This window comes from Xenopus laevis, chromosome 1S (genome assembly GCF_017654675.1).
Source record: "Xenopus laevis strain J_2021 chromosome 1S, Xenopus_laevis_v10.1, whole genome shotgun sequence".
Lineage (NCBI taxonomy): Eukaryota > Metazoa > Chordata > Amphibia > Anura > Pipidae > Xenopus > Xenopus laevis.
Genome location: NC_054372.1, coordinates 161,826,757 through 161,970,935, shown reverse-complemented (window position 1 = coordinate 161,970,935; position 144,179 = coordinate 161,826,757). Strand labels below are relative to the sequence as shown.

General features: G+C 38.1%; 1 protein-coding gene across 1 annotated transcript; it reads left to right on the top strand.

The window, feature by feature from the left end:
• Positions 1-28,170: 28,170 nt before the first annotated feature.
• Positions 28,171-103,370, top strand: man2a1.S (mannosidase, alpha, class 2A, member 1 S homeolog). The gene is made up of 22 exons (XM_041580444.1): positions 28,171-29,416; positions 47,599-47,859; positions 50,249-50,393; positions 57,051-57,222; positions 59,969-60,096; positions 61,562-61,735; positions 64,661-64,847; positions 66,635-66,812; positions 69,085-69,284; positions 72,600-72,785; positions 78,441-78,555; positions 79,345-79,412; positions 80,771-80,936; positions 82,295-82,522; positions 83,768-83,890; positions 87,241-87,355; positions 93,309-93,442; positions 95,075-95,216; positions 97,115-97,248; positions 97,564-97,758; positions 101,142-101,252; positions 101,671-103,370. Exons 1-22 carry the CDS (start codon positions 29,282-29,284, stop codon positions 101,821-101,823), a joined length of 3,450 nt encoding a protein of 1,149 aa, XP_041436378.1. The 5' UTR covers positions 28,171-29,281; the 3' UTR covers positions 101,824-103,370.
• The last annotated feature ends 40,809 nt before the right edge of the window (positions 103,371-144,179 follow it).

Here is a 144,179-nt window from a genome sequence, read left to right as displayed (position 1 = left end):
TTCCCAGACGAATATCGAGGGTTAATTAACCCTCGATATTCGACCCTTGATGAATTTGCCCCTTAAAGTCGAATATACTCAAAATTTGACTGGGGGGTTATTTGTTAAAAAAATCTAAAACTCGGACGCATTTTACAGACTCGAAAACTTGAATCGAATTCAAATCAAGTTCGATTTAACTTGATTCGAGTTTAATGTCAGGAAGGCTTCTACCATGTCCATATTGGTCCCTGGAACGTTCTCATTGACTTATACATGAACTCGTCAGGTTTTAGGTGGTGAATAGTTGAATTTGAGTTCTTAAAGGAGAACTAAACCCCCTTTCTAATAGACAGGCCTACCATCCATAGTTTGATAAATCTTTAAATCCAAATTAAAAATCAAATCGAGTTTGCATAATTCACAATTCAAATTTGAGAGTTTTGACCATAAAAAAATTAGAATTTTCAATTCGAGCCTTAATAAATCTGCCCCATTATATTAAGAAAAACAATTCTTTAACCTTAACTCAAAAAGTGCCTGGAACTTTCAACAGATAGCATGCAAAGCAAAAGTTAAACAAATGATAACGATTACAATCTGAAAATATAAAGCAATCCCATCAATGTTTCAAATATTATACCCCAAAGCTTATGTTCATTCAGCCGTGTTTTTATTGCCTACCACTATGGCATATGCATTTCTTTAATCCTTAAGGCTCTGTTGGAATAAGTGTCTGCAAATATAAATACCTGTAGCAGAGCTAGCAGAGAGCAGCTGCAGAATTATCCTGAGAGATGCAGCACTGATTATACTGTATGTTTGTGTATTTGTGATAAGCAAGCTGTCTCCTGCCACCATCTAAATCAGTGACGAATGCCAAGATAAGTATGCATTCCATAGGGCAATACAGCATAATATTATTTCCAAATATAGGCTATATCTTTAAACACTTTAGTCTATATACTGCCTGCCTTCTTCTACTTTAGGCTAATTTGTTTTCTTTCCTACCATCCAGGATATAGTCAAACGCATTACAGAGACTGAAATAAGCAAAATATTATTTCAGCATTAAGAGGCTGATTTGTCAACATTCTCATTTTAGTGGTTTGAGAGGTTTTTAAAACTACAACTAAACTCTATTGCTCTAAAATTATAAATGCCTTGTAATTTATTAGAAGATTCGAATACAAAAGATATTAATGAAAATAGCCTCCAGAGAAAATCCAAAAACCCAGAATTATTTGTGAACAAAGTTGTCTGACAATGAATGTTTTAATCTCCGAAAACCTCTAAAAACATGAACGAAAGTCTGAAATTTGCAAGAAAAGACAGCAAACTTCCACTGACTTTTACATGACATGACTTTGACAGTTTTTACTTGCCGTACTTTTTGTACTTCCACTTCCACGTGGTTCTGTTGTAAATTGCTCATGTGCCAATGTTTTTTTCAAGTAACTTGAGTGAACACTGGTAACTGCAGAAATTGGCACTGGGACTGAGAATAGGTAAACTGAGAATGTACTTGTCCTAAAATTTGTCATACTTGTCATACAGATTAAACAGAGTTGGGAAAGGAATACTTCATTCATATCAAACCACCAAGCTGTGCAATAAGTATATGCTACATTCACATGGCCCTTCATGACAAGCTCAGGATAAACTATACATTTCCTTTTAAGTTAGTTTAAAATTAATACCAACAAGAGTTACATTGTTTTGTGTTTTAAAGGTCAACCTCATGTTGCAACTTTGAAAATAAAACACTGCATATGCTTTCCCTTTGTGGATTTACTTTATGGCCTGCGCTAGCTGAGGTGACAAATCTCCCGTATGCCAGTATCAAGGAGCTGTTTTGTTACTGTACTTTCCCATTGTTCTGTTGATAGGCTGCTGGGTGTTAGTGTGGATGGGAGGCATTATATAATTCCAACTTGCAGTGCAGCATTGAAGAGAGACTTAAGTTTATCGGAGAACAAGTCACATGATTGAGGGCACCTGGGAAACTAAGAACATGTCTAGCACCATTTCAGATTTCAAAATTAAATATATAAAAAAAAATCTGTCTGCTCTTTTGAAAAATGGATTCAGTTCTGGATTCTGCTGGAGGAGTACTATTAACTGGTGCATTTTGGAAAAAAAAAACATGTTTCCAGTGACAGATTCCCTTTAAAGATGCAAAACAATAGATTTAACATATTAGCTTGTGTTTTACCAAACCATCCTACAAAATTGATTTAAACTTAGGACTTTAATTGTAAACAAATTGCTCTGACATTTGCTAATATTTTATAAATGATCTCATCGCAACTGACTGCAATTTACATTTGTTATCCAAGCTATGTTCCTTTTTTATGTAATTATTCTGCCATTAGCACCAAACAAACATAATTGCCTTATGTAACTGAAAACAGACTTCTTAGTTCATACTTTCACTCCACGTTAAATGTATTAAGCTTAATAATTATTTTAGATTATATAAATATGAAGAACAAAGCCAACTAAATCTAATTTTTGTGGCAGGGGTACTGTAGAAAATGCTAATTAATTCATTTCAATTTTGTTTATGTACAGAAACTTTAGTTTGGGTTATGTAATGCTATTTTGTTACTTTAAAGATGTTTGCCATACTGCCCTTTTTAATAATCATGTATTATTCTTGAGTGAATTTAAATCACTTGACATAAAGATTAATTGCACATGGGTTTTTCTGAACATAACCTGACCATCCAGTTGACCGTAGAGTCGGTAACGTTTGCCATACATTTGCTAAAAACACAGCCTTGGTCAAAGTCAGACAGTTATTGATCAGATTACCTTGAAAACCCAATTGGAAGGGGACCACATAAGGCAACATATGTGGTCTTTACAAACCAAGTGATTCATTGATGCAGGATTCAAACAATAGGGTCCAAACAATAGACTCTGATTTGGACCATCATGTGGAATAATAACTTGTATAGCAAGTTTAAAGGATAACTTATCTATAGCTTTCGCCCTCACTCCCAAGACAAAATCAGACTCCTTGATTGAGCCACCTCAAGTGGTACCCAAAGATAAAGAACCACAAATATGACAAAAAGTTTCCCTCCATCTTAATAGATGTATACTATTTGCTCTGTCCTTTACTTCGTTTAACTTTCCTTTAACTTTAAAGGAGAAGGAAAGGCTAAAATTAAGTAAGCTTTATCTGAAAGGTCTATATAAATAAACCAGTAAACCCTCAAAGTAATGCTGCTTTGAGTCCTCTGTCAAAAGAAACACAGCATTTCTTTCCTTTTATTGTGTACACATGGGCTTCTGTATCAGACTTTCTGTTTTCAGCATAAACCTCCAGGGCAGGGCAGGGGTTTGTTCCTCTACCCCTCAGTCCTCCCATCCCTGCTGTAATCTGAGTTTAGAGCTGTAAGTGAGCAGGGAGAGACTCAGGCAGGAAGTGATGTCACACCAAGATTATATGGCAGCTTCTATCCTAAACAAACAGAGACAGTGTCTAGAGTAGGGATGTAGCGAACTGTTCGCCGGCGAACTAGTTCGCGCGAACTTCGACTGTTCGCGTCCGCCGCAAGTTCGCGAACGTCGCGCGACGTTCGCCAATATGCGTTCGCGTCAAAATCGGTCGCCCATTCGACCATTCGATCGCTAAAATCGAACGATTTTCGTTCGATTCGAACGAAAATCGTTCGATCGAACGATTAAAATCCTTCGATCGTTCGAATCGAACGATTTTCGGATGATCGAAGTTCGCGAACAGTTCGCGAACAGTTCGCAAATTTTGCCGGTGTTCGCGAACGGCGTTCGCGAACACATCGGCGGCGGTTCGCTACATCCCTAGTCTAGAGCTGTTTACTCAGGTATGGTAAAGCATTCTGCAGAATAAATATAGCATTCTAGCTTGCACTATTGTGGCTAATCTGTTTTCAATAAACTATTTTAGGCTTTCCTTCTCCTTTAAATGCAGCAATTGTCTATCTTCTGTGCATCCCTGTAGTTGCTGTGCTCCTAAAACACACACATTGTGCCACTGTCACTACTGAATTTTGTTCAGTTTCTATGAAGCTGTCCACAAATTTTGTATTCCTTGTGTTTGATCCTTGTGTTTGACACAGTAAACACAGGGGTTTGTCCCCACTTTATAGCATAATCGTGTGCCTGCTCTTTATCACATGACCAGGGGCAGCTGGGAAATTGGCAAAATGTCTAGCCCCATGTCAGATTTCAAAATTGAATATATAAAAAATTTCAGTGCAGAATTCTGCTGGAGTAGCACTATTAACTGATGTGTTTTTAAAAAAACATGTTTTCCGATGACAGTATCCCTTTAATGTAAAATGATTGGTATAAGTAACAGTAACCATTGTTATCGCATAAATAAGGTCCATGGATTGTATGATCATATATTGCAAAATATACTGTAAGCATTATAGATAAAGAGCATTAAATTGTTTCTGCTTTGGCCAGTCCTACATTTACCTGAAAGAAACCAGAATTCATTTTACTGTGTATTTCTATAGGGACTACATTTTAACGTCAATTTTTTTTTAACAAAGGTTTAAATAGCTAAAAAGTAGTAGAACAGGCAGAAGTTGGGTAAAAAAAGCTAAAAAGCTGTCCACTGTTACTGAACTAAAAGCACAATGGAAATTGTGGCCTCCAATAAATATTATTAAATTACAAAATGAGGTGCAATTCTGGTGTCAGTAACTTTGACCTTCTGCAATATGTTTAAACTCCCTGTGTGTGTTGGATACAAGCTTACACTGTAATATCTACATGAATATGATTTGTAGTGATGGGCAAATTTGTCCCGTTTCCACAAAATTCGTGAAGTGGCAAAAAATTAGCGAAACGCCGCCAGTGAATTTTTGGCTGTGAATTTTCACGAATTTATTTGCTGGCGGCGGATCGTGGAAATTCACCGCAAATTCGTACCATCACTAATGATTTGCTATGCCTTTACATTTTTCTCAACGAAGCTGTGCTTTAACCAGAACTGCTTTAAAAGCAAAGGGAGAATATTAATAATGCAGGACAATTAAAAAGGAATGTACTTAATTTTTGTATTATCTTTAAAGTAATTATTGTTTTATTGCCCCTAGTGAGTAAAAAAAAAAATAATATAACTATAATTATTTACCTCTTATTTTGTATTATTCCTCTTTTTGTGAAACCAAATCATTAGGATTCATAAGTGTACTAGAAAATATGCAAGAAGGGTGGCTATACAGTATGCACAATCCTTATTACCCCCTTTTAGTCCCTTTAAAACGACTTAATACCGGTAAAAAATCCATTACCTGGAAACCTATTATCCAATTCTGAATTCTCCAAAGGGGTGGCCATAGACTAGCAAATAATCAAAATTTAAAAATATTCCCTTTTTTCTACAATGCTAAAACAGTAGCTGGTACTTGATCAATACTAAGATATAATTAATCCTTATTGGGAGCAAAAAAAAACAGTTTTGTGAAACGCCGCAGGCGAATTTTGGGTTTATTTACTAAAATCCAAATTTTTCTGGTTGGGGTTTTAAAAACACCAATTTGGCATGGAAAAAAAACTCTGTGGCTGCTAAAAGTCCAAATCAGAAAGTACTCCATCTTAAACCTGCTGAGGTCATGTAGAAGTCAATGGCAATCCCTTTTACAATTGGAAGATATCATGATCTGCGCTGGGTTTCATACAATATTATCCAAATAATTTGTGGTTTTCTGTGATAATTCGAACAATATGTACAATTCAAATTTTTTTACAATTTTTGTGGTTTTAGAAGTTTTTGAATCCAAGATTAAACTCTCTTTCTCAAAAACCATGAAAAGTTATTAAAAGATCTGAATACAAAAAGTTCGAACGAAAATAGCTAAAGGAAAAAATCCAAAAAACACAAATTTTTCATGAAACAACGGAAAAATTTGTTCAATAAAATTTTGATGTTCGTAAACCTCTAAAACCACTAATGAAAGGCTGATCTTTGCAAGAAAGGAAGGGAACTTCCAACAGCTTTTACTTGCCGTACTTTTGTGTTCTTGGATTTTATGGTTTTACCACTTGATGAATAACGCAAACATTGTGGATTAAGTAACTATACAAAAAAGTTGTTCTTTGAGCTAAAAACTACGATTTGGAGAAAAGAATGTTCTACAAACTTTCATACACTGGCCCCTTAAGGTATAGAGATCCAAATTACAGAAAGACAGTTCCCATACTTGTATTGTGTAAAGTAATCAGGGAATGTAGTTACATACTGTAGTTTGGCATCTCCACTGTATCTATTTTAATCTTAGAGAGTGCTCAGCAAGAACAAAGCCCTGTGCGCTGACATTCTTATATACCCCCCACTGTGTATAAATTTAGAATATCTCTTTAATAATCATAAGATATATCCATGGCTGCTATTGTAGACATTTCTACCACAGCAGCATAATATGATTTTGTTCCTAGAATGAAAAGGCCTTCACTACTGTATCTTAAATTAGATATAAAAAGGGGTTTTCTGTTATCAAATTAAACTGTTTTTTTTTTATGGAAGCTTTCACGTTATTAATATTTATAACACTTTATCAGACATATTATATTAAGGACGCTACATTTTTGTGAAGCTTAAATGAAGACTAGATATACTCACAGAAACAGCACAGCACAATTCACATCAAAGAAGTATTCTGACATAGTTCTGTGATCAGATAAAAAGCTGTTGGTTGTCCTGACCCAGAGATCTGGGCAGCAAAAAAACAGCCTTTTGAGGCATGCAATCTGTTTGAAGTAGCAACAGCCTTTAGTATGATTTTCTTAGAGTAATATGACTGGGATCCATACAAATCCTAGAAAAACAGGCAGTTTTGCTTATTTTGCACTTAGAGCGCTTGTTGCTGAGCAAAGCATATTAAAAAAAACATTCAGTGAGTTCCAGTTGTGCCTTCATGGTCCAACAACCATGGGAAAGGATAATGTAAAAATACATACATGCTTAAAGGAGAAGGAAAGTCTTCTTCCACTTGGGGGTGCCAAATGTTAGGCACCCCCAAGTGATTGTATTGACTTACCTGTAACCCCGGGCTGGTGCTCCTATCAGCAGAAGACTGCACTGGCCCGGGGTTATACCAGCGAGCATCACGGAGCGCTTCTCTTCAGGCTTCTTTTTTCTTCTCTAGGCTGCACATGCGCAGTAGAGCATACTGTAACTAAAAAGTCGGCTATTTCCTTCTACTGCGCTTGCGTCTGCCCCAGGAAATTTGAAGAAAGAAGAAGCCTAAAGAGGATCACTCCGTGGTGCTCGTTGGAAGAACCCTGGGCTGGTGCAGTTTTCTGCTGATAGGAGCACCTGCACTGGGGAGTCAGGTAAGTAAATACAATCACTTGGGGGTGATTGGTGATACATTACATTTTTGGCTAACTAACTATATTGAAAACATTTTTTAATTTTGCACATCCTATCTATTTACCCAGTTTTTATTTTTAAATTGAACAATTCCTTTAGGGTATGGTGATCCAAATCACAAAAAAATTGAGGTCCCTTATCTGGAAAACCCCAGGTCCCAAGCATTTTGGATAACAGATCCCATATCCAATAGATTCTTTAGAAAGTGATTTATTTGCATTGAGGTATAGGTATGGGATAGCCAGCCATTATTTTATATTGCTTCCAGCAGAAGTCACTGTAAGAATAAACATTTCAACGTGTATGCTAGTTTTTACATTTTTTCACTATGAAGCCTGGTGATGTGTGGAGTATTATCCTGCTGTTTTTTACACCACATAATAAAGTTCCCATACCTGTACCAATGAATAACTAAAGCCACAATCCTACAGATGCATCTTGTAATCCAATAATACCCCAACACAATTTGATTTAGCCTAATAACTACTGTTTTTTTTAATTGTGATAGATGTTCTGTGGTCTTGTCACAGTCTACAACAATCAACCGGCAAACTTGTCTTTTTAATAATCTCATTATTTTTCACATTACACCTTTGTATTTGTGTGCAGAACAGATGTGCAACAAGCCATTAATGAGTCTGTAGGGACCTATAGGATCTATTAGGCTCCTATAGAGTTAATCCCCTACCTTTGCTTAAATTCTCTTTTCCCTTGTTATTGGGCCTAGCCCTTCTAACTGGTAAAGTGTAACAACCACACCTATTGGACAAAGAGTGTAATGACACTCCCCTGCCACACTGCTATATAGTGTTGTGCAGGGAGTGTCCTCTTCCTCTTTGGCTCCTGGTGTCCGTGCTGCTAGGTGTTTCCCATTGAGCCTGGGATCACCAAGGCCCCAGTAAGCCATTTACCCAAAAGGGACCTGTACCTTTGGTGCTGAAGTCGGGAACCAGGCAATCCCGTGAATGAGGATTAGCTATCATTAGGGCAGATCTGTAATAGTCTCTCTAGGAGAGAGAGATAGCCAGATTAAGGTAGTATGAGCAGTTCTGTGCTCCAACAAGGAGAATAGCAGGGAGTAACCTCCCAAAGGCTTTTAAGGTGCCTTTAGTGTAGGGAACTCAGTGATAGGGAATTCAGTTTAGCAGAGCACTGCCTGACCCCTACTTGATCAATCCTGTTTCACTTTGCTCGCTGGTCTTTGGGAGTGAGATATTCTTCCTACTGTTTGACTTGAGGAGTGACATCTGTACATGCTGCATCATCATCAATGCTATCCTTTCTCCTCTGTGATATGCTTACTCCTACTGCAACTCCTGCGTGAGTAAACATGTGGTCAATTGCTTTGCATATCTTTTTGGCTAAATAAACCATCTCACTTGTTTTCACTATCTAAAGAACCTCCTGGCGTCCATTATTCTATTTTAACACTAATTAGCCTGTGGGTTGTAGTTTTACACCATCTTAAAGGGGAAGCTTCCATTTAGCGAAGGCTCCGCCCTGAGTGTAGTTTCACAGTGTAACCCATGCTCATTCACTAGCTGGACATCCTTAACCCCTAATTGGCGGGATAGGCCAAGAAAGCGTTACAAGTCTATTTATAAGGAGAAAGCTTGCTCTATATTTACACATTAGACATTATGTTATTTGTCACATCTGTTGTAATACATTTCATTTTGACATGGCTGAGTAAAGATGGAATAAAGGCTGAAATAAGAATTGTGGATTTATGGATTAATGGCACAGCATATTTACTTCCTACCACTCATTATGTGAGTTTAAAGCATTATAGCATCTGCATTCTATTACTAATCCCACCATGTTAAATGGGACATTACAAGATGTTGATGGTAAATCCACAAAAACAGAACTTGGGGCCCCGCCCCCAAATCCAGGCTATATTTGTGTTTTTACAATTTTTGTGAAATTGTGTTCTGTCCCTTTAAATTTTGCTGACAGGCTGCCGGACCCATTAGGCAAAGGGCAGTCCTGCACGCACTTGCTATTTTTGTGTGCGCATAGTAAGGCCGTGGGTTCGGGCTTGGTGGTTCTTCCTGTGTCCCATTATTCGCCTGCGCCACTATTGTTTCGCCAGGTGCATATTCGCTGGCGTTTTTGTATATTTGTGCACTGTGAGTTTTCGCTGGCGCCACTGGTGTCATCGCGAGATTTCGCAGGCGCCATTTTGTCCCTGCGCATACCCTTTGGCGCGCTTGGACTAGGCGGTTCCCTGACGTCACGTCACCGCCGCCATTTTGTGGAAGACTTCCTAGAGGACGGACGCATCTCTGTAAGCTCCAAACTCTTCACAGGCCTACACCCTTAGCGGCTGCTAAGGGAACTTGCCTTCCACCACAAAGCGATAGTTGCTCAAGGCATACCGCTTCTCGCTGCGGATCTCTGGAATCAAAGTCATTCATTTTATCCAGGTTCCCAGCATATCATATTTGTCCTGCGGCTGCAGGTACACGCTGTTCAGGAAAATCTCCAGCACCTCACGTGTCCCAAACAGGGATGGCGGATCAAGGCTGGGATGGATGGCCTGACCCAGAGGCCCGAGAAGGACATATCACCTTTTCATTCCGCCCAAGCGTACCAGCCCCTTCACCTAACAGGTATGTCTGGAGGGGCACTTTTGGAGAAGATTTCCTTAGCCCTGGCTGTACTATAATGGTGCCATATTGTGGGGAGTGTGGGGCAGAATGTGGCGCTGCATTTAAGAGGCTGACTCCCTCATGCAAGATGTGTGGGCGAAGCTGCTGGATGGGGCCCTTCTTGAAAATGGAGGAATCCTCCAGGCCCATTATACTGGCTCCACCTTTTCCTGCTGTATTACCTGCCTCACCATTTTCTGCTATTCTGCCTGTTTCACCATTTGCAGTGTCTGATGTCGCGGCTGCGACTTCATCCAAAGCAGAAGTTACTGCTGGCACAGCTACTATACAGCCTATGGGTGCTACAATTACTTCCATATCACCACCTTCCTCTTCTATCTCTGCCGAGCCTAAAGGGGAAGAGTTGAAGAAAGTTACAGATTCCATGGGGGGTCTGAAGGTGGAACCTTCCACCAAGAAGACTGCTACAAGTGGAAGGGTTTGCAGACGCGCCTCTTCCAAGGTTTTTGGAGAAAAACCACCTGCCACGCTGACTGGTGTTGTTACCTCCGCCTCCTGCTCCTCTGAAGGGAACAGCTTTGAGTCCTTGCATTCTTCTCCTGACCCAGATTGGGGAGAAATGGACTTTGGACCGCTGCCTTCATCTTCTGCATCCTCTAAGGAGGAATTGGTCACTTTCTTTGAAAAACCCATGCCGCCTGCAGGGAACCCTGCCAATGATACTTCCTTTTGGGTTTCTCCTGGCTGTGCTGATCCCCAAAAGCAGCGTACGGTGTCAAGAATCCAGAGGATTATCAACATTCGAGTGTTTGACCAATGGGGCTACTACATGCCTTACGCCCCTGAATTTGTCTATGATGAAGTGGAAAAACACCTCGACGAATGGGTTTATGGAGAGTTGATCAGGAGGGAGAAGATTGGATCAGGAGGACTGTTCCAGAAAAATTCTTCAAAGGGGAAGCGCGATTTTTCCTTCTTGAGCAATGTGGTCCATGAATGGTGGTATGGCCGCACTGTGTTAAAGCATTTTGTAAAAAGTTGTGGAAAATTCCAAGAAGATAAGCATTTTAGCTTAATGGAGAGAGTTTCCAATGGGGGTCGTGTGGAGAAGCCACACTCCAATTATTACTTGTCCTACAAGGATACCGTGACAAAGTCCTGCCTTGGAAGGGAGCACCACCAGCCATCCCCTAGGGGGGTGTGAAGTTTTCCTTCCTATACACATGGTTTCCTGCAAGTTGTTACAAGTCAAGGGACTCCTGCTTGAGAGCCTGATTTGTCCACTGTTCCTGTTGTAAATAATGTTAATTTACATCCAGGCTTCTATTCGTCTAGATTGATGCCCGTTTATTGGGGCCTTCTTCAAAGAAGTTTCTTCTAGATCGATGCCCAAGTTTGGGCCTTCTTCAATTTGTTTTGTTCACCATTTTTCAGTTGCTGGACTTATGGACATTGTCCAGGACCTTATATATATGTTGGGTTCATGAGAAAGGACTGCTGAGCCCCCAACAAAACTCTTCTACCTCTAACTACTCGCTGAGTAGCACCTTTATTCTTTGCCTTACTACTCCCCAAGTGGCTCTCAGTAACTTTGTACACTTGGGTAGGGGGGGGGTGTGATATGGAATAAAGCTTTTGGTTATGGTGGGGTCATGTAACTCAACTGCAATGAAAATGAGTGTGAACAGAAAATAAATCTATGCTTATTTTTCTTTTCAGCTAAGCCTGTGCCTGGACCTCCTGATACACTATGGATGGTTCACGTATCGTAAGTTATGTGCCTGAGTGTCCTTAAGGGTTCTCATGAAATGTAATAAAGTTATGCAACTGATGTTATTTGCACTGAAACTTACCCAATACAGTATTGCACTTTTGCTCTTTACTGTTCTTTTCTCCACAGTACCCATTGTTACCAGGTATTCCTCAGGAGAGGATACCAGAAGAGTGATGTTCAATGGTATTGTTGGTTTGCACTTATATATTCACTTTGTTACTATTGTGTCTATATGATTTCACCATTGTCGGGACGAAATGGATTTTTCCCCCGGGTGTATGTAGGGACCTATAGGATCTATTAGGCTCCTATAGAGTTAATCCCCTACCTTTGCTTAAATTCTCTTTTCCCTTGTTATTGGGCCTAGCCCTTCTAACTGGTAAAGTGTAACAACCACACCTATTGGACAAAGAGTGTAATGACACTCCCCTGCCACACTGCTATATAGTGTTGTGTAGGGAGTGGCCTCTTCCTCTTTGGCTCCTGGTGTCTGTGCTGCTAGGTGTTTCCCATTGAGCCTGGGATCACCAAGGCCCCAGTAAGCCATTTACCCCAAAGGGACCTGTACCTTTGGTGCTGAAATCGGGAACCAGGCAATCCCGTGAATGAGGATTAGCTATCATAAGGGCAGATCTGTAATAGTCTCTCTAGGAGAGAGAGATAGCCAGATTAAGGTAGTATGAGCAGTTCTGTGCTCCAACAAGGAGAATAGCAGGGAGTAACCTCCCAAAGGCTTTTAAGGTGCCTTTAGTGTAGGGAACTCAGTGATAGGGAATTCAGTTTAGCAGAGCACTGCCTGACCCCTACTTGATCGATCCTGTTTCACTTTGGTCGCTGGTCTTTGGGAGTGAGATATTCTTCCTACTGTTTGACTTGAGGAGTGACATCTGTACATGCTGCATCATCATCAATGCTATCCTTTCTCCTCTGTGATATGCTAACTCCTACTACAGCTCCTGCGTGAGTAAACCTGTGGTCAATTGCTTTGCATATCTTTTTGGCTAAATAAACCATCTCACTTGTTTTCACTATCTAAAGAACCTCCTGGCGTCCATTATTCTATTTTAACACTAATTAGCCTGTGGGTTGTAGTTTTACACCATCTTAAAGGGGAAGCTTCCATTTAGCGAAGGCTCCGCCCTGAGTGTAGCTTCACAGTGTAACCCATGCTCATACACTAGCTGGACATCCTTAACCCCTAATTGGCGGGATAGGCCAAGAAAGCGTTACAAGTCTATTTATAAGGAGAAAGCTTGCTCTATATTTACACATTAGACATTATGTTATTTGTCACATCTGTTGTAATACATTTCATTTTGACATGGCTGAGTAAAGATGGAATAAAGGCTGAAATAAGAATTGTGGATTTATGGATTAATGGCACAGCATATTTACTTCCTACAACTCATTATGTGAGTTTAAAGCATTATAGCATCTGCATTCTATTACTAATCCCACCATGTTAAATGGGACATTACAAGATGTTGATGGTAAATCCACAAAAACAGAACTGTGATTGACTCTTCAGATGAAAACCTTGTATTTATTGAAAAATCTAATTCAAATGAATACATGATGTATGCATGGCAAAATATTCTTCAATAACCTGATACAGACCTGAAGCTCAGCTAGAACAAGTACCATTCCAATATCAGCTATAGCTCAGTTTCTGTCTTGCCGGTGCTCATTATTATTGTAATAAATTCAGTAAAGTGTTGGTAAAGAATACCATAAGGAGCAATATTCTGCTGCAACGGTACCTTTATTCACCAAAACACGACATGTTTTGAGCTCAAAGCTCTTTTTCAAGTGTATGTACGATATTGGTGAATAAAGGCACTATTGAAGCAGAATATTGCGACCTAATGGTATTCTTTACCCACACTTTGAATTTATTGGATTTGTGCTTTGGATGAAAGCAGGGGTATAAGATACCTAAAGAACTTGGAAAAAGGTAATTATACCAGTAAACTTTGTTGTCATTATTATTGTGCAGGAATTATTATCAGTGTATGTAAAGCCAGGAAAGTGTTTTCACACTACAGCACATATATGGTATGAGAAAATAACAGAAAACAAAACTCCACCCTGTCTATAGGAAACAAAGAAGTCAAATTGGGCTATAAAGCAGGTGGAGCTTTCGTCACTATTTCTACTGTACTCACTAGATATGCGCTATAGATTACAACCACTGCTTTGGATTTGCAAAGATCTGGCCTGTGCTTAGGGAAATACAGCAAATTAAAATAAATATATTTCCTGTTATTAATATGTGTAATAGGTGGTGTCTCTTTAAATGATAAATAGGTTGGACCTTATAGTGAAAAGAAGCATTAAGAAGTTGGGGGGAGTACAAATAAAACTATTTAAAGGGGTAGCTCAGTTTTCAATTGACTTGTTTGCTATGGTCTAATTTGCCCTAGTTAATAGGTTATCATTTGAATGAGAGACTGGACTATTAATATGAGAGAGCCTAAGCAGTAAGATAAGTAATAAAAAGTATCAATACATTTTCACCTAGCAGAGCATTCTTTTTTTTTTGGGTTGCTGAGGTCAGTGACCCTCAAGAACTGAATAGCATTTTAAATTACAAGCTGGAAAGACGCAAAATTGGAAGGAAAATAATTCAAAACTATACAAAATAAGGACCCATTGAAAAGTTGTTAAAAAGGTTCCAAACAAGTTTAGTAGTATTATACCCAAAGGATTGTCCTAGGATTGTGTGTTAGCCAAATCAATCAGAATGCTCAAAGGAAGTAAGGATTGTGCAAAGGGTTGCCACCTTTTTTGGAAAAAAATACCTACCTTCCTATATATTTATCTTTTTTCCATATTAATAACATTGGGATCAACCATCATTTTTACCGGCCAGGATGGTAAAATGCCGGCCAGAGCAGGTGGCAACCCTAATTGTGCAGTTCCAATAACTTTGGTGTGCTTTTTTGTAATTCATTGGTAGGCTTAGTTTTTTCTTATTAACACATTTGCGGGGTCACATTTCTACTGGACTTAATGCTTTTGCAACTGGATTTCAGTACTGTACAGCCTTTCCTTCAATTTCTCTACCCCATCCATACATTACTCTCTGTTCTTACTCTCTGTTTTCTACCATGGACTATGTTGCGCAGCACTATAGCACCCTACTGTAGAACCCCTTCCCCTCTGGTATAGCACACTTTTCCTTTTTACTATGTGGGCCTCTGTATTCTGTCAAGCACTTCCCACACCAATATGCAATTTGTATGTTCTGGACCAGAATTCAATTAAATATAAATTCAATTATGTTGTTTGTGTTCACTGATCAAATAGCACAAAGTCACATACGTGTAGCAGTTATTGTAGGAGGGATGCCAGGACTAACCAGTAGCCTCACCCTTTTATGAGCTTGAATGGATTGCTGGACAAAAACCTAAGGCTCTAGAGACTAGTTTTGTAGCTTGCAGAACAGCTGCACCGAGAAGAGATATAGCCCAATGATATTTAGCAACCCAGTCCCAGGCACTGTAGGCTTAGGGCAGAGTGTGTATTTATAAAATTATATGTTAATAATTTTTTTGGAGTATTATAGATGAATACAAAATTGTAGTGGGCTGCCAGTGTTTTTGTAGAAGCAGCATACATACCAACACATACCAAGCATTTTGGCGTGATGAAAGGAGTTTGAAAAGGAAGTCAAGTGTCTTGCAATAAAAAGCTTTAACTGATTTGATGAAAAGAGCAATTATGTTCTATAACCAAGGAAGCAGCATGTGAAGGGCCATTGTAAATGTATTGAATAGTCTTTTTATGTTTTTCATTTGAATGGGGTTTAATATCTACCTGGCCAGGGAAATATTAATTTCCTTGCACATTAAAGGAACGGTAACACCAAAAAAAATGAGAGTGTTTTAAAGAAATGACAATATAATATAGTGTTGTCTTGCACTACTACAACCAGTGTATTTGCTTCAAAAACTGTACAATAGTTTCTATAAACAAGCTATTGTGTAGTCATGGGGGAAGCCATTCAAAGCCGAAAAGGAGAAAGGGCACAGGAAACAAACCCAATAACAAATAAGTATACAGTCTGATTCTTCAGCATTTATCTGTTATCTACTGTGTATCATGTGCTTGAATGGCTGCCCCCATGGCTACACAGCAGCTTGTCTATATAAACTATAGTAGTGTTTCTGAGGCAAACACAACAGTTTTACCAATGCAGGGCAACAATACATTATATTGTCATTCCTTTAAAACGCTTTCATTTTTTGGTGTTATTGTTCCTTTAATTAAGGGACGGTAGGGCTCATTCACCAAAGCAGAAAAAATCCATGTTTTTTATCTTTACTGCAGTATTTTGTCCTTAGATTTTCAGCGAATTAGTGATGCCTTCTAAATAAGTTGCAATGCAATACAAGCTTATTCCATCAATGCAGATTAGTGTCACCTTTGCCCCCCCCACCACCAAATTATACTTTAGTGGTCCTTTAAATGAGCATAATTATAGCCAAAGATGGTATACAGAACTGAGGCAGGATATCCAGTATGAGCTTGCTAGCTCAGACAGTATGTTAGTTTGGTGTAAAAAAAAATACTCTTTTTATATTTGCCATAATGTGTACTTTCTAGGGTCAACCTACCTTTTCGGATTTTTATAATACACAAATATGAAGGCAGAGTGCAGTGAAAATTCATATTCTCTATTTTAATTCTGCCATTTTTAGCACTGCTGTGCAGTTTAGTAGTTTGTAGAAAAAGACACATTTACCTTTATGAATCCCTTAGAATATGCACTTTGCAAAAATACACAATATAATTGATTGTTAAGGGCATTTGTGAAATACACTTTGATTATTTCTGTTGGGGTACTTTGAAAATTCAGTACTGTACTGCTGTCAGTTATTGATCTATACAGGGTAGTAATCTCAATACAAACTATTCATATCTGGTATTGTTACTCTCTGGAAAAAGGGGTTTATATTATAAAACTGCAGCTGCACTCTGTGTCTGCATCCGACAGTCGTGTCACGTTGGATCAACGCTGCGACTTCATCCGACATTTCCATCTCTTACCTTATTTCCATCACATGCGTTTTGTCACAGCGTGTCAGATTGCGCCGAAAACGTCTGTGTAGTCCTACCCTAAGGGTTGCTGTGATGCATTGGAAGATATATTTATTATTCTGACCATGATGTCAGTTATCTGACATGCAAGGGAAAGTTGTGCTCACCACTAATTTTTAAAACCATTAGGCGGGGGTGCAATGAGGCGGTGACCACCCTTCCCAGCTATAGTCAGGGGATCCCAATGGTGTCTAATAAAAGGGCAGCCAAGTTTGGGAGTTTTACTTTGAAAGCAGCTAGTAAGTTGCAGGTAAAACTTGGTCCCTTTGTAAAATGTATAATGAAGCAATAGAATTCTTAATGAATCAGATGAAAATTGAGCATAGGACTGGCCAGATATGGGATGACTTTGACGTAGTTGGCCATCTTAAATATATTGCAATATATGGACAAACAATCCCTGTTTTGTTTAAAGGGTAAGGCATTTTTCAGTAGCAGTATGCACAAAATGTCTCTGTCTTAAATATATTGATAATGGGTTGAGTGCAGAGGACTCTTGTATTTGTCTATATGGGCAGTAGATTTTCTTACAATAAGATGTTTCTGGTAACATATAAAGAAACCTAGCAGTCTCTGGGGGTATCTCGGTTTTGCCTTTCATGGTAAGAAAAAATGTATGCCAACCTGCAAATAATTTACAAATATTTAAAAAGTCGGCACTTACTGCGACTATCTGTCAATAAAACTGTATGTCATGGAGGAGAGAGATGTTAATAAGTAGCAGATTGAGGAGATCTGAGCCAGCTATAAGTGCATTTCAGGTTTGCCAGTGGAATGCTGAAATCGCAAATGTTGCTGTTTCAAGGGATCACCGGGCTCTAGATCATTTTCTATCTTTTCCATTTTCTAAGCAGGATCAAATTCAAACTTTTCAAATAATACTTCAGGTTAACTTCCAGCAGTAAAATGTCATTTATTTTAGTATGTGATGTGTGGAAAACAAAAAGGTCACTCCTTTCCTCTTCCATTTTCTTTCCTTTAATCTTGTAGAAGCCTGCCATTTTAGTCTCTTAAATGCATTTCATGTTGCCCATACAATTAAACCAGGGGATAGTTTCTGCCTCTATGAGACATTTTTACTTTCCTCTAATATTTCTGCACTTTGCTATTGTTTTTAAGGATGAAACAACTGAGAAGCATATACTTACAATATATATATATATATACAGTATATGCCTAGTTGCTAGACCTCTCCTTGTAAGGATTTTAAAGATAAAACTCATCCAGACCTTCTTGTGGTGCAAAATGTATTGGGGTCCTATCGCTTACCAAAAAAAAGAAGGATATTATACCAGAGAACACAGCAGTAAAAATATATATGGTCTTGAAACAAACATATCCTTCCTGTCTTACACTCTCATTACCTCCTGTTTTATTTCATGGCTCTGTAAGAAAACAGAAGACAACTTAGACCTTTATTGGTTTTAAAGACCCCCAATGCCTTCTAATGAGACCTTTGGTTGCCTACTGGGAATTAAATTCTATCGCAATAGGGAGCCCCCACTTATCCTCTTCATCTTTCCCTCTTGTTTCCATTCAAGACAATTTTTCAGTGGTTTTAAAGATATTTGTAAATAGCTACTATATGTTCTGTAAGGTAGAATAGGAAAAATAACGTGTGTATGTGTGTGCTTGTTTTCAGTGAAGAACATTTGCATATAAATGTTATGTTAAGAGGAGGAAGCACATGCACTAATATATATACAGTCTTTATTGTAACAGCATCTATAGGCAATACCTTAATATAAGATCAATATTAAAGATTGGGACAATCCATCTCAATTAACTGAACACTTAAATAAATCACAAACCTCTGGGGTGTTTAACCCAGGACACGTTGTCACCCTCTAAAACAGTGCTGTCCAACAGGTGGCCCCCCTTGTGTGCCCCCCACACGAAAGTCTGCCTGCTGTGACTGCTCCCCTTGTGTAAGATTTAAAAGGTATCAGTACTAAGATTAACTGGCCCCTGCATTGTTTACACCTCAAATTTAGACTGTAAAATTCTGCATTGTTACACCTGTAACACCTCTATTGTTCACACCTCTAAAGCCCTGTACTGTTCACATCTCATCATCATCTCAACCCAGACTAAAAGTGCCCACATTGTTCACCTGTGCATGTGTCAGACAAACTGCTGGAGGAGCACCAACATTGTGTCACTGTATGTATAAACTGTTAATCTTAATGTGGTCCTGATAAGATTCCCTGTCTCCTGCTCTATCCAGCCTTCCCTGTGCTCCCTGTGTGTGCCATACTCTGCTTGCCCTATGCTCTCCGTATGTGCCATACTCTGTCTGCCGTATGCTCCCTGTGTAACCCCAAACCTTGTTACACATTGTTGAGACTGATGTTAAGAAGAGTCCATTATGCAGAGGATTATCTGTGCACATCGATCTACATTGCAGGAACCAAACATGGAGAAGCTTCCATTTCCCTGTTTGCCCTGTTTAACTCAAGATACAACAAAAGTATGTTCAGCACAAGCCCTATTTATTGCATCGAATAAGCAAATGTGTGCCATACATACATCAGGTACAAATTCAGCCACATGTTGGCCTCAGCATAGGACCCTTGCAAGTAATAAAGCAAAATGTATGCAAGTATATGAATGCTTCAAAATGTCCTTTATGACAACTCATTTTTAAATACTGTACTATTGTATGCATGGCAATCAAATATCCTAACATTTTATGATTCATAGAGTCTCTAACACTTTCTATTTAAAATTCGGTCATCTTGTAAGACCTTTTATTGCAATAAATTAGAAAATCTGTATTAATACTTTGTCTCACTCTGAGATAAATCGATTACCATGGACAATTGTCAGGAAAACAAATCAGTGAGACCTGAGAGCTGTGCATGCTGCAATTAACTGAAAGCACTTCTATTAACATTGTGGCCCTGATTATTAATGCACAGAATTCTTACATGAATATTTCTTATGAACAGTAAAAAAAAGACTTTAGAGGCAATTAAGGTGATATAATGTAAATTGCTGCCGCCAGTTCAGATGTGGGTATTATATCTATTAATGCATGGAGAGAAAATAAAGCTGTATGCCTCGAGTGTTTGTAGTATGATTGAACTATATAATGGATCTGTTTGTATTTGGACATAATAAAATTAAAATCCTACTGGTTGCGACTGGTTGGATTTGTTCCCAGCAGCAACTCAGAAGGGCATTTCTTTATATTACGTTCCATTTCTTTTTTATTCATGAAAATATGTTGGTCGGGTTCTTGATATGTTGTTGTTATGTTGTTTACCACTAGTTGGCAGAGGTAGATTTGCTTCACAGTGTCCTAATTAAAGGGGTTGTTCACCTTCAAACAACAAGTTGGTTTCAGATAGATCACCAGTAATAACAACTTTTTCCAATGACTTTCTATTTTCTATGTGTGACGGTTTTTCTAATATTGAAGTGTAAAGTGTCATTTCTCTTCTTCTGAAGCAGCTCTGGGAGGGGTCGCCGATCCTGTAAACTGTTCTAAATGGATACATTTAGTTGATACATTTCTTATCCTTGTCCCTGCTGAGCAGAATCTGTTTTTCATTACAGGCACCTGTTAGAATTGATAAAATAGTTGCTAATAGTACAGAGATGCTGCTGAAAAATGTATCAACTAAATGTTGCAAAATTGTAACAGTTTAGAGTCTGCACCTGAATTACTGAGCTGCCAGACTCAAACACCAGAGACAGGGACATTCAACTTTAAACTTAGATTTTGGAAAAAACGTAAAAAATAAATAATGGAAAGTAATTGAAAAAAGTCTTTATTTCTGGGGAACAATCTAAAAACAACTGAATTGAAAAAAGTGTTTGGAAGGTGAACAACCCCTTTAACTGATCTAGAGCCTTTTTTTTTCTGCTAAATAATTTGGTCTTCTTAAAAGATTTCTGTGGATTTTTCTGTGGAGAATCTATTACCCAGCTATCAATAAATACTTCATTTGTACCATATTGTAATCCTTGCAATAATGCATACAACTATTTTTGGCAGCTATGCATCTGCTGAAAGTAGGGTGCCTCCTACCGGCCCTGCTATATTCACTCTGGTGTTAATGTGCAGAAAAATAATCCTTGATGTATGAATGGGTAGAGTTTTCTATGAAGAGGGCTCCCCCTGCCACCCACCCCAATTCCTGATAAATCTTTCCTTTTATGTTTATGTTTTTTGGAAAAAATACCGGCCTTCCTATATATTTTTTTTTTCCATATTAATAACATTGGGATCAACCATCATTTTTACCTGCCAGGCCGGTAAAATACTGGCCAGGTGGCAACCTTACCCTTACCCTCTTGTAAAATATAAGGATATTATAAGTTACCGAGGAGTTTCATGACCATATAAAAACACGAGGGGGTACTTTATTTATTAGAATACACAAATTTCAATGAGTCATGTGACTGAAATGACATCAGAACTCACCGTTTATAACTGATGACATCAGAACTCACCGTTTATAAGGATATAATTTACAAGATATGCATGGCATTTGTGTATTATAACTATATTACAAACAAATAATAAAGTAGCTTGAAGCTATTGACCAGTATAAGGATCCACCCTCTGCCTCCTTGCAAGCCAGTTCAGGTGAACAGCTAAATCACACTATGAAGTCACGGAATTATTAAAACATACTTTAATAAATATTATTTAAAACCAAATTACAAAAATATACTGGGCCATGCCCACACAGCACACCAAACCGTAAATCTACAGACCCACTGCCATTAATCAGTGTAAGCAGTGCAGGACTATTACCTTAAAAACAAATGTATTTGTTTTTAAGGCAATAGTCCTGCACTGCTTACACTGATGAATGGCAGTGGGTCTGTAGATTTACTATTTGGCATGCTGTGTGGTCATGGCCCAGTATATTTTTGTAATTTGGTTTTAAATAATATTTATTATAAGCTATGTTTTAATAATTCCGTGACTTCATAGTTTGATTTAGCTGTTCACCCGAACTGGCTTGCAAGGAGGCAGAGGGTGGATCCTTATACTGGTTGGAGCAATAGCCTCAAGCTACTCTATTATTTGTTTGCAATAACCCAGTATATATATATATATATATATATATATATATATATATATATATATATATATATATATATATATATATATATATATATATATATATATATATATATATATATATATAGGATCATTTCATAGAGGATGCATCACGTTTTCCTAGTTTGTCTGCCATGTGTACTGGGATGTTATATATATATATATATATATATATATATATATATAGAGAACAAAAAAACAGCACCAGGAGTCTCTGCACTCTTGTATTGTTACATGGTATGTATAACCGACGTTTCGGTCCCTCTTGGGACCTTTATCAAGGGAGGGACCGAAACGTCGGTTATACATACCATGTAACAATACAAGTTTTTTTTCACTGCAAAGACCCCTGGTGCTGGTTTTTTGTTCTTTTTGTATTTGCATTTTACTCCGGGCACAGGGGCAGCTACAAGGTAGCTTTAATTGAAGGGGGGAGCTGTCCTGTTCTACATGTATGTATGTATATATATATATATATATATATATATATATATATATATATATATATATATATATATATATATATATATAACATCCCAGTACACATGGCAGACAAACTAGGAAAACGTGATGCATCCTCTATGAAATGATCCAACATCCCACAATGAACTGCTGATAACATGCAAATGTTGAACCTTTGACACTAAGGGCTCTCCATTAACATTACATATTCATAGACTTTTTGCATTTCTGTTTATAGTGCTGGTCAGTCATAATAAGTATGATATAAATGTATATTAATTGTATTAAAGTTGTTAAGGGACCTAATTTGTTTAATTAAAACAACAGCTAGATTGAAATGAATTATTAGAATGTATTTTCTGGCAAAAAAAGGGAACATGCTTTGTTCTGCAGCTCTTTGGCACATCTCATTGTGCAGATACAAATTAATCATATGTGCAACTCTATCTCCGCACACAAGAGCCTCTGCCCTGAGGTGATAGGAAGCAATAAACATTACATAGTTGATGTATTATTTCTGTAGCATTTGAATACATAATTCCATTCCTTAGGCAGTTTGAGGTATGGCAGGGTTTTATGTGTATTAAATGCAACTATACACATAGGAATGCATATGGTAAAATGACTTTCATCTAAAAAAAGGATCCATTGTGCATCCATCACAGAGCAAACTAGGACGTCCTTAAAGGGGACCAGTCACCCAAAAAAATTATTCAAAATCCTTATTTATCACTTTAGTCAAGCAAAATGAACTTTAATTACACTATATAAATTATTTTAATCTTGTTTCCTTCAGTCTGGGAATTCATAATTACAGCAAGCAGGCAGGAGCCATTTTGTGGAAACTGTTATTAAGACAAGCCTTGCATCATCTCAGAATCTTGTTTGTGCACCAAAATGGGGGACCTGATGTCCATCCCCATGCACTGGCTACACAGTTAAATGGTGAAGAGAACGGGGGAATGTGTGGAGAGCAGTGAAATCTAGGAAGTGCTGAATGGAAAGTGAAAGTAATTGTCTGCCCGTCTCTATGCTTAAGGCATAAAGGAGGGGCAGACAAAATTTTGACAGCTGAGATTTTTAAATTATTTTACAACAGCTATGAATGCTTTAATAAAAAATAGAAAAATAGAGAGTCTACGGGAGATAATGGGTTTCAGGATAACGGATTCCATACCTGTATATGATATAGCACCAAAATGGTACCAAATGAATTTGGCCTATGAAGCAGGTGTCACTGCTCTGCATATTACCTGCTTAATTGCTGTGAGCAACATTTGCTAATTGGGTGACTGCTGCAGGCTATAAGAAAGTAAACAGCAAAATATATCTAGATGTGCATTGTTTTTGTACCTAGGAGCATGTTTATTAACACTGGAGAAAAATATCTCCACAGATTTCCGGAGATGTTGCCATCCAATCAGATCTTTTGTTTTCAAACTTGTTTTAATTTAATTGCTGATTGGTTGCCATGGGCAACATCACCAGAAATCTGTGAAGGTATTTATCTCCAATGTTAGTAAACATGCCTCCAAATTTGTTGCACTTTTAGTCTAGTTGTCATGAATCGGCACCCACAATCCAGAATCAATGCTAAGCTCCCCGCCTTTAACAGCCACCATTCACCTTGGGAGGAGCCTTCAGCTAATTGGATGCCTCCAGGTCTTAAAAAGAGTGGAGCTAAGCGAGGGTTCTGGACGAGCAGAGGGGCACGATCATTAAGCAAAGCCTTTTGGGCAGAAGGTCAGAGTTCAAAATATCAAAAGCATAGTCAACCAGGCTGGGTCGGTGCGGCCCGAATTCATTCGGAGTCAGACAGGCAAGGGTCAAAACCAGAAGATCAATCAGAGGAGGCACGGGTCGGAATACGGATTTCAGAATAGTCAGATTTAGTCAGGCAGGCAGGGGTTAAAACAGGAATCTGAACACAGAATAAACACACCCAGGACCTCAGGAATGGAACCAAACAACGGGCAATGATTACAATACAAAGTCCCTTTAAATACTATTTGAATTTGGCGGCCTTGCGCAATGACGTCATGACGCCAGCGTCATTGCGCATAAAACACAGAAGTGCGTGCCGCGCGCGCCATAGAGGACCACGAACCAGGAAGAAGATCAGCGTGGCAGGCGTCCCCGCCGGCCCACTAGACCACCAGGGTGAGTGTTCCTCACACTAGTGTTGCACCTCTTTATATAATTCTGTAGTAGCAGAACAAAGAGGAACAGTAATCATTGGTCAGTTAGAATATGATATGCATGATTAGTAACAGTAGTAACAGAAGTAACATCTTAAATTCTAAATTAATTTAACCTGTTTGGATAAAACCAAAATCCAAATCCAGATCCATAAGGCTTCACTACAGAGCTCAGGACCTGGGGCTTTTGGGATAATTTGGATTTCTATACCTGCTTAAAATCATTAAAATATATAATAAACCCAATGGGATTGTTTTGCCTCCAATAAGGATTAACTATATTTTAGGATATATTCTCCTCCATCATTTTTACTTTGACCCATCACACCTGAACCCCTTTCTTTTCCTGGTACCAGTTTCAACACTTCAATATCCAACATGAATCCAACCTATTGCTTTTCTGCTTGTTACAACTTTCTTGTTGTTGGCAATGTACAGTAAATATTAACAGTCATTTACTTTTTTCTAGGAATGTATTGGTACAGTCACATAGTAACTGCATCACCACATAGAGAGAATCCAAAAGGCCCTGCATTTCTGTTGTTCAATGAGGACCAGTTAATAGTTTAATAGATCAGTTTATCAAGTTATAAACATTCTGTTTTATGCAGCATTTTCCTTTCAGTTTAAATGGATGGGAAATTAGTTGAAATGGATGGGAAAATCAGAGAAAATGAAATCTGACAGTAAAGTAGCCCTTTATGTTTAAAAAATGATATAATTAGCAGCCAAAGGAAGAAAGAAGGCTGGTATTTATTTGATAGAGCAAATGTGCCCAGCAAAATAAATAAATAAACATGCAGTCAAAACACGATTAGTATAAACTAAAATGTACAAAGAATAAAGTTATAATATGACTGGTTATCAAATAACTACAAATAAATCTTCAGTTTGTTCCTTCTGTGCACGTGTATGCACATGCACTAGTAGTATGTTAATTTTAATACTCACATTTTTAGACAATGTGCACAGTCCTTCATGCCTACCTTTACAAATCAAGTGCTGCTGCACCTCATGGTACCAGGAGCTCCAGTGTTCTCTTCACACCCAGCAGCTCTCTTGCGTCTAAAGAATTGGTCACAACATCACACACCACGCACAATTGAGTTAATTTGGGTGAATTGGGGGAACATGGAGTGTACAACCAATAGTTTACACCTTATTCAGAAAAGCAGAAACAACAGGCATTCTGATATAGAGGAGTGTGTATAGATACCAAGCACCTTTTTCAGTAGTGTTTAAATGCAGACACTTATGTTCTTTTTTACTTCCATTTTTTAAATGAGCCCTAATGAATGTCTTTTAGGGGTGTCTAGATCAGGGTCCACAACCTTTTTTACCCATGAACCAAATTCAAATATAAAGAGTTGGGGAGCAACACAAGAATGAAAAAGTTCCTGTGGGTGCCAAATAACGGATGCAATTGACTATTTGGAAGGCCTGTGTGGACTTGCAGCCTTCGGTAGGCTCTGTTTGGCAGTACATCTGGTTTGAAAGCACCCAAAACCTGTCTCCAAGCCTGGAATTCAAAAATAAGTTACTGGGAGCAACATTGAAGTTGTTCATGTGCAACATCTTGCTCATGAGCCACTGGTTGTAGATAACTGGTCTAGAGAGATCTGTGATGACACATATCAAACCCCTCTGCTGCCCTTATTATTATTACAGTACAATGTATAGTGGCTCGTCCCCATTGCTGTGTGTTCACGTCAGATGGAATTCTGTATGTAACAGCTGCATATCTAGCATGCAGAGAGTCTACTCACAGAATGGGAATGCCCTTTGGCTGATTTGTAGCTACAGCACCACTGTAGAAACTGTATCTGACACTAAAGTTACCCATGCACGTATCACTAATGTCACAAAGAAATAAAGTCTAGGTAATATCCCCAGCCATACAGTATATACTAATTTACTGTTGCCAAAATCACATTCATATAAATAATTAATCAAGAAATAAATGTATGAATAAGGCACACTGAAGCCAATCATTGTTTGTTGTTAGAGACTGCTAATCAGGTGGTAATGTAAGTAAATCAACTATTGAGAAGACATATCACTTATTTAAACATGTCTCAGGAATGAGCTTTATCGCAGACAGGTGCCTGTATAACTGCAGACCCTCGTTACGTCCTTTTTCGTCTGCCACTGACTTTTCTCTCTGGCCAGTTTTTGAATCCATGGACTCTTGTCCCCATTCAGACCCATGGACTAGATAGGCACTCTAACAACTTCTGCCTGACCGGATATAGAGTGCATCTCCCAGGGGCACTGTGCCAATGAGATAATTTGAGAAACTGGAAATTCGTCTCTTCTAGTACTTGCATTAGCATCTTGGACCCCACTGGGCCCCCATCCGACACCCAAAAGGTAAGTGCAGGGTGAGGCAGTCTGTAAGTCTAATATCACATGGGTCGTTTTGACCTCTGCCATCAGGCGGAATCCTACAGTGGTCAAAGGCCGGTCACCACTTCCCACAGTAATCTATACTATAGCTTCTATAGGAAGTGCAGTGCTGGACACTCACGTAATAGTGATAGGAGGTCCATGTCTGGGAACAGGTGTGCCTGGCACTAGGTGATTATTACGGAAAGCAATGACACAGGGAAAAGGGCGCCTGGATTGCCACTGTTTCTGTTTCCAGAATGATGCCAATGGTGCACTAAACAGACTGTGTGACATTACCTTACGCCTGTCTGGTGTGTTCCCTCACGTGTATCTATATGGCTTCAGCCTTGACTCTAGTGCCACATTACCAGCTGTGCCCCTAGCAAATTTATGACCCAGGTTTCTGTGTTTTTTTTATAAGAACAAACAGGACTCAGCGCACATAAAGTGGAGACACGCTTCTTCACCCCACTGCCCGGCTGCTACGGCACCGGATGAAGCGGCAGCTCAGACATTCTGCCAGTTCTCATTGACACTGGGTTCGGATTTCACTGAGAACCTTGGTGCTGCTGTAGGCTGGAGCTGTAGCCCATAGCTGGAGGGAGATGCACTCATAAAGGTCTGGGCTCCGGGCAGCGGGGCTGTACTGCAGGGCGCTCATGTTGTTACGGTGCATGTGCACTGTGGGCTAGTTACTGGGGCAGGCAGGAGCAGTGAGTCCGGTGGGAGCAGCGTGTAGGGAAAGTCTTGATTTCTGTGGCCGCCTTCTGTGGAAGCTAATGGGGAGCCCGCCGACATTGCCTTCCACACTCTGTCAGAAAAATATGGGAGAAGAAATCGAGCGCTGCACAATGGATCGTCGTCGCCCTGTTGCCTTTTCTGTAGATGACAGGAAGCGGAGTTACTGTAAGTTATTTCTTAATAAAAGCTTCACTATTTTAAAGTTTAATTTGTCTTGGTGTTTTTATTTCGTTCTATACTAACACATTTTAAAAAAAAAATGTTGATGTTACTGGTCCTTTAAGTATATGCACCAACATTTAACATTAAGACGTCCATTCAAATTTACCGCCCTATGCAAATTGACCTGAGCGCAAGATCCCTAGCGAAGTTTTCGCTTGGCAGGAATGAACGTGAGCGCATCTTCACTATCAAATGCTCACATTGCTGAAGTAACACTAGCGAAAAAGCCGCCAGCGTTCGGCGCCAACGACGAAACTCCGCATTTTTCGCCTGGCAAGGTGTCGCGCTGGGTGCAAAGTGGACGCTGGAGAATTTTTGCAGGTTAGTAAATCTGCTTCTTGGACCGGCCAGTAAATTTTAAAAGGGACCTGAACATCGGCCATTGATCCTCAATTCAACATCTGACTGTAATGAAACACATTTAGAAAGGGGAATTTTAGTGAGGAGAGTAAATCGCTTCATTTCAAGACACAGGCGCTGGGTAACAAGCTGAGCTGAAACTGATGTGGCACGTCCGGCAGAACCGGCTTCTTGTCTATTGCCCTGAGAGAAATCCTGTCAGTCCGCTAGTTCACAGCGAACATGTGGGAATAATAGAGACACAGCACCCCACGGCTGCCAGCTCCTCATTCCCACGCAGTGAGGGCGGGGCAAACACTTGGGTTTACAGGAAAGGCCATTCCCTCCTCATCTAGGGGGAAAGGGCGGGGACTACGAGTTCTGAGTGAAGGAAGCGTGACGTCATCAGACCACTTCACTCCATTGGCAGGGATCTGGTAATTCATTTACAGCTGTTGTTAAATCACGGCCCACCGGGAAATTAAGAGCATCGAGAGGCGAAAAAAACATCACCGTTTAAAAGATCGCTTGAGTTTTCAAGAAGCTCAAAGGCCTTTGGTTTTTTTTTTTTATAAATAGGACACGCCCATTGCTGTCGGTGAACACGCCCCTCAGGTCCCGCCTCCTCGTTAGTAGAAGATACTGTACTGTAGTTGCGGAGCCTCAGCGCTTGTAGCGCTTGGACTGAGCCGGTTGTTCAGAGAGGGAAAGCGGTGCGGGACAAGCTGGGAGAAGTCTAAGGCGGGCTGAGCCGCGTGCCCTGTGTTGGTATATTCGGGACTCTCCGCACTGGGCTATAACACGCTGGAACTTGTGCTGGGGGCGGCGAGCTGTGGTCTCTTCCTCGCTGTGAGTGTCGGCAGCTCGTAGCTATCGCTGGGACGTGGCTTTAGCGCTGCTGTGGGATTGGAGCAGGACGTACCTATGCCCCCCAGGACTGGCCCACCTGTAATCCTCTGATAGTGGAGCGCGGCTGCCTGTCCCCCCCCCCCGAGTGGGAAGATGAAGCTGAGCCGGCAGATCACGGTTCTGGGCAGCGGAGTGTTCTGTGTGGTTATCTTCTCTCTTTATCTCATGTTGGACCGGGGGCAGCTGGACGAGCCCAAGAACCCGCGCCAGGAAGGGGCTTTACCCAAGGTGAGAAACATTTCCCCCACTCCCCATGTTCTGGGGCTTTACCTTCTCTACCCCAGATACACCAGGTCCCTCTCAGAAACGGTGAGAGAGTCTTTGTCCACGTCACGTGACCTTCCCCTGTCTTCCTGACCCTTAACTTTTACTCCTTTGCACCTCCTCTACACAATGTACACACTCTAGGTCTCTTCACAGCTCGCTGTCTCTTTCCACTGCACTTCCATTGCACTCACTGGCAGTACGGAAGATGACATGACATCAAATGAGTTTTATGGGCAGGAGCAAATACATTCAGCATTGGCAAAGCCGGTAGAGGGGTGACATGGGTGCGGTTAGGGGGTCAGTTTATGGGAATAGGGGAAAGTTCTGTCTCTAAGTAAATGACAGTCTCTTACATATTGTGCAGCTATTGCTACTGTCAGTGTCTCTTCTCCCAGTAGGAAGTGGAGTTTCCTCTCTTCTTTTATGGATATGAAGTCTGGGATGTGACTGAAGAATCTCTGGAAGTGGGGGACCCTTAGTGCTGATTATTTGGGCCTCCCCCCCGCTACTTCCTCGTCACATCGCTGACACTGTTCTCTCTGGGTCTGTAGGTCTGTCTGTGCCGTCCCAGTTCAATCTCCAAGTTGTGGCCACTGTACATACGATCTGTCTGTCTCTCTCCCTCTCTATTTGTGTCTCTTCCCTCTGTCTCTCTATCTCTCTCTTCCCCTCTCTTTCTTTGTCTGTCTCTCTCTCTCTCTCTCTCTCTCTTTGTGTCTCTTAAGCTGGCCATAGACACAAAGATCCGATAATACGAATCATCGTACGATCGGACTTCCCCATCTCCAGACCTGCCACTAACCATTCCGATCAAATAAAGTACAAAAGAACAGATCAGCCGATGTTCTGCCCCTGACAGCAATCGTACGAAAGTTATGTCCGACAAAGCTGGTGACAGTCTCCCTCTGAAAATCGTACGATCGGCAATACATGCAGAGATATTACCCGCAGCCGTCAGAAATCTTTTAACCTGACCGATCGTACGATCTGATCTTTGCGTCTTTGGCCAGCTTTACTATCTGTGTCCCCCCACTCTTTCTTTGTGCGTCTATCGCACTCTCTCTCTCTTTCTCCCTCTGTGTCTCTCTATAGCACACGTGACACTTCCTGCTACTAAAGGCAAATTCTGCTGACTGATCATCAGGGGGAGAATGTGTTTTAGAATTAGGAAAAAGACCCCAAGGCTTCTCCCCTGTTTGCCCGTTGTAGAGGAACTTTGTTGTGATTGGCACATTGTAAATGGCCAACAAGAAGCATGCAGCTAACTCTCATCCGCTGGAGCAGTGCTGCAGTAATATCTGTTTGGGCCTTGGCATATAGATCATGATCACATGAAGTACCTTATATTTTCCTTATGCATATAAGTGTTTCAGGTATCCCCTCGCTGTCCAGTAATCCAGTAGTCTTCTGTTCTTTCTGTTACAAGAGGTCCAAATTCCATACAACTCAATGCATCTGTATCCTTGGACTCGGCTTTGTCTCCTTATGTCTCTTCTGCAGAGTGGTAGCCACAGGCAGCCCAAGCAGCGCTTACAATAAATGTTAAGGAACTATTGAGGGAAGAGGAATGGATCCAGCTTTGTCCTGTGGGACAGGAATGATACTGAGTGTATAGCTAGAATCCATGATATGAACATAAAGATTATTCTTCGACTGTTTGTCAGAAAGAAAAAAAAACACAAGGCCCAGGAATAAAAGGAAGCACATTTTCCATTACTAGCATAAAAAGTTACTATAATTTCTACAGTAGTGAAGTAAAATATTTTTTTACAGAACTACACTACCTTACCCAATACAACACATTATTTGCATGCAAAATGAAATCCTTTGAATAGGGTTAAATGGAATCGAAATCACAAGAAATGAATTGGTGTAAACGTATTCAGTTAAGTCCTCTGAACACTTTCGCAATGTACATTCATTTTCTTTTTGAAGTGGTTTCTGAAATATTAGCAGTTTTTCACAGTGCTAGGCAGCCTTCAGCTCAGCAGCTTTTTAAAGTCCCGAAGTGTCTGGGACCCTACTGTCTGCAATATCTATGCACTTCCTTGATTTAGTTAACCCTTGAGTTGCTGACTTTCACCTAAGATTAATGGCTTTCAACTAAGAAACCACTAAAATAGAAAATAGATGTAAACCACAAACAGGCTTAGAAAAACAACATTAGTAAGTTTCCATCAATTGACTTTTTGTGGTTAGATCCCCTTTCAGTTACCATTTTGATCAGTTTGTTGTCATGTCATGGTTGTTATTGTTTTGGTGTTTGTTTTTATGACAGTCTTTTGACATTACTGATGATTTTATATAAATATTATAGAACCTAAACTTTATGCAGTTTAAAATGTTTTGAGAACTAATTTAAAGAACATTAATACTCCGCTTTCCATTTCTTTTCAAGTGGACACTTATATATTGCAGTATTTTATTACTTTTATATATTTCTGACCCACTATAAATCCTATTATTTGTTAGCAGATAGTACAAGGCAAACCATTTGTTACATTTATTGGAAAATGACATTGCTGAAAACACACTAGGCAACAACATTATTGATCTACAACTTTCTTAAAGGGGATGTAAAAGACATTCCAATAAATAGGGATTCTGTTAAAAAATAACCCATTTTACCATATATGTTAATTGCAAGGGAAGATATCCCCTCTGCTGCAACTAACACCCCAAGCTCTGATTATGCCAAAATGGAACTGGTCTGTGACTGCGCTATCTTTTCTGTGTAATGGGCCAATCAGAAGCATGTATGACTTGGGGCAGCTGGGAAATTGACAATATGTCTAGCCCCATGTCAGATTTCAAAATTTAATATAAAAAAATCTGGTTGCTCTTTTGAGAAATGGATTTCAGTGCAGAATCCTGCCGGAGCAGCACTATTAACTGATTCATTTTGAAAATTTTTTTGTTCCCATGACAGTATCCCTTTAAGATTTACACATGCAATGCTTTGCTCAATGTTGCTACATGAGTAGTGAGCCTAATTGGGCTGATCTAGTTTGTCTCTCAGGCCAATGATATCGGGATACAACGCAGTTTTTGCCCAGTGGGAATTTCCAACATATCCAATAGACGAGTAATGTAATCTATAGTTTTTTAGATGATGAAATCTAAATTACAGGTATGAGATCTGTTATCTGGAAACTTGTTATCCAGAAAGCTCCGAATTACGGAAATGCCATCTCCCATAGACTCATCTCAAATAATCCACATTGAAAATGATTCACTTTTTCCTCTGTAGTAATAAAACAGTAAAGATAAGATAAGATTCTTTATGTCACATGCATGGTTATACAGGTACAACAAGCAGTGAAATACATCATGATCCACTTTTTTAGACAAAAATTAAAATTAAACAAACTAGTTAAATACTACAACTAAGTACAAAAGGATTACCAAAAAAATAAGAATTCAAAGAAAATGTTTAAATTAAGTATAGCTGCAGAGCAGATGTAGTGCAAGATGAGCCATGTTATTTACATAAGTGACAGTGAGTGAAGATTGTGTAAAAATATAAAAATCAGCACAGCAGTACAGTACACAAAATAACCATATTGCATGAGGTGACAGTGAAATGAATGTAAATGGACTGTACTATGAGAAAATAAAAAAGAAACAGTGCAGTAACAGTACACAATATTAAAATGCATAGTATGTGAATTGTATAGTACTGTATTGTGGTGACGTAGTGTCACATACTGTAGGTCAAGTAGGTGCAAATAAGAAAAGAAAAGGAGGGGAGGTTATGGGTAAGGTGGCATGAGCCATGTTATTTACATAAGTGACAGTGAGTGAAGATTGTATAAAACACAGAAATATAAAAAAAACAGCAGTGCAATATATGACAATATAAAAAACAGTACCTTGTACTTTATCCAAACTAAGATATAATTTGTCCTTATTGGAAAGCTAAACAATCCATTTGGGTTCATTTAATATTTTACATGAGTTTCTAGTAGATTTTAGATATCAAGATCCAAATTACAGAAAGATCTGTTATCTGGAAAACCCCAGGTCCCAAGCTTTCTGGATATCAAGTCCAATACCTGTACATTGTCTTTGATAATCTCAAAAATAAATCGCAAGACTCCTTAAAAGGAGATGCGACTTGTGAATTGTACTCCAAATAACCTGTCCTGATCTACTGGTGATGCCCCATTGCTCTGATCAGAACTTTAGCCCACCTCCACAAGCCGGGTGTCAACGTCTTAAAGGGGAAGGAAACCTAGTCGGCGCAAACCCCCCATCCCCCCCCTCCCGTTTGTTGCCCACCCTCCCTCCTCCCCCCTGGCCTACCCGTCCCGCTGGGCAAATGCCCCTAACTTGTTACTTACCCTTCTGCGCAGGTCCAGTCCAGGGAGTTCACCGACGACATCTTCTTACACGCGATCTTCTCCCTGCTTTGAATGGCGCATGCGCAGTAGGATCATTTCTCCGGTACGATCTACTGCGCATGCGCGTGACTTTTGGCGCATGCGCAGTAGATCCGTACCGGCGAAATGATCCTACTGCGCATGCGCCAAAACGCCGTTCACAGCAGGAAGAAGATCGCGTGGAAGAAGATGTCGTCTGTGAACTCCCTAGACTGGACCTGCGCAGAAGGGTAAGTAACAAGTTAGGGGCATTTGCCAGCGTGACGGGTAGGCCAGGGGGGAGGAAGGAGGGTGGGCAATAAACGGGAGGGGGGGTGGGGTGTTTGCGCCGACTAGGTTTCCTTCCCCTTTAAGTGATCAGGGGATCAGTAACTGGACTTTGCCAGGGGGGCAACAAGTAGTAGTATGTTCTCACACAAGAGCTTAGTAACCTGAAACTGACATATTTCTGATAAATGTAGAGTAGAATGTTTCACTTTCGCAGATATTGTTTCCTCTATTATTCACCATAGCAATTTTAAATAAATTTTCAGGCTTTGTGGTTATTGTCAGAGAGCAAGAGGAACTGATAATGTTAGGCTTTGGCAAGCAGATAGAGTTTTAAAATGTAATTTGTAAGCTGCAGTTTCCCTTTTCCACAGTTTTATTTTTCTGTGATTGTATATCGTAGGGCAAACACTGATCATTGGCAAATTTTATCATGGGTAGCCAAAAAGTGTTTTATGTGCAAATCGCAAGACTTGTCAATTGTGAGTTATTTTGCAAAAAAGAAAAAAAAAAGGTCTTATTTACTGTTGTTCGCTATCAATAAAGATGAAGTTAGTCGGTGGGTAAAGCGACTAGTTGTAGTGCAGTGAAGATGTATTTAATGTATTAATTTTTTGTCTAATAACGGAAACAGATGTAGTTAAATAATTGAAATTTGTTTTGAATCTCCTTAGTGCATACAATTCAAATATATACCCTCTTGCATTGAAGGGATTCTTAATTACAGCATAATTTTAGCTATTTCCGTCAATCTTTTCTGTTGCCCTTGATGGGGCACTCGCTCAGTAGTGCTTTCAGCTTCTAAGTTTCAACGTTGTGCATGCACCCAGACAAGGGTAGCTGCCATGGATCCCTGGGACCAAACATAACATGGTGGCAAACTTAATATAGTAGAGTTTTTGCTCCCTGGAGTGCCTAACAAATGGACACCCTCCAAAGCGTTATTGTTTGTTGTCCCTGAATAACTGACATTAGATCTAAACAGATATATCCAGCATGTGCATGTAAGTACATCTTAAAGGGAATGTGAAGAGAAAAGTGAAGTCTGTGTTCAAGATCCAAGTCCTAATTTGGCCACACAAACTGCTCCTGGTAGGTGCTAAGGCTGAAAAGTTTGCAAATGTGTTTTCATTGAACTCAAGCATCTATACAGTCGCTTCCACAGTATTTTGTTTGGTGCAGGAGCATTTGCTATGTAAACCTCATATCAGTATTCCATTGTTTGGAATCATTGGGGCTCTACATGAAACATATGAGCTACGTGCTGAAGGGACTGTAAACATTGCAGTATCAGGAGTTCTATTGCACTCTGAAAAATGGGTTTCCAGATAAAAGATCCCCATACCTGTAACAAAATTGTTTTTCGCAGGTTGTGCCTTGCTACCTGCTGTGTTTGTTAATTTGAAGGACAGCAGTTTGTGTATGCGGAAGAGTACTACTAAAAAACAGGTGTTTTCAATTCTAAAAAGGAGAAAATATTTCAGTGTATTCTTTGACATTCTTCTCAAATATTTGCTGAACAGTCTATGCAAAATGCAAATTTAATGATCCTAAAACTGCCACCTATTTCAGGCTATTTTATTCTGCTCTTTATGCAAATCACTGCTTCCGTGCCATACAAAATGCAGTTCTCTTAAAATTGAAAAGCTACAAACGCAATGGTTTAAAATGTTGTTGCTCGTTTTGTGATATTCAAGTGCATTCTTTCTTTTATTTTGTGTTTATTTTTTTTCTGGTTGTTCCTTGCATAGGAGGATTGTGAGCTGTGGCCTAACATGAACTTTTAATCATTGCTACAAGGAGTTATGCCACCTTGTGGGTGGACATCAGTGGGGAGCACCATGTGTAGCCACAGAATTGTTTTTTATCAGTCACAAATGCATTTTAGCACGTTTTTTGAGTTGTCACCATGGTGTAGAGCTACTTGCAGTTTATCCTGTTGATGTTATTGGAAATAAACCGATGGAGGGTAACAGCTGTTTTGATCGCAGTTATGGCAGTAATCAAAATGAGTGTGCTATTCATAATTATGTGGTACTGGTAAAGTGGGATGTTTATATTTGATGGTGGTACAATAAATGGGTGTATACTTTGAACATACAAGAAACATAGAAATGAACCAATAACTAATCTAAGAGTTTACAATCTGAAATGTGCTTTCTTTCATTAATTACTCAGCAGTCCTCTTTATTCATTTCTTAGTTGCTACTGTCAAAACGTAACTTTTTCAGTTTCTTTGGAATTCATTTTGACTGATTGAAATTTGTATCTTTGTGTTCTAATCCCACCCAAGAGGGGATGATCGAACCTTTAATTACACTGTTCAAAGAGGACCGCAGGTTTATCCCTAGAAGTGTTACTTGCTTGTTGCGTATGGTTCCTGTAACATTTCTTTTTTTTTTTTTTTTTTTTTTTTTAGATTGTTAAAGGGGTAATTCACAATTTAAGTTGAAATTCAGTATTTTAAAGAATAGCCAATTCTTAGCAACATTGTTTTTTATTTGTTATGCTTTGACTTATTCACCATCTACTTCTGACTATTTCCTTCTTTCAAATGGGGTTGTGACCCAGCAGCTGAAAAACTATCATTCTGTGAGGCTACAGTTTTATTGTTACTTTTTATTTTTTATCTTTTTATTCAGGGCTTTTCATCTCCCAGTCTCTCATTCACAACACTTCCTGGCCACCACAAATATCAAAATATCAACACCATATCATTCTAAAAGTTCATTTTAAGGTGTACAAAAGTGTTGTGTCAAGCATATAGGGAATCTTTGTACCATTAATACACACTTGCCTACATGTGTGCAGGAACAAATTACATTAAAGATATGTTAAGGGTCACAGTCTAAGCAGGTCTTTCCAGAGCTTCCTGCTCCTCTTGGTGAAGTTACTTCTCACCTCTTAAGTGACCATTTTCAGAGCTGTCAAACCTCCCCTCCCTTTTTTATTCAGGCATTACCAGATTTTGGGCTCTGTCCCTTCAGTATCCTATCACTATTAAGCATCCTCCAATTTCTCACTATTTTCCAAAATTTTGGGTAATTTGCAGGCAAAAATCTGATGTGTACATGCGCAGAACTTTTCAGTGATGCACATGACGTCTTTTGCCAACGTCACATCTGGGCCAGAAACCTTTTTGGTGCTGCAGGTCCCCCTGTGACCCGATTTTAAAAGTTGACAGCTTTGAATTTTGGAACCTACTGACCATAGTGACCAATTTTAATACATATCTCAACTTTCAAATATGTAGCTGGAGGGCAGTAGTTTTTATCCTGTAGCCCATTGTATTCTACATATCCTATCTGTATTTCAAACATGAGCCTTTTTTCCTTGATCAATGTGAAAGACTGGCCACATGGCTACAAAGCACCTTATTTATACAAATAACAGTACACACAAACACACAAATGTTACCAGTGCAGGATATCTGCTTAAAACAAACAAACAAACAAAAGTATTTACATTTTTTTTTGATGATCTCTGTTTTGATAATGGTGGTCTGTTACGAATATGTGCAAGATGGATTTTAGATTAGGTATACACAGCAAATCTGTAGAACTTATATAATGAGCAAACCTAAAAGGGCCATGACGTTCACTATTTTGGATTCAGCCGAACCCCCGAATCCTTCTCGAAAGATTCGGCCGAATACCGAATCCGAATCCTAATGGGAAGGGGAAAACCTTTATTATCTTGTTTTATTACAAAAAGTCACAAGATTTCCTTCTCCGCCCCTAATTTACAAATGCAAATTAGGATTCGGATTCCGTTTGACCGGGCAGAAGGATTCGGCCGAATCCTGCTAAAAAAGGCCGAATCCCGAACCGAATCCTGGATTCGGTGCATTACTACATGCGAGATAATATTTCAAAATTGTTTGTCAACAGACCTAAAGGGGGTCTGCAGAAAATCTCATGATCCCTTCCAAATAGGAAGTCATCTTATATATGTCTGTAACTGGAAAAAACTCCCTGTTGCAAAAGGGATTGCTGGGCATCTATCCAGTAGGTGTGTGAATTCAAACATGTGGACGTACTGTAAAAGAAATTTATATTAGTATGGATTTTTATGTTTGTATTATAGGGGAATATAGCTATACAGGGGAATGTAATAACAAATTGTAAAAATTGCACCCATTTCTGACAGTGGAAGAAAGACTCTAAGTTTTATAGTTTGAAACAGTGCCCAGTCAATGTAATAAAACTTCTTACTGAAAAAGTTATGTTTGCTCCAAAAGATTGACTCGGTCAAGCACTTTTTAAAAGTGAGCAAAGCAATAATAGTATAATGAGTATTATAGTTTGTGCAAAGTACACATTTTTATTCTAATTTGTGTAAATTGCTTTTATTTTAAACTCTTAAAATATATTGCTATAAAGTATATTTTGCAAATATATACATCCACTATACTCACAGGATCATTTATCTCTTTAATGACAAACTATTTGGCACTTTTGTTACATTTATTATCAGACCGGTTTTGACTGTTTTTGAACATTTTATGCTCTTTCACGTCAGAAGCATTTCCTGGGGGGGGGGAGCTTTTTAGTTTACCTAGGAAAACTATATATTTTTTTTTTCAGGACTACCTAAGCTTTGAAAATCTGCTAGATTTTTGTGGAATTTGATTTCTGTTATAAGACCTTGGCTTCTAAATGTCTAAAATATGAAAAAAAAATTTTTCTTATTATAAACACAAAGGGCACATTTACTAAGGGGCGAATTTCAAAGTTAAAAAACGTTGTAATTCGACCATCGAATTTGATACTTGGATAGTCGAAAACGGACGTTTTCAGGCGAAGTAAAATCGTTCGAAGTGGAAATTTTTTAAAGAGACAGTACTTCGATTTTTGAATGGTCGAATTTGTGAAGTTTTTTCAATTCAAATTGAATTTTGGCCTATTCGATGGTCGAAGTACCCAAAAATTACTTCAAAGTAAAAAAAACTTCGAATTTCGAAGTGTTTTTGGGGCTACTTCGACCATCGAATGGGCTACTTCGACCTTCGACTACGACTTCGAATCGAGGGATTCGAAACTAAAAATCGTTCGATTATTCGATAGTCGATAGTTCGAAGTACCGTATCTTTAAGAAAAAACTTCGACCCCCTAGTTCGCCGTCTAAAACCTACCGAACTCTGTTAGCCTATGGGGAAGGTCCCCATAGGCTTGCCTAAGTTTTTTTGGTCGAAGGATAATCCTTTGATCGTTGGATTAAAATCCTTTGAATCGTTCGATTCGAAGGATTTAATCGTTTGATCGAAGGATTATTCCTTCGATCGAACTATTTGCGCTAAAATCCTTCGACTTCGATATTCGAAGTCGAAGGATTTTAATTCCCAGTCGAATATCGAGGGTTAATTAACCCTCGATATTCGACCCTTGGTGAATCGGCCCCCAAGTGTCAGTTCTTACCAAGACATTCTTAATTAATTAATTCTTAATTGAGCAATGAATGATTTTTGCATATTCTTTTCACTATAGTTACAATACTAGTTATCCAGTATATTTATGATATAGTTGCCACAGAGAATTTAGACAAAAGTTTATTGTGTCTTGTTTATTATCAATCTCTTGTTTTCTATGAATAGCTGATTATCGTGTTTGCTTTCTGTTTTTGTCTATATGCTTATGTCTGGTCACCTGCCATTTTTTTTTTTAATCTATTTAATCTGATTTACTAGTCAATGGATAAGGTCATCCTCAGGCTTCTTAACCTGCAAGGAATGTTCTCATATTCTGGAGCATTGCTCTGCCTTCACCAGAATGTGTGCAAAGCACAACATATCCTTTTGGAAAATAGCAGTTCTTTTTATCAAAAGCTTGGCTGAACTAATTTAGAGCAGTCAATGTCCAAGGTCTGCCATCCATTTGATAAAATAACTTTCATAAAGAGGCAGTGCTGTTGATTTTATAACAGAGGCAAAACACACTGGGAACATTCTGCAGCAACATTCTGACCATGAACATTTTCATAGGGCCTTGAAAGTAAGCAATTTGGTAAGCTACTAAGACCATAATATATCTTACACTACCAATGTTTCTCAAATTAGGAGGCCATTCTGACATTATCTTGTATTTTAATGATAAAACAATACATAACAATTGTAGCCATTAAATTGTAACAAAGTGTAATTGTTGCATTATAGGTATGGGATCAGTTATCTAGAAATCCGTTATCCAGAGAGCTCTTAATTACAGGAAGGCCATCTCCCATAGAGTTCTGTAATAATAACTGTACCCTGTACTTAATCACAGTTATGATATACTTTATCCTTATTAGAGTAAAAACAATCCTATTGGGTTTATTTATCGTTTACATTATTATTATTATTTTTTTTTAGTAGACTCAAGGTAAAGTGATACAAATTAGGGAAATAACACTTACCCGGAAAAGCCCAGGTCCAGAGCGTTCTGGATAACAGGTTTGCATACCTATAATGTTTTTAAACCCTGTTACTCTAGATCAGGGGTAGGCAACCCGTGGCTCCGGAGCCTCATGCGGCTCTTCATCCTTCTTGCTGTGGCTCAGTCTTGCTGCTTTGCCTGTCACATTGTCTATACAGCCCTCTCACCTGCTGGCAGCTTCTTGAGTGTGCGACCGTGGTAAGCTAACCTTTAGCTTACCGATGTCGCACACTCAAGATGCCGCCAGCAGGTACGAGGCCTGTATAAACATCCCAGGCAAAACCGTGCCGCAGCAAGATGATTCATTATGGTCCTTACCCCGGTCGCACACTCAAAACAAGAGAGAAGCCTCCAGAGTGCAGCTGCAGCAGGTGCGAAGGCTATAGATGTGGATGCAACGCATATTTTAATGACGTCTATAGCCCTCGCCTTTAAACAGATGAAATCATTAGTATTTAATAGGGCTATTCGATGTTTAATTTATTTCAAAGTAGGCCTACACATGCACACTGCATATTTGTTTGTTGTATTCTGTTGTTGTAACTGTTAAAATTAAAAAAAACTTTTAAAAGTTTATAAGCTGTGTTATGTTTTGCGGCTCCAGACTATTTTTCTTTAGTGGAAGAGGGGGCAAAATGGCTCTTTTGATAGTAAAGGTTGCTGACCCCTGCTCTAGATGAATGATGATTATGATATGAGATTTTGGTGAAAAAGGCGTTATGAAACTGTGAGAGTACAGTATATCCTACTTTAAACCTTTAATCATTATTACCCTGAAATAAAGTGTGCACTAAGGAGGGCAATATATGAGAATTTATAGTACTCCCCTTTTGCTGTCATCATATGATGTGCAGCTGTAGTATAGTTTCCTGTCTCACTGTTTTTGGTGCCCTTCTTAGCAAACTTCCACTTTTAACTTTTTTAAAATGATTGAAGTAATTGTTAAACCCATGAACTTATTTTTTTCTTCGCCTTGTATGTCTGCCGATTTGCACATTATTGTGAAATGCAACACCGGTATGGGACCTGTTATCCAGAATGCCCTGAAAGTAAATTATGTAAACATTAGGGATGCACCGAACCAAATCTGAATCCTAAATTGCATATGCAAATTAGGGGTGGGAAGGGGCAAACATTTTTTACTTCCTTGTTTTGTGAGAAAAAATAATGCGATTTCCCTCCACACCCCAATTTGCATACGCAAATTAAGATTTGGTTCGGCCGGGCAGAAGGATTCGGGCGAATCGGAATCTTGCTGAAAAAGGCCGAATCCCGAACCAAATCCTGGATTTGGTGCATCCTTGGTAAACATTAAATAAACCCAATAGGCTGTTTTTGCTTTCAGTAAGGATCAATTATATCTTAGTTTGGATCAAGTACAAGGTACTGTTTTATTATTACTGAGAATAAGGAATCATTTTTAAAATTTGGTTTATTTAGATAAAATGGAGCCTGTGGGAGATGTCCTTTCTGTACTTTGGAGATTTCTGGATAACAGGTTTTCAGATAATGGATCCCATACCTGTGCTCCTTGGTTTATTTTTTAAGGTTTACAAAGTATACAGAAAAAAGTGTAGTTTTTTTATAATCCACTTATGATTTTATTTACTTTCCAAACACATTTTTCAGTTCAGTTGTTTTCAGATTGTTCACCATAAGCAAAGACATTTTTCAGTTGCTTCCCATCTTTTATTTTTTACTGTTTCCCCAAAATGTTAGTTTAAAGTTTAATGTTCGTGCCTCTGGTGTCTCAGTCTGGCAGCTCAGTGATCCAGGAGCAGAATCTGAACTATTACAATTTGCTGCATTTAGTTGATATTTAACAGCAGTATCTGTGGAATATTGGCAACTATTGTATCAATTATAACGGCTGCCTTTAATGAAACTCAGGGATTCTGCTCAGAAGGGACAAAGATGACAAATGTTTCAACTTAATATATAAATTTATTGCCGCTGTTTTCGCTGCTAATTTTGCTGTAATGGATGAAAAAATTTGTTGCGTGTCAAAAAATTTTGGTCCCATAGACTTCAATTAATTTCAGCCAATTTTCGCCTTTTGCGAATTTTCAGCGAAGTGAAACAGATCAAATTTGCCCATCACTAATTTTGAATAGTTAGGGGCACATTTACTTAGCTCAAGTGAAGGATTAGAATAAAAAATACTTCGAATTTCAAAGTATTTTTTTGGCTACTTCGACCATCGAATTGGCTTCTTCAACCTTCGACTACGACTTTGAATCGAACGATTCGAACTAAAAATCGTTCGACTATTCGACCTTTCGATAGTCGAAGTACTGTCTCTTTATAAAAAAACTTCGACCTCCTACTTTGCCACCTAAAACCTACCAAGCACCAATGTTAGCCTATGGGGAAGCTCCCCATAGGCTTTCTAAGTAATTTGGGATCGAAGGAAAATCCTTCCAACGATTTTTCCTTCGATTGATCGAACGAATTGCACTAAATCCCTCGACTTCGATATTCGAAGTCGAAGGATTTAACTTCGAGGGTCGAATATCGAGGGTTAATTAACCCCTTAGAGTGCCCCTTAGAGTCGGTGACCCTTCCCCCTCCCAGAGCTGGTTTAGAGGGTGAAAAATGAAACTTTACACTTCAATATTTGACAAAAGGTCACAATAGAAAATAGGAAGTAATTGGAAACAGTCTTTATTTCTGGTGAACCACCTTGGTGTTTGCAATTTTTTTTTTTTTTTTGACAAAGTAACTTGTTGGCAGAGAAATACACAATGTGTAATACTGTATGTATGTTGCTGCCACACCTGCTTCCTCCATATCCGTTTCATGTTGCACATCTAGGATGTGTTTGGTTTTCTTCAGTTCCTTATAGCACACAAACAATGACAGTATTTCTATACCATTCTTTATTCTCTTCTGTTCTATAGCTGAATAAAGCACAGCCTTCAGAACTCCTCCAACTTGTTAAACGTGTTTATTCTTACACCAAGAAACCTAATATTGACATGATATCATCCTGTAGGGCAATTGATATGTTTCTGCTGCCCTTTATACAAATATTCTTCCTATCGTCTATATGAACCCCGTGCCCACAAATATTTGTTCAAAGCTATTGTGCCCACGTAATTGCTGTGCTTGGCATGCTGCAACCTGAGAACAGCCATCCGCTCTGTATTTACGTCTGGTGCAGCCCTACTCATTGCTTCCCCTGTTGTGGAAGTGACTTTGTGTGTGTAACATTACAACCACAATGTATGACGTCCACCGTCAAGCGCACAATGTGCACCCCTACCCCTTCAACACCCCCCGCCCCCCAACAGCGGTTGGGGAGATTTTTTTTTTATCTTTTAAAATGTATTTAGTTATGTAGGCACCGGAGATCCACCGATATAAAGCTGCATCTCTAAGCACAGGCCCTTGGATGCCTATGTATAAATATGGCCCTGCATGAGTGGGGTGCCAGTAGTTCAAATAATAAGTGCACTTAGTGGACCATCAAAAACAGAACACCTGCCCGAGACAGTCCAGGCTTTTTATCTAGACACTTAGACACAGAATGACCTTTGTGTACAATAGACTTCCACCCCCTGTGGCAGCACCGTAATAAAGCAGCAGAGGAGGGTACATGTTAAAGGGGAACTATCATGAAAATTAAAATTTAATATTAGCTGCATCATACTGAAATAAGAAACTTTCTAAATATAATCAATTACAAATTCTGTACTGTTTCTGAAAGAATCAAGTTTATCTTTACTATTCCCCTCTCAGCATCTATTATTATTATATATATATATATATATATATATATATATATATATATATATATATATATATATATATATACCGTATATATATTTATTGAAAAGACCGCACTCCATTTCTTGCAAAATTCAAATTCTATTTATTGTGTACACAATAAATAGAATTAGAATTTTGCAAGAAATGGAGTGCAGTCTTTTCAATAATCATATACATAAAGCTTTGGACCTTGCACCTGAATTTAATTGAATAAGTCCGTTTCTTGAGTGCGACTGCTATAAGTGGACTATCTATCTATCTCTCTATCCCATATTGATTATAGAGAAAAATCTATTATCACATATTATACATGTGGATTGATGTGACATTATCAAGATGCTCAGTGAAATAAAAAGGAAGACCTTGAAGTACTTTGGGGCAAATTCACTAAGATGCGAAGTTGCGCCAGGCGCAACTTCGCCGCACTTCGCCAGGCGTAGTTTCGCCAGGGCTCCGCAAATTCACTAAAATCCGAAGTTGTGCACAGGGGTAGCGTAAGGTTGCAGAGTTGCGCTAGCGTTGATTCGCTATATAAAGCGAAGTTACGCTAGCGAAGGCTAATTTGCATACGGCGCGAAATTCAAATTTCAATGGAGGAACACGTATCTGCACTACAAATGCCTAGAAAACCTTCAAATCAGCAAATGAAGGGGGGAGGAAGGGGAGCCCCAAAAAATTTTCGATCTTTTTCAGCCTATCAGCCATCATGTAGAAAACACGCCAGCGTTTTTTGGGACTTAGAAATACATTGACTTTTTTTTAAACAATCCCTATCTACTCTATTGCGCTTCGCCAGGTCTGAGGTGGCGAAGGAAGTCTAGCGTAAAAGGTAGCGTTCAGTACACTGCGCAAGTTAGTGAATTTGCGTAGTTTCGTCGCTAGCGAAACTTCGCCTGGCGTAAGGTTGCGAAGTAACACTAGCGAAACTACGCCAGTGTTCGTTAGTGAATTTGCGCAGTAGCGAAAATGCCAAACGCTAGCGAATTAACGCTAGCGTTCGGCACTTCGCGGCTTAGTGAATTTGCCCCTTTAACTCTGATACTGTGAATGGCTTTTCAGATTTCAACTTAAACAAGGCCTATTTTCGAGTAACCTTTAATATGTACTAATAAAGATATTTTTTGTATCACAATGGGAGTATTGGAATGTTATTATTTTTCATCTGTCCTTGATAGAAATCAGATGGAGATTGTTTCCTTGGATGCAAATGCAGAAAAATATGCAGCATTAAATCTCCATTTAGTAATCCTCCTTTTTGGGATATTGGTGATAATTTTAGGCCCTGCTTACATAGAAAGAGAACAATTGCAGGCAGCTTTTTCAGGGGACTAGGAATAAATAGTGCAAAATCAGCAAATATTTTAAAGCAATATATTCTTTAGGTACTCTGTACATATCAGCACCGGAGTTTGTTTTACTTAGAAATACATTGTTTACAAGGGTTAAGCACTGCAGCATTAATGTTACAGTATGAGGGGCATGTGCAAGGCATCTCTGACAGTCACAGGCACAACATAAAGCAATAAGTGAGTTATGCAGGACTGTATGAAATCCAGACTAATTGGACTTTTTACAGACGGAACCATGACAAAGTATGCATCTGGTTAGTATTTTAAACCTCTTAATCTCATCATTATTACATTTGCTTAGGCTACACAACCATTTTTGGGAACATAAGGACACAACTTTGGTGTAAAATCGAGGGAGGGGGAGTGTTAAAATGCGAAATGAGAGAACTTAATACGAGTGTATGTAAAATTCAGGTTTCACTGTATTGTCTGTTTAAAAGTTGTTGTTAGAGAATAAAATGTTATGCTTGTTGCTGTGAGTTTCTGGTGCTGTTTTGCATCAGTCTGGTTTGGGGAGGAAAAGAGATTTTGCAAGCTAAAAATTCGGTAGTACGGTTTTGGTAACACTAAGGCTAATGTCACATGACACGCAGCCTTGGTTTCTCTGCTGCCTTTTCTCTTTAGGAGAGGAGAAGCTGATGCAATGCAATCCCCCCTCCAATGAGCTGTCTCTCTGCACTGATATTCTGTTCAAATCCACCGCAACTCTTGCATTTACTTTATACTGCACTGGTGGTGCTGGTCATCCGTAGACCTGGCAAAGCAACGACAATTGTAGTTCATGGATCCGCACACACACTATTTCTGCAGCGGGGGAAGTACTCCTTTCTTTTTTATATTACACCACAAATATCAACGTTTCGTGGGGTACACCCTCCCTTCATCAGGATCTTGATGAAGGGAGGATGTACCCCCCGAAACGTTGATATTTGTGGTGTTATATAATTAAGAAAGAAGTACTTCCCCCGCTGCAGAAATAGTGTGTGTGGATCCATGAACTACAATGGTCATCTCTGCACTGATAGACACACAATCAGCCTGTGAGAACATCAAACTATTTTCTTGCCTATATTCAATATAACGCCTTTGTGGGGTTTGCTGAAATCCACCTGTCACAAGAGCTGACATTCAAGCAAATAAGTATCTGCACTGCCACGTTAGGACGAAGTGAGGGAGGAAACTAAACTGCTTTGCTGTGTGAACATACTGTAGATTGAACAGTTACACACTTTTGGCTTCCATTGTCCAGCTTTCAAATTCCCATATATATTAAAGTGTTTATACTATTAACAAAAACTGTTTACTGCAGGTTTCTTCAATTTGCTTATAAATTTGTGATTCTAATGCATTATACATCCTGTTTTTACTTTGTTTTTATTCTCATTCTTATTTCTGGTCCTCTGATACTTACTTATTATAGATCAGTCTATTGGGCTGTAAAAGGATTGGTGCAATCCACTTATAGTAGTGGTTGTTCAACATTCAAGCCCTGGAAGGTATTACCATTGATCAGTTCCCTCTTAGTCAGAATCATGTTAAATATATGTATAAGAAAACATTGAATTGTTAGTTATACAATCATTTTTCCAGGTATACCTATAAGAGCACATTTTCATCCCAAATCTTACCTGAACTGATCTTCAAAAACTTGTTTTTCAGGTGTAGCTAAGAGAGTAAATAAACATTCTCACCAAATATTTCCTTAGCACTTCTCCCCACCAAGGGTAACAGAACCACACTGTCCTAACCATTTTTCTATATGCTAAAGAGTATGTACTACGGCCTATATAAGATTGCACTGACCAGGGTGATGGCAAAAATGGGATCTCCATGTGTTGCTTAAAGTCATGTTGGAATGTTGGAGCCCTCTTATCTCTGATAAGAACCAGTCATTATCACTTTAATACAAAATATTGAAATGTTTTTGGTTTTTTTTTGTAATTCTTTCTTTTTGTTTATTTTAGGGTCAGCTGTCAATGTTGCAAAACAAAATAGATCACCTAGAGCGCCTTTTAGCAGAAAATAATGAGATCATTTCAAATATAAAAGACTCTGTTATCAACCTGAGTGAGTCCGTGAAAGATGGCCAGAAGAACTCAGACTCTCAAAATTTTAGTCGAGGATCAATCTCACAGCTTGAACCATCAGCCTCTGCTTACCTTCCAATAAATAACGAGGACTGTCAGTTTGCGTCTGTAGCTGGTGGTCACAAATCCAATGTTCAGGTAACTTTTAACCATTTTATAATATTTCAGTGACATTTTGTCTATTAACATTGTTGAATCAAAGTGTGAAAGGATAATCCTTAGTGATACAAACACAGCAGTCACAGAAGTGATCTCTCCAGGTTGTTTGCGCCCGGCTGTTTCCCACACTCATTCTGCCCCCACATTGTGCACAGACAGAGGAAATTTGAAACAGAAGCAGTAGACCTGTGCACTATGTTTGCTGAAGCACACAGACCTATTGGCATTTGCACAAGCAATTATTTTACAGCAGGGGAGCTTGGGGAGGAACATATTTATTTTTTTCCGCCACCACCGTCATTTTGTTTTCTTGGGAGAAAACTGCACAATATTAAAAACTGTGCCCCACTGATTATTTTAAAATGCCCTGTTGTCTTCACACCATTGTTTGAAGGCTGCTGTGTTTTTGAATAATGCCAAATCGTAGGAACTCACGGCAACAGAGTAAGAATAGTGCATAAAATGATTCATGGTTTCTGCTATAAAATCGTTTTTTGTGACACTTGAACATCCCTTACGCTAAAATTACCAAAAGCAGACATACTGAACAGACATCATGAGTACGGGGCCTATTTATTCCTTGATTTGTTTTTTCCTGGTCGAGTTTTTAAGGGGGAAACTCAAATTTTTAGAGTGGAATTAAAACCTCTAGTTTTTCAAGATTTATTATGCTCCAAAGTTGCTAAAAATCCAAATTCCAAAAATTCTCCTGCTAAAATCTGTTGAAATCATGTAAAAGTCAATTGCAGATGTCCCTCTAACAATATGAAGATGTTTCTTGCCTTCATCATTTTTGGGGGTTTTCGGGCTGGTTTTCAATCGATAATCTAGAAAAGTATCTTTTTAAGGCATCAAAACTGAAAAGTCAGTGTTTTTCGTCCGTCAAATCAGGAAAGTTGTGGTTTACTGCATCAATCTGAAAAGTCACACACCAATACAGTTGAAACACAATGGGGCAGATTCACTAAAGCGCGAAGTGGCCGTCGCTAGCGACAGAAAGCTCATCTGCAGGGACATTGCCATTTCTCTAGCAGGCCTAATGGACAATTCGCTACCGAACAAGACCGTCACTAGCTTTCGTTCACAGGTGACTTGCTCTGGCAAATGGTCGTTACTCCGCAAATTCAGTAAAGTGCGAATTTTACTGAACGTTACTTCTTTCACCAGAGTTTACTTCACCACCTCAGACCAGACAAACTGATAAAACAAAGTTACATCTACCTCAATCTTATGTCAGTGACATCATATCCTTTATGCCGGAAATGCATTCAAGTTGTCAAAAATGCTAGCGACTTCTTTTTTTTAAAGCGGGATTGCTGTCAAAAGTCCAAATATTAAAGACTTGTGTGTGAAATTTTTTTTATACTAATTAGAGGGGCATGCCACATTTATATAAGGATGGGCTCATGTCTAGGGCATTAGAGGATCTCTTCTGTCTTTATTATGGCTCATTGTGGCCACTTCAAACATTTGCACCAACATTACTAATAAAGACGTCCATACGACTTTTATGTACTTGCTCTATTCAAATTAATCTAAGTGCAAAAGTGCTAGCGAAAGTTTAAGCAGAAGCAGAAATAAACGCTAGCATAAATTTGCTATGAAATGCTCACACTGCCAAAGTAACGCTAGTCAAAATTCGCCAGCGTTCGGCTGCTGAGATGCATCTTTAGTGAACTAGTGTCGAGATCATGAATCAGCGTCTGGCGGAGTGTGGTGAAGCGGCCGCTGGTGAAAATTTGCCCGTTAGTGAATTTGCCCCTTTATCTGAGTATATGTATATGTGTACTGAAAAGGCATAAGATCATTACCATCCTTGCTTATTACTTCTCATAGGGTTATATAATAAAAGGCATTAAGTTTGACCAGGTGCAGTAACACATAGCGACCAATCAGCAGGTAGCATTTATTGGTTACCTGTTTAAAAGCAAACATTGTGTTTGCTATAATGGCTTACTGCACATAGGCAAACTTAGTGACTTGTATTACATATGGTTTTTCACATTGCTGCAACAGTCAAAACAGGGACTTCACTGCTGCTTATGGTAGTTCATTACTGACTATATTGGTAGTGAAAAAAAAATCTTGCCACTAATAATTGCCACATGCTACTACTACTTGCTCCCCAGTGATTTAATGCTGTGGAATAAAGGATCACATTTTATAGTATTAGTGTAGAAAAACTATGATTTTTCATTACTTTTATAGAGGGAAAACCCTGCCGCATAAATTGTGGCATCATTTGGACTTTATAGCTGCACAAGTGGAAGACCAATAAGAAAGCTGCCAGTTTGTAACGAGGGAGAAACATCTATTACATTTTCTCTTATTATTCATTCCTTATCATTAGTTTCTATTGTATCTGTAGATGTTGGATGTGTATGATATTCTGCCATTCGATAATCCAGATGGTGGAGTTTGGAAGCAAGGATTTGACATATCATATGATGAACATGAATGGGACAATGAACCACTTCAGGTTTTTCTTATTCCCCACTCGCACAACGACCCAGGTAAAATGTTTATAACCGCAGTGGCATTGAGTTAAATGTTTTCATTGTTTTCTCATTTCTCCCTGTTCGTGTGTGTGTGTGTGTGTGTGTGTGTGTGTGTTTATGGGTACATAAAGTTTATATACATAACATATGTTAACATACTATGACAAAGTGATAAATATGCACCCAGGGTACTTACTTATATTAAATTCATATTTAAAATACTTGTATTAAAACCCCAGGTCCCATTTTATGAGAGACTACAATGGGGGTGGAAACAGTTTATTGTTGCTTTAAGGTTAAGTTAAGAATATCTTTTAGATTTAATTTACTCATAGCTGGAATAAGCATCTTATTTAGGAACATGTATGAAGATAAACTAATACTTGCTTCAGGAAATGTAAAGCATGCAATGCTCTCTTAGCCAATTCAGTTTTTTCATTTTTGTCTCTGTATTTCCTTATGTATTTCACTCATTATCGTCATCCAAAATAAAGCAAAGCAAGAAATATGAGAAACACAAAAATAGCTAGTTTAAGGCTTCTCATAAAGTCGAATGTGCCATACAACATGTTATGTGCAACAAGCCTATGCTGTACAGACTTATGGCACCAATAGATCTAATGGACCGAAGGTTTTTACCATCCCACCTTATCAAAACTATGTTTGCAAGTAGTAAGATGTCCAAAAACGCACTCGATTCAAGGAAGGAGTGCAACTTTCCTCAGTCAGGTCACCAATATCCTGATATATGTACTTCCAATTATAGAGAAATGAGGAGAGCACTCAATAGGCATATTAATGCTGTGGTTGTTTATTTGCCGACTACTAGTACTCTACATGTTTCGGGCCTGTGTGCCCTTTCTCAAGTGTGTGTGACACTTGATAAAGGGCACACAGGCCCGAAACATGTCAAGTACTAGTAGTCGCAAATAAAAAACAACCACAGCATTAATATGCCTATTGAGTGCTCTCCTCATTTCTCTATAATTGGCAAAACTATGTTTGATTGACAGATAAAAAACCAAAAATGTATTAACTTAATACTAGTTTTAAAGGAAAAATGCCTAACCTTTTTTGTCCAGGTCAAGTAACTCATTATATAAACACATTGCTATAAACAATAGAAACCTGTAACAGAGTCAAAAGCACAACAGAAAAATATCTTGTGTTTCTTATCCTACTATTAACTAAAGCATCAATCAATCTATTACTCTATATTTCACTGTGAAGGTACTTCTGTGACTAATAGAAAAATTATTTGCCCACCTGACTGTAGAAGATTAATGTAGCAGCTTTGCCTCATGTATAAAAGAAATTTTAAGTTCCTTTAACTGTTCAGCTCTTTGACTGCTAGCTGCATCATTTGCATTATTTGACTTTTAATGAAACTAGTTTTATAATTTTTTTTAAAGACATCTTAAAGGAACTGTTCAGTGTGAAAATAAAAACTGTAAATAGATAGGCTGTGCAAAATAAAAAATGTTTCTAAAATAGTTAGTTAGCCAAAAATGTAGTGTATAAAAGCTGGAGTGATTGGATGTCTAACATAATAGCCAGAACACTACTTCCTGCTTTTCAGCTCTATAACTCTGAGCTAGTCAGCGACTTAAAGGGGGGGCCACATGGTACATATCTGTTCAGTTAGTTTGCAATTGATCCTCCGCATTCAGCTCAGATTCAAAAGCAACAGATATGACCCATGTGGCCCCCCTTCAAGTCTCTGGTTACTGCCTGATAACCAGGGTAACCAGTCAGTGTAAACCAAGAGAGCTGAAAAGCAGGAAGTAGTGTTCTGACTGATATGTTAGGCAGAAAGAATCCCAAGGCACACAGGATAATTGCAACCAAGCTGCCTTGCATGTTTATTGCGAAGTGCAACGTTTCGGGGTCACGCCCCTTTCTCAAGCAAAGAGAGAAAGGCCTCTGAAGAGGTGGAAACGTCAGTCTCCTTTGTGAATAAATATACTTTGAAATACATCTGATGGTCAATGCTGTGAGTGCTTTCTTTGGACTCTTATTGATTTATTGGTTAGCACCCGGCGAGAGACCCAATGATTGGTGAGTGCCGTTTGATCCCACATACATACCTACATATTTATTTTTCCGAACAGACTTTCATTTATGTACTTAATGTGCGACTGCACTCAAGCTGGCCATAGACACACTGGTCAGTGCATATATGGCAGGAGACTTGGATATCGGCTACTGCTAGTGCTGAATCGTTCTAACATGTCTGTATTGAAAACAAAATCTTTCCTGTGACTTATGGACCTATGGCCACCTTTATGCCTAAATTCTGGGAATCTCCCCTAATGCCAGCCCCTGCTTTTCTGTGGATGTTGCCAAGGTTTTAATGGCACCTTCTACGTCCCTCTACATTTTTTTCTCATTCTCTGTAAACTACTCTCTCATGATATTGTTTGCATACAGACCCCAAAATGGCTGCCTTTCAACTTCTATAAAGAACGGAGAATTCAATGTAAATTGTGTTGCTTCAAAGGATTGAACATGCTTCTCTTTCCCCTGGAAGGAGGGAGCAATAACCTAACATATAGGCTAGATTATTTTTTTTATAATGAAGCAAACATATTGTCAAAGGACTCTAGAGAAGCTTTGTAATCAAGTTTACAATAGAAGTCATTATTCCCCTAAAACTACTACTCTTATGCAAAATGTTGTGCATATTGGTTTTCACACAAACTGCTAGAAATAATCTGGTGATCCCCATTATTACAGTTTCACAGCTCTGGCCAACCTTTGTACATGTTGGAATACTTATAGGGGATCTATTGCGAAAATTTAAATTTAACATAAGTTTCATCTCACTGAATTAAGAAACTTTCTAAATATAATTGTAGGGATGTGAAAATCTTAGACACCCTTACACATTACAGACAGGCACATCCCTAGTAATATGGACACCTCAGTGGGTCCTTATGGGGACCTTGTGCTTAAGTAACCCCTGTAGTTCACACAGTGTACACCAGATGGCACTGTGCCAGAGTATAAAAGGTTTAGGGACCATGAGTTCTGGGTCCATTGCTTTAGCCCAACCAAGCAGGCTGGAAGGGAATGGGTAGTGTCGACCCTAGGTGCCTTGGCCCTAGTAATTAGACAGCTATACTCAATTATAGATCACTCTAGGAGTGATAGAGAGGCTAGATAGTTGAGCAGCTCAAGGCTCAGCCGAGGAGATTAGAGGGATTAAGATCCCAGGGTATTACTGACCCGGAGTAAGGACTAAAGTGTTGAGATAGGGATGATAGGAATTCCCCTAGTCTGCCACTGGAAGATATCCTGAAAACTGGGCAATACCCCTCACATGCTGCCAACCTACTCTCTGCTGTACATTCCCTAGCCTGTAGGGATTCAGCCTATACGTGCTGTGAGTATATGCTTCCTTTATGCTGCTGTGTTGTTCTATGCTCCATTGTGGATCAATGTTCTGAATGATCTATGTGCTATTGTTCAATAAACACAGTTCTATGTTCAACCGTTAAAAAACTACTGGCGCCCATCATTGTGCTATTGCACTTAGTTACAGTTACACTACACCCTGCCTCCACCGCGTTGCGAGGGCTTACCCCTGTGAAAGAGAGCTCATCTGTGGTATCAGCCCACAAAAGAAAGTAGCTAAAACTGTCCTCATGCAAAGCAGTTTACTATAGCGCTACATAATCAATTAAAAAAAATCTGTACTATTTATGAAATAATCAAATTATTTTTCACTATCTCCTTCTCAGCAACCCGTCACTCTTCATTCTTTCTTCATGCTGCAGGTGGAGTCAGTTGACAGGTTAGCCTTTGCCTAGATGACTTATCAGAGCTTTTATTTGTGCTGGAGTTGGTTATTTGAGCTCAAAAACATTTGCTAAGAAAGGGAACACCCCTGAAAGGAGAATTAAACCCCCCACCCACCGCATGCACAGTTGGGCCGAGTCAGGAATTGGCTTCAACTGCGCATGCACAAAACGGCGTTGAGACCCGAAGACTATACAAAGAGCCAACCAAGAGCTCTGTTGCGCTTCTCTCCATTTAACGGTCAGAATTTTTTAAAGGGTTTCTTTTTACACTAAAGCACATCACAGGGAGGGAGACGGGAGGGAGCAAATGTCTGGAAGCTTAGGGGGGGTTCAGTTCTCCTTTAAATTCGTATTAGACCTATCGGTTAATCAAAATTAATTTCCATTACTATATTTCAGAGCTTTCTGGATAACTGATGTATGTATAACAGATCCCATACTTGTAATTATGCATTGGGCTTACTCATCAGGCAGAATATAGATAAAGACAGAATTACCATCCTTGTGGTTTTGAACTGGATTTTTCAAAGGGCTGTCAATTCAAAACTTTGTCCAGTTTAAAAATGTGCAAAAAATGAGAGTGGGGTGGTATAATGTGGAGGACAATAATATTTGATGGAACCTTTGATTAGATGCAGATACACACTTCAAATACTACTATATATTATAAATCCACCATCCTCAGACATTTATACTTAATTTATACTTATTTATTTTACTTACCGTATATACTCGTGTATAAGCCGACCCGCGTATAAGCCGAGGTACCTAATTTTACCTATGAAAACCAGAAAAACTTATTGACTCGCGTATAAGCCTAGACACAACTAAGTCCATCAGAAACTGTCACAGGAAACTAAATGGACAGGTTCTATGGACAGGCAGTTAGGAAAATAGTAGAGAGGGAGAGAGAAAAAAACATGAACGTGAAAGGTTGTAGATGTCCTTCTATCGGAATTACTAGCATATGAACAAGGTAAATGAGCAGATAGCTGTTAGGAAGCTGTGTGAGCCACGCTGTATGGTACATGTTGCAGTCACGGAGTAGCCTGTTAGCATAATGCTTTGACAACTCCATCAGTGCAGTCTCAAGATAGCTGTCAATCAGGATGCATCATTTAATTCAACAACACAACACTCAGAATGTTTAAATGGCAAATATAACGTGGTGAGAACAAACAGTGCAACGGTGGGAGCAGCAGCATGATCAGTGACGTCAGCGTATGCTACTGAATCAGAGTGTGCGCTACTGAGTCCCATGCCCCTGCACCTCGGTTGGGGCCCGCAACCCATCCATGGGGCCCCCTGATCCTGAGGAGCCAACGGAGAACACCCCCCTCCCTGCCAGAAACAATGATGCTTACCCGCGGCGAAGGAGGAGCAGCAGTGCACAACTTTGCGCAAGGAGTGTGGCGCCATATTGATACCGGCTGAAGTGTAGGTGGCGCGCACGCTGACGTTACAGATCATGTGGGTTTTGATGTACCGTAGATCCCCACTGATCGCGCTGCGGCTCCCACCTTTGCGCTGTTTGTTTTGGGGGTGCGAGATCAAATGTGCTGCTGCGAGGAGAAAGCTTGTTTGGAGCTTTGGCGGAATGTGCACGCCACTGACTCGAGTATAAGCCGAGGTAGAATTTTTCAGCACATTTTTTGTGCTGAAAAACTCGGCTTATACGCGAGTATATACGGTATTTATCAAAGTCTGAATTTATCTCAATATTTTCGGCTACAAACTCCGGTTAAACCCGCTTGGGTTTTTTCACCTATTTATTATTAGGTTTTCCCGAAAATTTGATTTGGGTTAAAAAACTGATTTTTTCATCCGATTTTCAAGATTTTTTTGGCATTTTCACCTGAAAATTCAGAAAACTTCGGGGCATTGCACGAAACCCAGCGCACATCAAGAAATCATTGGGACTTCTCCCATTGACTTATATGCAACCTCGACAGGTCTGAGATGCCGGATTTTCAGATTCTGACTTTTCCATCCTCGGGGTTTAATAAATTCCGACAAATTTGTGATTTTTTAAGAGTCCGATTTTATTAAAAAAAACAACCTAATTTTTCGTGATTTTTGCATTCGGAGTTTAGTAAATAACCCCCTTAGTGTAGTGCCACTACTTTTTAAAAAAAAAAAAAAAAAAAAAATATATATATATATATATATATATATATATATATATATATATATATATATATATATATATATATATATATATATATATTTCTGCAAGCAAGATTAAATGCCAATTGCAGTTTGTGTTTGCAAGTTGGCTCCTATCCATGGCCTGCCAACAACTCCAAGTTCTCCTTTATATGCAGGCAAAGAATCATCCCAATGAGGCACTACCCTAATAAGTACCTTTCCCTCAGCAGTAGTATTGTGTACAAGTAATGAACTGTTTGAGTTTTCAGAGCTTATAATAACAGAGGGTCATACCAGCCACCATTAAAAAGTTAAAAATTGATAGATGAAAATAGTGAATTTTCTGACATGTCATACTTTAGCATCTGTATTATGTTTTTTTGGCTTGGTGTATATATTTAGGCAACACTGAATGATTATGGAAAACAATTATAATAGTGATTTGTTCAAGGATCAGCAAATCCTTCAATTTATTTTGTAGCCATTGTTTACCGATAGTGGTGCATCTCCTGCATAATTCAAACACAATTGTGTTCATATATTGATGGTCATGGTTTGCAGTTTATTTGATTGCATAAATAATCCTTATAGCTATGCAATAGCTTATTCTTTTCTTTTTTAATTTTGTGTACTCCGCTTTAAAACTTGTCAAATAGGCTTTGAAATTTCATCTGTGTGATATTATTAAAATGTTTTTTTTTTTTCAAATTACTTCACTTAGGTTGGCTGAAAACTTTTGATGACTATTTCAGAGATCAGACGCAACACATACTCAATAATATGGTTATTAAACTTCAAGAAGATAAGCGCAGAAAGTTTATGTGGGCTGAAATCTCCTACTTTTCCAAATGGTGGGATGGCATAGACAACCAAAAAAAGGAGGCAGTTAAAAGGTAAATGTTGCACATTCTCACTATATGGTATAAGAAGCATTTTTAGGGGAAGTTAAGCGATTTATTTATTGTGCCTAGGATTAATGTATGTAACATAGGCAGAAGTCCAATGTCTGGTTAAATTACTGCCCCCTGTTAAAGCCAAACTAACGTTCTATATAATAGCTTTTCTAATATCTCTGTAATAGTTTCTTGGCTTTGCATACTAATTAATTTACAACACCGTGTAACCCAAGAAAAATATAAATATTTATTTATAGTTAATTATTGGTGAATGGAAATATCCATGTTTCGTTCTGAAGGATACTATCTATCTATGATTGCTCAGTTTGGTTATTCAGTGTTTGAATAACCTTAAGTCTCTATTCCTATCTCTAAATATATTCTATATACAAGTGCAAATTTCTGCTACAATTTTTGGTGAACTGAATTTGTGAGTAAAACTGGCCAGACACTGAAACATTGAGACGAGGTCACCAAACGAGTGGATCTGAGCATAATTTAGCTAAGTGCTGTGCCAAATTAAGCTGATCTGGTCGTTGGCCCCAGGGCTGATTCACTGAGACCTTTAGAGGTCTATTGGAGGACTACATGAACACATAGTCATTGTCTATAAGGCTTTTCAATTCCGTATATACTCGAGTATAAGCCGAGTTTTTCAGCACCCAAAATGAGCTGAAAAAGTCTACATCAGCTTATACTCTAGTCAGTATAAATATATACCTAGCTGATCAACGTGAATGGCTGCGTGCCCCTGACTGCCAGGTTCTCCATGGCACGTTACGAATGATGTCACCGGCTGCGCATTACGTGTGACATCACCAACCAGCGCACACTTGTTTTCCACTGGATTAGCCCCACACGCACTCCCAGGTAAGCCCTGTGCCCCACTCTCACACAACAGACTTATATAACAGCCAACCTACTGCATGTCAACAGTTGCTGAAACAAAACTCCCAGCATCCTGTCGCTGGGTTCTAGGATTCTACTTGTGAAACATTGATATAATATCTTTAATTGTACTGTACTTTCCCTGCTATATCCCACAGTGCTTACTTAAGCTTTTTGGCACAAAACCATGCACATTTTTACCATGTTTTTGAGCATTCGCTTGCTCTTCCAGCTAAAAACTGCTGCATTTATCACCCTAGTTGAGTCAATAAGTTTCCCAGTTTTCGTAGGTAAAATTAGGTACCTCGGCTTATACTCGTGTCGGCTTATACTCGATTATACATGGTAGTTGATATAACAGGCCCATCAGTGAGCCACATACACAGATGATTAAACTGTCAGCTTGGTTTGGAGGGCCTGAATCAGCACTTTTGGTCTGTGATTGGCTGCCTTTAGTATTTGTTCTCTCTGGCCACTTCATGTAGTGGCAGTCAAGTGACCTTTGTGCTTTCTCCATTGCAATAGATTTTACATAAAGTAGGTGGTACAGTCCCTGCCTTCTCTCCCCAATCCACAGCCTCATCGACCAAGGCTCTAATAGGGCACCCAAACTGTTTATTTCACTAGAGATGTGCAGTGCAGGAAATTCTTAGGATTGTCTAAGGATGTTAGGAGAAACATAGTCTGAAGAAACCGTGGAAGGACTGGCTAAGCTGTCTGGCTTGGTCGCTGCTCCAAGAGCTGTGCAGTCTTCTATGCCATCATCAAAAGCTGTGTTTGGGCTTAAAGGGGATGTAAAGGCAAAAACAAAAAATCCTATATTTACTTTCTTTAATGAAAAATAAATCCTATGTCCAATATACTTCAATTACAAAATGTTTACCGTTTTTATAAGAAACCTGACTGTATGCAGTGAAATTCCCCCTTCATTTTATTTGCTCTGACAGCTGTGGATAGGATGGTCCCTATCTGCTCTGCAGGGAAATGATCATACTTTCAAACGGCATGGGGGAGCCCCCCATCTTACTTCCCTGACCTGAAGCAGCTTTGTTTGTTTCCCTGTAAAGCAGACGGCGACTGTGTAGAGATTTGTATCCATACACAGACACAGTGCAGTCTGCATATTCTCTTTATTAATCAGTCTTGCTGTATAGGCTTCTATGGCAGAAATTATTTGACTTGTGCTGTTTTGATAATTTATGACGATCCCTAACCTTAACCTCCTAACAGCAGACCAGACCACACTGAGCATGTGCATGGTCTTGGTCTTGCAAAGTTACAAGATGATGACCCCCTGCGGCCAACTTTGAAAACATAAATCATTTGTTTGATTAGGCTTCTGGTGCAGTAAGTTTATGTTTAGTATACAAAATACAGTATTTCTAGCATTATTCTATTTTAGACTTTAGTTCCCCTTTAAGTGTATATTGCTAATGTGCAGAAGTACAGCTATCATGGTTAGCATCTCTCACAAATGTTGGCAGTTTGGTTCATGCATATTACTGTGACCTCCTAGACAGCTTTGCACTTCATGAGTTAATTTCCCTTCCAGATGATGCCATTCTGCATTGAATTAATATGAGTATTGTGGGGGGGGGGAAAAAACAAATTGTGGGGAAAAGCACATGTTCACATTTAGTCACGATAATTCAAGCATTTTTTCCATCAGCGATCACAGAAATATTAATTAATGAACAATTAAGTGTTAATTCCTATTAATGCAACAGCTTATTGTGCCTAATGTCTTGCTATGTTTAAAATGTTATTACTATTTATTGCTAATGCTTTGTATGTTCTAAAAAGCATTTCCTGTAACCCAGCGAACTGCTTTAATGTCCGGAAATGTGTTTCTTAGGTTGATTGAACTTGAACAGTTTGAAATCGTAACAGGTGGATGGGTTATGCCTGATGAAGCAACGCCTCACTATTTTTCATTGGTTGACCAACTAATAGAAGGACACCAATGGCTGGAGAAAAATTTGGGTAATATCATTTAAATTTTCTCATTTATTTATTATTGAGTTTTAAAAAATATTTTGCCCACAGATTTGCTGGGTTGCAAAAGTAAATCTGTGATCAAAGCATAAAAACATACAACTTAGAGTATTATTTACTATTACTATTAATTATGAATTAATAGTTTCAGTATTGGTTTCTAAATCTTCTTAGTTGCTAATTTTAAGCCTTTTTAGTGTCATTGAATGTATAACATATTACCAGCTTTGTAGATTCTATATTTCTGGTCAGATCTCTGCTGTTCAGATGCAATCAAATGCAGGCGATGCTCAACTATAAATCACCACTTTTTGTAGTATCGGGTGCAAGCAGGGGTGCTTCGCCAATGAGGCGAGTTGAGGCTGTTGCCTCAGGCAGCAGCGCCCCACTAGGTACCAGGGGCAGCAAAAATGCTGCTCCTGGTACTTTAAGAGCGAACTTCCGGGGGAGGGGGGCCGGCAGCAGCAACTGCTGCTGCCTCAGGCGGCGGAGGGGCCAGGATCGCCCCTGGGTGCAAGCTGCTGGTCCCCCTGCCAGGGACCCACGCTGCAGTACTCCCAACAAACTAGGCAATGGTTTTGGGCCAACGCCCTTTCTCAAGGGTGTTGAGAAACGTTTCCTAATTTGTTGGCAGAATAAACCACGTTCACAGGATTCAGAGTGCTGCAGTGTGTCTTTCTGCTGTTCAGATGTTTACACCGTAATGCTCCATGGTTCAAAAGCAACCAACACCAAAACCGTTTCCAAAAAATAAACCGTTGCCTCCTTTTACACCAGCTAGTTTTTAGTGTCTGACATCTGCTGTAGCAGGACAAAGACCAGACTCTGGCACCTATGTGAACAGTACCTCTAGCCTATCAAAATTCCTTTTTTAATTTGCTAAAGAAATAGAATCTTAAAATTTATTCTTCTACATGTGAGTATTTGTCTGTTTGCTGACGTTACATAGATCTGGTTTGTGTAATTTATAGAACATGGTTGTTTGGCTTTAAGCAAGCAGATTTACACAGTATTTACCATATGGAGTCAATAAGTTAATAGAACAAAAATATTTGAATTTGTATAAAATATTACAACCACTTTTTTTCTTTTTTTTTTTGTAACTCATTTTTTATTTGCGTTTTTCAATAAATTACACAACATTATAGACATCGCTTGACTTATAGCATTTGTTAAATTTTGGTGCGGAAAAATAAAAGGTTCAATTAAGAACTGAGGATGGTCCTGTTTTACAATCAAGATGCATCAGTAATATGTATTTCTATTTGCAAGTATTACAACAACTTTTTAAAAATGATATATATATATATATATATATATATATATATATATATATATATATATATATATAATTTCATTTATTTATTTATTTTCTTGCACCTAGTTACATTCCTCTAATTCCTTCCAACTCTTTAACCTTTTGGATGGATATATTTAATTTCCTTTGAAACAGGTGTAAAACCAAAGTCTGGTTGGGCCATCGATCCATTCGGACACTCTCCCACTATGGCCTACCTTCTGAAAAGCTCGGGGTTGTCAAACATGCTTATCCAGAGAGTTCATTACTCTATTAAGAAATATTTTGCATCAAAACATACATTGGAATTTTTCTGGAGACAAAATTGGGGTAAGCTTCAATTTTGGGTGTTATAAAGTTGGCTTTTTAAATGTTTTGAATATATTTTTTAACCTCCCTCCCAATCATTAAAGGGGTGCTGTGATAACTTTCATGTAATTGTTTTGATTGCCGTTTTACATTTTACCTGTATGTGGTAAAGCACTGGTTCAAGTATCTTAGTTGTACAACTATGAATTACCTAAAGACAAGTAATCAGATGTTTCAAATAATTTTCTGCTGCATCACCAAAATCTTGAAAGTGCAGTAGCTTTGTCAAGTGCAGGGACAGGGCACTCTTCTCTGAAACATATAGCAGTGCTTTCAATTTCTGCTCCCAAATCCTTGTCTGACCACCCCTGGCAGCATCAAGATCAGACCAAGCAATGTTGCTGTATCTCGACAGACATATTGATGACACTGTGTTTGAAGCACACCAGCACTTATGTTTGCAATGTAGCAGAAAATTACCTGGAACATTTTATCTTGGCTTGAGGACATGGCAGCCCTATTTTAATCTCCTTCTCTCTCCCTGTCCCTTTACGTCCACGTAGAGCACTTTTACTAGAGTCAACAGTTTTAAAAACATGTGCAGGTTACTCCCCTTTGAGCCTATAGTCTGATAACCATCTGACTTAGATACTCCATCACCTGTGACCATTCTAAATGGTATGTCATCTGCTTGTTGCCAGATTTCATACTATAGATATCCTTGGCCTGTGCAGATGAACAGTGATGTTCAAATGACACCAATACACAAGGTATTTTGTATATGTTATAATATAAGGTATAATATATTTATACCTTGCATTGGTAAAAACTGGTATGTTTTGCTTACTGCCAGTAGTCACAGCAACAGCCATTAAAGCTAAAAATAAGCTGTAGGGCACACATTTGGATACACTGTAAAATAGAATAGGTAAAAGTAAAAAGGGGTCAAATGCCTTTGATGATGCTCTACTGGACTAAATGAAAATCTTTCATTTAGAAAGAATTATAAGATTACCCTAGTAAACCTTATACTGGCATAAGACCTTTTATCCAGAATGCATGGAACCTGGGGTTTTCCACATAGATGTCCTTCTGCAATATGGATCTCCATACTTTAAGTGAACTAAAAAAAATAATTTGAACATTAATTAAAACCAATAGGTTTGTTTTGCCACCAATAAAGATTAGTTATATCTTTGTATTGGATATACAAGGTGTTGTTTTATTATCACAGAGAAAAAGGAAATTGTTTTTAAAAATTTTATCTCATTAATGTATAATCTACATGAGAAAATATTCCCATAATTCAAAGCTTTCTAGATAATGGATCCCATACATGTAATACCTTTTAGTTATTAACTGTTATCATATAGCGTTATACAAATTGTTGTGCATTCAACAGTTCCTGCCTAAATCCAACAGTATAGTGTTACATAAGGAACAATCTGCCCAGGTCTAGTAACTCCTAGAAATCAATCTACCACATGCTTTCCTTTAAACACCTGACCATCTAACTATTTTTCCAATGCTACACACTAGGTGGTCAGGTTTTTTTTTCAGGACCCAGTCATGTCTATACAATTTTGTAATGTGCAGGCACAGATAGAACAAATCTCTTTTTGAGGGGGGGGGGGGAGAATTTTTTTTTCGAATTTTCCAAAGCTGATAAAAATCCAAATTTGAAAATCCTCCAGCAAAAACAGTCAAAAGTCATGTAAAAGTCAATGCCAGATGTTCCTTTAACAATTGCAACATGTTTTTCGCCATCACGATTGTCAAAAGTTTCGGGCTGTTTGTTGCTGGTTTTGTTCGATAATCTGAATAATTCGAGTTTATCGGACGACAATTAAAAAAAAGTTGCATGATTCAGATTGTAACACAATTTTGTCGCGATTTTTCACACACAGACCATTTTCTATCTGAATTGTTAGTAAACTGAGATAGATCATGGATGGGAGTTTGGCTGAATTTTTATTATTAAAATAATGGAAAAAAATATTGTTTTAATAACCCCCCAAATATTCAATTTTGTCATTCACACCACTGTTTTTTCTGGACCATGTGCTGATGATTTTTAAAAGTACTGTCTGTTTCATGCTAAATTCATTAAAAAGTAAGGCTCCCATTTCAAATTTAGAATTCCAACAGACACAAGCTCGGCGCGTCACTGGCCCTATACCACCCCAGCTGCAAGGCGATCGGGCCAGTAGGGGAGGTCAGGGAGCAGGTCTGGGTTGGAGGGATATTTTTTTTCCTGGTGTCCCTTTGGCCCAGTACGACCATACAAGCTTTATAAAACAGGGATGGTAAAAAAAAAAGAGGGGTGCCTTGTTTGTAAGGCACCAGCAAGTTATTATAATCAGGGAGAGCAACAGCCCATGTAACAAGGTCAGAAATGCATTTACTTAGGGTGCAAGTTCAGGATAAGATTAGCGCATGCACGTTTGCATATTAGGGCTGATGTCTGCTCACGTTTAGGCTGGTGATCATGCATATTCCTTCAGGCCAGTCGTCTGGACAACTCTTTGCTAGATTATAGCTTTTCTACAACTGGGAAATGCTCTTTTATTTCCAGGATAAACTAATGATACTTTAGAAGCCAAAAATAAAAAAAATTATTATGTATCCATTTCTGGCTCTTCGTATTGTCTTCGGGTCTCAATGCTGATTTGCACATGTGCATTTGAAGTTGATTCCTGACTTGGCCCAACTGCACATGCTCAGGCAGGCTTCGTGTCAAAGACTATACAAAGAGCTGGAAGATTGCGACCGGGAGCTCCACTGCGCTTCTCTGCATTTAATAGTGAGAATTTTTTTACACTAAAGCACATCACAGGGAGGGAGAGGGGAGGAGGGCAATGCCTAGAAATTTAGAGGGGCTTTTGGTGGGGAAGGTTAGTTCTCCTTTAAGCAAACGTAAAATATATTGTCTATTTTTTCTTTTAGATCTGGGTGATAGCACAGATATTCTGTGCCATATGATGCCATTCTACAGCTATGATATCCCTCACACATGTGGACCTGATCCAAAAATATGCTGTCAGTTTGATTTCAAGCGCCTTCCTGGAAGCAGAGTTAGCTGTCCTTGGCGAGTTCCCCCAGAAGTTATCAATGAAGGAAATATACAACACAGGTATTCCAACAAACTTTAATTTTGATTTCAGAAAATCCAATAAACACTTAAGTCAATTGTAGTAGCATACAGTGTAGTATAATTTATATAGACTCATTATAATACATTTTTGTATATAACTTGAAACTGCATTCTTAACTGACCATTCCTGACAGTGATCATTCCTGTGCAACAAGCCCGCAGGAGTGGTGACTTACAGCCCAAGTGGCAATAGTATGACCTACCTTTGATTGGGTGCGTCATAACTGACTCCTAAATTTCCTCTTAGAATGCAAACCAACAGCATAAAAAATACTTAATAACTGTAGGTATTTTTTATTACTCAGACCTCGTTTATAAAGGCAAAACTCAGAGAAAAGGCTATTCAAATAAGTGAGATTATTTATTAGACAAAGACAAACAAGACAAGGGTTTTGCCTAGGAAGTTGTCACAATCACACCACAGCATAGTACTTAAGTGTGACAGGAGGACTTCCCAAAGACATGCCTCTTACAACAAGCTTTTATACCTTTTTACAGAGCATTTACCATAAGAGCAAAGGGTACACGGAAATACCATACATGGTCAAAATCCCTCCTTCTATATTAGAAGGCATGTAAGCTTACTATAGTAAATATTGCAATACCTGTTACATCATTTTATGTTTCGCTGATTCCAATATACACAAAGCATAAAATATATGTCTGCTAGGTTGAGACAGGATGGGTGTTTGCAGTTCTGAAGCAACACTTCTGTATCTACCTCTGTCTGCAGAGTCTTGACCTTTGGTCAGCATGTCATTGTATGATTACCTGAGACCACTATCGTCAGCATTCCCTTCCCCCTTATCTGCCTTAGGTCTGGCCTTTGTAAGTACCAGGACGAGGGGTCTTAATCTTTAATTTAAATTAATAGTCCTAAATACCAGCCATTACCCGTCATGGAATAGGGTGTTCTCATTATTCTATTGTTAATATCATTATTTTATTGTCATAACATCAGGGGGCAAATTTACCTAGGGTTGAATATCGAGGGTTAATCAACCCTCGATATTCGACTGCCAAATTGAAATCCTTCGAATATCGAAGTCGAAGGATTTAGCGCAAATCGTTCGATCGAATGATCGAAGGAATAATCGTTCGATCGAAAGATTAAATCTGATTAATCTTTTTAAATCGATTTGAAGGATTTTAATCCATCGATGGAAGGATTATCCTTCGATCAGAAAATTGTTAGGAAGCCTATGGGGACCTTCCCCATAGGCTAACATTGGCCTCGGTAGGTTTTAGGTGGAGAACTAGGGGGTCGAAGTATTTTGTAAAGAGACAGTACTTTGACTATCGAATAGTCGAACGATTTTTAGTTTGAATCGTTCGAATCGAAGGTCGAAGTCGAAGCAGCCCATTCGATGGTCCAAGTAGCCAAAAATAACATTCGAAATTCGAACTATTTTTTCTCTATTCCTTCATTTAAACTAAGTAAATGGGCCCCCAGGTCTTTGAAGTTATTCCTCTGTACCAAACACGATCACCCAAGAAAATGTAAATGTTCTTTAAAGGAGCAATAAACTCTAAAAATGTATATGGCTCTGCAGTTATTCTTTAGTTAAGCTTTATTTCTCCTTTAAATCTCCTGCTAATCATTGCAAAAGGAAGGCTTAGATCGGATACATTTGACAATTAAATGGGTCATCATTAAAATACAAGCTTAGATGTTGGGAATCTATATTGTGGGAAGGATAGATGCAGATATCTTACTACCTGTTCCAAAACTTACTCATTAAGCCAATTTTCAATTCTGTTTCTAGAGCTTGGATGATTCTGGACCAGTACAGAAAAAAATCAAAGCTCTTCCGTACAAAAGTGCTTTTGGTCCCTCTGGGTGATGACTTTCGTTATAGCGACAGCATAGAATGGGATCAGCAATACGAGAATTACCAAAAACTGTTCAATTATATGAACTCTCATCCTGAGCTGCATGTTAAGGTATGATTACATTTTCTGTGAATTCAGAAGTATCTTTCTATTGCTTAGAAATAAAACATGAGTTGGTGTATTTTAAAAATGCATATTAAAGTTTCTCTAAAAGTATGGCTTAATAAAAGGATTGATGGATGTTTTATTGCATATGAGAAATTTCATTTTGTGCAAATACCTTCAACCTAATCTTTGTTGAGAAATTTCATTTTGTGCAAATACCTTCAACCTAATCTTTGTTTCCTGCCTGCAAATAACAACTGTTCATTTGATGCTGATAACAGGAGCACTTCATTGTACCAGGTGAAAGCTGTTGTGGCTTAGGTGTTCTGTTGATCAAACAATGTCCCTGTTTCTAAGCTGTTTACTCCAGCATCAAAGGCGAACTGTCACTATTGTATACTATTGTTCATTTTCTAAAATGTAGTCGGTGCTTAATAATTGTTTTACAATAAAATAAATAAAAAATAGGTGTTCATTAAAATGTTTTCATATGTGTGCTTCCTCAACCCAAAGGTAGCCAGCCGTACATGGGCAGATAAAAGCGGTGTATGATGTCCTCCACTGCAATACCATTATCAATGTGATCTGTTTGTTTGGCTCAGGGTCAAAAGATCATATCAGCCCAATATTGCCCAGCTCAAGGTATCTGGGAAATATCTGGCAAAAACCTTTCCAAATGAGTGCAATTCTAAGTTTTTGGCCAGCTTTTTATTTCTTTAAACAACTACTTTTTGTCACTAGTGTATTGCAATTTGCTAATTTGTGAATCAGCCAGTTAGGGCAGAGACACACGCTCAGATTCGGGGAGATTAGCCGCCAGGCGACAAATCTCCTCTTCTTCGGCCCGAACTGCCTTCCCACCGGCTAGAATGTAAATCACCAGCGTAATGGCACTTGAATCGCTTCGTTTTCCAAAGTTGCTTCTTGAGGAAACTTCGGACGACTTCGGAAAACCACGCACTTTGAGTGCCATCCTGACGTAAATTTACATTCTAGCTGGTGGGAAGGCATTTCGGGCAGATTATTCGAAGTTTACTCAACGCACAAGTATAGTATTTGCCATCAGAAAAAAGTTAGGTTGAGAAACCAAACTAAATGATAAAGTATATAAACAACTGTTGAGTGAAAATGGTTCCTTCCAAATTTATGCACAATTATACAAGCAATGATTTTTATATTCATTTGTTTATGTAGGGGCAGATAAATCAAAATTTGAGTTCACCATTTCATGAATATGCTTTTAAAAATCCCATAGGAATGCATAGAAAGTTTTTCTGTGGTGAGATCTAAATTCACACTTTGATAAATCTGCCCCATAGTGAGTATTTTCAGGTACTTTTGCCTGCACGGAATGAGATATCTAGAATGTGACAAAATGTCCCATTTGCCACTGCCCTTAAGGGTTATGACACACATTTGTTGAATGAAGTAAATCTGCGCTGCCTGCAGGTGATATCTCCCTAAAATACATTTTCTTTGGTGTTAATGTGAATTATGGCCAGTAAAACTTGAATCGCATAACTGCCAGAAAAAAGAGTGTACTAAACATACTTTTTAGCTGTATTGCTAAAAATTCATATAAATGCAATATATGTGTTTTTTAGTGTTCACCGTGTGTCTTTAAAGGCTTAAAATGTTCATGTTAATTTTGTGACCATCTTTTTATATTTGCAAAAAAAAACCCAATGTAGCCATGCTGTTTGGTCGGTAGCATTCCATACAGCTGACTCATTTTGCAATTGATAGAAAGCATAATTTTTCCTCTCCTAACAATTTTTACCTGGTAGAAACCAGTGCCTATTTATCCTACTTGTGCTGTTTGCTGCTGGTTGTAGGAGCACACTTAGAAAATCTTAAACTATATGGGGAAAATGTGTCAGCTCGGGTAAACATTCACTAGTTTTTGATAGATTTTTAATTGCAGCAATAATTCCCTTTTAAAGTACAATTTACATCAGTATTTATTATTATTTCTTTTTTTATTATTTTATTATTTATTCTATTGACCACTACATATGCCTTAGTATGTAGTTTTCATTTAGTGATATTATTTGTACATAGTAACTAAGTATCCTGGTGAAATGACTGCTGCAGATGTTAATGAAACAATAATACCTTGGACCCGATTGCTTACAATAAACATTTTTACGGTCACAAACAGATATGAGAGGCCCAGTAGCAGTGTTTCCAGACTACTGCCTATTCAATCCCGTCATCCCAGAATCAGGGATTTTTAAATTCAATTTCAATATTTAAGTGATTACTTTTTTCCCCCCAGGCACAATTTGGGACAATCTCTGATTATTTTAAAGCTCTACGGAAAGCTGGCAATGTTGATGATCCCAATAGTCAATCATTTCCAGTTTTAAGCGGAGATTTCTTTACCTACGCAGACAGAGATGATCACTACTGGAGTGGTTATTTTACTTCTCGTCCTTTCTATAAACGGCTTGAAAGAGTCATGGAATCTCATCTGAGGCAAGTTTATTCATTTTATATTTGACTGAAAATTCACGAAAATACATATGAAATGTATGCAAATAAAACTGTTTGTCTGTCAGCACAGTGTCTTTAAAAATGAAGAAAGTAGCATAGAATTACTACTGAAACAGAGAATGTGAAGACCCTTCTAAATCTGTATCGGTCAGGGGGAAAAGGACTTGATATATATTTAATGTAAAGTTGGAGTTAAATATATTTTCTTAACTTTTTATTTGTTCTAGAGGAACCCAACTATACAGTCCACTGAGTGGAAATGTGTAATTGTAGTGGCCATAGCCTTTTTATGTTATGTATGATTATAAGGGGTTGTTCACCTTCCAAACACTTTTTTTCATTCCAGTTGTTTTCAGAAAACCTGTCAAATTGCTGTTTAAGCCTATGGGGGACCTCCTAAAACCTATTGAGTCAATTGGTGGACTTTTTAAATTTAAGGTTTTTTTGGGAATACTTCAAATCAAATTTGATCGAATGTGCTATTCCTTCGATTCGTACGATTCGAATTTGGACGAATACGGACCTATTCGATCGAAAAAAACCTTTGACTTAATTTTGGTTGTTTTTTTTTAATTCGAATTTCGAACTTTGCTCAATTCGAAATCCGACCCTTGATAAATATGCCCCTTAATGTTCCTGTACCAGCTGTTTCAGTCTGGAAGTTTAGTAATTCACGTGCAGATTCAGAATTGTTACATTTAATTGTAGCAGTTATAGTTTGCTACATTTAGTGGATACATTCTCAGGTACATCTGTGGTATATTAGCAACCATTGCATCAATTCTAACAGCTGCCTTTAATGAAAATCAGGGATTCTGCTCAACAGGGACAAAAATAACAAATGTATCCACTTAGGGGCTGATTTATCAAAGGTTGAATGTTAGTTTTTTTAACCTCGACTAAACTTGAATGACCTCAAAATTCTTGTACCTTGTTTAAGAAAAAACTCGAACTTCTAAAACTCGAAGGAATATTTCCAACCCAAAAACGCAAATCGAATTCTAATCAAATTCGACTAAACTCGAATTGAGTTTTTTCTCTTAAATGTCAGGAAGGCTAATTATCATCTTCAAATGGGTCACTGAACTCTGCCATTTGCTTCTACATGAACTCAGCAGGTTTTAGGTGGATAAAAATTGAATTTGAGTTGTTCCAAGGGTCCAGGTATGATAAATTTCTAATTTGAGTTTGGACTACTCCCAACTCGAATTTGTGAGTTTTCACCAAAAATCCAACTTGAAAATTTGAATTTGAATTTTCAATTTGAACCTTAATAAATCTGCTTTTTAATGTATTAGTTTAGGACAGTTTACAGATTCAGTGGACCCCCCTCCCTCCTAGAGCTGCTTTAGAAAGACATAAGAAGGTGAAAAATGAACCTTTAAACTTCAATATTAGAAAAAATGGTTGCAAATAGAAAATGGAAAGTATTTGGAAAAAAGTCTTTATTTCTGGTGAATTATCTGAAACCAACTGAACGGAAAAAAGTAGTGGAAGGTGAACAATCCCTTTAATAACCTTGCCAAAAACTGGACTGGACAGTCCTAAAAGAAGGCCAGAGCATGGTTTCGGCAAGCACAGTATTTGACCAGGATTTTCATGCCCACAATGTGGCCATATTGGGAAAATCAGCTCATCTTGTGACCTTGCCAAAAGAGCAAATTTTTTCAAGTATGACCAGCTTTACTAGTAGTATTTACTAGTAGTGATGTACTGCTATCCTTATGCAAATATTTTGCTTCAATCAGTTACAAAGGTCTGCATTAAAAAGGGTAATCAAAATCATATCATTTGTAACGTAGTCTCATTTATCACTTTTATTGCTTAAGTTGCACCATTATTTTAAACTACTTGCATCTCGTAGAAACCATAGTCAAAGGGACAAAGTTTGGTGGTGGAAGTTATGTAAAAAGTAGCATTACTCATTGCAGCTACCAGCAGTACCAGCATTAGTCAGTTACTCACAATGCAGGAGGGAGTTCATATCTGCTGCTGTTCATTCTTCTCCATACATTTTACAATCACATTCTCTCACTAAAAGCGAAATGAATAATAGGGGTCATTCCACTTCTACCTTTGTGGTTGAATACATTTCCCCATAGTAAGTTACACATATTATTCCAAATAATGGTGCAATAATTTGCACTTGGAGGCACTCGGTCCTTTCTACCCTCAAGCGCAGTTGCCACGTATTGATGCGTTGGAACCCTGGAGCTACTACCACCTCCAAACCAGACATTAGCTACAGGGTACCTACAGTGCCCTGTGTTAGTCTGAAAGAATAGGGCACTCGTGTCACTTGCATGCCAAATGATGCCACACAAAGTTCCAATGTTATAGCGCTGAAATAGCTTTACAATGAAGTTAATCTAAACGCATCAGCCGCATTTGCGTGAGGTGTAACTCCTCTTGGCAAGCGCAAGGTTGCTGAAATTTAGAGAGAAAAAAGCTACATTGTGGCCGTAAATTACTCCTTTATAGAAAAGTAACAGTAACTCCAAGAAATAAGTGTTTTAAAGTAATTAAAATATAATTTACTGTTGCTATGCATAGCAGTGTGTTTGGCACTAATATTACCAATATCTGGTGTATGGCCTGTATATATGTATTGTGCATAGGTTCGTACATAAATTATATCAGTTCAATTATTTCACTCACTGCAATGAGGTAAAAATAATAGCTTTAGGACCACAATTATAAATGTGCAATTTGCTATATATGTATAACTGTACAATATGGTGTCCTCATAACATACACATTAGTAATAAACTTTGCATTTTAGAACCTTAACCAGTTTCCCCATAATGCTCGGGACCTGGGGTTTTCCAGATAATGGATCTTTCCGTAATTTGGATTTTCATACCATAAGTCTACTAGAAAATCAAGCAAACATTAAATAAACCCAATAGACTGGTTGTGCTTCCCATAAGGATTAATTATATCTTAGTTTAGATCTAGTACAAGCTATTGTTGTTTTTTTATTACAGAGCAAAGGGAAATTATTTTTTAAAAAAATTGGATTATTTGGATGTCTAAAATGGAGTCTATGGGATATGGCCATAACGTAATTCGGAGATTTCTGGATAACGGGTTCCCGGATAACTGATTCCAATACCTGTATAATGAAGTGCATATAGTGCGATAAACCATAACAAATTAGATTAGGAAAGAATCTTCATTTGTCTTCTTGAAAATGCTGGCCTCTTAATATGTTCTCAAATGTTGCGGTTCTGCCATATGTAAAGTAAATGGTTTGATATTTCATGTTAGATTTTGTTCTTCCTTTTTTAATTACAGAGCTGCAGAAATCCTTTACTCTTTAACACTTGTGCAAATGAACAAATTTGACAAACTTCAAAGTTTTCCATCGGTTGAACATTACAAACTACTCACTGAGGCCAGGAGGAATTTGGGACTTTTCCAGCATCATGATGCTATCACAGGAACAGCTAAGGACTGGGTGGTTGTTGATTATGGAACAAGGTAATTTATTTATTCGCTGTTATTTATATACCCATGACAGTATCCCTTTAAGGGCTGTGGTTGCCTTGGGCTGGTACAGAAACACAAAACACAATGTACAGAATTTTTGTCCGACAGGAATTTGCAAGCGTTTCAAGTGTAAGATAATGGGATAGTGCCATGTGTTTCTGCTACTTACAAATGTAATGCCTAATATTGCTCTGGAAATATATAGTATATTAAATTAATTGTTTTCTTCTTTGGTGACACTCATCCTTTAAAGGAGAAGTAAAGGCTAAAATTAAGTAAGCTTTATCAGAAAAGTCTATATAAATACACCAGTAAACCCTCAAAGTAATGCTGCTCTGAGTCCTCTCTCAAAAGAAACACTGCATTTCTTTCCTTCTATTGTGTATACATGGACTTCTGTATCAGACTTCCTGTTTTCAGCATAAACCTGAAGGGCTAGGGCTTGAGCATGCTCAGTTTGCTCCTCTCTCCCACCCTCCTCCCTGCTGTAATCTGCAGGGAGGATGACTGAGCAGGGAAACTCAGCCCGGATGTGATGTCACACCAAGTGAATATGGCAGCTGCTATCCTAAACAAACAGCTTCTAGAGCTGTTTACTCAGGTATGGTAAAGCATTCTAAAGAATAAATAGTGCTATAACTTGTACTATTGTGGCTAATCTATTGACAATAAACTGCTTCGGTACCTTTCCTTCTCCTTTAATAAAAAAAATCCCATGTATAAATAACTGTAGCTGTGCAACACTTCAGCGCTGTAGCATCCACTTATATGGATGCACTTTGTTTTCCGAAGTTTCCTTGTGAGGCAACTTTGGGCGACTTCAGAAAACGAAGTGCCGTGAGTGCCATCCCGCTGGCGATTTTTCATTATTGCCGGCAGGAAAGCAGTTTGGGGAGATGGACGCCCTGAAGAAGAGGAGATTTGTTGCTGGGATGACTAATCTCCCCGAATCTGCCCGTGTGCCCTTACTCTAAAGGATATTTTTAGATAAGCCTTTCATCTTTGTCTGGCCCAGGACAAGCAAGATAAATAGCAATGAAGGCTATATGCATTTAATGTTTTGCCCTTCAGTTAGCCTAAAAAAGTATATACACATAGGAAATCTCACATTTACGCTACACAGAAAGCTAAATATGCAAAGATTTTAATTACAAGCTATCTACATATTACTTTCCAGCTCTTCAGTGGTTGGGAGATGCAGGAAGTTTTAGATCACAACAAAGAGCTATCTGCTGAGCAGATTTGCAGCACAACACAAAAAGGGACCTTTATACTTACTGTTTAATGCAGATGTATAGTACAGGGCTTCCTTGCATCAGCACGTGCTCCCTATTGTGTTTTGCGCTTTATGCATTATAGCAAGCAAAACTAGGTAGCTATCACATTGTCAAGTATAAAAGCACATATAGGGGCAAGCATGTTTGTGGTTGGCACTTTAATAGGGCAGCTCTATTTTAACATCCATTTCTATATCTAGTGGTGATAATTGAGCCCTAGCATATTAAATGGCTGAAAATGTTTTTTGCTAAAATTTACATTTGCACAGTTTGGCAGTGTTAGTATTACTGAACATATTCCAGTACCTTTTGCTTAAGTGAGTCAAATGTAAATGCATTCTGACTTGGCTCAAGGTCGCACAGAAAACAAATTCTATTCTAATTGTAGCATCATTCTGAGATTGATTACATTTTGAATGCTGGCAGAGTTGATGTTTGGATGTCAGGAGTGAGAGGTAAATGCAAACCCCAAGTTGTTGTTTTACTAAAGGGATATTGTCATGGGAAAACATTTTTTTTTTTTTTTTTTTCAAAATGAATCAGTTAATAGTGCTGCTCCAACAAAATTCTGCACTGAAATCCATTTCTCAAAAGAGCAAACAGATTTTTTTTATATTCAATTTTGAAATCTGACATGGGGCTAGACATATTGTCAATTTCCCAGCTGCCCCAAGTCATGTGACTTGTGCTCTGATAGACAATCACTCTTTACTGCTGTACTGCAAGTTAGGAGTGATATCACCCCCTTCCTCCCCCCCCCCCAGCAGCCAAACAAAAGAAAAATGGGAAGATAACCAGATAACAGCTCCCTAGCACAAGATAACCGCTGCCTGGAAGATCTAAGAACAACACTCAATAGTAAAAACTCATGTCCCACTGAGACTCCTTCAATTACATTGAAAAGGAAAAACAGCAGCCTGCCAGAAAGCATTTCTCTCTTAAAGTGAAGGCACAAGTCACATGACCAGGGGCAGCTGGGAAATTGACTAGACCCATGTCAGATTTTAAAATTGAATATAAAAAAATCTGTTTGCTCTTTATTAACTGATACATGTTTTCCGATGACAGGATCCCTTTACTAAGCATACAGGATGTAAAAAGTAATAGATAATAAACATATATTATAAAGACAAATACCTAATATAAATTAGGCTTCTCTTTGTAGTCATTGTGTGTGTCTGGAATTTAAAGTCGTGTTCCTTGGCTGGAGCTTGGATTCCTATAGTAGTATACTACTATACATATAGTATGTTTGATATTGGTTGTAAATTCATGTATCTAGCAGTGCTGTGTTATATTCTTTCTTTTTCCAGAAATGTACATTTTGGGCTGCCCCCTTCTTTCAAGCCCCAAAAGGATGCAGACATTTGCTGGCCATATAATCATGAAAGGGTCTGTTGCTTGTCATTTAAGCAATATTGTTGTAAATTGTCCCTATTTTTTTTCCTTTGGATGAACAAGAAGGCATAGTATAAACAAAAAGTCTTTGAAGGCATGCATCTTAGTAATGTTTTTATGGCTGGGGCAAATCACCAGTTTTATGTCATTTTAAAACTAATACTTCAGGGCTGATGATCACTTAATCCTCTGCTTTGACTGGACTAAAATTATGTTTTTTTTTTAACCTGCGCAAGTCTTCTGACATCATATTTTGGAAATCAGTGTTTTTATTTTGGTTATCCTCTCAGATTGAATGGGAAGTGCAACAGGTCACCTGGCTTCCCCTTATGGTAGTTAAAAACTTGAAGCCATAGCAGATGTTGGGTGACCTAGGATAAGGGGTACATCTTTTCTTTGTGGTTCCACCTATATACAATATATTTCCTTTATTTAACATTTTCCTGCATTTTACACCAATCTAGCCCGGCTTTGAAAATCTTCAGGTACATCCAGGTGACACTGAGATGTAGTAAATGTGCACAAAATACACAGAATATACTGGTATTGAAATCGGTTTAATCTGTTTAATTATACATTAGCATTAATATGCTGGCCCTTGAAGCTTAGAGAGTAGAGAAGGGCAGTGTTTCAGATATAGAGATAAAGAGAGAGCATCATTCTATGAAAGCAATGGCAAGTGTTTGGTTAATAAGATTTCTGTTTAAAAAATTTGTTTGTGTGTGTTCCTGTTTATGATACAGGTATGGGATCTGTTATCTAGAATGCTAGGAACCTGGGGGTTTCTGGATAACAGATCTTTCTGTAATTTGGATCTTCATACCTTAAGTCTATGAGAAAATTATTTAAAGATTAAAGGGGAACTCCACAAAAACTAAGTAAGTAAAGATAATTTCAAACAACTTTGTAATACACATCATTTAAAAAATATACATGATTTTTAATGGTTTCTGACAGTTCCGTAAGCCTAGCCCCCTGCTGATCTCTCGGGAAATACTTTGCTGAGCTGGCTGACTACTGTTACTTTGTATCAACAGCCATCTGTCCTCCAAACCCCACAATTCTCTGCACACATGATTTCAATAAGGAAAGGAACATCACAGTGCAATGCATTGTGGTTATGTAGTTCCTGCATGCTGTCTGTAAGCTGCGGAGAAGTTTGTTACAATTTGTTGCATCAGTGTTTTAGTCTCTCGTTTCCTGCCAGGATTTCAAATGATGCAGAAAGAGAAGAACTGTTACAGCTGGATTTCAGCATAGAAAATGGCATTTATTCATACTTTTTGAAGAAACTGGTAACTGTGATGGACATTTTAGGGTTTTCTGTGTGTTATATGGGACTCTTTATCAAATTTTGGTTTGGAAGCCGGAGTTCCCCATTAAAAAAACGAATAGGCTGGTTTTGCTTCCAGTAAGGATTAATTATATCTTAGTTTGGATCAAGTACAAGCTACTGTTTTATTATTACAGAGAAAAAGGAAATCATTTTTAAAAATTTTAATTATTTGGATAAAATGGAGTCTATGGGATAGTGATGTGCAGGGCGACCCAAAACCCACGGGACCGGCAGGATTACCCACGTGTTGGGCGGGTTCGGGCCGACTCCTGCACAAAACCTTCGGGTCGCGGGCGGGTGCAGGTCGAGCTCTTTTCCTGCTCTCCTCACCCGTGACCTAGTACTGCCGGCTTCTGGCACTGGAATTTATAGACTTCTGCCTGCCCCCGCCCCTTTTTGGGGACATGTTGATGTTATTTTCTGATCGTTATGCTTTTGTAAGTAATTGTTACATGAAGTTCCTAAACCTGTTTTGCCGACCTGGCTGTCCCTTCTTAACCTGTCAGTTAGAGTTTCTAATGCTAACGGACTACTGCTGAACAATTATGGCAGCCCCCTTATAGAGGAACATGGGGGTAAAAAAGGTAATGTAAAAGCATCAGGCAAAATATTTTTATGGCATAATTATGAATTGCATTCAAAGACGATGTTATGTTGGATATAAAAAAGTTATTTTCTGGTGTCAGTATCTCTTTAAAGGACCAGTAACATCAAGTTTTTTTTTTTACAAAAATTCATTAGTAAACATCAAAAAATAAACACCAACACAAATTAAACTTTTAAATTGTAAAGCCTTTATTAAAAAATAACTTACTGAAACTCCACTTCCGTTCTTCTTGAGAAAGGGCGACCATCCATCCTGCAGCAGTTGATTTCTCCTCCCTGGCTATCTCCCCCCGCCGATCTGCTCTGCCGGCAAGATGGGGCAGCACTTCTAAGCGATACACAGACATGTATCCTCCAGCCGACGTCGCCATTGCCTGCCAGTTGCTCCACACCATTCACAGTATTGCTCCTCCGTCTCACCCTGACTTTTTTTTTTTCCTCCACGCCTTGCAGTTTCTTGCCTTGCTGCTCGACAAGCCCGGCTCCGCCTCCAGGAGAGAGCTGCAGCCATGCCCAGCACCTGCCGCCCTGACATTTTCTCGTCTGCCCGCAGAGGCTGCTGAAGTGAAAAGTCCTTGTTGCAAATTGCCAGATTTGCCTTCTTCTCCCCACGCTGCCTACACTGCTCCAGCGGGGCAGCGCAGTGCGGGGGCTGGGGGTGCGGCAAGAAAATGAAAGCGCATTAGTGTAACTGCACTGTATTGAGTGCTATGTTGTGCCGAGGGAACTTTTTTTTAAACTGCGCTTTCAGTACAAACACTACATTTCTACCTCTGTACCTTCTGCGAATTTGCCTCTGAATAAATATCCCCCACCCCTAACGAAATGCAAAGATGCCAGGTATGATTGGCAAGAGTCAGAACTTAGAACACGCACTAGTCGTGGTGCGAGCGCGCACAGCATTGCAGTCTTTTTCATTCAGTTGTGCAGCTCTGATAATTCTGTGCTTTTTTTTTTTTTTTTTAATTATTTGGAATGAAATATTTAAAAAATAATTACTTTTAAATTGAAGACATTTTATTTCTGCAGGCTTTTCCACTCCCTTATGAGTTTAAAGAGGGTGATAATAGATGCAGCACATGTGCTTGTTCTGAAGGATAAAAATACATATACCTACAATCCATCAGCTCCTTTCTTCAGCATGGTAAGCTATATGGCATTGTCTTAACTGTAAACCATAATTAAACCAAATTAATACTGGTATTAATGTACCCACCATTGTAAATGATAAGGATAATAGTCAGCAAGGCTGCAGGCTGAGTGCATGTTTCGAGTTCCTTGGAACTGCAAGGTGACATGTAATATCTGCATGTTTTAAATGAGGGTATACAATATTACTAATACACAAGTTTTAATTAGTCACGTGATACAAGTGATAGCATTTCTGTAATACTGAGCTCCACGCCTTGCTTATTTAAACAAATTTTTTCAGCATATAAGATATATGTGCATGTTATACAATGAAAATAATGTACAAATTATGTGTGCATTTTTTCAAGAGATTGCATAGTCCAGTAAATCTTAACCTCTCAAATCCTATTTCGGTCTACCATAAAAATGTTTACAAACCCAACCTTTATATGCATTTAAACTGCATCAATGCCTTCCATACTGGGCCTGGCCCTCACCAAAATAAAAAGGATTCCTAAAGAATGATCACATCTACTTCTTGATTTTTAAGTTATTGGGGATGCAGGAGAAAATATGCCCCCCTACCCGTTTAGTGTAAGCTCATTCGCCTGGGCTACTGTAAAAAATGGTGCAAAACACCATCTGACCTGCCAAAAATATATGTATATTTATTTCAAAATGGCTGATAAGGGAATTCGATCTAAAATACAGTAAAATCCATCATTTATTTCCAAAATTCTACAAACTCTTACTGTACGGCAGCTTTGTTTGTCTATTCTAATATTTTAATCTTATGCTAAAGGATGATGTGCAACCATCACAAGACTCATTACCTCAGAAAACTGTTATAAAGATCACTGAGAATCCCAGGTGAGTGAATAGATGCTTTCTTCTTCAACAAGCTAAAGGAAAATGTAAATTAGTTTTGGTACGAATCTGGTGTTTCTGTACAGGCCAGCTGTTTGTATGCAAACACACAGTCCTAATTTACAGTTTTATATCCCTTTATTTATAGAATTTTAGATTATAGATTAAGATTTTAGATATCTAATATTATCAAAAGTATATTTTTTATCAGGCAGTTTCCCCCATAAGTGAGTTGGTTATCAGAAAGTTTTACACAGGGTTTAATAAGAGTTTAATTTAATTTACAACTTTGTGATTTCATTGGTCATTGTTTGCTGTTGTTGTTTAGGTCTGTGAAGCAAAGTTTATACTTTTAAAAATTCCATAGGAATTAATAGAGAGTGGGTGGGTATTTCTGTATTATTTATCCGTGTATGAAAGTTCATACATACATGAACATAGAACATATTATAAATATGCTTTTAAAAATCCCATCAGAATGAAACTCACATTTTGAGAAATCTTCCACCTTCTTAATTAGGCCCTATTTACAAATGCAAACACTGCATTGCTGTTGAACTTGATCCTTTGGCACTAGTAAAGATGCATTTAGTTGTATTTACTGTACATTTCTATGTCTGGTTACCTCACAAACAGAAAAGCCATACAGGAATGAACAATTAGCATTTTTATGTTTATCAGCCCAAACATTCAGACCTTAAAGTTGAAGAGCAGCTGCAGCTCTTGACTTCCTTATCTGCTATTGTACCATCCACACTCTAACGAGGTGTATTTGCAAATTAAGTTTGAATATTTGGACAGTTCAACCAAGATCTGTAAGGATTGGAGTGATATATTCAAATCGAACCATGAAGTCCACACATGCCAAGATGGTCAGAAAGCACGGTCAAACTTCCGACATCTAGAATAAAAATTTATCAAAATCCGAAATGTTCTCTCTACTTTATGAAAACCACTCAGACCAAATCCACATGGATGTCCAACCCTCCCCCCATTTATCAATACATTTTCATGAAAATTTCTTGTGCGGTAAAAGACTCAATAAAACCCTTTTTCGGACTTGACACCCAAATACTGCAACTTTTTTGGATTATCGCCTGTAAACCATGATTATTGAACGAAACCGAGCTCAGATCATGATATCTTCCAATACATCTGCCATTGACTTGTACATGACCTCGGCAGGTCTGAGATGAAGTACTTTTTTATCACATTGGGCTTTAATAAATCATGAAAAATTAGAGGTATTTTTCTACAAAAAAACTTTAATTACTAAACCCCCCTAGTGTTGGGAACTTTTGGCAACTAAGCTGAATTCATTATGCACATGGAGAAAATATTTTATATTTTGTTTATTACAGGTACCTAACAGTTTATAACCCTACGGAACAGGAACGATATTCAGTGGTATCAGTGTATGTAAGTTCATCTAAAGTCAAAGTTATCAGTGCATCCGGAAAAGCTGTGAAAGCTCAAATTAGTGCAGTCTGGAATGGGGATTCGGCTCCAGTACAGGACATGTACCAGGTACAATATACTAAACTTAAAAAATAATTCCAAGGCTTCTCTTATTAGTAATCCCATGGCAAATATTATTGCTTACTGTTTTTGCAATTGATGATATTTGGTATGCAGTCCCCAGTTCATTATATTTTACTTTACATTTTCCATATTATATTATCCTTTATTAAAAAGGAAATATATTCACAGGAAGGAGAGGTTTATTCTTTCCTTTTACAAGTATTGGTTAGGTCCTATCTAGACTATGCAGTGTAGTTTTGTCATCCAGTGCTGAATATTAATGAAACAGAGATTTGAAAGAAGAGTGATTAACTGACGAAGAATATGGAAAATCTCATTTATGAGGAAAGGCTGGCCAAGTTATGAATGTTTACACCAAAGCAGAGGTACTTAAGGAGGAATAAGTTAACTATGTTTAAATATACAAAGGAAACATACAGTAATCTCTGTGATGTTTTACTTACTGGTAGATCCTTCCAGCAGACATATGGACATCCATTTAAATTAGAAGAAATGATCTGAAGATGCGAAAAGGGTTTTTTAGAGTTTAAAAAAGGCATTGTGGAATTCTTTGCCAGAAACTGTTAAATTAAATATATTCTAGAAATCCAGGGACTTGTCCAAATGCCATTTTTGGTGTCAGGAAGGACTTTGATTAACCCTCTTAGACAAACCGGAGAGGCTTTGGTTCTTATATTTTTTTTTGGCCTCTGTATCAACTTGTAGTTAGACTGCTTTAAAAAATGCTGAACTTAGGGGCAAATTTACTTATGGTCGAATATCGAGGGTGAATTAACCCTCGATATTCGACTGCCGAATTGAAATACTTCGAATATCGAAGTCGAAGGATTTACCGCAATTCGATCAAACGATTAAATCCTTCGAATCGTTCGATTCGAAGGATTTTAATCCATCGATCGAACGATTTTTCTTCGACACAAAAAAGCTTAGAAAGCCTATGGGGACCTTCCCCATAGGCTAACATTGACTTCGGTAGGTTTTAGGTGGCGAACTAGGGGGTCAAAGTTTTTTTTTTAAAGAGACAGTACTTCGACTATCGAATAGTTGAACGTTATTTAGTTTGATTCGTGGTCGAAGTAGCCAAAAAAAACATTCGAAATTCAAAGTTTTTTTTATTCTGTTCCTTCACTCAAACTAAGTAAATGGGCCCATTAGTGTACTGTGTGTTCATATGTTCATATCTCCTCAACTATGTAAGTATATAATGGTCTAACTCATCCTCTGTCTAAGTCTTTATAAATGAAATTGGGAAATACCTTATTACTTTTTCGGAGGTATAGTACAGGTAGTTGCCCATTACATATATCCTATGATGAATTTGTCCTCATCCTTTTATGTCTTAGGTGTCATTTCTGGCGAATTTACCTGCTCTTGGCATTGCAGTGTACAAGTTGGTGGAAGCAGACAATCCTGAATCAATCAAGGCAGATTATACAATCTTTGTACAAGGAAAGAACAAAAATATAAACTCAGATGGTAATTTTAGGATAAAGCAAGTTAACAATATTGGTGATCTAACCATTGAAAATTCCTACTTAAAACTTTGGTTTTCATCATCGGGACTTCTTGAGGTAGGGCTCTTTGAAGTGTATCTAAAGCTTTTGCTGAACTCAGGGTTTGCACTCCACAGAAGGGGTACTACTATGATATGTTATATGATAACAGCTCTTGAGACCAGCAACCAATAGAATTATTAACATTAAGTCATATACGGGGGAATGTAATAAAAATCGCTAACGGAAAAACTATTCGCAATGTGAAAAGTTATGCCTTTGCGCGAACAAATTTTGCTTTGTGCGAATTTAATATAGCTTTTGCGAGCCCGGAAACTGTTTAGCGACCACTTCCGACATTGAAAGACCGTTTGCGAATTTTATAGTTTGCGCCAATGCGCAGTCATTGTAATAAAACTTCTTACTGAAAAAGTCGTTATGTTTGCTCCAAAAGATTACGACACCTTCAAGCACTTCTTAAGAGTGCGCAATTAAAATTCGCAATGCGCAATTAAAATTCGCAATGCAATAACAGTTTAAGGAACAATATTACATTGCAAGATCTGGATTTTTAGTCTTATTGGTGCGAATTGTTTTGCTCTTTGCGACTTTTATTACATTCCCCTGTTAGGCTTTTAGGGCAATGGTCCACAAAGACATTAATTGACAGTCATGAATCTCTTCTTCTGCATGAGACTAATCTCTTGGAAATGCTTTCCCACCAGCGATAAAGTTCAATTTTCAAAAATTGCTTGAAAGTTTTCTCTTGAGGCAACTTTAAGCGATTTTGGAAGGCTGAATTCCTGGCGGCAAAACCCACTGGGAAAGCAAAGTGAGATCGAAGAAGAGAATTTACGCAGAAGAAGAGATTTACGATTAATCTCCTGGTGTGCCATCGGCCTTAAATAGTACATACTTGTGTAGGTAACTGGGCTACTTTTTTTTTTTTTTTTCAAATTTTTATTGAAAGTTTGGCTTTATCGTTTATGCTTGCAACTCATAAATGGATTGCATCGTTGTTGATGATTTGTCATAACTGGTATGGGAATTTTGCCAGGTGTTGTTGTTGTTTGTGAGAACGCTTGTGTACTTAGAAGATAAGTTGAATATTAAAATCTTCATTTAAAATGGTACAGTGCCAGCATATTTTTGCTGAAAGGGCAAAGTTTGCAGAACTGAATGATAAACAAGGCCTTGGTGACTGAACATTAGAGAGATTGTTTATGGGAAGTTTTCTTCTATTTTGTCCTGTGCATCTTGTATATTTTAAAACATACTCATACCCAGCATCATATATGTCTTAATATTTTAAAAATGTTTTAGAAAATACAGAGTAAAGAAGATGGAAAAACTCTTAGTGTGAAAGTTGAATTTATTTGGTATGGAACAACAAATACCAGAGATAAAAGTGGAGCTTATCTATTTCTGCCTGATGGTGAAGCAAAGGTAAGATAATGCTTATTGAATCTTTACACGTTACATCAAAATGCCTTGGGTTCATTTGTAACTTTCACATACAAATTATACCTTAATATTATGTACTGTGTTAAATAAAGGGGTTCTAGTTTTTCAAGCAACTGTATCAAAAATGTACTTCCGTATGCCTTAATTAAGGCCTTAATTGAACTTCAAAAAAAACCTGTCCAAAATTATGTAGAAGTCAATTGCAGATAGTCCCTTTAACAATCGGAACATCTTTTTTACCTTCAAGATTCTCAATATTTTCTGGCTGATGCTGGTTTTGTTTGATAATCCGATAAATTCAAGTTGTCGAGGCAACAATTAGGTAAAGATGCAAAGAGGGGGCTGAAGATCCGCGCTTGCTGGCTATCAAGGGGGGTTGAGCTGCACCAGAAAAAGTCAAGAGCAGTCTCTTTTGTGAATTAAATCTACAGATCCCCCGTGAGTAGTTCTGTAGCACACACCACCCTTGTTACAAAAGAGGATAATACACCATCGGGTCCCCCTCTTCTCTTTTTTAGGCAATTACCAGTTAGTCCAGCAAAAGCGCACCTACCTCTGCTTTATCAACAATTAGGTAAAGACGAGTTTTCGGGGGTGACAATTAAAAAGAGTTTCATGATTCGAATTGACGCATGATTTCATCTTGACTTTTTATCGCAGATTTTTTTTTGGTTTTTTAAAGTTTTTTTTGGTAAATTAAGGGGATTTGGGTTTGGGAGTTTGGTTGATTTTTTTTTTTATTATATTGAGAAAAAGTCTAGTTTTAGTAAATACCCCCCTAAGTGTTTGCCTGGAATTTGCACACCCTTGGATAGAATTGCACTGGCGTTGATATTACAAATTATTTGTATTTTAAAAAGAGGTGCCAGAATCCTCCATCCAGTGCAGGGCCAATACAGGCAGGCGCCCAAGGCGCGCGCAAATGAGCACGAGCAAGCACGTGAACAGGGACGCACCGCTGCGGAACTTGTCTGTGCCAGAGGTAACACTTGCGGGGTAGGCGCCAGGAAAGGTACATGCCTGGCCATGCCTGGCACCCCCAAACTTAGCACCCTAGGCATGTGCCTCTTCTGCCTACCCCTAGTTCCGGCCCTGCCTCCATCCTTTGAAAACTAGTGTGATTCAATGCAGTTAATTTAAATGGGAAATACCTATAGAAGTATAAAATACACAAAAGCCATGAATATCTTGTAAATTATATCCTAGTAAACGGTGAGTTCTGATGTCATCAGTTATAAACGGTGAGTTCTGATGTCATTTCTGTCACATGACTCACTGAAACTTGTGTATTATAATAAATAAAGTACCCCCAGTTGCAAAATATGAGGATATTAGAAGTTACCTCGGAGTTCCATGACCTGTATAAAAGTACTCGGCCTTCGGCCTCGTGTTTTTATATGGTCATGAAACTCCTCGGTGACTTATAATATCCTTATATTTTACAATACTTTATTCACTATATATTTGGATATTAGCTGGATATTATCAGGATGGCTGACTATAACATTGCTATGCTCTTTCAGATGCCTTGTGTATGTGACTTTTACTTCCATTTCATGGAAAATTGTTGAGATTGATATTACTGGTGTACTAGGAGCCTCAACTGAAGTGTCCCAGATCTGCATGCTTTTAGTAAAAAACACTTCGTCAGTTGTTGAAATATTAGATTGGGAAAACAATCAAGTAGGCACAGTTGAATTTTTTTAAGTGCGTGGTGTTCATGCTCTCTAGACCTGCTGCCCTTATCCCATGTGTATCTGGAAAGGACCTAACAAGTTTTAATCTGTCATCTTCTCTCAGAAGTGGGAACCCTCAGTCCCTCAGATGATGGTGGTCCATAGAGACTTTGGGGTGTATTTATCAAAAAGTGAAGTTAGAGATCGTCACAGCCCTCAGAGAGAAATTCTGCCACTCTCCATTCATTTCTATGGGATTTTGAAAGGCGTATTTATCAAAGGATCAACTTTTACTTTCATCCATTGATAAATACTCTTTTAAAAATCCCATAGAAATTAATGGAGAGTGGCAGAATTTCTCTAGAGGACTGCTTGTTATCTCTAACTTCACTTTTTGATAAATACACCCCTTTTTGGTAAAGAGAAGAGGAATTTAAGGTAATATAACCACAGTTACGGTTGCAACTTATAAAATATTTATAGTTTTACGAAATTACTTGCTTACATGGCAATCCATATATTGTATCATGCAGAACGCTATAATATAAATCTAAAATGTCAGATATGAATATAGGTGCTAGAGTCCTGCAGCTGGTCGGGTACCCGCGGGTTACCCGCAAAAACCTGCGGTACCTTGTGGGTAGAAGTTCCGGGTGCGGCTACAGACGCTGTTTTGCGGGTCGGGCTGCGGGTCTTCTCAGTAGCGATTTTTACTGTTTTTACTCTTTTTTTTTTTCTTTCTGATCACGTCTACTTCCGATATCACTTGTGGTTTACAATGAAAGTACTTCCTGATTCTTGATGGTCAGCGGGTTGCGGGTCTGGCTTGCAGATAAGGTACTTGCGGGTCGGGTAGTGGTCCAAGCGGGTAAGAATGCGCATTGCGGGTCCGGGTTGCGGATTGCATGCAGCGGGTACGGGTTCCAAAAAAACGGACCCGCGCAGGACTCGAATAGGTGCTGCAAAACAAGGTTAGAAAACAAGGCTGATGGTCAGCGGGTTGCGGGTGTGGGTTGCAGATAAGGTACTTGCGGGTCGGGTAGTGGGTCCAAGCGGGTAAGAATACGGATTGCATGCTGCGGGTACGGGTATGGTACGGGTTCCAAAAAAACGGACCTGCAAAGAACTCTAATAGGTGCTGCAAAACAAGGTTAGAGTTAAACAAAAACCAATGCATTTGTTTTTATTATAGCATGGATCGATATTGCTTATTTTGTCTGCATTTATGCTCAAGTGGTTGCTATTAAATCTCCACATTCGCATTTTTATTATTGTTTCTCAAATTATGCATAGCATAGAATTTTTCCCTACAGTTGGATATTTAAGAATTTATGGAGTTTTTTTTTTTTGTTTTTTTGCCAACACACTCCCGCTGTGAGTCGCTGACAGATTTTACCAGCTCTAACTAGCTGATTCCATCAACTTGCAAAGCAGTGCTAACACACAGCATGGATGGGTTGTTTGCAGTAGGAAAAAAATAATTGGGGAAAAAATACACTAATAAACTGTATAAAAAAACTACATGTAGAAAATAATATTTATGAAAAAGCATATTAAGGTTTTTTTTTTTCTTTTTTGGAGCATGTTGATATTTCCCCTGTAGGTTTGTATGCCAGCCTACTCTGTTCCAACTTCTATTTTTGCTTACTTTTTTAGCCCTATATTAATGCTGATCCACCAATTGTGAGAGTGACACACGGAAGCATTTTCAGTGAGGTTGTGGTCTTCTTCAAGCACTTGACACACACCGTACGCCTTTACAATGTACATGGTGAGATAATTTTAGATTTTATTTCTGTTTTTGTAAAAGGAGTTGTTCAGTATAAAAATAAAAACTGGGTAAATAGGCTGTGCAAAATAAAAAATGTTTCTAATATATTTAGTTAGCCAAAAATATGGTGTATAAAGGCTGGAGTGATTGGATGTCTAACATAATAGCCAGAACACTACTTCTGCTTTGCAGCTCTCTTGGTTTCCACTGATTGGTTACCAGGCAGTAACCAATCAGTGACTTGAGGGGGGGGCACATGGATCATAAATAATGAAAAAGACCAGAGAGCCTTCCAGTGTGAATAAATGTAGTTTTTAATGAAGCACTACATGTTCCGGACCACACAGGTCCTTCCTCTGGTGCAACTGTAAATGTCATAACTGTTTGCTTTTGAGCTGAATGCCAAGGATCAATTGCAAACTCACTGAACAGTTATGTCCCATCTGGCCCCCCTTATAGTTGCTGACTGGCTCACAGTTAGAGAGCTGCAAAGCAGGAAGTTCTGTTCAGTTCTGTTAAGCATCCAGTCACTCCAGCCTTTATAGATTACTTAACTATATTCGATGTTTTTATTTTATTTTGCACAGCCTATCTATTTACCCAGTTTTTATTTTTACACAGAACTGTTCCTTTCACCTCCTCCCATTTAAATGCAAAAATACAAAATTAAGCCTAGATGGTCCATGATTTGCAAACTAATTAAAGGGTACATATGATGTGCATTAAATGGAATGTCAAACCAAAAATACTGTTATGCCTAATTAAAGAAAACATAAATCTGAGCAAGTTTTCAATAAACATTCATTACACATTTTATATGATTTGTTAATTTATTTAATTATGTATTGCTGTTGAAAGTAGCGTTTCTTACTGTGTTTCGATTCTCTGCCCCGATGAAACAATTTAAGACAAAGCTGACAGACCTGGCTTTGCTGGGGAACTAAGAATTTTGCAACATTGTTTAAAGGGGAACTCCACAAAAACAAAACTTCAGCTTTTGGAAAAGTGAAAATAATTTCAAACATCTTTGCAATATACATCATTTAAAAAAAATATGTAGACTTTTAATGATGTTTAATGGTTTGGAACAATTCCCTAAGCCTAGCCACCCTGTTCTGCTGATCTGTCTGACTACTTTGCTGAGCTGGCTGACTACTGTTACTTTGTATCAGCAGCCATCTGTCCTTAGCTGCATCCTCCAAACCCCACAATTCCCTGCACACGTGATTTCAATAAGGAATATAACATCACAGTGCAATGCATTGTGGGTTATGTAGTTCCTGCATGCTGTCTGTAAGCTGTGGAGAAGTTGTTACAATTTGTAACATCAGTGTTTAGTCCCTCCTTCCCTGCCAGGATTTCAAATGATGGAGAAAGACAAGAATTGTTAAACAGCTGGATTTCAGCATAGAAAATGGCATTTATTCATACTTTTTGAAGAAACAGGTAACTGTGATGGGTATATTAGGGGTTTCTGTGTTATGTGGGCCTCTTTATCAAATTTTGGTTTGGAAGTCGGAGTTCCCCTTTAAAAAGTAACAAACAGTAGGAGTTATTCGGATGCTGCTTTCAGTAGCAATTGTTTTTGAAAATATCTTTACAAGAGCTGCAAATTTTTAATAAATGTATATTGAAAAGTTGTTTAGAATTGTGTTTTCTTTTATTAGGCACATTTTTATTTTGGGGTTGTCCTTTAAGAACCTTAGCCATAAATGCAGAATGCCATCAAAAAGGAATTGTGTCTATCCAGTTACCAAAGCACACATAGTGGCATATTTATAAAGATATATGTTAATAAAAGATTATAAAAATGCATTAAACATTAACTCTTGATTTGCTATGAAACCGTGCCTTGTACTGTACTCATCCTTTCTTATCTCCTTTGTGACTTTTATAAATTCTGATGTGTTACAAACTGGAACAAAAATCTTTAATTGGGAATGCTACCATTTGATACAATAAACAGTGTAGTGAAAGATGTGAATGTGAAAAATATTTTTCATTTTGACAAAATTTGAAAAATAGCAGACATTTGTTTTTTGCTTAACCGCTACCCCCCCCCCCCCATCAGTGCTTGGTACAGTTTATATTATACAGAATGTTTAGAACATGGGGCTTTTAGGATAAGGGGTCTTTCTGTAATTGGGATTGCCATACTTTTAGGGGGTTGTTTATTGAAGTCCATTTTTTTTCGAAGGAAATTTTTTTTTTCGTGATTTATAAAAGGGGTTGTTCGCCTTCCAAACACTTTTTTCAGTTAAGTTGTTTTCAGATTGTTCACCATAAACAAAGACTTTTACTGTTTTCCCACAATTTAAGTTTAATGTTCTTGTCTCTAGTGTCTCGGTCTGGCAACTCAGTGATCCAGGAGCATCTGAACTGTTACAATTTGCTACATTTAGTTGATACATTTAGCTGACATTTCTCAGCAGCATCTGGGGAATATTAGCAACTGTTGTATCAATTCTAACGGCTGCCTGTAACGAAGCTCAGGGATTCTGCTCGGCAGGGACAAAGATAACAAATGTATCAATTTAGAACAGTTTATACCAGAAAGAGTCGGCGACCCCCCTCCCCCCCGTGCTGATTTACAAGGTGAAAAATGAAACTTTACACTTCAATATTAAAAAAATGGTCACAAATAGAAAATGGAAAGTAATTGGGAAAAAGTCTTTATTTCTGGTGAACTGTTTGAAACCAACTGAACTGGAAAAAGTGTTTGAAGGTGAACAACCCCTTTAATCCCTGATGCTGCTAAAAGTCAGAATAAAAAAAGTACTCCATCTCAAACCTGCCGAGGTCATGTAGAACTCAATGTCCCGTTTACAATTGGAAGATATGATCTGCGCCAGGTTTTGTACATAATTTGTGGTTTTCAGACAATAACCCAAAAAGTAAACTGGTTGCGCAACAGCCTATTTAGGGGTTTTATAGGAGAGGTGAAGTATATTTATGGTCAGTGGTTTTTTTTTGGTTTTTTTAATTTAAATCTATGGTGATTATTTTCCATTTTGATTCTGTTATCCAGAATGCTTGAGACCTGGGGTTTTCTGGATCATGGAACTTTCTTTAATTTGGATCTTCATACCTTAAGTCTACTAAAGACTCATGTAAACATTAAATAAAGCCAATAGTCTGGTTTTGTCTCAGATAAGTATTAATTACATCTTAGTTTGAATCAAGTGCAAGGTGCTGTTTTTTTATTACAGTTAAAAAGCTAATTTATTTTTAAAAATTTGGATTCATTTATTATAATGGAGTCTTTGTGAGACTGCCTTTCCGTAATTCGTAACTTTCTGGATAACGGGTTTCCTGATTAACGGATCCCATAAATATACTATTGCGTTATCACTAAGCACTACCAGCGCTAATCTGGAGCACAGTGGGAGTTACTTATAGGGAATTCTGTGTTATTTATAGGGAAAGTAGTTTGGGCAGCAACAGAATTGAGAGGACTGAACGTGGTCTAATTTTATGATGGTTCATGTTCTGTATTCAGTGTTTTTGCAGTTCTTGGACTAACCAAAATGGTCATGTTGCTTGAATCTGTTTTTCTTCATAGTGGTGAAGGTTAAATGAAAGCTGGTTGTTCATTGCCATTGATTCAGTTAATTAGTCACTCACTAATTACTATTCTTGGCTTTAGATGCTAATTAAAGAACCCTTCAGCATGCATTAATAGCTCAATGACACACTGTACTTTAAAAGGACTTTGCTAAGTATGTTTCCTCTAGTTATGAATGAAGATTGTATATTGTTTCACTTCATTTAAGTGTATGGTCTGCCATAGTAGTTCCTAAAAGGTTTATTGCAGAAGTTTTATTGGAAAATGGATTGTGATTGTTCACCTTTTGGTTAACTCTGTATATGATGGAATGACCTTTTCCTAGCATGTTTTCCATTTCAAAGTACTTTCCTGCCTTTTTCCAGCCTGTATTTTTAAATCTGGTTGGGGTGACTGACCTTGGCTGCAGTTGTATTATTGCTCGTTTTTATTGCATGTTATATTAGTCAAGCCCAACTTCCAGTCTATTGTTCAAACTACTGCTAGGTTGCTGGGTTAAACTGGACCATAGCAACCAGATAGGTGCTTAAATTCATAATTTTACCACTTTTTTACCAGGCCAATTTTTCTGAAAAAAAGTCTGCAGAAGCACAATACAAAGATGTATTATATTATACATTATTTTATAGCGTTGACATAATCTGCAGTGTTTTACAGAGATTATGTGCCATTCATATTACTTCCTAGCCCAGCAGGGCTCAAGTCTAGGACACTACAAGGAGTTTATTTTTCATCACTGTGCTTTTGTTGGTTTCCTCTGGCTTTCATCCGACCCTCCAAAAACATTCAGTTAGGTTAATAGGCTCATGAAAAGAAGGCCCTAATGTGTGTCAATGTGACCGGGACCTTAAAGATTCAGAGACTAATCTGCCAAGTATGGGGCCTTCCAATGTTCTACCTGAGCAATATCTGTCCGAAAACTGTGCAGATGTCAATTTGGCAGGTTTGATTTTTCTGTCGGCTCGAGGACCACATTTGCATATTGGTGACTCTCGGTCTGACAGCCAGTGTTGTATCAATTATCATTCAATCCAAGGGCCAACGAATGGATTTGCTCAGTATATTGCATAATAATGATGCATGGTTAGCTTAGTTTTAGGGCAGGTTTTTTTCTATCTGGAGCCAATTAACCTGTCTGTATGGTTTTGACATATGAGAGGAGACTGGAGTAAACTTGAACTCAAATGTGTCAACATTTTGGTCTGGTTTAAAGGAACAGTAACACCAAAAAGTGAAAGTGTTTTAGGGCAGAGACACACGTTGAGATTCGGCGAGATTAGTCGCCCCTACTGACAAATCGCCTTTTCTTCGGGCAACTATTCTCCCTGAACTGCCTTACCGCTGGCTACAATGTAAATCGGCAGCGGAATAGCACTCGGAGCTCTTCGTTTTCCGAAGGTGCCTCATGAGGAAACTTCAGGCAACTTCTCAAAACAAAGCACTCGGAGTGCCATCCTGCCAGTGATTTAGATTCTAGCCAGTGGGGAGGCGTTCGGGGAGATTAGTTCGTGAAGAAGAGGCGATTTGTTGCCGGGCGACTAAATCTCCCCAAATCTTCTTGTCTGTCTCTGCCCTTAAAGTAATGGCAATTATAATGTATTGTTGCCCTGCACTGGTAAAACTGATATATTTGCTACAGAAACACTACTGTAGTTTATATAAACCAGCTGCTGTGTTGCCATGGGGGCAGCCATTTAAGCACAGGATACACCGTAAATAACAGATAAACGATAAAGAATCCCATTTTATACTACAGAGCTTATCTGTTATCTGCTGTGTATCCTGTGCCTTTTTTGTGGGTTGGCGGTATCCCTTTAAGTCTTGAGCTCTCTGTGTAATGCTCTACATTGTTTTATAGCTAAATATCAGCAGCATAGTTCTGTAGAAAAAGTGCCTGCTTAGGAACATTTATTAATGCAGTATAAAATAGGCAAGCATATTGTTTGATTGTTACAAAATATTCTTCCCAATGTAAAAAAAACAAAACAATAAAGCCTTGTTAATGTCCCTGTGGTTTTAGATGACAAGAAAATGCTTGTTGGAATTATATGGAATTTGACTTAATTTAGTTAATAGAATTATTGGGATAAAAGGTTTCAGACTCAATTAAAATAAGAAATACTTTGGCTCGATTTGGTATATTAGCATAAAGACTGGAGCACTCTGCAAGCTTAAACTCAGGGGAGATTCTGGAAATCCTTGCCTCATTGCAGGAGCAGACCTGCTTAGAAAGTAATATTTTTTCAGTTTTCAATTTACTCATATTAATAGCATCATGTGAAGTCATATTTTGAAAGGCACACAGCACATCTACCAATACATTGCTTCATGTTGTATGTGTATGTTGACACCAATGTACATATGTAAGCTTATACTTTCATCCCACAGGCCTAGAAGGGCAGTCTCCTCAAATAACAAATATTGTAGATATCCGAGGAGAATTCAACCGGGAAATTGTGATGAGGATAGCCTCGGACGTAAACAGCAAAAATAGGTTTTATACTGATCTGAATGGATACCAGGTAAAAAGATTGTGTTTGCAACATACATTTTTTTTCTTTCCAGATGTTTATGTATATATAGTAAAACCTCAATTTTACATTGCCTGATTTTGATCTTTTTTTTGTGGCCCCACCTATATATTATGCAAAATAAGTTTCCCTGATTTTACAATTTTCTGGATTTGACACCATTTTTTCCTGGTCCCGGGAAAAATGTAAAATGAGGGTTCCACTGTAACTGCCTATTACAGCACTGATAATAAGATAGGTTTACCTAGCATTGTGTTACTACTAACTCAAGAGCCATACAGTATATAAAGTATGCAGGCTATTGTCCTGGCTGTAGAAACAGTGATGTCATGACGTTATGCACACCATTGTGGTCACATAATTATGTCGCTCTGCACGGGGCAAACAAATGCACCATTTCTCTGCTGTTGTTGGGTCACAGATAAGAATATTTTTTTATGCGATTTAATAAAGTGCTGGTGGAGTGGCTATGTTGGCTGCAATAATAAAATTAATATACTATACACACATATTCACATAGCTCTACAGGTGGCCTGCTTGCCACCCAAAGCCCGGGCCTTTGTGGCCTTTCCACAAATCTGGGGCCGAGTATAAACTCTAACAAGATGTTGTATTATTAGCGGCAGACAGATTGAGTGTGTACAGTCAGACTAAAGGCCCCCATTCACGGGCCGATAAAAGCTGCCGACAGACCGAGTTGGCAGCTTATTGGCCCGTGTGTGGGGCTTCCCCGATCGATATCTGGCAGAAAGTTGGGCAGATCTCGATGGGGCAGGTTAAAAAAATCCCATCGGATCGCGACCGCATCTATGCATGTATGTGGTCCCGCGATCCAACCACCCGTATCAGATCCATTTTTATCCGATCGGTCGGCCCTAGAGCCCACGATCGGATCAGCCCGATATCGGCCACTTCAATGTGAGCATATTGGGGAGAGATCTGCTCGTTTGGCGACATCGCTAAAGGAGCGGATCTCTACGTCTATGGCCACCTTTAATCTTCTGTTAGGTTCATTCAAGAGTTTGGCAGTTTTTATTTTAGTTTTCATATGTATTTATTTATTTTTCACATCATATATTATTGCTTGACATTAACATATGGTTTTGGACTCTATCAGAAATACCTTGTTTCTCATGGACAAATTCCTGAATATGAAATATTCCTCTGGAACTCTTTATGTTATCAAGGAACCCGATTCTGGCTGATAACCACCTTACTTCCATTTTTACCCTACTGATGCCATATATATATATATATAACCAATTATTATGAAGGGCTTGTGGACATGTAAAGAACTTTTGTATAAGTAGTAATGGACACAATTCTGTTACAACTGATACAAATCAATATAAAATACAGAGATTATTAATCATAAACACATTTATTAACTTCTTCTTAAAATTGTCTGCCCATTCTGCTATAAATATTAAAATGCTAATTCAAATGGTGGTCTTAAGTAGTTAAAAATTATGAAGAGTTTATATTAAATTCATTTATATATGGTGCATATATAAAAATCCTTCTTCAGCTTTGTGTTATTCTTGTTTATTTTGAACTTCAAAATTTGATATTACCAAAAATTGCATTTGCATTTTAAATCACTGAACTCTTTCATTTGTACAGATTCAACCTCGCCGCACCTTAAGTAAATTGCCTATTCAAGCTAACGTTTACCCAATGACATCAATGGCGTATGTTCAGGATGATACCAGCCGTTTAACGCTTCATTCTGCTCAGTCTCTTGGAGTTGCCAGTTTAAAAAGTGGTAAGTATTTATTTTATGGATGCTTTTTAAATATTTAAAAATTTCACACACATCTATTCAGAGGATAGAACATTGGAATTTTTACAGATGTTGAAATCTTCCGTATTCTTTAACAAGAACCAGGGGATTTGGTAAATAGTCCAGCCCCTTGAACCATCTAAGTGTATAGAGCTGAAGAGCATTTCATGGTCCACTGTCTCCAGTACTGTCAATTTGTATATACTGAAATATACGTGCATCAGGGTTTATGTGCAAGAACTTGAAGTACTGTATGTGCAAGTCCTTGATGTGGAAATGCAGAAGGACAACTAGAAATCATTGGTCCGATACGGGGAGATGTTGATATTGGCTTTGTTACTGGTTAATGCATATATTTGAACCAGAATGTTAACTGCTTAACTTCAGTTCTGGTTATTGGGAGATCTGTAGTAAAGACAGGTTATAATGAACCCCTCTCGACCTGGCCTGAGGTTGAAAAGTGATGTCCTGCTCCCTCAGCCAATATCAGAGGGGGGAGGCAGATTCTGTATATACTCCAATGAAATGCTAAACTTTAGCTACAACACCCTGCAGTGGGCATTGATCGAGCTCCGATCCACACAACATATATACGGGTATCTGGCCAGCCTGTGTGTTTCTTGTTGACTAAAACCAGAGAGGTGTCTGAGAGGTGCTTTTTAAAGTGCTGTTTTATAAATTTAAACAACCATTCTAATTTTCTATAAAACTTTGCCCAGCTTAAAGACATGAACTCATTATAATGTGTAGATGAGAAATTCCATTCTCCTCATTAGAGCATCTAACAGGTAGTTTCCACTTTATCTTCTTTTTATATAGTGCTCAAATGTTATGTAGCACTTTGTAGAAAGGTTTTATAATTCACATCAGTTCCTGACCCATTAGAGTAGTGATCCCCAACCAGTAGCTCATGAGCAACATGTTGCTCACTGATCCCTTGGGTGTTGCGCCCAGTGGCCTCAAAGCAGGAGCTTTTTTTTTTTTTAAATTCCTGGTTTGGAGGCATGTTTTGGTTGCATTAAAATCAGGTGTTCCTCCTGTAGGCTGCCAGTCCAAGTAGGGGGCTACCAAATGGCAAATCACAGCCCATATTTGGCCTCTCAGGAGCTTTTTACATCTGAATGTGGCTCACGGCAAAAAAAAGGTTGGAGACTGATCCATTAGAGCTTGTAACCTGTTATACCTTCGACTGTGAAGAAATCCACACATCCAGTTGGAGCATGCAAACTTCTTGGATATAGACCAGATTAGATTGAAACAAAGGACCCCAGCTGTGTACATATTTCTCATCATGAGACTTGAGTGTCCAGCTCTGCAAGGCAGCAATGCCAACTCCTGAGCCGCCATACTGCTTGTGTAGAATAACCTGTGCTCTTTGGCTTTACAGACTATTTGCTGCAATGTAAAGTAAAAAAAATGCATTGTTCATTTTATGTTTTAGTTGTTGCCTATAAAAAGCTTTCAGTTTTTTCATCACATGTTACCCATAGAACAACTGTACAACACATAATTAAATTATTGTCACTAGCATCTGTTTAATGTATAATTCTGCTATAAACTGCTTTTAATTAAAATCAAGTCTGTCTTACTGATCAATTTACATTCAGTAAAGTTTGTCTAATCTGAAGCTGACCAATTTAGCAGAAAATATGCATTTCACCAGTTGAAATGTAATCTGATGTGGCGTGTTTCTTGGAAACCTATAGAAGAATTAATGATAGCACATGGTACTTTATTTGTGGAACACAACTGTAGCATAGTGTTTGCGTTTGACGTTTGATTTTAGTTGGAGTCTCCTCTGTCAATAAAGTACATATATAAATTAGTTACTGAAGTATATCGCTTACATTACACTATTTACTGGCTCTTTTGCTCCAAAGGTCAGCTCGAAGTTTTCATGGACCGAAGACTGATGCAGGATGATAACCGTGGTCTCGGCCAAGGGGTCCAAGATAACAAAATCACATCAAATTTGTTCCGATTGCTTTTCGAGAAAAGAGTTGGAAAAGATGAGGTAAAGTTAGTTGATCTAACACGTTTATGAATTAAAATTATAGATAAACACATTAATAAAAATGTATAAATAGAACATTTAACAGTATAACTAATTGCTTGTATTCAAAATAAGTCACATTCGCTGCTCTTGTATTGCTGCTTCTCCACAGGATAATACTAACTGCATGAACCCAGGATACTTTTCAGAGAGCACCACAGAGCGATCCTTTTATTAAGCTTTTTCCTTCTTTAGTGCCTCTGGCTGACGCATGAGCAGTACTTTTTTCTTAAAGTTCGACTTTTAGTAACTGTGGTTTGTTTTCCCTTAAAACAGAAAGAGGATGAAAAATCTGTTAGCTACCCATCTATTTTGAGTCACATTACTTCAATGTTTTTAAATCATCCTGTAATACCAATGGCTGCAAATGTGGATTTCGAATCTCCAGTGCTACTTAATGCCTTTTTGCCTCTGACATCATCGATGCCTTGTGATGTTCACTTGCTTAATTTGCGGACCATACAAGCAAAGGTTTGTTTTCTACTCTTAAATGCTTGTTCTTGACAATTCCATAACTTACATGGGACACTGAAAGCAGTAATTACAAGGATTATTCACCTTTAAATTTAATTTTAGTATGACATAGACATTGGTATTTTAAGACAATTGTTGTTCAATAGCAATGCAGTTTGGAATTTCCACTGCTCTCTGGTTGCTAGGGTCTTGTATGGGTGGTGTATGTGGTTTGAATAAGAGACTGAAATATGAATACCATGGGTTTAAAGAGAAAGTTAAGAAATAAAAAGTAACAACTCTAAACTCTGTAAGTTTACAGAGCAATTGTTTTTGGCTGCTTGGATCAGCAACCCACATTTAAAAGCTGCAAATATGAAGAAGGCAAATTATTCAAAAACTATTTAAAAAAAATAATGAAGACTGATTGCAAAGTTGCTAGGATTAGGATATTCTATAACTTAGTAAAAATTAATTTAAAGGGTAACCACCCCTTTAAAGGAGAATTAAAGCTTAACTAAAGAAGTAGACTAGAAATGTTGTACGTTATGTTTTGTGCTTCTGTACCAGCCCAAGGCAACCGCAGTCCTTTAGCAGTGAAGATCTGTGTCTCCAAATATGCCCCGGTAGCTCCCCATCTTCTTTTCTGCTGATTCACTGCACATGGTCTGTGCTGCTGTCACTTACTGAGCTTAGGGACCCACTCACAATATACAGTACACATAGAATATAACTGTCACAATATAAGGCTGATTAGTAATTAATACAGATAATTACTACATGTCAACACAGACACCAGTGCAACTAGCATCAGAATTTAATCAGCCCTGTAGCATCACCTTATATTACAGGTTGACCATTAGTGACAACCCCTAAGCTTAGCTTCTCAACTGCTGCTTAGAGCCCACTGAGCACGTGAGTGTCACAGACACTTTACAAGATGGTGAGCCCCAGGGACAAGTCCTGGATCATTGCTGCTATTGAGAAACTAACACTTTAGGCTGGTAGTTCAGTATATAAAATATTTATTTGTAGGGTTTAGTTCTTCTTTAATTCTCACTGCCAGTGATACAGAATCTATTGTACTGATACTAAAGGTGGAGTTCCCCCTGTCTAAAGAAAACAAAATGTATGTAGGCCACAGGGTAGATTTAGTAAACTGACTGATTTGCTAATGATGGTAAGAACGGACTATTGTCTCTGTTCTAAGGTTTGCATCCGCAGTAAAGCTGAATTGCCTGTGTGACTGGTAAAAAGTTTGTCCTTGATAAGAATTAGTGTTTTGTATTTGATTGCATCTGATACCTAAATCTAATTTAAGATAACTAGCAAAAATGTATTAAAGTGAAAGAGAGAGGCCTAAGTGCCTGGATTGAAGCTGAGATTCAATGTCACTGTTGACATCAGAAGAAGAGGAGATCTGGTGCATTGCAAGTCTTTTGTGGCTGTGCACAAATCTGCCCCATCTAATACCGGTAGTCTTGCTCTCACTTAACCATTGAAAAACAAAGCAGCAACTAGATTTGTGATTTTATCACAGAAATGATTTTTGACATTTAATGATCTAATAAAAGACTAGACCAGACATGGGAAAGGGGAAAATCATTCTTGGATGAGCTTTAATATGCAAATTGCACATTTTTTTCCACCCAAACTATCCGTTTCATGCATATGCATCTAATCATAAAGTGATAAATCCCAGGTGCAAGAGCTGTAGTGATGAAGATTTTATCTCTAGCTCCTAAACTTTGATCATCTACAATATAAGAATCCATATAAATGAACATCCTCACTGACACAAATCATCACACCACTCTGTGCATCCTGTATTTTTTTGCTTATATATCAGCTTTTCTGTATTACATAATTGTCAGTCTCCCTAGGGAGCACAGTGAGATGGTAGTGGTGCTAGATAAGTTCTGAATGCAGCTATGGACCCTCTCCCGGAAATATGGATAAAGCGCTATTGGTTTCATTCTGGTGTAAAATGTATTCACTTTTATTTTAATACAAATATGATGCTAGCAAAGGGGGTCTCTTTGTGTTATAGTAGACTTTTTTTCTTTATTCAGAGCTACACATTAATTGGAGTTTGTAGTAATTGTCTTAAGGACTATGGTAATCTTGATAGCAGTAATCAAACAGAAAAGATCACTACAGACCACTGCCCTGTAGCAAACATATCAGATGGAATACGCAACAAGGAAGCCTAATGGATAGAGAACATTTTCCCATAAAGGAACAGTAAACACCAAAAACTGGAAGTTTATTAAAGTAATTAAAATATAATGTACTGTTGCACTGCACTGGTAAAACTAACCCCCATGGCTACACAGCAGCTTGTTTATAAAAAAAACTATAGTAGTCAAATATAGTAGACAAATAAAGCAATATTTCAGGCCACACAGGGCCCTTTATCAAGCTTGATAAAGGGCCCTGTGGCCCAAAACGTTGCTTTATTTGTCTACTTTGGTGAAAATATAATCACAATGACACAAAATTGAATCACCCATCCAGTGTGCTGCAGTTTATTGGACTTCACTGTTCCTTTAAATGGCCTTTAAAGGCAAATAAATAGCATGGATCCCCTTTACATGAACACCCCCCTCAAACCGCAGCAAAGAAACCCAGCAGGGCTGTCCTACTCCCCCGGTGCATTTGTGCAGCAGGGTTTCCAGCCACCATAACTGGACACTCCAATTGCCAAATACTTAAAGGGGACAATTTATGATTTTATTTTTTGTGGTTTTCCTGTTGTTAATCTTTTTGTTCAGCAGCTCTCTATTTTTGTATTTCAGCAACTATATGATTTCTAGAGTCTTATTTACCATAGCAACCAGGCAGTGTTGAGAGACTGAAACGTGAATAGGAGACGGTCTTGATAGTAAATTGTAGCTCACAGAACAATCGTTGTCTGGCTTAGGGGTCAGTGACCCCCATTTAAATCCTTGAAGGAGGCAAATAATTTAAAAAAAAAAAAGTTTTTTTTAAATTAAAGAGCAATTGAAAAGTTGATAGGAAAAATGCAACTTCCTAAATGTTAATGTAATGTGAACCAACCCTTTAACCCTTTTAGAAAGCAACCAGTAATAGATACTAGCATTCATGTGGTGAACAGGGACCCTATAGAAACATATGGTGTGGGTTGAACATCTACAGACTTAGATGTGGGTATAGATAATGAATATTTCTTTGTCATGTGTAATCTAGTGACCGCATAACAGATATATTGAGAAGGATAGAAGAAATTGAGTGAGGTCACAGTTTAATAAGGAAAGCTGAATTATATTAGATCAATGGTAGACAACCTATATTGTCATTACATGCTTTCCAGTGTGGCACATATCTCATTTTTTATAGATTAATTTTCTATTGAATTATAAATAACTTCTTTCTCTAAGGTGGGTCCTATTCCATCAGACGAAGCAGCACTCATCCTTCACAGGAAAGGATTTGATTGTAAATTCTCAAATAAAGACCTTGGACTGCTATGTTCAACGACTCAGGGAAAGGTATTTCTATGCTCTATGGCTTGTTACCAGACGTGTTTATAAATTATTTGTTTTTTCCTCTGTTATTATAAGACAGTAAACTTGGTGATAATTAAGCTAGAACAGTATGTTAAAGTCAAAGCAATACTTGACTTAACTAGATGATGAACCATGGAAGAAAGCCCTAGTGTTAATAGCACAACTGAGCATGTTGGTTACGTATAGGTCAAATTCATAATCAGGCTATTTTTTTTTACCTTGTATAAACCGTCCCCAATATGAAGGTGACTGATGTCCTAAATATCCAGAGGTCGGAAAACCCAGGGTCCCAAGCATTGCAGATAATAGATCCCATTTCTTGTAGAGGCAATAAAGACCAATGTTTGCAGGAAATGTAAAGTAATGCAATTAACAGCAGTAAAATCTTTTATATTTTCAGATTTCAGTCCGTCAACTTTTTAATGGATTCAACGTTGAAAGTTTAATTCCATCCTCGTTATCGTTGATGTATCCTTCTTCTAATTCCAAGAACACAACTGAAATCAGAATCAGTCCCATGGACATAAATACATTCAGAATTAAGCTGAGGTGAACTCTGCTCTTAGCCACAATGACTACAATGCAATAAGGAAGCACGTTCCTAGCCCAGCTTCTGGACACTGTGAGAGTCTGTGCACTGATGGCCAACACCAGCAAAAGGCCATCCTTTAGGCTTATTTCATATGTTCAATATAGAACCATATCTAAAATCTCAGGTTTAATCCATTCATGATTTCCTTTTCTGCGTTGGCTTTTATTTTCATTTGAGACAGAAAAAAATATACTCACACACACACACACACACACATATATATATATATATATATATATATATATATATATATATATATATATATATATATATATATATAAAAATAGAGAATAATGTACCCCCTCCTGTAAAATATAAGGACATTATAAGTAACCATGAACATATAAAGGCCTAAGGCCAAACACTATTATACTGGTCATGGAACACTGAGGTGACTTTAATATCCTCATATTTTGCAGCTTGGCTACATTATAAGACGCAAGATTTATATTTGGCAGAAATGACATCATTAAGCACGGATTATAACGGAGGACATCTCTAAACACCATCTATAAAGAGAACATTTGCAGGATATTCACACACAAGAAACCTTCACCTGAAAAAGAGGCCAAAGAATTCTAATTCAGTTAAAATGTTTACTTTTACCCCTCTGATAATTTAAGTTAAAGTAAGTTATAACTGCAAATGTATTTTTAATTAGCTCAACATTAATCAAGTCAAATACTTGCCTGTTGAGCAGTTTAGTTAACCGTTTGGGATATGTGCAATTATTGTATTCCATATACTTTCAAAGGTATTATAATCAGAAGGATAGGATTGTAATCAGAAAGGTGTTTGTATTTTTTTTCCCCAAAATACAGCCTAAATGAAAATGTGCCTTATTTTTTACATTTCTTACAATTTTTTAAATTGAATATTGAACATTTTTTCTGAAGGGTTCGTTTCTATCAGACATTTTGTAATTATTTTTTGTTACATTACAACATGATTGATTTATGGTAAATTTTCGTACATGAAATTTGTAAATATAGCACTGTATGTACCCTTGTGACTTGTTGAATGTGCAAATCATATGTGCTGGTTTATTCATGGTAAGAATCAAAATCGGAAGTTTCAAATACCAAGGAGGCTGCAGTTACCGTATATCCAGAATTATTTCGTATTATGCGTCACAAACATTCTTATGATATGCCTTCGTTTTAAGCAAATATTTAAACCCCAAATTCCTTTCCATTGAAGTGATACAGACGTATACTGTTTTAAGCTTAGTGGCAGAATGAACCAACAACACGGCTTAATGTTGCTTCCTTATTCTCTTAAAGGGATTGTTCAGTAAAAAAATAAAAACTGGGTAAATAGATAGGCTGTGCAAAATAAAAATGTTTCTAATCTAGTTAGTTAGCCAAAAATGTAATGTATAAAAACTTTGCAGCTCTCTTGGTTTCCACCGATTGGTTACCAGGCAGTAACCAATCCTTGACTTGAGCAGATGTCAAATGTGCCATAACTGTTGCTTTTGAATCTGAGCTGAATGCTGAGGATCAATTACAAACTCACTGAACATTTATGTCCCATGTGGCCCCCCTTAAAACCACTGACTAACTGAGAGTTATAGAGCTGAAAAGCAGGAAGTTGTTTTCTGTTCTATGTAGACATCCAGTCACTCCAGCCTTTATACATTACATTTTTGGCTAACTACCTATATCAGAAGCATTTTTTATTTTGCACGGCCTATCTATTAACCCAGTTTTTATTTTTACACTGAACTGTTCCTTTAAAGGACTGGGCGGCAGCAGCCAATAGCAAACATGGCCTGAGAGATGATGTAGTAGGCAGCATATACATAATTGTGGCCATACAAATATTTAAAACATTAAATGCAAAAATGTTTGTACCTTTTTTATCGAATATTGGATTTTTAGCAAGGCTTCCTCATTCTCTATAGAAAGTTGGAAACTAAAACAAATTGATGATTAAGCTGTGTTTTCCTACACCTGCTATATATGCTTGAGCTATACATTTCTTTCTCTATGTAGCATTTAGATAATGCCTCGATCGAATATGAAATTTACACAGACAAGGTAACCTGTAAAGAAAGCTGTCATGCTTGGACATTGAAAAAGATTACTACCTGTTATCCAGAATGCTCGGGATCTGGGGTTTTCCGGATAACGGATCTTTCTGTAATTTGGGTCTTCATGCCTTAAGTCTACTAGAAATTAATTTAAACATTAAATAAACCCAATAGGCTGGTTTTGCTTTCAATAAGGATTAATTATATCTTAGTTGGGATCAAGTACAAGCTACTGTTTTATTATTACAGAGAAAAAGGAAATCATTTTTAAAAATTTGGATTATTTGGATAAAATGGAGTCTATGGGAGACGGCCACTCCGTAATTCGGAGCTTTCTGGATATCGGGTTTCCGGATAAGGGATCCTATACTTGTACTATAAAATTAAGAAAGGTGCATACATTCAACAAAATAACTAAAGTCTTCTTTAGACAAGTCTGGAAAATAATTCCCGATTGGCATATCGTTAACATTACAGTTTGTTGTGCAATACAGTAGTAACTTTGAGGCTTGAACACACTGCCAGTTTAGTTGGTGACATTATGTTGATGGCTTTTCACACCAGCTGTGATGTATATTTTATAATGCATATATTACAGCTCTGTGGGAATCCAGCCAGATTTCAGTCTTCACGGAATTCAGTACAAGACATACGCTGTCTGAAGTTAAGAATTAGATGGCACTTTTTAAGAATTTTTGCAAAAACGTGACAGTAGAAACAGAAATAAAACAGATTTTTCAAAACAGGATGGGTTGGTTAGGGGAAACAAACTCCCTTACTTTTTCTGCCTTTGTTCTGCCGGCCACTATCCTCGAGGGCTCACAAATATGCCCCTAATTGTATGTCCCCGTTAGTGACAGTCAGGGAACTGACATTGGATACAGCACCTGTTGGCAGGGGGCTTTCTCTCTGTCTGTCTGAGCAGAAATACTTTATTACAAAAAAATCACTTTTCCATTTGTCCTAATTTTGTTGTTGTTAATTCTCTTCTTCAGCCCAGCAGAGTGTTGGAGATGCAGTAGCGATACCTGCTCCATTTCTCTGCAGTGTTTATTATTCATTCCCTGGCTAGCAGAGGGAGATATTTATATAATTTTGAAAGAAGCAAAATGGAGACTGCAACTATGCGCTTAAATCACATTTTGAAAAACCATGTTGGACTGCTACCAAAGTGCTCGTTTGTCCATGTTAAAGGAACAGTAACACAAAAAAACTGAAAGTGTCTCAAAGTAATTAAAATATAATGTAGTGTTGCTCTGCACAGGTGAAACTGGTGCGTTTGCTTCAGAAAAAATACTATAGTTTATATAAACTAGCTGCTGTGTGGCCATGGGGGCAGCCATTCAAGCTGGAAAACAGGAGAAAAGACACAGGTTACATAGCAGATAACAGATAAAACACCATTGTATTGGACAGGGCTTATCTGTTATGTGCTATGTAAACTGTGCCATTTCTCCTTTTTTTCCCATCTTGAATGGCTGCCCCCATGGCTATACAGCGGCTTATTTATATAAATTATAGTAATCTTTCTGAAGCAAAAACGTCAGTTTTACCAGTGCATGCTAATAGTATATTATTTGTTAATTACTTTAAAATGCTTTCATATTTTGGTGTTACTGTTTTTTTAATATAATCCAAAAGGAAACCACAGAGGCTGCATGTTTTTGCTTTGCTTTAAAGAGATACTGACACCAGAAATTAAGCCTTTTTTACATCTATCATAATATTGTCTATTCATGCTATCTATAATTTTGCCATAAAAATATTTGCAGATTCTTTTACATCTGATCCCCCCCATGTTCCTCTATGAGGGTGCGGCCATATTGCTTCAGCAGTCTGTTAGCATTAGAAACTCTGACAGGTTGAAAAGAGACAGTCAGGTTTAGGAATTTCAAGTAACAATTACTTACAAAAGCAGCCCTATGAGTGAAAAACGATCAACGTGAGCTATAGATAACTTCTGATGTACATTAATATTTTGAATAATCATTTTTTAGTGTCAGTATCACTTTAATGAGACATGGTAAAATCATAGGGGTAATTTACTTACATATACGCAGTATGCAGAGTGCAATTCCGAATGCAATTGGCATGTTATTTTTCCCACAGTTCCAGTGTTATTGCAGCCTTGGGGGGATGGGTCACACGCCTGGTGCAATTGTAGCCAGTGTTTCAGAATTCAGGCCGTGTCCTTCAATGTGACTGACACAGTTGCCCTGAAAGTCCAGGTGTCATCACTTCTAACCAATAATTATTTAGACAAATGGGGGAGGAGTCTATACTGCCAGTCCAAATAAGGCAGCTGAGTATCAGGGACTGGCCCCAGTTCTCAAGGGACCATTACATCACCAATAAACAAAAATGTCCCATAGCTTGTAATCCATAAAATTCAAACGTTTATTATATTAGCATGGTGGATCATATAGGGGCAGTATATACCACTTCTTATTCTGTTATCATGCTAATATAATAAACTTGAATTGTATGGATTAGGAGCTATGGGACATTTTTGTTTATTGGTGATCACTTCTAGCCACCCAATTGTTTAGGCACAAGTTTTCTGTGTCATCATTTCCTTACACAGGCCACTGTGGCAACCCTGGAGCTACCACTGCTGTTCTAGGTGGAGGTTTCTCCCGAGTTTCCCTGTGTCAGTGGCTGCACTTACACTATTTGTAACAGGAGAATAGACGAAGGTTGCAGATACAGAATGCAAGGAGCAGCTTTCAGTGTAAATACCTTTTAATAACTTAAATTTTTCCATAACTGTTGCAGACTTGGCAGGACTGCAGCTGCACTTGCAGTTTGTAAATGACCCCTCATATCATCCAGCTGTTGTACAAGTGCAAAACTTGTGTTTTGTAGAGAACATTCCTTGTTTGTATTTTACATGTGTATATATTATTGACAGCTGCAGTATTGTGTGCGGATATTTTCCATCTGCCAAATGGAAGCCACAAAGGTGCTAATCCAGTCTGGCTTTTATAGCCACAGAATCCATCTCCCCATGCATACAGCAAGTAGTTCAGTTCCAAAACATATCTTTTTATCAGTAGGCTATATTTTCCCCTTTATATCTACTTTTATTGGTGCAAAGTACTATACTGTAACTATAAAGTAGTACATTCTACTTGCATAACTCATCAGTCTCTCATTCCAACTTCTAAAGAATTTGTTGCTTTGTGAAACATTCCCTGAATTACCCAATATATATATATATATATATATATATATATATATATATATATATATATATATATATATATACACAGTATATGATATATATAGATAGATAGATAGATATATTGCTAGTAGATGAGAGATCTCTAGGTTTGTTGCAGCACTCAAAGGTTATTTTCCTGTCATTATGGACCTGTATTGTCTGATTGTACTTTGGTATCATTTGTCTCAGCATTTCTTAAAAACTGATTATCTGTTGATATTTTCTGAGTGTTTTTCTATATTTTGGGAACCATGTAATATTTCAGAATGATCTTGAATAAAATATGCAAATTTTTGCTGTTTCGTGGTAATTATTTAACTTTCACCAAATACTGTACTGCTGCTGTTTTACGTACGTTATTTTAATACACATTTCAGATCTTTTTTTCTTTTCTTCGATAAGTTTCTTGGCTAAAAATTGTAGGCAAATCAGGGATCTTGATGCAGTGTATTTATAGAATGAATGTATTATGTATTAGGGCACCCGCAGTGGCTACAGATGGCTCCGGTCTTTGCCAACACATTTTTCTCTTTTCCAGCAATAGACTGTGTACATTTAGAATCAACACTGCATGGCACTCAGATTCTTGGCAGTGTTAAAGGGATGTGATTATAAGTATACGTTTAGTTTTATGCTGGAAAGGGGTTTTTCTCAAGTTTTTTTGCTTACGTAGATTAATGCATTTCCTGGTGCTCATGAAACCATTTCCTTTCTGGCAAACTGCAGCCCTTTCCTGTGTTATGGCAACCCCGGGCTTGACCTGAAACATGTAGGGGCAGATTTATCAAAGGTTAAGGTGAATTTTCAAATTAAAAAAAATAGAATTTCAAGCTATTTTTGTGTCCAAAACCTGCCGAATTTCCTATGGGGGACCTCCTGGAACCTATTTGGAGTCAATTGGTGGACTTTGAAAAATTGCGCGCATTCAATTGAATTTGAATTGAAGTTTTTCCTCAAAAATTTTTTAATGCGAATTCCATTGAATGCGCTATTACTTTGATTCGTACAATTCGAATTCGGCCAAATACGGAACTAATCGATCGAAAATTGACCTATTCTGCCAAAAAACAACTTTGACTTAATTTTGGTTGGTCTTTTTGAATTTTTTCAAATTCGAAATTCGACCCTTGATAAATATGCCCCGTAGTGTACCTACACCGCTAATAAACTAACACTATCACAGCAAGCAGGCAGGTACCATTTTGAGGACACTGTTATTAAGGCAAGTTTTTCATCATGCCAAAATCTTGTTTATGTGCGTGAATGGGGGACCTGATACCACTAACAGATGGTGAGGAGGGAGGGGAATGGGGGAGAATCTGGGGAATGCAATAAAATCTCGGAAGCGCAGAATGGAAAGTGAAAGTAACTGCCTGCCACGCCCCTGTACCTAAGGCATAGAGGAGGGACAGGCAATATATGATTGACAGTTGAGACTTTTAAACTAGTTTATAACAGGTTTGGATGTTTTTAGTATAAAAAAGAGTTTAGGATTCATGTTTCATTTTAAAAGTGCTATTATTATACAGCTTTTTATTTCTGGGTGACCGGTCTCCTTTAATACTGCTTTGTATCCAATTGATTCTTTCTTTTGTTTTGAAATAGGTCATATAAAGAGCAGTTCTTATTACACATGAATTGTGAAACAAAAACTTCAGTTCTTTCAAAGCCCACCTCATTACACTGAAAGCCATAGCAATTCACTACACCAGGGCACCCATTGGTAAAAAAAAAAAAAAAAAAAAAGCATTATATGGAAGTAGACTGTGTTAAAGATTATATTTATGGCAATAGTACATTAAATTTCACAGCAGAATTTCCAACCTATTAATATTTGTAGGTCAATGTAAGAATAATAAATTATTTTCTATAAAAATTAAACATTATCTTAAACATGTACAACAGTACTTTTCCTCTATTTTGAATTTCTACTAAAGTACATAGTATATATTTCTTTTTCAGCAATATATCAGAACTAATGGGGGCGGGGGGCTTATGCTAATGATCACGCTTTTGTGCCCTTTAATATTATTTAGCATATTTGATTTACTATAATGGAGGTTTCACTATATGTGCCGAATAATTTCATGCACTTTTTCTGTTCTTGACTGCATAGTTAGATTAAAACACTTTTCTATTGTGCTTTTATATATATATATATATATATATATATATATATATATCTATCTATATATATCTATATCCATATACATATACATAGATATATATATTATGCTAGTCTTGATTTATTCATACACTATTTTTGTTAACGTACAGAATAATGTATCCCCTAAAGACTAAACTGACTGCCAAAATTTGCAGGGAAAATGAACATTTTTTTTACCGTAGCTTAATGTGACTGTATGGAATGCCAGGGGTAACTCTCAACCATGCTGTAATCCCTACAGAATAATTTATTAATGTATTATAATTGAAAGCACATCATTTAAGCATATACTCGGCAATAAGCTAGCATGTATCTAGTGAATTGGATTTTAAAGTTGGAAGGAATGTTACCTCTGTACAAACCTATTATATATATTTAATGCAGATAAATACTATAGTCTATGCACATTACGGGGCCCATTTACTTAGCTCGAGTGAAGGAATAGAATAAAAAAAACTTCGAATTTCGAATGTTTTTTTTTTTTTTTTTTGCTACTTTGACCATCGAATGGGCTACTTCGACTTCGAATCGAATGATTCGAACTAAAAATCGTTCGACTATTTGACCATTCGATAGTCGAAGTACTGTCGCTTTAAGAAAAAACTTCGACCCTCTAGTTCGCCACCTTAATCCTACCGAACCTCAATGTTAGCCTATGGGGAAGGTCCCCATAGGCTTTGCAATCTTTTTTTGGTTGAAGAAAAATCGTTTGTTCGATCGATGGATTAAATCCTTCTAATCGAACGATTCGAAGGATTTAATCGTTCGATCAAAGGATTTTTCTATTATTTGAGGTAAATCCTTCGACTTCGATATTCGAAGTCAAAGGATTTACATTCGACAGTCGAATATCGAGGGTTAATTAACCCTCGATATTCGACCCTAGGTAAATCTGCCCCTTCATGTAAATAATAGTTGTTTGTTAAATTGCTTCTGGTGTGTGTATATCATATGGAATTACAAAACATCCCGCTCTATTTTAAGTGCTCAGAACATCAAGGCATACACTATATAAACAATATTTTGTGAAGATTCTAGATTACCCCAGGCACAACAGACCTTAATTATATATGTTTATGGTATAATGTAACCCCTGTTGTAAAATATAAGGATATACAGTTAGGCCCATAAATCTTTGGACAGAGACAACTTTTTTCTAATTTTGGTTCTGTACATTACCACAATAAATGTTAAATCAAACAACTCAAATAGACTTTCAGCTTTAATTCAGTGGGTTGAACAAAAAGATTGCATAAAAATGTGAGGCACTAAAGCCTTTTTTTAACAGTAAGGGACAGTAATCTGTTGGATTACAATCAGTACACTTATTACATACCACCATTAATGTTACAGCACAGTTAAATATTTTGGCATTTTTACATACATGTTAAAAATGATACACAATTTAAAAATTGAATATTTATCATATTTAAACCTGCAATAAGCAATAAAACGGGTAGACTTTGCTTAGGTAGCCAAGCCTTCTAACAAATAGGACAGAAACAGCTGAAGTTTAAGTAACCACCAAAGCTAGATAGATAGAACCTATGAGAAATATGCCTTTACTTGCCTTGCCCTTTGCTATAGCAGTGAAATTGCTTTACAAAGTATTAACTCTCAAATCACTGGCATTTACTGGTTTCCGTTTGTCACTTGTAAAGTAATGAATATTTGCACATTGCTTTCCACAGGCATTTCCTACTCATTCAAGTTTCATTTTCATGCTCAGCGCAAATAGGGACAGCACAAACCCCTTCTAACAAAAAATGGTTTCCTTCCAGATGAAATACATTTACAGCCGTAGAGCAGTGTCTATCTAGTGTTTATTGCAGGAACATTACCGCAGTATTTTAGCCGTAACTTTTATTAGACACGTATATTTGCTGCATTTATATTCCACCAAACACACAAAATGTTAGAAATAAAGTGGTTCTGTGCTGTAATGTGCAATCATGCAGTCGGTTTTATGGATGTTAATTGACTTTAAGCTGCCGAAATAAAATTAAACGTTCATTTATTGGTTTGCACTTAAAGTTACAACCATTGGCTGTTAGAAAATAATAAGCAAGAAGGAAAGCCACACTTTCTACGGAAAACTTATTCTACGTGCTCAGACCTTGTGCTGCTTTTCTCATAAATAAATATCGCCAGCTTTCCCATTAGTATGAGCATGTTGTACTTGTACATAACAGTGACAGCCAGTGTTGGACTGGGAGACCAGGGGCCCACTCTCAGTATTATTATTATTCTTCTTTTCCCTCACTCAATCTCTATTCCCCTAGTCTCTTTTCTTTACATACTATAATACATTATTCCTTCTATTTAGCCTCTTTGTTCTCATAGAAATAGGGAATGGCCATGAAATAGGCCAAATGTTTAGCAGCACAAGGGCCCAGTGACATCTGGGCCCACCGGGAGTTTTCCTGGTAACCCGGTGGGCCAGTCCGACACTGGTGATGTATATACAGGCCTGGATTTGTGGAAAGGCCACCTAGACCCGGGCCTAGGGCGGCAGGATTTTAGGGGGGCGGCATGATGCCCAACCACACCCTTTTTGGTTCAAAAACACTGGGGATGTGATGGAGATACAATATTTTTTTAAATTTCCCCATTGATGATGAAAATTTGCACAAATAAAGGGGAGGGGAAAGGGGCGACAAACGGCAGTGGGCCTAGGGGCATCCTCTATGTAAATCCGGCCCTGTGTATATACAGTATATTATCATTTAATTGCCAGTCCATGTAAGTACACAGTGATTACAGATGTCAAACTCTGTAAAAGAGGGCAATAAGCACCTGTGTTGGACATGAAGCAAATAAATGTGGTTTAGTTTAAAAACATGCTCTGTATACTGGTTTTTTTTTTTGTTGTTTTTTTTTTTTAAATGTCCATAGTTTTATGAAAAAGAAAATGGGTCACTGTTAGGGTGGAACAAAGATACCGGCACACAAGGCTTAGTTTACAGGGAAACCCTTATTTGTGCGGAAGTGCATTTCGGGAACGCGCCCCTTCATCAAGCATATGCCTGATAAAGGGGCATGGCCCCAAAACATTGCACTTCCGAAAAAATAATTATCTATTGGATAATTAGGAGGTTGCCGAATCCTCCAGGCTGCTGAATTTGACCCAGACTACCCGGTTTTCAGATGGGCTCCCATGATTGACATGGCAATCAGCCAGTCTCTGAGTCACCCCTGTGATGTCATGGCACCACCCCTGCCCAGATTGTGAGCTGTAGAAAGGTGCCAACCCTAGTCACTGTCATTCTTAAACCTTCCAGCTGATTCCAGGGGGGCAGCATATATGTAAAAAAAGAGGGAGAACCCTGTCGAAGGAGATCTACCTGATTCTAAGGGGTTATTTAACTCTGATTGCAGAAAATCCGAAAAATTTGTGTTTTTTTAGTATAAAATCTGAATTTTGAATAAACACAAATGTTAAGAATTTATTATACCCCGAGGATGGAAAAAGTCTGAATCTGAAAATCCGGCATCTCAGACCTACTGCGGTTGCATGTAAGTCAATGGGAGAGGTCCCAAAGATTTTTTGATCTGCACTGGGTTTCGTGCAATAATCGAAGTTTACAGGCAAAAATCCGAAAAGTTTTCTTGTGGAAATTCCGAAAACTTTGTAAGATTTTTTTTCCGAAAACAAAATTTTCGGGAAATTGGATTGATAAATTCGGAGGAAAAAAACGTACGGATTTGGTCAGCGTTTTTTTTCAGATAATATTGAGATAGATTTGGACTTTGGTAAATGGGCCTCCCCGTGTTAACCTTGGTTCAACCATAATCAATAATCAGGAACAGTTCACTCTACCAGGAGAGCCGTTATTATTTGTAGAATGCAACCATTCCATGAATAAAAAATTTTAAGCAAGCCATGTTGGTGCAAATTCTATTTGCTGGGGGTGCTGATTTGTTAAGCCAGTGCCGTATTTAAATGTATGTGTCCTTTAAAAACATAAACATTGTATTCTGAATAACGTCTAAAACAGGCCATTCCTGCCCAGCATTTCTACCTCCACTACTGCAGGGGGGACTTTTATATAATATAAATTATATAAATGCTATTAAAGAATAGGAAGCAAACACAATCATTATTATAAAAGCATTGTAAAGCTTATGGTACATAAAGTAACAATTACACCCATTACACCTATTCCTGCTGACAGACATTTCTCCTTTACCATCTATGATGCTTTTGCTGGTTTATAGATAATTGGTCAGGAACACATTCCCAAGGAACATTTCCATTGGTTTCTTGCAGCCTGTGTGTGTGCTCCAATAGCTTTTGTGCACACTTTTCACAAACTGAGCATGCAGAGATAGCACGATGGGGCAAATTTATTAACCTCCGTAAATTCGCCAGCGACGGCTTAGCTCACAATGAAACACTTCGCCAGGCGTAGATTCGCCAGGACAACTCTAATTCACTAAAATCCGAAGTTGCGTCCAGGGCGCCGAACGCTGGCGAAGTTGCTCTAGCATTACTGCACCAACCAAAACTAAGTTGCACTGGCGTTGCCTAATTTGCATAAGCCGGGATGTTAAAGTTGAATGGACGTATATGTTGCAGCAAATACATTACATTACATAAGCCCATAAAATAAAGTTGTTATATTGCCCTACACATGAGCCCAGTGTATAGTTTATATGCCATATGTTAGGAAATGTAGGGGGGGAAGTGGGTTACCCCAAAAAATGTTACACTCTTTTGCAGCCTATCACCCTGAAAAAGGAAAAGACGCTAGCATTTTTCAACTAAATTTTGAGGAACTCCTATCTACTCTATTGCACTCGCCTTGTCTGAGGTGGCGAAGGCAAGTCTGGCGCAAGAGGTAACGTTCAGTAAAATCCGCATCTTAGTGAATTTGCTTAGTTACGTCCATTCGCCAGTGTGAAAATTTAGCAGGCATAGGGAGCGAAGTACCGCTAGAGTCTATCTCCTTCGCTAGCGAATGTTATGCCAGCTACCGTTAGTAAATAGACGAAGTACCGAAATGACGTCACACTGGCAAATTTTCGCCAGCGTTAGACACTTTGCCCTTTAGTAAATTTGCCCCGATGTGAGAGTATTACTGCCTTGCCTTATCTCTTTTTAACTGGATTATTTTTCTTCATGGTATTTATTTACTTTTATTACTTTTTGTATATTTTGACTCAACCCATAATTTATACGTATTGATGCTTCCTAAAAAAAAAAAAACTATAGACCACAAATGAATACTTTACCCATAAGTAGTTTGTATCATATTCAGTGGCCTGTTAAAGAATCTTACCAAACTGGAACATAGCTATCAGTAAATGTTGTCCTTTTACATCTATTCCCTTGAGCCACCATTTTGTGATGGTCTGTGTGCTGCCTCAGAGATCACCTGACCAGAAATACTTCAACTCTGTAACTGGAAGAAGTGTAGGTGCAAACGACTGAACTTTATTTTGGCTCATGTGACCCAACATGTATGTGTTCCCATGGTTTGTTTGTGTGCACTATGATCCCAGGGGTGGCCCATGGTACTTAAAATGGCAGTTTTCTATTTAGGATTACCCAATGGCACATACTGCTATTATCCTTGAAAAACAGCATTGCTCCAAAGGCTCCCAACATAAATGTAACCAACTGACAAATCATTGATATCGTCCGTTACATGCAGAGATATTGGTGGAAATTCATTAAAGGGAGAATTTTCTCCTCAAAAGGCTCTGCCACATTTTGCTCAACTTCGTCAGACGTTAATTCGCTACCACTATGATAATTCACTAAAATCAGAAGTTGCTTCTCGGCAGACGAACGCTGGAAACTTCGTCAGTGTGAGTATTTCATAGTGAATTTTCGCTAGCGTTCATTTCTGCCTAGCGAAACTTTGTTAATACACTTAGGTCAGTTTAAATAGGGCGGGTACATATACTGTAGGTAATATATGTGTCTTTATTAGAGATTAGAGGTGCAAATAAGTGGCCACTTGTTAAAAATGTTTAAAGGAGAAGGAAATTCCCTGGGCGCAAAAACCCTCCCCCCTCCCCTGTGTTGCCCCCCCTCCCTCCCCCCCCTGGCCTACCTGTCCCGCCGGGCAAATGCCCCTAACTTGTTACTCACCCCTCTGCGCAGGTCCAGTCCACGGAGTTCATCAATCTTTTGACCGCTTGGGAGAAGACGGCGCCTGTGAACTCCGTGGACTGGACCTGCGCAGAAGGGTGAGTAACAAGTTAGGGGCATTTGCCCGGCGGGACAGGTAGGCCATGGGGGAGGAGGGAGGGGGGGCAACACAGGGGAGGGGGGAGGGTTTTTGCGCCCAGGGAATTTCCTTCTCCTTTAAGGAAACAAAATAAAGGCAAAGATCCTCTATTGTCCTAGACATGAGCCCACCCTAAAACAAATGTGACATGACCCTCAAATGGTTAAAAAAAAAGATTGATTGATTGAACAGTTACAACTTTTGAATATAATCCCACTTTTAAATATGAAAAAATGCCAGTGTTTTGCTACTTCACCCTTTAGTAAATTTGGCCCATTTTCATTAGCAGACAGAAATCTTCTAACTTGTCCGATCGACTAAACGACTGATTGCCATAGTATGAAAATTACGGGACGATCCACACGCGAACCTTTGTTTTGTACAACGTCATCTCTGCGTCTATGGGCAACTTTAGGGCAGAGGAATTGAGGTAAATGAATTCTGGGTATTGTACATTGTACTTGATGTAGGTGCAGCTTGTGTGGGGGGGAAAATGATGTGAGGGCAATGATACGGTTGATAGTAGTTGCTGTTTTTCAGCTGATAAATATTAAGGTTCAGATATATTTCTGCAAAGTATTTTAGTACCTTTTACCTCAGCCTCAAGCACTACCTGTGGGCCAAAGGCAATAAATACAGTAGAAAACATTCGACTTTGCCCAATGTGGGACTGTAGAAATTAAAGTTGCCAGAAACTCACCTATTTCCCAGCAGTCATTTAATGCAAATAAAAGCAAAATATTCCACTGGGGATAACGTAAATGTATTACTGCTATTTTTGAGTATGGAAATAATTTAGTCAAAGACCTCTTCAATATCATAAAATTTACATTTAGAGGACTTTTTTGCCTTTTGACATTCCACTTTGAGTGTTTTTAATTTAGTTCCTATAATATATCCCAACTTTAAATATAAGTATATACATATATATATATTTGAACTAAATCTTCTGTGACAGTGTTGGGGAATAAACACCATTTACTTCTAAAATGAAATTTCTTTATCTCCTGCTGCAACTGTAAGTCATATACTGACAACCTGTTGACGGCCCCATACAGAGAGACTTGCACTGGAGCCAGGATAGAATGGAATTTATATGCCTTGACTTAAATGTTTGTATGTGGAATATAATTTTACAATAAGTTCATTATTCCCTATATTACTAACCGCAACATTATAAAATATATATTATAGATGGTATATATATATATATATATATATATATATATATATATATATATATATGTATATGTATATGTATATACAAAAATAATGATAATATGGGGAATAATGTACCCCCTATTGTAATAAGGATATTTTATACAGGTCATATAACTCTGAGGTGACTTCTAATACCCTTATATTTTAGGGGGGAACATTATTTATTATAATACACAAGTTTCAGTGAGTCGTATGCCACATCACTAAGGGGCAGATTTATCAAAGGTCGAAGTGAAGTTAAAAAGTTTGAATTTCAAAGTAATTTTTGGGTACTTCGACCATTGAATAGTCTGATTCGAAGTTGAAAAAAACGTAGAAATTCGAATATCGAAATTTATCATGTACTTTCTCTTTAAAACTTCGACTTTGACTATTCGCCACCTAAAAGCTGCCAAAGTGCTTTTTTAGCCTATGGGGGACCTCCTAGAACCTGTATGGAACCTGTATGGGGGAGTTTGGGAGATCGAAGTTCAAAGTAAAAAAAAACTTTGAATCGTACGAATCGAAGTAGGCAAACTTCAACCCCAAAAAACTTTGACCACCATTCAGTTGGTCTTTTTTAATTCGAAGATTGAAGTTTTTTTGACTTCGAACTTCGACCGTTGATAAATCTGCCCCTAAGAGAATAAACATCTAAAGTATTTCCCATTAATCCCAGCATGCTTGATTTAGCGCCAGGATCAGAGATTTGTGTAATTTCACATCATACCATTGAGTCTGTTGCTCATTTTTTTATCTCTACCCACATTACTCATTTGGACAATGCTGCACCCCATATAAGGATTTCTCAGTAGTAAAACATATTCATCAGGAGGGGTAAAAATTATTGGTGTGAGAAAGTAAAATGGGAAATAAATGAAGATACTACAGAGGACAAAAATCATGAAACGTCTGCCCCTAAATGTTAATTAAAAGGTGAACAACCCCTTTAACGATGACACCGCTAAGTCTATTTTTAGCCCTATGCTATTTTGAACATTTGACATGAAATTAGCTATCCTTTTGGCTCAAATAGCACCCCCCACCTCCTCATAATTAACATTTCCCAGTTCTGTGAACAGATCCCATTTGCTAGTTGTCTATTGATGACAATAAGGGATTTGTAGATTCTATGAAATATTACAGTTTGATAAAAGCAATTGCAGTTAGGCGATGTTAGAAGCTGAGCAAGGCCTTTCATATGAAACCAAACAAAATGAAATTCAATTATTATCCTTTGTTATATTTTTCCACTTTTACATAAATGCCCCTTCTGTGTTTAACATCTATGCTGAAATGACTAAAACCATTTAGCGGACAATACAGCTGAAAATGATGAAAAATACAACACGCAATTTTGATCTGGCAGCCCCACAGTCAGAATATCTTATTACTATACTCTCTAGAGCTATTCAGTCAAGCATATAGACATGGAAGGCCAATACAAATAACATGCCATATAATGATATCATGTAATCATGTTTTTAAAATGCGCTGAATGAGTAATTCTAGATGAGTTCTCAATTTTTATTTAAAGTAACAGTAACACCAAAAACTGAAAGTGTTTTAAAGTAATGAAAATATCATGTAGTGTTGCCCTGCACTGGTAAATCTGATGTGTTTGCTTCAGAAACACTACTATAGTTCATATAAACAAACTGCAGTGTAGCAATGGCGGAAATTGAAAAACGGCTATATGGCACAGGATAAATAGTGGATAACAGATAACATTATGTTCTACATAGCTGATCTGCTGTGTAACTTGAGCCTTTTCTCCTTTGAATGGCTTCCCCCATTGCTACACAGCAGCTTATTTATATAAACAATAGTAGCGTTTCTGAAGCAAACACAGCAGTTTTACTAGTGCAGGGCAACAGTACATTATATTTTTATTACTTCAATTACTAACAATTTAATTTTTTGACGTTACTGGTCCTTTAAGTTGGGTTGAAAAAAAGTCTATCAATTGAACCCCTCCAAATGAAACCCAGTGCATATATTATACTGACCTGTCCACTCAACATATATATACTATATGTACCAATATCTCTACTAATTGTAGATTATAGTATCACAATAGCCTTTGATATTATAATCAACATGTATATCAACATGCTCTCAGGCTACTAAAAGAACTCTGCCGATACCCAATATAACTGGCCATCAGAATTAGTGATGGGCCAACTTGTCCCGAATTTGTCCAGAATTTACTGTGAAATTCGTGAAATGGCGAAAAATTTGCAAAACGCATTGAAGTCAATGGGAGTCAAAATTATTTTGAAGTGCGTCAAGTCTGACGACTGCGACGCAACTATTCTGACGCACATCCAAATTTTTTTGACACAGAGGAATTTTCACTGGCGAATTTTGACAAAGTTTTGCAAATTTATTTACTGGCGGCGAAAAGTGGAAATTCTCCGCAAATTCGCACATGGCGAATTTATTCGCCCATCACTAATCAGAATAAATGTATATTAGTTCAGTTAAAATCGAGTACAAGGTACAGGATTATCAGAGAGGAAAGAGACGATCAGAAACAAAGTTAGATTATATAGGACAGCACTGTACATGGCATTGCTATATATATATATATATATATATATTCCTGAGTTTCTCTGCAGTCCTATACCTGTATTTTATTTTGCAGAACAGATGCCTATGTTTTGAAGATGCTTGAGAATGTCAGAATATTACTCCTGCTATTTCAGAATTAATAAAAGAGGTGGATTAGGTGAGCCATTTGCTCAGACCAAATCAGCTGCTTGTAAATCATGGAAGATCATTCTCAAATAATCCTGGGCTGGTTTCTGCAGTTTGCTGGGATACTGATAGCAGAAATGTCACAACACAAACAGCTCGCTTTTCTATTGTAATGTGCAGCAGGTTTATTGTGAATGTAACAAAATCAATCACTTCTAAATCCATCCGCTGGGTAGAATTTTACACAGAAGTCTGAAGGGCTTATAGAAGAGCAATATTTTATGCTATTTTGGTATTTGTTAGGACAGGGATATTACAATGTTTGTTTGTAATCATCGCTTCTGGCGACCTATTTAACAACAAATGAATGAGAAAAAAATCAGAATTTCATTAAAAAATGTTTCATAAATATTTCAAATACACACACAGGTACGGTATCCATTTTAAAATATGGCAATGCTTTTTCCCACAGTGTTCTACTTTTCTTCAGTTTAGCTGATTTCCTTTCCTAATAATACAGTAGCGTTTATGCACAGAGCTATTCTGCTCAGAGACTGGCTGCACCCCACACCGGGTAAGTGCAATATTGGTGGAAGGCCAACCTTATCCTTATCTACTGTCATAGAGCAGCCGTCCTTACTTGGTCCCAATGTGGCCTGTGCTAGCCACTGCTCCTTAACTTTTGGATTTGACTAAAGCAAAAGTTAATGGGGGGAGAGGGGATGCCTATGTACCATCTGTCTTTTGCCCTTATGAATACAGACAGCTCTGTATTCATGGGGGAGGCTGCAGGTCTCTGTGTCCGAAACAGAAAACAGACACTTGCTGCAATTTAAGTGCAAATCTGCTCTGCACCTAAACAAATGTTAAACACTAAGGGGGTTATATATTATTCTCCGAATATCCAAAATTCAAATAATTCATCTGTTTCAGACTAAAAAAAAAAACCTAACAATTTTTCGGAATTTATTAAAGCCCGATGGTCTTAAAAGTCTGACTCCGAAAATCCAGCAACTCAAAGCTCTCGGAGGCTCTGTATAAGTCAATGGGGAAGGTCCTAGTGTCTGCGCTGCTGTCCGTACTGATATCCAATAATTTTCGGGGATTTTGGATCAAAAAGTCAGAAAACTTTTTCGTAGTATTTGTGGGATTTTTGCCCAACCCAATTTATTTTGGACTTTTTTATTGATAAATAAGGTCCATTCGGGCAGACAGAGTTGATCGGATTTTATGTTAGAAATACTTTGGACCTTGGTAAATAACCTCCTTTGTAAAATCTAAAAAAATAGAATGCAATGGCAAAAAATATTCTAGTACCAAACCGATAGGCTTTATTTTTCTTAATCGTTCGTAATAGTAGTGCAAAACTTTGTATAAAATAGGAGTAGTGTTCAGAAGCGTAACTAGAGGGGGGAGGGCCCTGGCGCAGGACGCGCAGCCGGGCCCGTCCCCCTTCGTACACCCGGAAGTGGCCGGGAATATGCGCCGCACAGCGGCGTGCTGTGCGGCGAGCGGACTGTCGGGGGGCCCTGAGGGGGTGCGGGCCCTGGCATGCTCACTCCCCCTGCTCCCCCGAAGTTCCGCCACTGGTAGTGTTTCTCCATTCAACTGTCCAGCTCTGCTTACACAAACTGTGACTTATCACACACATCAATGTCTGACCTATGGAGAACAGCAGAAGATCTATTGCAAGGGCGGCCATACCCCTGTCAGTCACAGCAACACGCTGGTTGAAAATGTACCAGCAACACTATAAGACTCACTTAGAAACATGGAACTGCAGATCAAGCTGATATTACACAGGCCTCCAGAGTAAACACAAAGCAATAAAAGGCAAATAAAAGAGAATCGCTTGAGAATATTCTCAAAGGACTCTTGTGGGACAATTCAATTATCCGTATGAGTTGCCTGCTGGAGGTATATGCGAAAAAGCTAAATGCTAAAATATGCAAATCTTGTTTTCCTAGAAACTGGGAGAAACATATATAAAACCATTAGGCAGAGACTATAAAGGGAAATGCTCACCAGTGGCTCATTACCTTATCCCCAACATTTCTTCCATGCAGTTAATTAAAGGATAATCATACTGTTTTATGCTCATGAGCCACATACAAATGCTTCAATATTAGATGAATTTTTAAATGATACATTTTCACTGTACAGAGGCTTGTTTTTTTAAAGTTATTATTGGGAGAAGGTATTTCATTCCATATTGCCAGTGGCTGGCTCGTGCTGACTGAACAATTTCATGCAACCTTTTTATATTTACTTGGATGGGACTCAAGATCATCTTTTGCAAACAAGGCATTTTGCTGAGCCTAACCTTAAGCTGCACTGATGTTGTTGAAGCGTAACAGGACAAAGCCACTCATGTGCATGACAAACTACCAACTGTAATTGCTGGAATATTAACAGTAGGGCTCAAGTGCAGTGTGTAAAGTGCAATTTGTGATGCCATGTTTGTTTAACTCAGAATGCAATGTTCACCCATAATTCCAGTGCAATTGTGGAATTTGCATCTGATGCAGCTGTGGCTGTGGCTGATGCATTTTGTTTGTGTTAAAAATTTTCGGAGTTGGGATTGCATAGTTTCCAGATCTCAAAGTAATGTCTGCGTATGATTCTTTAGGAAAAGTAGGAACCCTGTGGGCTGTGACAATTGGAGGTAGCTTACAATTAAATACACCTCTAGTATTCTGTAGGTAGAAATATCTTAAGGTAATTTACAATTGGTCTTCATTTTTTATTTTTGGCAGTTTTCAAATATTTGAGTGAGATAAAAATCGAAGAGGGCCTGAACAGAATGATAGGTCATGGGCCGGAACAAGGGATAAGCAGAAGGGGGGGGGGAGTAGGCACCATATCTCTTCTGCCTACTTTCCCTAGTTCAGACCCTTTTCCCCTCGCAAATTATCAGGGAATGAGGAAATGAGGTTTGTCTGCAATATAAGCTGATGCTACAGTGGTGATTATTAAATGCTGATATAAGTTGCACTAATTACTGCCATGTAGTAATTATCTGTATAAATTACTAATCAGCCTTATATTGTGACGTTTATATTCTATGTGTACTGTATATTGTGAGTGGGTCCCTAAGCTCAGTAAGTGACAGCAGCACAGAGCATGTGCAGTGAATCAGCAGAAAAGAAGATGGGGAGCTACTGGGGCATCTTTGGAGACACAGATCTTTACTGCTAAAGGGCTGTGGTTGCCTGGGGCTGATACAGAAGCCCAAAACATAATGAACAATTTCTAGCCACTTCTTTAGTTAAGCTTTAGTTCTCCTTTAAGCAAATAATTCACATCTTTAAAAATGATTTCTCTTTTGTGTGTATTAATAAAACAGTACTTTGTTCTTGATCCCAATTTAGATCTATTACTCCTTTATTGGAGGCAAAACAACTGTATTGGGTTTATTTAATATTTCAATTGTTTTTCAGTAGACTTAGGGGCAGATTTACTTAGGGTCGAATATGGAGGGTTAATTAACCCTCCATATTCGACTGTCGAAGTTAAATCCTTCGACTTCAAATATCGAAGTCGAAGGATTTAGCGCTATTCGTTCGATCCAACAATTAAATCCTTCGAATCGTTCGATCCGAAGGGTTTTAATCCATCGATAGAACGGTTTTTGTTCGACCTAAAAAAGCTACCAAAGCCTATGGGGACCTTCCCCATAGGCTAACATTGACCTCGGTAGCTTTTAGGTGGTGAACTTGGGGGTCGAAGTTTTTTCTTAAAGAGACAGTACTTCGACTATCGAATGGTCGAATATTCGAACGATTTTTAGTAGTTTTTTTTCGGGCAAAAATCCCCAAATAAATTTGAGTTTTCTGGTGGAAAATCCAAAAAATTTAAACGATTCGAATTTTTCATGTTTTTTTTGAGTTTTTTTCGCACACAGGAATTTTTTTTTAGGAAAATGTGTTGATAAATAAGGGGAAATAACCCGTGTGGATTTGGTCAGAGTAGATTTCAGAATACAATGAGATATTTTCGGATTTTGATTAATAACCCACTAAAATGTTGGATAGATATTGTGGTTGATCAATGACATCTAATGCCTTTCGCTCACATATAACCTTCCAAATGTATTTCTGCAGGCAACAGTAAGAAAGAAATTGCACACAAAATGAATTAAATATGCATTTCTAAGGTCATCCATTGTTGAAAAGAACAGGGAGAGCAGGCAATTGTCCTGTGCCTCTAAGGTTTCAGTAAAGGCATTCATGCAGGACAGACTTTTTTATTTGCTTCTTTTTATGCCCTGGTGTTTCCTATGCCTAAATCCTTCAGAGAATATACAGTTCCCAGGATGAGGCCATCAGCAAAAGTTTTCTGTCAGCAAAAATGACTAATTACACAATTTGTTTGGGGCTTTTAATATGTTTTAAATATTTTCAACAGTAGCAAGAAGAAAATGTTTAACCTGCTGCCAGAGGGCATTGCAAAATCATTTGAGCAGAAGCTAAACACTGAGAAGGAATAGCAAATGCTCGTTTGGCAGTCAGACTTTAATAAGCTTAATTTGCTTCTTATTCTAGGAGAAAGGGGAATCTTGTACATTTCACATGCTGTCTTTAACTTCCGTCTTTAATATTACATCTGTATTTAGTATGCATCTAATTACCTCAATTTGTGTCAGTTTTTGTTTTCCACCTGGAATACTGCATTGGACTAATGAGATATTCGGATACACATATCTCATTAACATCTTCTTAGTAATTTGCTTCAGATTTGGTATGGCCCTTAAATCTTCCAGTAATATTCCTCAAAGGAACCGGCATCTAAAAGCCAAAAAAGCTTTTTCCCTCATCGTGTGCGTGGAGCAGGGAAAGCCGTTTCTGTTCATAAACAGTATGTATTTTACACATGGCAATACTGTTAGGAATAAGTGTTCTTTGTGTCTCTCCTGCACCTCTTCAAAGTAAAAGCAGATGCACTGTATTTTATCAGCTGGTTAATCCATGCAGTGTTTTATTAGAGGGAATAAAGGAGATGGAACAAGCAAATCATTATGGGGTGCAAACATTGACAAGGCAAAGTATATTTCTGTACAGCTTGAGGAATAAATGGAAAATTAGAAATAATTGTAATTTTTTTTGATACCCAAGAAAAGTAAAAAACATAGTTTTAGGGAATTGTAATTAGCTGGTGGAGAGTTAGGTAACAGCAATGGATAGAAGACCAAGTCAAGAGAAGTTCAATGTACAGCAATTCAAAACTGAAATGATGGTGCCATTGCCACTATATACTTGTACCTAAGCTCCAACAGCACACTATTTGAATGAATAAAAAGAGATAAAAAGCCAAACGATACTTTTTCTTGTTCTCTGTAGGAAAATCAATAGTCTGCCCCTGGCCCTTCAAAAGGGCATTTAGCTTCTAGAAGTGGGACATGTGCAGATCATGTAATAAATAATATTTATCCATTTCAGCTACTTCTTTTTAATGTTTTCATTCTTGGTCTCTTTAAACCTACACGAGCCTGAAGAATGGAAATTAATAAAATAGCCACGAGATTCTGCTTCTTTAGGGACTCAGGATGTTCTCCAAGATGAATAGAATAGTCAAACTGACAGATTTACTTAAGCTTATTCTTGACCAATTGTGAATTTTACACATCTGGTGTATGTCCACTTCCTTTTGCCAATGGGACAGTTTATTATTTTGAGTTATTAGTAAAATTGATTACAGCAGTTTTGGGCAGATACCCAGGAGATCACCTGTCTAGTGCCACACATACCCTTTAAAACTCCCAAGCTTCTTTCCATACCAAGGGATATGATGAATTAAAAAAGCAGGAGTTCAATGCATTTGGCAGAGCCACATCCAGTGGGTAGCACTATATCCCAAAGTTTGTCATATTAAGTGGCATATTAAAGAATCTTCCCAAACTGGTATATATATTTAAGTAAATATTGCCCTTTTACATATTTTCTCTTGAGCCTCCATTTTATGATATTCTCTGTGCTGCCTCAGAGATCACCTGACCAGAAATACTGCAGCTCTAACTGTAACAGGAAGAAGTGTGGAAGCAAACGACAGAACTTTGTCTGTTAATTGGCTCATGTGACCTGACATATAGTTTGTTTGGTTTGTTTGTGGGCACCACGAATCATAGGATCCCAGGGGCGGCCCTTGTTTTTTAAAATAGCAGTTTTCTATTTAGGATTACTCTATGGCACATACTACTAAAAAAGTATATTATTTTGAAAATGGTTTATTTACATAAAGCAGGGTTTTACATATGAGCTGTTTTATGTAATATCTTTTTTTATAGAGACCTTCATTGTTCTAGGGTATAGTTTTCCTTTAAAACTACAGGGACTTGTCTAGAAAATCCAGATAGAAGAGCAGCACTGATTGAAATTTAATTTGAATGCAGTCCTGATTTTTTTTCCTGGTATATATTAGATGTATCTCTGAATTTTGAAATGTTATGGTAACCCCACTTCATTCATATGCTCCAGGGAGCAACAGACCTTTGTACACTCTGCACTTTGCTCCACATTTAATCCATGTTCTGAATGCAGTCGGTAGTGCTCTGTGTATGAGCCCTAAGGGGCACAATTTTGCATCCCAATACTTGGCCAAGAGTGATTTGACAAAAACACAACTGTTGTGCCAGTGTCACAGGCGCAAGCCCTTAAATCGAACTACGGGGTGCTAACCCATAGGTGACTCCCCATAAGGGTCTCCATATCGAATTGCAAATATTAAAGATAATGGATAGCACACCCGATTTGAAAAGCAAAATAAATTTATTACAAAAAGAAGAAAAAAATAAGAAAAAAATAAGAAAAAATAATATACAAAACATAATCGAAAATAAAAAGGTGAGCCCAACGTGTTTCGACCTTAAGGGTCTTCCTCAGGGGCACAAAATAAACAAAAAATCAAAAAGGCAGGAATTTTATACGTGCAGCTTTTTCTAACCTAATTCTAGTAGACTTTCTAAAATTCTAGTGTCTGTGGTAATTTGCCAACTGTTGCCTAGATTAAAATGGTTTAGGCTGTAGGGTCAACACAAATATTTTTCTTGTTAATCTACCAGGATAATGAAAATAGACACAGCTGCAATGAAATGGTTTGTAAAATGTATTTATTTTTGGGCTGTGAATTTGTGGCTCTTTGTTTCTATAGCTTAATAAACATTACAGTCATTGAATCCATATTTTATTGCTTCTGGAGAGTTCCTCATTTTATTTTTAAAAATATATTGCAAATAAAACTGTTGGCACCTACTGCACTATAATACTACTGTACTTTCTCTTTATCACTAACCAGAGGCCATGGATTAATGTTCTAACTCTGATGTAGTAAACCTGTCTATAGTCAGATTACCCAGGACAATGGGATCCCCAACCTGCCAAAAATGTTACATGTTTTTTAAATTTTTAAGCAACATATGTTGATGGGATTTTGTTCTAGTTCTAGTTGTCTTTTAACCTTCTAACTGCTTTTTTTTTTATACAGCCAGGAAAATATTTCCACAAATGCCCCTGGAGTCTATTTTCCATTGCACACTCTGAAGCATTTGATGAAGCTGTGTATAGCCTTTGACATTTTATTCTTGCAATTGTAAATGCTTAGTCAATAATGAACAGAAAGAAAGCATATTGTATTACTTTTCACATGTTATTGAGTAATGCTGTAACTTCCCAGATAATAACATTTTAGATTTCCATTCAATCGACACAATGCCTGGCAGGGACTCGGGATTTGCCACTGACTAGTTCAGATGTCCAGCTCTAGTGTTGACAAAGTAATATTTTTCTCTGACAACTGTAGATATTTTCTATGAAGAACAAAATAAAGACAGTTTCTAGATCCTGTTCTTAGGCTTTTTTAATCTGCAGCCTTGCAATCCTGCATGTAAAGTGCCTGATGCTTAGGCTTGAGCCGTGCTGGAATAGGAAAGGATGCTAAGGGATACCATCCCTCCACTTCTTTATTTCTGTTGGGGGATGCAAGAGTTTTGAATCCTGGAACTGTCTTATTGCAATACCAGAACTTTCTTTTGCTCCTCCCCACTTCTGCATGCAAATAAAATAGAGAGGTTAAGGGTAGAACTACACAAGCGCTTTTACCTGTGATAGCATCCATTCTGAAGCGCTGAGATGAATCGCCGAATCTAAGGTAAGTAATAGGAATGTTGGACGTTGTCGATGCGTGTATTCGACACGACTGTCGGATGAAGACGCAACATGCAGCGTCCGACATTCCTATTACTTATAGTGATGGGCAAATTTGCGCAAAAAATTCGTGAAACGGCGCCGGCGTCTCGTTTTTGACGCCGGCGCCCGTTTTTTCGCAAAGTTTTTTTTGACGCCGGCGAATTTTTGCCGCGAATTTTCGCGGGCGTTTCAGGAATTTATTCGCTGGCGGTGAAACGCGAATTCGCGCCTGGCGAATAAATTCGCCCATCACTAATTACTTACCTTAGATTCGGCGCATCCGACTTGACGCCTGCGATTCATCTCAGCCAGGCCCAGATTTGTGGAAATGCCACCTAGGCCCAGGCCTAGGGTGGCAGGATTTTAGGCGCAGTATGCTGCCTAACCACACCCACATTGGTTCAAAAACACTGGGGATGCGCTGGAGATACAATCATTTTTTAAATTTTCTGTGCACTAATCTCCATTGCTCCAGTCCAGATTATGCAAGAATAAAGAGCAGGGGACAGAGGCAACGAATGGCAGTGGGCCTAGGGGTGATCACTATGTAAATCCGGCCCTGATCTCAGCGCTTCAGAATGGATGCTATCACAGGTAAAAGGGCTTGTGTAGTTCCACCCTGAACCTCTCTATTTTATTTGCATGCAGAAGTGGGGAGGAGCAAAAGAAAGTTCTGGTAGCATCCCTCTACTTTTTGACATCAATTCAAGCAGTGGACTTGAGAGGTAGTCCTGAGTTACTGACTTCTTTTCAGGTAGCATTGCATTCCTCTGTGATTTAAATTTACTTTCTAATTATAGGAGCCATATGGTGGTATTTTTTGTGTTTTTGAGTCAGGAACGTGTTAATTAATGTGATATCATTTTCATTTCAGAGTATCTGTCAGGAGTGCACTTAAATCTGCCCCGTGGTCTTTTTCTTCCTCTGTCTCTTTATTAGCATTACGAATACACTTTTGTCCGCAATTTTTGTGCTAGGATTCATCTTAACAATGACATTGTTTAACAATGACATTGTTGTCAATAAATGAGCAAGCTCCCAAATTTTAGATTTTTTTTAATAAAAGTTGACATGTGTTCAATGGTTTTGATGACCAGTATCTGCTACTCAGTAACTGGTTAATATGAATGGCTACACTTATGTCATAAAAGGGACGTAGACCATTGCTTTTTTTACTACCGAAAGTTTTCTACTGAAATATGCTCAATGCTGTTCCTGTTTTTGTTTTATAGAAAATCAGTGTTAAAGTGAAGACTTCCGCCTTTTGCAAATCTAAATAGTAAATAGTGCCCTTTTTAAGCATCAAATTGACAGTGATTGACCAAAAGGGATAGACAGTAGTAGTAGTACAGGGACGCTACACTTTTTTTTCTCATTTCTCTTTTTTTTAGGGACACCACAACCTTTATTGGATCTGGAATTGTGTTGGAGGCAGAAGAGAGCCTGATAGGTTGTAGGACTTGGGATACATTTGTTTTGGGATTCCTTTTGGTATCTTTATATGCTCAATGCTGTTCCTCCTAAGAGTATCATTGTACTCACAAGGGCCCGTGTCCTGTTGCTTTACAATATATAATAGACAGCATGTTTCCTATTCTACTGAAAAGCTGAGCAGCTAACAGTGAAAGGGCATGGGAAGAGCTGTTGTTGCAATAAATGGACTAAGCCAAATGTAAAAGAAAAAAAGAAAACCTCTTACTATATTCTGATCAAAGCTGAACTTATTTGGATTCTTTAGATTTGATATAATGCTACATGGGCAGTGCTACAGGGAAAAAATCAGCCAGACTTTTTACAATAGTAATTACTAGAAGAATCAAATGACATTTCAGGAGGCTGCTCTTATATAATGAAACCATGGTCATTGCATTATTGATATATCTGCTGAACCCAATCTCCCCACATAATATTTCAGATATCCTGTTTTATTTATAAAATCATTTTGGGTACAAAATGACAATATTCTATAACTCTTTAGCATATCTTGGGTCTGATCTATGTACTCTCTGGCAAATAATCTATCCTTGGAGCATTCACAATTCCATTCATATACATTATGAAAGAATAAATAACAACTGTGTTGCATTATTGATATTATTTTGTATCATAATTGATCCCAACACATCCAATCAGTCACATATTGTTTTATTCATGCTGTTCTAATGTCTGCAAAATGCCAACGTTCTGTAATATTTCATCCATCCTTTTTTTTCTAAATGGCCAAAAATGCTTGTAGTTGGTGTCGTTGCATCAAAATATGAAAATGTTGAGGTTCCAGAAGTCGATTGCCTTTAACAACTGAATTAGAGCAAAGGGAGTCAGTGTGTAAATGAATCTATGCACAATACTTGCATAAGGGATATGGGGATTGTCACTGTACTTTTTACAAAGTAGAGAATTTTTTTGCAACTTTTACAGCTTCATTTCCACCAGTAAACGTTTTGATTCAGTGACTCACACACTAAAGGCAGAAATTAAATGTAAATTTGTAAATTACTTTCATATCAGTATTCTCGCTCACCGTAAAACAGACAAAAGCTCCTTTTTATGCAAAATTGGATGCCATTTGCTTTTTATTTACTCACTATATAGACAAGAATTCAAATATTTAAAATAACATTTGTGGTAAGTGGCTAATCAGATCAGCAAATTTGTCCTTAAAACTTGTAATGTAGTGCATGATATTTCAAGACAATATGCAATCGGTCTTAATTTTTTAATATTTGTGGTTTCTGAATTATTTAACTTCTTGTTCAACTCTCCCGTTCATATTCCAGTCTCCCACTGCCACGAGTAACAGGATACAGAATGTGCTGGAATTCCAAACTGGAGAGTTGAACAAGAAGTTAAAGAATTCAGTTAAATAATAGAAACAGAAGTAATGAAAAATAATAATACAATAGTGTTTGGCTGGCAGGGTCAGTGACCCCATATTTGAAAGCTGGAAAGAGTCAGAAAAAAGAATGCAAAAAAAACTATACAACATAAAAAAAAATTAAGACCAATTTTAAAAGTTGCTAAGAATTGGCCATTCTATAACATACTAAAAGTTAACTCAAAGGTGAATTGCCATTTTAATATATATTAGCCTAAATTCAATTTGATGAAAAAAGTGTTTATTTCTGTCACGATCCCCGCCCGGAGCAGTTCTAGGAGCTCCGGGCGGCGTGTCCTCCCCTGCCGGCGTCGCTCCCAAAATGGCGGCGCCCATGGCCGCCACGTGGGTAGCGGCGCTGGCGCGATGATGTCAGCGCGTCGACGCCGGTGCAAGGACGCCGATGACGTCACTATGGTGCCAAATTCAAATATAAAAACCCTACCAAGACGCCAGAATGGCGCCCAAGTATAGGATCCATTTCTTACATGTTTCCTGGGTTTCCTGTGAACTAATTAAGATATAACCTTGCTTCTGATCGTTGCCTGACCCCTTGCCTGGACTTTGGACTTCGCTTGTTATTCTGCCTGCCTTTTGAACTCTTGCCTGGATTCTGACTACTCCCTTGATTAACCCTCTGGACACCGCGACCTTGCTCCCTCAAGAGGGCTTCCTCCTCGATCCCGGCTCCCTGACAATTTCTCACTGCAGGTGGGATGGGAACCTGTGGGCTTGTATATTGAAGAAAGAGTAGAAGGAGAGTTAAGGTTAAACAAAATATACAAGATGCTGTAAAAACTTACTTCCCTGGTGATCAGGTGGTGCGGCGGGGGTGCCCACCTCGCCGTCCTCCTGTGCCTGAATGCGCCGGTAACTAGGGCACCTCGGATGTATTTATTGGTGCATGTGCAATGGCGTGAAAGGTTAGAGTATTTAAAGGGCCAATGTAATCTTTCTCACTGCCTGTTATAGGGTCATCTCTAGTGATTTCTTGGTGCTTCTGAGCCTGTATTCTGTTTGATTCTGATTCCTGTTGTGACCCCTGCCTGTTTTTTTGACGATTCTGACTTCTGTATCCTGACCCCTGGCCTGGTATCCGACTACGCTTATTCTGTATCCCTTCTGATTGATCTCCTGGTTTGACCCTTGCCTGCCTGACTCCGTTTGTACTCTGCCTGCCCGCCCGGCCTGATCTGACTATGATTTCTGTCTGTCTGTTCTGAATTTAGGGTGCTGACCGTGACAGATGCACTGGTAACCAGGATCCAATAGATCTTCTTAAAAAACTTTCAAAAATATGAATCTTTCGAATTTCTTCTACTCTTCAACATACTTTTCACTGTTTATTTTTTCCTTGTATTCTTGGTTATAAAAGTGCAGCATCTATTCACATATTAATGTTGTTTGGCAGCTGAATAATGAAAGAGGTTCTCAAACGTGCGGAAATATAGCTACAGAAACAAAACATGAATTAAACAGATCTCAAACACAGTCCAATTCTTCAATTACAGTATAACCTATATTGATGTCCTTGAAGTTCAATTATTGAGAACCTCAGTGTTCATAGCAAATATCACTCTGTTTGAGGACTAGGTCAAAAGTATTTTAAAGTTAACTCTAGCTAAATGAATCTGCTTAGTGGATGTAGAAAAAGTGCTTGCTATGTAACTTGTAGGAGCAAGGCTTCTCTACCATGTAATCTGCTGCCCCACAGCAAATTTACATTAGGGGCTCCCCAGTGGCATAACTAGAGTGTGCCAGGCCCTCCTGCAAAAAAATCTTCAGAAGGGCCAGCGCAATCTGATCCCCATCCTCCTGCCCACTTCTTGCCCCACCTCCACCCGCTCATACCCCACCTCCACCCAACCCACTCCCACTGACTTGTGTCCCAGGTAAGAGAGCAGCTGGGGAGAATGTTTTTTTTTTATTAGCTATAGAGGAAGCAGACAACACAGTCCGGACCTCCCTGCTCCCTGGGCCCTCCTACAAAGCTCCTAGACTCTGCTGAAGGGCTGCAGTACCAGTAATCACAAAATATTCTAAATAAAGTTCTTCTTAATGGGATAACCAAGGCATACTGGGCACATTATGCTCATGCTAAAATTCACAATATCCATCCAGACTAAAAATGCCTTGATAATGATATAACAAACTCTTTTTGAAATATATTGATGTTTACCTTGATTTCATGGGTACACCTAAAGCATGGCAAATAAATATACCTTTAATGTAAATTGTAACCTTGAGTATTCCTATTCATTAGTTAACAAACAAGTGTTGAGGATAAGATCTTTATTTTCGACATTTGTTCTCTCCTTCAACAAATGACCAATTTGTTCAACCCTGTAGCATCAGCGTATATAATTATTAGTTTCCATAAACCTTGTTTTCTGCTCGATTATTTCCAGTGACCCTTAACAGCTGCACAGAGCACACTGAGCCTATGCACTGTCATTGACACTCCTAACAAACTCCAAGATTGTGAGCTCCTGTGCACAATTTTGAAGGCCTTGGTAATTAGTGTTATATAGATGATGAACCTTTCAGCTGGTTCATCAAGTTAAGTATATGACATAAAGAATTAATAATAAGTTTTAGGGTTTAATTTCCAAGCTGGAACTGGAACTTGCATAATGGAGATTAAAATTCCCAAATGTTTGCCTTTTATATTGAACTTCTTTTGTATAATCTATTGGCAAAGTGAAAGTTTTATTCTTGTTCCTCTTGGTATCCCTATGCACAAAATGGTATAAATCAATGAAAGTGAACAGGTGACAGGCAGTACAGGGATGACATTGATGTAGCCCGCCAGCTTAAATGCATTGCAAAATATGGACAAAACATTTTCTTGATAGCTTTTGGCATAACATTTCTTATGTGCTTTAATAGTATTATTATTATACAGTAGGTCAGTTCAGGATATCTTTTTTTCTGTTTTGTCTGCTGTACACTGTTGTACTGAGAACAACTTTCACATTTCTTGAAATAAAATGCCCAATATATGTTTTGACACCTGGCAACTTTCTCCCAGTTTCTATTTATTTTTGAGAGAACACTGCAGTAGAGTAACTTAGATAATGCAAGATGTGCACCCGCCCCCCCTCTAGACGCGCTAGACACAAAAAGCGCGTGTTTTGCTTACCAATGCATGGTCTCTGGCGGGCCTAAGGGGGGGGAGCTAGTCCTGGTGCACCGGTAGTTCCGAACATTGCTATATTAATAATTGCACCATTTTCAATTAAAATTTGGCGCTTCGTGTCATTGTTTTAGTGGAACTTATGGTGATATATATATATTTTTTTAAACTTCTCTTTATTTATTTCACGGTATATCTCCATACAAAATAAAGGCATATATTGTACATTACAATCTTATTGTCACATCACACAATGTCTTAAGATATAGCATTATCACATGTACAATCAATACAAAGACAGTACAAGAAGTGTCTGAAAGTAGAGTGACAACTAAAAGAATTGGTCAAGGTAGGTCAAGCAGACCAATGAGATTAACTAGGTTAACTAGGTCAACTAGGTCAATAAGAGCAACTAGGTCACCAGGTATGTCCGCCTATTACATGTTATGGTTTAATTCAACTCAAATTTACTCAACCCTCCAGGGTCATGTGGTAGACAGTGGGGCCGGGCGTCGGAAAGACTGCCAGACAGACCATATTTTGTCGAATTTCAAGTAATTGTGTTCATTTCTGGCTGCCATCAACTCCATACTAGCTCTGTAATCGACTGCCATCAAAACTTGTTGGAAATCTAACAGACCAGCAGTTTTCCAGTTCTTAGCAATCAAAAGTGTTGTCGCATTGAAAATATGAAACAAAAATTTCTTCTGGAATTTAGTGATCGTATCTGGCAGGTTCAACAACAAGGCAGCATCCGGTGTTATGGGTGATATTTTTGATGGTTTAGTAGAGCAGGTATTATAGAACCTAATGTATGCATTATTAATATAATTCAATATTCAGATGAGATGTTTTGAGTGATTGTATGTTTTTCAGGCACTTTACATTCATCTTATACACATTCCTTTTGCTTCATGCTGCAAGTTATACAAGCTTAGCCTTGCTGTTCTTGTATTATTTCTTTTAACGGTTTTTGATTTAAATCTTTTTTCTTTTTTTTTTGATTTTCCAAACAAGCAAGATTTTAACAAATGCAAAAAGTTTTACTATGAGGCATAGCCAAACAGTTTGTTGGGACTCGACATTGAAGAAAAATACAATAGCAATGAAAATTGGTGAACCACATAAACATATTGCCAGATTAAAAGAAAAATAAACTAATACTAAATCTAACAACCTAACAACACTCAGTGAATATTAAACAGATATCATAAATCATACAATCATATAGTAAGGAATGCAAAGTAATTAGAAAAGTAAATTGAATGAACAAATAGGTTCAACCACTACAGGTTAGGTTACATCTGTAGCAAGTCAAGGATATGTGATTTAAGACTAGAATCAATTTGATCCCAGAATATTGACCAAGTTTCTGTAAATATTCATTTGTGAAAGGGACCAGTTGATTAAATCCTTATTGCTTCTTGCACAGGTTATTTTAAAGGGACTGGATTAACGAGGGAGTGGTTAAAGGTTTTTGAATTTGAACTGCAATTTGGTTATGATTTATGTTGTGACTGCATACAGCATAATGATTTAACTTAGAAAAAATGTTTTAACCCTATATTTGTTAGCTTGTAAAAGCAGTAAACTTCCTTATGTTTTTTCATAATTAACTTTATATTTAACATATTTTATTTTCTTGGTAAAAAAAACCCCATTTGACTTCAACCAAAATGACCGCAATTAAAATCTGTTAAATCTTGTATTAGTCTAACTGATTTCATGTTCCATTCAGTATCTCTGGATAAAAGCATGCTGTGCTTATGGAAAGCAGCCCAGACTCCCAAGTTCAGGTTATTAAAAAACACTTTTCTTCTCTTCTCTTTAGTCATTTTAATAGCGTGGCTGAAAGTTAGAATATCTGGGTTCTGCAGTTGATTGCAAAATAGTAAAGATGTTCTTGCCTGTGAGGTTTTAATCTATGCTTCACCAGAGCCCAAGAAATATATAAGGATACATTAATACAGCCCTTGTCATATCCTTCAGGTTTTTATGTTTATTTTAGTACAGCTCTCCAAAGATATAAATGAGGGGGAAGTGAAAAAAAGAGGTCAAATGTAAAATGTTCACAATGCAGAAGTAAGAAGTGTATGTATAGCCTAGCAGTACTGACCTTGCCTGTAGAATAGATAATTTAAGGATAAATACAAGCTGAAATCTATGAGCAGTAAGGTTTAAGGCAGCAGTTTAGGTGTTGTTTTGTAAGAGAGGTGAGGTGTTTTTATTTACAGGTGCAAAAGTATTCTACTGAAAAAGAATGAGACATATACAGTAATATCATACTGAGGATATACCGAGGCAGGCATGAAATCAGTGGAACAATCAGAGCTAGACATACAGGGTGCTCATCCTACATCATCCTAATTTTTTTTTTTTTTCCAAATTGTTTTTATTGAAAGTTTGCTTGCAAGTATGTCATACAACAGTAGACCAGATAAGTCCATGTAGCTGTCATCAGTGTTAAAGAAAATGTAGGTCATATAAGACATGAAACATTCAAAGAGAAAAAGGGAAACAGAAATATAGAACCGAAAAAATAAAAACAGAAACATAAAATAAAGCTAGCAGCATGTATATACCAATATTCTGAGGTCAAACACAGATTTCCGGATTTAAATATAGAAAAAGCAGGTCAGGGATATATTACCTTAAGTAAGACGTCAAAAGCCTATTAGTACGGTGGCTCCTGGGGGGTGAACTCGTAACTTGTCTGGTTGCTGGATGTGAGTTTTGGATGTAATCATTTGCTTCTTGCAATAAAGAATTGCCTTTCAAGATTTCCATGTCATACCATGTAGTGTTTATGAAGGTGTAAGTAGTTAAGAATCGAAGTGGTGAGGGGAGACTAGAGATGTAAGTGGACCAAGTGGAGAAAAATTTCTCTACATGTAAATCTTTCCTCATCGTGGCCTCTAGCCAATCCATATGAAAGATATGGTGCAGCTTCTGTTTCATAAGTGTGGAGGATGGGATGTCCGTAGACAGCCATTGGTGTAAAATAGTTTTCCGAGACGCTGCCGCCAGCCTAGCCGGCAAATGTTTCTCCACTCTATTTAAAGTAGGATATTGTTGAGTAATGCTAAATAAGGCCCATTCAATTGTTGGTAGGATTGGTTTGTTCGTCATTTGTATCCAATAGGAGATTATCTCCAGCCAAAAGGTTTGTATTCGAGGACAAGACCAGAGCATATGGAGAAGATCCGCCTTAGGGGCCTTGCATCGAGTGCAATTATCCGAGGGGACATTTCCCATCCTATATCGTTTTACTGGAGTGAGGTATGAATTGTGAAGAATTTGCAGTGTCATTTCCTGGTACCTACTAGAGGATAGCATCTGAGTGGTGCGTGAAAATGCCTGTAAAATATCTGCGATGGGGATTTGTGGCGTCAGAACCGTCCATTTAAATAAGGAGGATTCCTCGGTATCCAGGTTTACGGTTGTTCGCATTATATGATATATTTGTGCGGTGGATCGTACAAGCGAATTCTCTTTCCAAAGATTGTCTATTAGATCGTTGAAGGCTGTTCGTTTTATGTTATGGACTATGGTTCTCGCAAAGTGGAGTATTTGCATGCTGAGGAAGATGTGGGAATGCGTAAATGGAAACTTCTCTTTTAATTACTGCAAAGAAAGCAGGGTCTGATCTGGTTTAATAAGGTTGCGGACCATGTCTAGTCCGCCTTCCCGCCAATTATGCAAAATCGGATTTGACAGACCAATGGGGAAGTTCACATTTCCCAACCACGTTAGATAGGGAGAGTGATGTGGAGATAAACGATGCCTCAGTCGCAGAAATTGCCAAGTTTTGTGAGTGTCGGAAAACAATGGGTTGTCTTTCAACGACTGAGGAATCGCTGAAAGTGGGGAGTGTAGGAAATAATTTAAGGTGAGGCCGTCTAAGGAAGATTGGTCTAGGTCTGTATTAGCGTACCAGTTCCTGTTTGTGAGCCAGTCACCTGCGTATCTAAGTAATGCTGCTTCATTATATTCCTTGATATTTGGTAGATTGACTCCCCCTAAAGATTTTGGCTGGTGTAATTTATAGGTACTGAGTCGGGGGCGTTTCTTCTGCCAAATAAAGGTACGAAATATCTGGTTGATGCGTTTGAGATCAGTTGGCTTGATACGATATGGCAACATTTGCATTGGATACATCAGTTTCGGGAAGAGGATCATTTTAATAAAATGGATTCTGCCCAAAAAAGTTAAAGTGAGATGTTTCCATTGTTGTGTATCTTGTTGAATTTTGTCTATAATTGAACGAATGTTCAGGTTATAAGTGTCCTTGTGATGTTTTGGTAATTTTATACCTAAATACGTAATATGACGTTGGGCATGTTTGAAAGGAAAGTCCGAAGACCAATGTTGTAACGTGGTGTCATGCAGGTGGAGTGCTTCAGATTTTCCTGCATTAATTTGAAAGCCAGCTATTCGTCTCATCCTAATTTTTTAATGTAATGCTTGCTCCATTAGATACTGTGATTGTTGCCAGTTTCCTGAAATCTATGTATAAAAAGCATAGTAGTTAACACCTATGTATATAGTGCTATGCACAACAAAGAATAAACTGCTGAGAAATTCAAGACAAGCATAGAACAAGGAACAGGTATTTGAACCATAATCCTCCCACCAATCCACCTACATTGTTGGTAGACCAACCCCCTCTCACTCCAATGGTAATGCTCTGGATCTCATATTTACCAGACTCTGTTCAACCTCCAATTTTACTAACTCCCTATTTCCCCTCTCTGATCACAATATGCTCACATTTCAACTCTCACTAACTCCCTCCTCACCTCCTGCTATTCCCCAAACACGTACTTACCGTGACTTGCAAGCTGTAGACGTGTCACATCTCTCTTCTTCCTTTGACTCTCTTCACTCTAATATCTCAGCCATCTCATGTCCTAATGTGGCTACCTCTGTCTACTATAGTACTCTCACCACTGCCCTAAATGAGCTTGCTCCTATAAAAACTAAACGTTCTCGACCCAAACCACTTCAACCTTGGCATACTGCTCAGAAGGGACATTACACTACTCAACCCCCCTAGACTTCCACCACCCTCCCTCCACACTCCCCAGTCTCTCCTGTGCTCCTTCACCCCTGTCACTGATGAGGAAGTCTCAAAGCTTCTGGCCTCTTCTCACCTTACCACCTGCCCGCTTGATCCAATTCCCTCAAAACTTCTCCGCAATACCAACCCTTGTCTAATCAAAGCCTTAACTCACCTATTTAATCTTTCGCTCTCAACTGGACTGTTTCCTTCTCAACTAAAACATGCTCTTGTCACCCCCATTCTGAAAAAACCCTCTCTTAATCCCTCCAATCTTGACAACCTCCGACCTATCTCTCTGCTACCTTTCATCTCTAAACTACTTGAGCGCCTACTCTACAACCGACTTACCTCATTCCTCTCTGACAATAACCTGCTGGACCCCCTACAATCTGGTTTTAAACCACAACACTCCACGGAAACTGCCCTGACTCGACTAACTAATGACCTTTTAACCGCTAAAGCCAACAATCATTTCTCACTACTATTACTGCTTGACCTCTCAGCCGCATTTGACACTGTAGATCACCCTCTCCTCCTCCAGTCCCTCCAGTCGCTTGGCCTTCGTGACACAGCCCTGTCCTGGTTCTCTTCTTACATCACCAATCGTTCCTTCAGTGTCTCCTACAATGGAGTATCATCTTCTCCCCTACCTCTTTCTGTTGGAGTTCCTCAAGGCTCTGTCCTGGGACCATTACTATTCTCCCTCTATACTTCCTCCCTTGGCAAATTAATAAATTCATATGGTTTCCACTACCACCTCTATGCTGACGATACTCAGATCTATCTCTCATCTCCTGATCTCAACCCAGAACTCCTAACTCGCGTCTCCTCCTGCCTGTCCGCTATCTCTACCTGGATGTCGCAACGCTACCTTAAATTAAACCTCTCTAAAACTGAAATGGTTCTCTTTCCTCCAATTAACACCAGTAGCATCCCCGAAGTATCCATCATAGTTAACAATTCCACTATCACCCCCTCTCCCCAGGCCCGGTGCCTTGGGGTTATCCTAGATTCTGCCCTGTCATTCACTCCTCATATCCAGTCACTTATTAAATCATGTCACTTCCACCTAAGGAACATATCCAAAAAAACGATCATTTATCACCCAAGACGCTGCCAAAATTCTTATTCACTCTCTCATCATATCGCGTCTAGACTACTGTAACTCTCTTTTAATTGGCCTCCCCCTCCAGAGACTGTCACCTCTCCAGTCCATAATGAACACTGCTGCGAGGCTCATACACCTCAGCAACCGCTCCTCCTCTGCCTCACCATTCTGTCAATCCCTGCACTGGCTTCCGTTACCTTTCAGAATCAAATTCAAATTAATGACACTGACTTTCAAAGCACTTCACAACTCTGCTCCACCCTACATCTCTGAACTCATCTCTATATACTCACCCACTCGCTTACTACGCTCCTCTACTGACCTGCTACTCAACTCTTCTCTCATTACCTCCTCACATGCTCGCATTCAAGACTTTGGAAGGGCTGCACCCCTCCTCTGGAACTCTCTCCCACGGTCTGTCCGACTTTCTCCCAACCTTTCTGCTTTCAAAAAATCTCTGAAAACGCACTTCTTTCGAGAAGCCTACCCTCACTCTGCTTAACTACCAAACGCAACACCACATACAACACCACATTTCTCACCCACTTACTTCGATTTTGCCCACTCCCACACCTTGTGTATTACTCCCTTCCCTTTAGACTGTATGCCTATGCATAGGGCCTTCCTCACCTCTTTGTACCTGTATTGATTGTGATGTTTGTTACTCCATATATTCTATATATGTAATTCATGTGATGTAGTTGTATAATCACATTTACTTTACAGTGCTACGCAATATGTTGGCGCTATATAAATACATGTTAATAATAATAAAATAATAAATACTCTCCGACTATGAACATGAAGTCATAGCAAAATGCATCCTTTTTTAGTATAACGTGATTTTAGGCGCAGTTCCAGTTGGATTTGGTTCAGATTCGCTCAGCTGGAATCCAACTGGAAAGGGATACTCAAAGCTCTGCATTGGCTCGCCCCCTCCTTAGTTGACGATTGGGAGAGGGGAGGTATTACCACCTACTCCTCTTTCCCTGCTCATCCCCATTGTGCACCACTTAGCAGTCACCCGGACCAAAGTTTTTGCTTCAATGTTACTTCTTGTTAATCTATTATTTTTCCTCAAAAGATTAAGATTGTTTAATGTTTGTTATGCAGTGCACTTTATCACTGAGTGGTGGCCAGCATTGTGTTTTCTGGTGTAGTGTCCTGGAGCAAGCTCAAGGCTGCTAATGCAAACAGACTTAATACATTGATGACAAATCAGATTCTGTTTTGGAAATGAGATTAGAGACCTTAGGATAGAGAATGTCCTTAAACTTAAATCCCTTAAACTGGCCATAGACGTGCAGACTTACCTTCATATCAGACAAACGAATGTTCGGTGCCATCTCCCGACCTGCCACTAACCTTTCAGATCAAATAAAGTAGTAAAAGAACAGATCAGATGATGTTCTGCCCCTGACAGCAATCGTACGAAAGTTATGTCCGACAAAGCTGGTGAGAGTCTCCCATTGATATCGTTAGATCGGCAATATATGCAGAGATATTATCGGTAACCAACAGAAATTTTCGAACCTGTCCGATCAACTGAACGACTAATCTCCATCTCAAGAAAAATGATGTGCCACTCCGCACACAACCCAAAAATCATACAAAACAAAGATTCTTACGATTAAATCTTTGCATCTATGGCCATTTCCAACAAATAAGTTATGTATAATAAATGTGTATTTTATGTCAATTGTATTTTTGTAAATTCTTTTCATTTGGGGATAATAATGTTTTTGTCTGACTGTCTATCTGATGTAATCCTTGCTTTTCATTAACTCACTTTTATATTGAGCCTATACCTTTTGCTACTTTCCCACTTGCATTTTCTGATTTCTTCTTAACCAGCTCCAAGAATTTATTGTTCCTCAGGTAGCCCCTACATTTCAGGAAAGCAAACACATTAATATTATTACTTCAGTTTATAGACTGGGATATTAGATTCTAAACTGCATGAAAAGGATGAAACAGAAATGACTGTCCTTTAAAATGATATTAAACTATTATAGTTCTTACTTTTTCTCTTACAAAAGAAAGGTTAATGCAGGACCAATATTTTTAGCTTAATTTAGATGTTACTAGGAAGGAGCGGGAATGCATTAAAGGGTACTTCACCCTTAAATTAACTTTGAATGTGTTGTAGTATAGCTAATTCTAAGCAATTTTTTCAATGGGCCTGCATTTTTTTCTTTTTTATAGATTTTGGATTATTTGCTTTTTTCTCCTGGCTTTTATTTCAGCTTTGAAGGGGGGAACAGATTAATTAAAAAAAATAGGAATTGATTGCTTTACTTACAAGGACTAATCTCCAAATAAATATGAAAATATGTGTGTGTTGTGATTGTGGTTATTAATGTAATTGTTACACTGCACACCCAAAATCGAATCACTCTGCAGTAGTGGTGCTGGTTTTCCTTTGACCTGGCATGGTCCCACAGCAACAGCAACTTTTTATTTACGGATCCGCACACACACTATTTTCTGAAGTGCCCCTTCTTTTTTATTTTTTATATCACCACCAATATCAACATTTCGGGGGCGGGGGGGTACAGCCTACCTTCATCAGGATTGTTGTTAATAAAACATGAAATATTTTGGTAACAGGGAACTCTGCAAAACACTCCAAAAATGTTTTGGACAGGTTAACCAGCTTTTGTGCAAACTAAACTATTGCACATGTGATAAGGTCCATAGACTGACGGTATCCTTGTAATATATCGGTAAAGCACTGTGAAAATTGATCAGTGATACTGTATATAAATACCATAATAATAATAATGAAAAAAAAAATCTCATTCTGTAAATGTTAAGTAAATTTACCCTCTGTAGTAGGCAAGATGTTTTAAGAGACCTCATTAACGTTGTTCTGGAGAATGTGATTATAAGCTGTAATCAACATTGCTTGATGAAGGACAGAGTGTGTTAAACAAATGTACTTAATTGATATTCTTTCTATTTCTTTGGTACATCAGCAATGTGGCTCACAATATTAACTTCTTTGGGGGCTTAAGGTTAAAACACTGTGATAGATTAATATATGTTGCTCAACTGCTTGAGTAAAAATGGAAAATTTTCCAATTGTGGAAAGATCAGTTATTCGAAAAAAAACTCAAATCCCAAACTTTCTGGATAACTGGTGCCATGCCTGTATTTAAGAATTATAGAGTGTGGTTTCTTCTCTGTAATGTGTCAGATGGAGCAACTTCCTTTGTTGCACATGTATCCCCTGACTCCGTACAAAGCAAGACACACACATTGTAAAATGTTTATAAACAGGTATAAAGCTTGGTGTAAAATTTTATATGTTAAGCTCTGATGTTGTCCTTGTTCATCCCTTCCCCAACGATGTCACTGTAAGTATAACTACAATAACCCTCCTGCCAGGCTTTCATGAATACTTAGGAGACCAAAAAGAAAAAGGAATTGTCCCCATGTTTGTGCCTAACTGGCCCTTAGTCTAAGCTCAACCCCAGACATGACTCTAGCCCCTCAAGGATGTCCAATCCTACAGTGACAACTGACTTAGTTAAATGAGCTCTGTTCCATTCCACAACATCTATTGTAGAAAAAGATAAATTGTAAGATAAAAAACCTGACATTTTGCCTGTCTATTATTTTATGACGTATATTTTAAAAGCGTGTTGTGTGAAATATGAAAATGAACAGCACTGGAGCTAAGAACTTTGACTTCACAAGCTCAAACTTGGCTTGCTTAAAGATACCTGGAGTGTAATTGGCTCATTAAAGGATCCTGCTGCCAATGCTGCACATATTCAAGCAAACTTGTTTTTCTAAACAGAAAGTCTATGTAATTAATGGGTAAACAGACATTAGGCCAGATTTATGAGCACCCATTTGTTTCTTTGAGCAGCAGCATTTATCCACAAATCATTTTCTGCTTCACTACAGAAATAATAATATGGAAAATTATTTCTATTAATTCTAGGTTCCTACTGACGAGCATTGGGATTGCTATCAACCTACATAAATCTGTCAAAAGAATATTGACAAATTAGCACATTTTTAAATGCTAAAATCTTTGTTCTGGTTCGTTAAAAATCATTCCTGGATGTAAGAATATACATTTTTTTTGTGACAGATGAGAAAATGTTAAGAAATGTGATGAAAAGCTAACTGCTTCAAATGTTCATAATTGGATCCATTATCATTATTTGTAAGCATTAACACCTCCCTCATTTAGCTAGCAGAATACGGCTCGTGTTTTCAATATAATCAGCAGAAAATATACGTTTGCCATCTGATCATATTCTATTTCAATAATAACAATGCCATTCAAATAAGCCTGTTTTGGCCAGAGAATATTGGTGGCTTATTAAAATCGGACTGGAGGGCTATGTCTGACCCATGGTTATTCGGTAAGACAGA

Bases quoted from the DNA above. Each gene is read 5' to 3' on its own strand.
- man2a1.S (XM_041580444.1), top strand. From the start codon at position 29,282: ATGAAGCTGAGCCGGCAGATCACGGTTCTGGGCAGCGGAGTGTTCTGT. The intron at 83,891-87,240 runs GTAAGATAATGC...TTACTTTTTTAG, and splicing joins TGCCTGATGGTGAAGCAAAG to CCCTATATTAATGCTGATCC. The intron at 97,759-101,141 runs GTTTGTTTTCTA...TCTTTCTCTAAG, and splicing joins TGCGGACCATACAAGCAAAG to GTGGGTCCTATTCCATCAGA.